General features: G+C 35.8%; 5 protein-coding genes across 6 annotated transcripts; 2 read left to right on the forward strand and 3 right to left on the reverse strand.

Annotated features, from left to right (window-relative positions):
* Positions 1 to 270: 270 nt before the first annotated feature.
* Positions 271 to 23,903, forward strand: LOC137410644 (kelch-like ECH-associated protein 1). The gene is made up of 7 exons (XM_068096101.1): positions 271 to 409; positions 7,449 to 7,635; positions 13,933 to 15,169; positions 17,978 to 18,183; positions 19,459 to 19,534; positions 21,928 to 22,028; positions 23,472 to 23,903. Exons 2-7 carry the CDS (start codon positions 7,566 to 7,568, stop codon positions 23,609 to 23,611), a joined length of 1,830 nt encoding a protein of 609 aa, XP_067952202.1. The 5' UTR covers positions 271 to 409; positions 7,449 to 7,565; the 3' UTR covers positions 23,612 to 23,903.
* Positions 23,904 to 23,924: 21 nt separating this feature from the next.
* LOC137410643 (uncharacterized) lies at positions 23,925 to 39,438 on the reverse strand. Its single transcript, XM_068096100.1, has 4 exons — positions 39,297 to 39,438; positions 29,998 to 30,792; positions 27,269 to 27,454; positions 23,925 to 25,332 (listed from the first exon to the last, which is right to left on the reverse strand). Exons 1-4 carry the CDS (start codon positions 39,385 to 39,387, stop codon positions 23,939 to 23,941), a joined length of 2,466 nt encoding a protein of 821 aa, XP_067952201.1. The 5' UTR covers positions 39,388 to 39,438; the 3' UTR covers positions 23,925 to 23,938.
* Positions 39,439 to 39,800: 362 nt separating this feature from the next.
* LOC137404337 (patched domain-containing protein 3-like) lies at positions 39,801 to 62,641 on the reverse strand. The gene is made up of 19 exons (XM_068090535.1): positions 62,511 to 62,641; positions 60,441 to 60,687; positions 60,062 to 60,132; positions 59,110 to 59,238; positions 58,195 to 58,348; positions 56,792 to 56,892; positions 56,367 to 56,487; positions 56,135 to 56,258; positions 55,730 to 55,902; positions 50,838 to 51,089; positions 50,179 to 50,359; positions 49,791 to 49,964; positions 48,618 to 48,862; positions 48,348 to 48,509; positions 46,308 to 46,424; positions 45,825 to 45,969; positions 44,342 to 44,463; positions 40,973 to 41,149; positions 39,801 to 40,180 (listed from the first exon to the last, which is right to left on the reverse strand). The coding sequence occupies exons 1-19, from the start codon at positions 62,603 to 62,605 to the stop codon at positions 40,055 to 40,057; spliced, it is 2,916 nt and encodes a 971-aa protein (XP_067946636.1). The 5' UTR covers positions 62,606 to 62,641; the 3' UTR covers positions 39,801 to 40,054.
* Positions 62,642 to 72,596: 9,955 nt separating this feature from the next.
* LOC137385396 (26S proteasome non-ATPase regulatory subunit 14) lies at positions 72,597 to 90,128 on the forward strand. Of its 2 annotated transcripts, XM_068071848.1 has the most exons (8): positions 72,598 to 72,671; positions 76,142 to 76,224; positions 79,148 to 79,225; positions 79,803 to 79,922; positions 84,922 to 85,143; positions 88,140 to 88,322; positions 89,613 to 89,801; positions 89,894 to 90,128. In XM_068071848.1, exons 2-8 carry the CDS (start codon positions 76,177 to 76,179, stop codon positions 89,990 to 89,992), a joined length of 939 nt encoding a protein of 312 aa, XP_067927949.1. In that variant the 5' UTR covers positions 72,598 to 72,671; positions 76,142 to 76,176; the 3' UTR covers positions 89,993 to 90,128. The 2 variants fall into 2 exon arrangements, with proteins under 2 accessions (XP_067927950.1, XP_067927949.1); XM_068071849.1 differs by lacking the exon at positions 79,803 to 79,922 and having other exon boundaries at positions 72,597 to 72,671.
* LOC137385395 (signal transducing adapter molecule 1-like) lies at positions 90,014 to 117,863 on the reverse strand. Its single transcript, XM_068071847.1, has 12 exons — positions 117,724 to 117,863; positions 113,776 to 113,821; positions 112,001 to 112,085; positions 105,586 to 105,757; positions 100,817 to 100,899; positions 96,819 to 97,113; positions 96,414 to 96,499; positions 94,682 to 94,776; positions 94,398 to 94,568; positions 93,199 to 93,464; positions 90,801 to 90,904; positions 90,014 to 90,292 (listed from the first exon to the last, which is right to left on the reverse strand). Exons 2-12 carry the CDS (start codon positions 113,819 to 113,821, stop codon positions 90,187 to 90,189), a joined length of 1,509 nt encoding a protein of 502 aa, XP_067927948.1. The 5' UTR covers positions 117,724 to 117,863; the 3' UTR covers positions 90,014 to 90,186.
* Between the last annotated feature and the right edge of the window lie 14,094 nt (positions 117,864 to 131,957).

Below are 131,957 nucleotides of genomic sequence, written 5' to 3' on the forward strand. Positions count from 1 at the left end.
CGAGTTTTGAAAGTGTGAGCTATTGCGCGTCATGAGTAAAAAATGCTGCAGTGTATTTTGGGTTGCCGTTTAAACAGGAAACTGTTTTTGAATAGCTATAATGTAGCGCGCTCCTCTCAACCTGTTAGACAGCTTTATGAAATCGGTGAATATAATAAATCTATACGGATCGTCAATCGATATAACTCTACTTCTACCGATAGACAAGTTCGACGAAACTTTTATAGGGCTAAGAAAATTACGATGACTTGCAGTTTGCTGAATCGGGAAAGAAATCTTTGTTCGACTTGTTTTTGATTGATTTAGTTGGATCAACGATTCAAATGAACAAAAAACAAACCGCATATTTTCTTTAGACACTTTTGTATTTTAAATCGTCCGTTCCTTTCTTCCCATTTCTTTTGTATAGGTTTGTTATCATCGTTGAATTGTCGTTACTTCTTTTAACACTAAGAGTATACTATACTGTTAGTAAATAGCAATAACAGTACTTGCATTGCGATGAGTTAGTAGTTGTTACTATTCATTAGTTGTTGCAGCTGTATGGTATAGTTATTTTAATTTTTATTTAGCGAGCAGGTACGAGTGCACCCATAATTCTTACTAGTAGTGCGTTGGGCTGTAAATACGCTCATGTTCGGGATTGCACTGGCTATATACACAAATGCGTTGCAAATAGCAATAAAACTGTTGCAATGTTTTGAATTAAGTAGTACAAAATACTATGTAAAATATGGACGAAATGTCTTTAGCAGTACTTGTGTAGAATGTTTCTCGAATGCAATCATAACACAATCATATTCTGATAACCTTTGTAGGCTTATGGTAATCGTAACAAGAATTATTCTTAAACAATTATATTTGGACCTATTAGCTGAATGTTGTATTTGTTTTTTGTTATATTTTGTATTTGAGGAATGATGTATCACTGTTTTTTTAGCCCTTCTGCATAAAGAGCTGCTTCCAATTATGTGTTGCAGCATTGTTAATTAGTCTCAATGGTTGAAAATTTTATATTCATGTAGTGAAAAGCTCAAGCAGTGAAGTAGTTGTGTAATAGCACACTTCATTGAAGTTAATAATGTCCTTTTAGATAGAAAGCTCATATTAATTATAAAATAATAGGCCTACTGTTTTTAGTCAAGAAACTTTGTCATAGGTTGTCTCACACCTTAATATTGTTAACTGTGTTGCATTAGAAAAATGTTATTTAAGCTTTCTGCCAATCAACATAACCATCGATATTAGTTACAGAAGCTGGAATACTTTACTATAAGAATGCAAATTAAACTAAATGCTTGTTAAAAAATTGTCTGTTTGTACAATGTACATGTAGCTATATTAAAATGTTGGCTTTTGCAAAATAAAAAAACAAATAGTGTCCAAATTTAGAGTTTCTGCAGTTGTAGCATGAAGATTTACAGACTGATCCTTACTTACGGTGATTTTAATATACAGAATTGTTGACATGCAGCGCAAAATTTTAGCAAATATTTGTTTTGACACCCGGCATAATTATTACCTCACGTTATTCAAACTTTCTTAAAACACCTCAGTTGGCAAATCTACATTTATACGCAGTTATTCTTCATGTAGTTTGGGTTTATGTTGTTCAATTAATATTATTATAGTGTTAAATTCATGGATTCCAAAAAATTAATCGAACTAATGACAGCATGAAAAAAAAGGGAACGCTTTCCTTCAAATTAAAGCAAAGAATTGAGAAGAAATTTTGGTTCAATTTAAAAAAAAATCTATGGAGGCAGCTGACGGGAAAAAAGTGAAAAGAAGAAAACTTTCAATGAGTGAAAATGGAGAGATGAATAATAATAATTTAAAAACTTCATGTTAATTTACCGTAAAACCTCTAATTGAACGTCACCTTTATTTGAACGCCGCCTCCAATTGTCCACCACCCTGAAAGAAGGGTTGAAAAGTAAAGTGTCATCACTCTCTAATTGAATGCCACCTCCATTTGACTGCTACTCTGATATTATTTGATCTTTACGAGTCCATAATATCAACTGATTAGTAGAAAAGTGTGCACAAAATCGTATTAATAATAATAATAATCTTATACATCAATGAAAATTAATGCATTAAGATACAATCAAACCTTCACATGCAGGCATATTAGTGCTAAAAACAGTCAAACCTTTGCATACAGGAATGATGGTATTAAATACAGTCAAACTTTTACATATGAAGTTAATTTGTTTAAAGGTTGACTTGCAACAAAATTCACATTACAGTTATTTGGTATCAAAAGATTCGCCATGTCTTACTCTATTGTGCTGTAGGTGCCAAATATGTGGGAATGTGATTAAAAGCTCGTAAAAGCTAAAAAACGAACAGAAAATCGCAGCCACACGAGACCGCCCTAGTTTGGATTCGTTTTCCAAAACGGCTAAAATGTGACGTATGTGTGCTAAAACGGCTAAAATGTGTGCGAGATAGTTTATGTTTACACTTTCATGCATCCTTATTCGTCGAACTATTTTCACAAATATACTTCACGCGTGCGATAAAAACCATGTCTATTGTTCTTACGCGTCTATTTTATCGGCATCGTAATGCTGCAACTTTGAGCACTGATATCTCAAAACATAGCATAAAAATATGTTTAATTTTTTAAGCTTAGCTTGAACGATTGCATATCATCCTCTGATGAAAATGATGAGCCTTTTGGTCCGCTATGATGGTCGAAAAATGCTGTAGAAAATTTTCGCGCCATATAGCGGGAATTGTAAGTCACATGACCAGATAATGTTAGTTTCAGTTCAAGTTTGATCTATCGCAAATAGCAAACACGCTTTCTCATATTAAACTTGTTTATTTCAATTCGTCATAATGTCTAATGCGCCACATAGTGTTTGTGCAGCTGCCAAGCTGAGAAGCACCTTTTTTTGGCCAAGAGCTGAGAAAAGACCAGACCTCCACCGGGCGTGGAACAACTGGGTGAAGCTGGATGTGACAAACTTTATTTATTCGCCTGCTTACTCTTACCTTTGTTTTCGCCAGTTCAAAGATGACATGTTTTCTAACCTGTTTGCATACTCCACATGTCACCAAAGCACGTGAGTAATTTATTTTATGAACTACTTGTATTAGTAGTAGTAACTCGGGTTATTTTCTAGTATTCTCCTAATAGTACTGTATTAATCTACATTTAATATAACAATATTAATGTCATTTAATTGTAATATTATATTATTAGTATTTTATCTTTTTAATTACGTGTATTATCCTTATTATAATAACAAAACTAATTCATACTGCATATCTATCTGTAAAACGTAATATATTAATATATAATTGATAAAATAATGTTGTTTCACGATTAATTTCGCCAAATTTCTTAACCCCACTCACTTATAGATATGTTATATAAAATAGTTATTGTCATTTTCTGGTATCATCGTTAATAGCATATTAATATTATTAGTTGATTATTATTAGTATTAGATGAATAATTTGTGCCAACCACTGAAGACTGGGAAGAGTTTGAGCGCTATGTTGGCCAGCGTCAAACGCTCTCCAATTACATGTAAGATAGAGCTGAACTAAACCAAACTTGACAAAATATAAAAAATATCCATAGAGTTATTACTCACATTTTATGTTTACAATATCATGGATTCTGATAGGGTTTTGTAAAATCTGTGTCATGATTGCATGGCTATATATTTATTCTTTTTCTGATCAAGCAAATATGATATAATAACAGGAAATGATGTTGTACAAATCTTATTGCAAGTCAACTATTGTGTCGTGATTTCAGACCCGAATCCTCCTTCAAAGAGGAGAAAATAATAGTAAGTGTGACAGCACTCCAGCGACTATTTCACTGTCACACCTGCGCCCTCCCCTGCTCATTCACGATGGTGCGAGAAGGCGGATGGGTAGAGTTCAAGGTTACATGTGCCTCCTGTCACCGATCGTACACTTGGGAAACAACTGCCAGGGTGAACAGAGCTCACGTCATCAACCCCCTGCTGGCAGCTGCATCACTCTTTTCTGGCGGATGCCTTACGCAGAACCTCCGTTTTCTGTCGCTCCTGAACATCGCAATACCAAGCCACAGCGTTTGCCTCTACCAACAAAGAGAATACTTACATGGTGTGAGTGTTAATATTTACTCATAAACTTGGAAAATGTGAGTAAAAGCTTGGCACACTAATTGAATAACGACATTCAGAAACAATTTTTTTCTTGAAATGAAAATATGTCATCCTTCAAGCAAAATATATTATAATTCAAAATTCTGATTCTTCATCATAATATAGCACAAAAAGGGGAAGAGGATTCTACATTCTTAGACTAATGATAATGATGCAAATTAATCTTGTATAATGAAGTTTTACAATATTTTACAGTGTATTGCTGAGCAGTACACCCTGCATAACGAGGGATTGATGGCAGCAATCGATTGGGAGCTTGATTTGGCAGGTGACGGTAGATGCGATAGTCCGGGGCATTGCGCACTATACAGCCTACACTATGATGGATCAGAGCTGCGGTTTAATAGTCAGCAGCCATCTTGTCAAGGTAAAACTTTGACAGTTTTTACTTCACAGCCTGACAAAAACCCAAATTTTTTAGTAGTTATCAATACATAAACATGAAGTTGCTCATCTAGCTAAATAGTTCATTCAAATAATGTGAAAGTAATTGTTGGTCGTAACTTTCTATATTTTGCAGTCAACAGAGACCACCAGCTCTAACACCATGGAGCTGGAAGGCGTCAAGCGATGCCAGTCCGATCTAATTTCCCACAGCCTGAGAGTGAGGTCCATTACAACGGATGTTGTTACAAAGGTTGTGTGCATACTGCAAGCTTGTGTTTTGGCTTATGCCGCAAATTTGTCGCCGTGAGCGACGGCCTCTACCTGCCTGCTTGGTGTCTAAGATTCGGGGTCTTTTCCCACCAACGGATGATGAAGAAGAGTTTGCAGACTTGCAAACAAGATTTGCGGCATAAACCAAAACACAAGATTGCGGTATGCACACAACCTTTTCCGAGCATTTGGCGATGGCTCTCCAAATGGGAATAGATTATCTACCAAAATAATTATTGAAAAACAATAATTGCTGATCATCAAAATAATCTCGATCTTTATATAATAAAATCATAAAACTAATACACTCTCTACTGTAGTAAGTGTACAAGCCAAATATACCAGTTCTCCTTGTGTTCCACGAGTTCAGAATATGTGTGTTCAACTGATGCATTAAATGTGTAACACAAGAATTTTAGATAATGCTTGACACATTAGCATAGCCTTGGTGTTGTTGGCATTAAATGAATATCCAACTCACTATGATATCGCAGGTAATTATTCCACCTCAACTCAAGGGGTGCAGACGCCACAAATTCGTTTACACCAGGATGCATACACAGGCATTCATGCTCCCCTCGGTCAAGGAGACAATGCGCAAACTCAGCATAATGGCAGCACAAACATTCAGGAAGAGATGGATGTCTTGACAACGCTTGCAGGCACACCACTCTGTAGCCGGTGGTATTAGCTCCTAAAGAAATGAACAGATATGTCTATGCAACCATAGCTAATACATCAGGTCGATGTTATTCAACAGTATATCAGTGCAGCACTAGATTTAAATATTAAAATTGTTAATGTTGTCATTCGAGAAAAATCTGTAATTATTTTTTCGCAATATTGAAGCGATAATTATCATCATTAAAATCATATATAATAATATTCGTTCTATCACTCTCAAGCTAAAACTATTACTACTAGCTAGCTCGGCACATAAGAGCTGGCTAATGGCGGTGCTTACTTGCTGGGAGGTTTGATTCTGTTGAGGATCTTCTTCAGATAGAGCGTCAGGCTCGAAACGCCAGGGTCTTAACTTTTCAGAATTTGACATTTTTTATGAACGCAACTCAGACATGAATAGTCGAACGGAATGGCCAAGCCGAAACTGTAAAGTAGCGAGCATCTATATTTGATACGGAGTCTTAGGTAAAACCCGAAGTGTTTATCTTAAACTATTGCTACGATAAGTTTGATATTGAGCTTTTTATTGGCCTTTCAATTCACGCGAGAACATCACGTGACAAGACAATAACCATACAGCGCGGATACGTCATCGAAATCAAGAGATTCCAATCTACGGCGGCTTTTTGTTTTTGAGCTTTTAAGAGCTTTTAATCACATTTCCACATATTTGGCACCTACCACACTACAGAGTAAAACATGGCAAATCTTTTGATACCAAATAACTGTAATGTGAATTTTGTTGCAAGTCAACCTTTAAAGATCTGCTTGCTAGGTTAAAATTTTGTCTTTCGGAGGTAACATTCCCAAAAAAAAACAATTTTTATCAAAAGCAGCCAAAAACCTATGATCACGCCTTATTAAGTACTGCAGGTAATTACAAATATCATTGAAGCAAATGCATTATATAAAGCTATGGAACAAATAAATTTCTTTGGGTATGAAACCGAATATTTGCTCACATTTACTTTGTGTACAAGACCTGTTTAGGTGATCATAAATACCGATTTGACTGATAGTCGTTTGGAAGTGAAGAGTCAAACCACCTAAAGGCATTTGGAATGGGTTTAAGGATGGGTTTGTACATGCTATTATGCCAATCGGTCATACGAATAATTTTTCTATCCTCAATTCTAACATTATTTTTGAGCAAGTAATTTTAACTTCTTTCTTTTCTGCACAGCTTTGATTGTCAGTGTATTATTTGACAACAATCTCCAGTTGAAACGCTCGGTGAAAATATTTGTTTCACTAATAATTAGCTTATAAAGTTCTAACTCAATAGGTTGTATATCACCTTGATAGCGTCTAACATATTCGCAATATATCTGATGCTATAATTTTAATAGACTGTCTGCTCTTTTGTAACCATAACATATAAGCATGAGCTGGCAAATCCTTTGATTTTGAGCGTTTTTTGTAATAATGCTCAAATATTGCTGTGCATTCTCATTATTATAAATTAAAATTTTCAAGCTTTGGCTCACACTTCTCGCACATGTCATTCTTGGGGATGATTTAGTTCCACGAAAACCTTTCAGATTTAACGGCATTTCATCTATACAGCCACTAATGAGGGTGTTATGGAATAGATGTATATGAGGTGTGATCTGCTTGTGGGCTGTCTGATCACACATAAGGTATCATGCCAACCTTGATCTTCAGTGGTTTAGACGAATGGGGAAAACTGATGATAGCCAGAAACACTCGTAAATGCTAATATAGTGGAAGATAGCAGCAAATAACTAAAGATTGTTTTGGAGCTGAACAAATGGGAAATAATGACAGATTTATTGCTTTACGAATAAAGGGGACTGGGGGCTTACTAGCTTTTTTGTACTTCAGAGGTTCAGGGAGTTTATTTCAGCTAGGTAAATGAGTGGAAAGAAGACACATTGCGTAATGCTATATTATCCGACGTTGTAGGCCCTCATGGGTAAAAGATTAGACTTTCGTATCAACAACAGATGGCGGCAAATTATCGACTTATAGCTCATTGCCGACTCAATGTCATACCTAAGCTGAATTTACGTATGGTGCATCATGTCTTCCAAACCTACAATGTATACTGGCATGGAGGAGCTGGACAAACGGCAACTGCCCAGTCAGGCAGGTGAGTGATGTCGACCCCATCAGCCACCCTCTGTTGTGTTTGCGTACATTAAAAAGTGTAGTATTGTTGCTATTACTGATTTTGTATATGTTCACATCTGACTTTGGAAGCCGTAACAGTTTGAAAACAGTTCTTTTTTACTATAAATACATGCTTACTTTATCTGTTTGTATAAATGACATTTCCATCTCATCTCATAATTTGTTGATTTTGACATAAAAAATTGGACTTGTTAACCTAAAGATGGCTAATTTTGACCTAAAAATCAATTAACAAGTAGTTATGCAAGAGCACTATCCGTCAAAATTCAAAGCATAAATGCATTATATTCGCACAAATATACTTTTCAACATTTTGATCTAAACAATTCCTGTTTTTAATAGTCATTGCAGAATTACTAGGTGAAAAAAGATGAATGCTTTGAGCTGAAAGCAAAACAACAACAGGTACAATGTAGAGTGACTTGAAATCACTTTGAAATCATGTTGAAACAAGAAAAGCTATCTATTGCTTAAACTTTGTTATTCTGGAAACTAAATATTATTCTGGAAATTGAGTTTGAAAATACAGAATTTCGACTTGTTATTACCTGAAAAGCTTAATTTTAACATTTTTTGACCTAAAAAGCTGCTTTTTGACTTTCTAAAACAAAAAAAAAGTAATTTTTACTATACAACTTTAAAAAAGGCCAATATCGGTTTTAAGAAATAATTACTGCCAAAAAATATTCCTTGACTTTCTAGCAATATTACTCGTTACCCTAATGATCACTAACCTTATACTTACCACAAAATGTATGTTTCTATCCAATTTCATATTGAAGAGTGCAGGTGAGTCCATTTGTGTTTAAGAAAAAGCAATAATTTGGGTGTTTCAGATGTGACTTGTATAGCTACTACAAGGTCGGGTTTTTCTCAAGTGACTTGTATAGCTACTACAAGGTCGAGTTTTTTCACAAGTGACTTGTATAGCTACTACAAGGTCGGGTGTTTCACAAGTGACTTGTATAGCTACTACAAGGTCGGGTGTTTCTCAAGTGACTTGTATAGCTACTACAAGGTCGGGTGTTTCACAAGTGACTTGTATAGCTACTACAAGGTCGGGTGTTTCTCAAGTGACTTGTATAGCTACTACAAGGTCGGGTGTTTCTCAAGTGACTTGTATAGCTACTACAAGGTCGAGTTTTTTCACAAGTGACTTGTATAGCTACTACAAGGTCGAGTGTTTCACAAGTGACTTGTATAGCTACTACAGGGTCGGGTGTTTCACAAGTGACTTGTATAGCTACTACAAGGTCGGGTGTTTCACAAGTGACTTGTATAGCTACTACAAGGTCGGGTGTTTCACAAGTGGCTTGTATAGCGACTACAAGTCGGGTGTTTCTCAAGTGACTTGTATAGCTACTACAAGGTTGGGTGTTTCTCAAGTGACTTGTATAGCTACTACAAGGTCGGGTGTTTCTCAAGTGACTTGTATAGCTACTACAAGGTCGGGTGTTTCACAAGTGACTTGTATAGCTACTACAAGGTCGAGTGTTTCACAAGTGACTTGTATAGCTATTACAAGGTCATAGCCACCAGCTGAACTTGCTACTTAACTTGCTGTTTATATACCCTAGGACACTTATATTTCGCTAGCATTTAGTTTCGTGAGTAGCACACAGAGTAAAATTTCGCTGCAACTTAATTTCGTGGCTCTGATGAGTGTGAAAATATAGTGGTGTGAAAATAAATGCAGTGGAAAAAACATTACATTCCTCAGGTCCAGTTCACTAATAAGAAAAAAATTTAATTTGGGAATAGTTCGTATTTGTAAACCACAGGTTGAAATGTGTGGGTGAGATCGACAATTCAATTTGATCACTTGCTGCCATTTGTTTCTTAGACTATCAATGACGTCTAGGTCCCTCCTGCCGTGACTTTCACACTCTAATCCCAAGAAGAAGAAAATAGATAGGTAACAACCAACTTCCCAACCAAAACTGTATAACCCTTACGTTGCCATAAACGCATTTATGCGTTTTCTAGGGGTCACTGACATAAACGCATTTTCTGACTTTCTCAGCAATTGTCTGGTAACCTGATTTTATTATTTGTTGACCACATAACCCACGGTCTTTAAGTGTTTTATGAAATTGACTGTGTTGTCCGAAGATTTCTTTATAAAATCAGCCTAAAACAACGAAGCAATTTTAAACTTTTGTTTGAGAATTTTTAATCTAAAAACGAACATTTTTCTGTGAGTTCATTACCTACCCCGCGCGAGTCATAAAACAGGTAATTAGTTGTTGATGACATAATAGCCAGTTTATATTTTCGTGATTATACAGATAATTAAAGTAGAACTTGAAAAATACTGTATACATATCATGAAGCAATATCGGCAATTTCGGTAAAATGGCTGGCACTAGGCCGGTAACGAATTTGTACATGATTGGCAGTGAAAGAGATAATGTGGTTGGACCTGATGAGGGTTGATATTGTTTTTGGATGGTAATAAAATTCATCACTGCAATAATTATTCTTCAATTTTACGGCTTCACCTACCAGACTTTCATTCTCACCAGTTACAAATTCGGTGACTAAACTGATATTGCTTTGCCATGCTGCTCAGTTGGTGTATTAGCTATAATGAGTTTACCAGAAATTTCCCATTTATCCTAACCACAGACGAAAGTTGCCTGCATTTCTAATATTACGATTTTATTGTGGATATCAATGAACAAAGCTATTTAACTTCGCGTTTTTGCTCGTTCATTATGATAGTTTAGTTTCGTTCATTAAATTTTCGCGAAAGGATTACACCGCGAAAACGCGAAAGTTAGATGCCGCGAATACATAAGTGTCCTAGGGTACTACACATAATTATGCCATTCATGTCTTCTACAAGCTCTCATAGTTTTCAGTGCCATGTGAACGACAGAATCAAAATCACTCAGAGCAGAGTATAACTTCGGGGAATTAGTTTTATTCTTGTTCAGTTTTCATTTTGTTGCGTAGATTTTACATCTAAATTCATGTTGCTATATTTGTTTGCTAATTAGACATTATAACACACATTAGATATATTTCACTATAGTACATTGTACGTACTGTATGCTGTTTTTGCTTGTGTTAATTAATTGGCCCTTACAAACCTATTACACACACAAAGACAATATATAAAAGCCTAGCTCTGGTTTTGAAGTTATTCTACTCGATTGGGCAGTATGCAGGCTATGTAGGTACAAACTGCCTATAATATGCAACATATTGTATCATGTAAACCTGTAGGAGTTGTTTCTCCTTTCTATAAGTGTTTCACATGGGGCACTCAGGATGCCTTTATAATTTATTGGACTGACATTCCGTCAATGTACCGTACAGGATGAATTTATTCGCGGAGTTATATTTCGCGAAAATTGTCTTTTCATGCATATTCGCGGATGAATTTATTCGCGGCTGAAAACTGCCACTCTCTAGGAAAAGTTAAGTCTATTACGTTTAGCAATAGAGTTAACATTACGCATGCGCGGCTGCGCGCATTGCGCGTTCCGTTTTCTATTTAGCTTACAACTACGGGTGGATCGTACTAAGCTATAAATTCTTTGCTGCGTTCAGAAGTTTTCACGAATATTCACAGATTTGGAGGCCTTTGATGAACCAACAATTTGTGGTAAGTAATGAGTTTTTCACATTTACTAAATTAGTTGAATCTTACTTTGGTTCTTCGGTAAAACGCAATATTCATGTTTTCCATCCCTACCAATTCATTATTTGTTTTAGTGTGAGAGAGAGATTTTTCATCATACACGGAAGAACAATGGTTGCAAGGGTGGTGTATGTCATTTTTAGAAGATCACGAATCATTCAGGGAAGTCTGGAAATTCAGATAGAAGTGACCGCAGCTACTTACGAGGAGAATATATCTGATTTAAAAAAAGAGCAAAAACGCCTTTACGAGCACAAATCTTTGGCCAGCCGGCAGAACTTTGCAATAGTAAGCTACAAGGAGAGTTCTGATGATAACTTCCTTACCAGCCATGTAGTAGCAAGAGAATCGTCTTTAACATCTACCCAAGACAGTAACAGCGATGTAGAGCTGCTATTACCAAAATAACTAGTCAGAGAGCGCCATTACACGCTAGTATTCACTTATCAAGAGTATCAGTTTAATTTTTTTGCCCTAGACAACCGCAATATAGACTAAACTGTTTATATTTACTCCATTCATCGTTTGTAAAATTTTATTTGTACACTCAAGTTTGTAATAAATTATAATATATCTATACATGAAATAAAATATATAATTTAATCATGTTTGCTGCAGCCATATCAAGGAGTTGTTGTCAATGAAGGGGTCTAGGTTGACTGGTTGCTTCTCTGCCAATATTCCTGCCTTGATGAATATTACTACTTGTCTCTAGTTTTCGTAATCGGAGTAGGTTGTTTTATTCTCAATCTGCAGTAAACACAAAAAAGAAAAAAATCTTAACAAGTGTCAAGGAAGTACAAAAACAATAGCTGAAGTATTTAATGAAAGCGATCAGTTTTTAAACAAAAGAATTAACTAATGCAGTTAATAATGGAAAAACGTATCTGCACAGCACATCAAATACATACCATAATGTCCAGATCAGAATCATGATCGTCCTCAACTTCGGTATTCGAGATTAATGGAGTTGATTTCAATGTATAAAGACTAGGAGAGCTTTTTTGCGATGATGAAGCCATGCCGAACTACTTGTAAAAACCTTGAATAATTTTGTAAAGTTTGCTGCAATGGCAATAAAACTCGGAACCCCGGCAATGATTTTAAAGAAGTTTTGGAACTCGGCTACGTTTAGTACTTCTGCCTAGTGGCTATTTTCGCTATGACGCCATTCTGCCTATCTTGTGACAACCTTGAATAATTTTGTAAATAAATGTGATGCATTGGCAATGGTGTTAGCTCAAAGCCTAGGCAATGATTTTAAAAATGTTTTGGAACTCACCTACGTTTAGTAGTTATATTAAAAACTAGCCTAGCGACTAGTTTTCAATTTGATGCAGTAGTTATTCTCCCTTGTGATAAAAAATAGAACTAATTATTCACGGAATTTAATAATTCGCGGAGTTGACTGCTCGCGAAATCGCGAATTTTTATATCCATCGGATATTTTCATCCTGTACGGTACATACAATTAATTTCACATATTTAGGCTTAGCATTGTGAGTGTAGGTGCTTTGTCTTTTTGCTTTGTCATAGCCTTACCACGCATGAGCTGGTTTTATTTAGATATGGATTTGTCTTATTTATTCAGATGTTAGAGACTTATCTTATTTATTCTGATACTATAGACTAGTCTTATTTATGCAGATGTTAGGGACTGGTCTCATTTATTCAGAAACTATGGACTAGTCTCATTTATTCAGATACTATGGACTAGTCTTATTTATTCAGATGTTAGAAACTTGTCTTAATTATTCAGATGTTAGGGACTCGTCACATTTATTCAGATACTATGGACTAGTCTTATTTATTTAGATATTATGGACTCATCTTATTTATTCAGATACTAGGGACTCATATTTTTTATGTAAATAAACAATTTTAGTTTTCTTACACTAGTTTGTAATTTGAAATAATATGTAACTTGTTCACATGTTGTGAAAGAAAGCATTGTTAATCAGATATTTTGAAACAAACACTTCACAAAAAATGAACTATACTCTTGATTGGTGTTTAGCATATCTTTTAGTACACGTGATATATGACCTTCGTTCTCTGAGTTTTTACTGTATCTTACTGTGGAGTCTACTAAAGATTCAACCACCTGACATATCTTTAGTTTATATATCACATGTTTGAGTCTTTACTGTAGTTTATATATCAGGACTTTGAGTCTTTACTGTAGTTTATATATCAGGTGTTTGAGTCTTTACTGTAGTTTATATATCAGGTGTTGAGTCTTTACTGTAGTTTATATATCAGGACTTTGAGTCTTTACTGTAGTTTATATATCAGGTGTTTGAGTCTTTACTGTAGTTTATATATCAGGTGTTGAGTCTTTACTGTAGTTTATATATCAGGTGTTGAGTCTTTACTGTAGTTTATATATCAGGTGTTGAGTCTTTACTGTAGTTTATATATCAGGTGTTGAGTCTTTACTGTAGTTTATATATCAGGTGTCTACCTCCTTGTTTTGTGTTTTTTAGTGTTTGTAACTTATTGCTTTGTTACTCACCCTATTTGGATACAAATTCAACAGTTTATGAACTCATCACCATCCCCTATCATAGATGTATTGCGTAATTTTTATAAATTTTGCTGTGGTAGGGAAGCGGAAGGGTCCTCCCATATGCTATAGACCAAAGCAGCCTGCCAGAGAGACAATACCTAGTGATGGAACTATGAAATTCACAGTCATGAGGCAGGTCAAAGATTCGTTTGAAAAGTTAAACTTGCTACGACAGAATGGCCAGCTGTGCGATGTGACGTTGGTGTCTGGCAGGGAGAGGTTTGCCTGCCATAGGGTGGTGCTTGCTTCAGCCAGCCCGTACTTCAATGCTATGTACACAACAGGCATGCTGGAATGTGGTAGGAGTGAGGTGGAGTTAAAGCAAATATCTCCTGATATCCTCGCTATCATCCTTGATTTCATATACACAGCAGAGATCAAAGTGACTGAGGAGACGATCTGCCAACTCATGCCTGCTGCCATGATGCTGCAAATGCCTCACATCACCGAGGCGTGCACAACCTTCCTCGAGCACCAGCTCGATCCGACTAACTGCATTGGCATCAAATCATTTGCTCATAACTTTAACTGCGAGGCGCTTGAGCTTAGGGCTAAACGTTTCGTGCTCAAACGATTCAGCGATGTTCGTCAAGGTGTTGAATTCCTAAAAATTACGTGCCAGGAGCTGATGGATATTATTAGTTCAAAGGAGATGACTGTGAAGTGCGAGTCGGAGGTATACACAGCCGTTCTTGACTGGGTTTCCCATGATCTTGACAAACGGAGCCCTTATCTTTTGCAGCTTCTTGAACATGTTCGACTCGGCAGCATTCCTCCTGAATTTCTCAAGAGTCAGCTGAAGACTTGTAAGACGTTACAACGTGTGCCAGATAAGTGCATAGAAAAATTAAACAAAAGCTTTGAGGAGCTGGAGATGCATATTTCCACAGCAGTAGAACCACCGAGAGTTCCTTGTGAAAAACAAGTTATTTACTGCATTGGGGGCTATCTGCGAGTGTCCGTCAAGAACTCTGAATATTTTAATCCGCAGGAAGGAACATGGAAAAGAGTCGCTGATATGCCGCATGCTCGCTCTGGTCTCGCCGCTTGCACCATACAGGGCCTCGTTTATGCTGTCGGTGGCAGGAATAACAGCAGTGAGAATGTGAGTGAGGACCAGAGTGTTGTAGATTGCTATAATCCTAGAACCAATGAGTGGTCTCATTTACCCTCAATGGGCTGCGCGAGAAACAGAGTAACTGTTGCAGTACTTGACAATAAACTATATGCTGCTGGAGGCTCATCAGCAGGTGAAGCTCTTCCTACCGTAGAGTGGTAAGTGATAGCAGTTGATGATATTGATGACCATTTCCTTTATAATTAATAGAAGGATATAATAATAGGCTAAGAAGCTGTCTTGGAAGGTCTTTTTCATGGATATTAGAGACATCGAAATGAGACGGGTCAGTGAGTTTAGTGTTTAGCGAATCAAGTTATGATTTCACTAGCTATTCCCGCTTCGGTATGTATTTGTGTGCGTAAAAATGAGCTAGAGATCGCTGATGTCATTCTGTCAGAGTGTGACTTGATGAATCAATGAACAGACAGACCAGTAACGGCTTTCAAGTCTTCTTGTAACCATCTGATGAATCAGTTTAAAGGTGTTGTACTTTTTGACCTTCATCCTCTATTCCAATTGGTTCAATTGAATGAACGCACTTACAATGATAACGTCACTAGATTATAATCTTACTGTTTATATTTGTCAACATATCTAGTGTGTTGAAAATGTTTGACACTGGAAAGCTCTTGTAGCATTTGTAGCCAATTTGGATAAAAGTTTTTTGCCACAGTAATTTTCGTGTGCAACCTTTATTTAACCTTGCCTGTCCTCATTGCTAAAGCGCTGTAGGATTTCTTCTTTACTACTAGAGTCCATTACGTATCAAATGTATCTAATAGGATGCATTGAAATTCATAGTACGGTTATTATTAGTGTCTGTGTCTAGATAATTCTTCTTTTATTCGCATATATGAGGAGTACACTAAAGGATGATTTATACTGTGCTAAACATAGCACTTATAGAAGGGCTAATATAGTAGTTATAGAGGGTCCAGTAGAGTAGTCATAGAAGTACTAATATAGTAGTTATAGAGGGTTTAGTAGAGTATTCATAGAAGTACTGATATAGTAGTTATAGAGGGTCCAGTAGACTATTCATAGAAGTACTAATATAGTAGTTAGAGAGGGTCTAGTAGAGTATTCATAGAAGTACTAATATAGTAGTTATAGAGGGTCTAGTAGAGTATTCATAGAAGTACTAATATAGTAGTTATAGAGGGTCTAGTAGAGTATTCATAGAAGTACTAATATAGTAGTTAGAGAGGGTCTAGTAGAGTATTCATAGAAGTACTAATATAGTAGTTAGAGAGGGTCTAGTAGAGTATTCATAGAAGTACTAATATAGTAGTTATAGAGGGTCCAGTAGAGTATTCATAGAAGTACTGATATAGTAGTTAGAGAGGGTCCAGTAGACTATTCATAGAAGTACTAATATAGTAGTTAGAGAGGGTCTAGTAGAGTATTCATAGAAGTACTAATATAGTAGTTAGAGAGGGTCTAGTAGAGTATTCATAGAAGTACTAATATAGTAGTTATAGAGGGTCTAGTAGAGTATTCATAGAAGTACTGATATAGTAGTTAGAGAGCGTCTAGTAGAGTGTTCATAGAAGCATTAATATAGTAGTTAGAGAGAGTTTTATGGAGTATTCATAGAAGTACTAATAGAGCTACTAATAGATGGATTATTTAGCCATTTGCAGTGATCTGCGGAAGTAAAGAAAGTAAAGAATGGGGAAGTGGAATTGTTGTGATTAAGCAACCCTAGCTACTTTTTGAAGTGGGTTTTTGGAGGGTGAAAGTTAGTGTCTCGTAATATGTTATCAATTGGAGGCGTGGCATTTCCGCCGCCACAGCTAACTAGCTATGACATCATTGTCTAAACTCTCATAATCGTAAACTCAGATCCAGACGCTCCACCACAGAGCTACAACGGCATATTTATCGAAGACATCATCATATCCCGTATACCATATGCACATGCTAATTGTCTTCGATAAATATGCCGTTGTAGCTCTGTGGTGTAGCGTCTGGATCTGAGTTTACGATTGTGAGAGTTTAGACAATGATGTCATAGCTAGTTAGCTGTGGCGGCGGAAATGCCACGCCTCCAATTGATAACATATTACGAGACACTAACTTTCACCCTCCAAAAACCCACTTCAAAAAGTAGCTAGGGTTGCTTAATCACAACAATTCCACTTCTCCATTCTTTACTTTCTTTGTTTACGCAGATCACTGCAATTGGCTAAATAATCCATCTATTAGTAGCTCTATTAGTACTTCATCATATCCCGTATACCATATGCACATGCTAATTATTTTAGGATTGCGCCCACGGTTACGATGCCCCTATTAAGAAATATTTTTCGTAAGGTTCAATTATCATATCTGGGGTCGCGGCCAATCCTTCTCATGCGGACAATTGTATTATCTCTGTAGGAATCGCCTTGACATTCTCTCTCCATTCGGTCAAAGACAGTACGGATATCTCATTTTTACATTTGTACCTGTATCGATAGGTACCAGTATCGTCATATTCAAAGTTTTGATGGATAGCTTCTGGTGGAACAGTTACCTTTTTTATACACACACACTTTTATGCAAGAATTGTTATTATTAATTCAACATATTCAGGATTTTTATTTTGTTTTCTCAGTTCGTATAAATTGTATCATTACTGAATAATCTTTTATTGTAATCATAGCAAAACCGACTTGATATAGCTATTACTTGCTAATTATATCACATTTACATCTAAACCCTTTTATGGTTGTTTTTTTAATTTATTTGATCTGCACAAAATATTTTTCTCATGATATGTAGTTTGAAAGTTAGAATGGCAAATGTTGTTATATATGTTAAATACAAATCAATTTTCTGTCCAAAGACTTTTTTATTACCCGGGCAACGCCGGGTTGTACAGCTAGTGTTTGTATATATTTAAGTGTAGCTATCATAGGTCCTAACATATTTCTGTTAGCTACAAACTAGTTTTCACGGTGTTGTGTTTTTTTTTGTAGCTACAACCCGTCAACTAGGTTGTGGAAGTCTGTCTCAAGCATGTCTCAAAAACGCATAGCTGCAGGTCTCGTCGTTGTAAATCGCTTCCTTTATATAGTGGGTGGAGACAGCGGCACTGAGCGCCTAAACACAATGGAAAAATATTTTCCCGAGGAAGATCGGTGGATGGATTGTCCTTCCATGTCTGCTCGGAGATCTGGCGCTGGTATGTAGTTTCAAGGAGTCCTTGAAGAGCTTCCCATTATAGGCCATGAATTTAGAAATCTGCCATGGAATGTAGACATATCGTAAAGCTCATATCAGGCACTGCAAGATCTTGTTGCTTGGCTCCAATTTGTACTTGAACACTCAACGTGCTATAGTTTGTGAACTTGGTGAATTTGCAGAAGATGTTTGCGAGACGAATGAATGCGTCACATATTTTTTGTACCTCGTGTGAACTGCTGGTAAGTTGGAGAAGCTGATTCAGTATTGAATCCAGCAAGTTTTGTTGTACACTAGTTGCTCAAGTACATGAGATTGAGTGAACTTATCCAAGTTCACTCAATCTCAACACCTATATCGGAGTGCTTCATATCCTACAGGATGCATTTGTAATCCGGTGTCAGGTGTGCAATGTTACCAAGTATTTTGTCATAGTGCAATTGCTGAAGGGTGTACAGAGAAATCCGGTTCTTGAGTGAACCATTAGGTTCTACATTTAAAAAAGCATGAAGCTTCAACCAGCTATTCATATCTCTGATGTTTGCGAACATACATTGTACATGTATCAGAATAAGTTGCTCAACTCATGAGCCAGCGTGCTCTAGAATATCACTCTTATTTGAAGTTATCTCTCTTGTTTGTTCTCTGGTATTTTCTTGCATCTTTAGCTTGTCACATTCATTAATCAGCAATAATGCTGGCTATGACGCTAGCAATGGCGCTAGCTATGACGCTGACAATGTTGTTAGCTGTGACGCTCGCTATGTTGTTATCTATGACGCTAGCTATGACGCTGACAATGTTGTTAGCTATGACGCTCGCTATGTTGCTAGCTATGACGCTGACAATGTTGCTAGCTATGACGCTGGCTATGTTGTTAGCTATGACGCTGACAACGTTGCTAGCTATGACGCTCCCTATGTTGTTAGCTATGACGCTGACAATGTTGCAAGCTATGACGCTCGCTATGTTGTTAGCTATGACGCTGACAACGTTGCTAGCTATGACGCTCGCTATGTTGTTAGCTATGACGCCGACAATGTTGCTAGCTATGACGCTCGCTATGTTGTTAGCTATGACGCTGACAATGTTGCAAGCTATGACGCTCGCTATGTTGTTAGCTATGACGCTAGCTATGACACTGACAATGTTGCTAGCTATGACGCTAGCAATGACATATGAATGAGCTATTGAGGCTGGTACCTCATCCTAATGTGAATAGTTGAACCTCTGTTATAAGTCAAGTGTTTTACTTCACTTACCAGCTTTCTTTTAGGTGTATGCAGTCTGGGCTTTCACATATACGTGGCTGGAGGGTTTGACTCAACTAACCAACTAAACTCAGTCGAAAGGTAAGTGATTCTTTGATTACTCGCAGTTTTGACATAAAAACTGTAATAACTTAATCGAGAGACACCACTTTTTACGCGTTGCGAGTAGCATACGCAGCTGTTTAAACTAGCGAAAATGCAATTGTAAAAGGCGTCTTTTCAAAAGTCTTTAAAAAGCATGCACCAAACTAAACACAGCCAATTCTTTTGCACATTATTTCTGCAACTTTTAAGCAAAGTTGAAAAACCAGCACTTTGTTGCTGAAGGCGGCATTTTGCTGTAAAATAAATAATACATACATTACCAATTGTTGTCAACTAAATGGAAAAAATATATTCTGTATGTTGGTTCCAGCTAGAAATAACTATGATTAAGTAAAGATCTTTATTGGTAGTCACTAATCGAATGAAAAAAGATTTGAATCACAATGATGTACAGTATGTGAAGCAATGAAAGGAAAGCAAACAGCAACTCAATATTATGCATTCTAGCAATAGCTGTTTTTATTATATCTTCTGAAGTTTCTTTACTAAATGGGTCAGCTCCTCTTAGCGTTCCCTGGAGCATGTTCATTTTTTCCCTAAAAACTGCAGTAAGTGTCGTAGTAGTAGATTGTGGTAGATAATTTTGCTCGCCCCCTTATGAATTTATTCTCTGTTAATATACAGTAACTATCTGAGTTATGACCTGTGTGACTTATCTCCACCCGTAGTTGCGACCACATTCATCAGATCCAATCTCGCTCACTCGTTGACTAGAAATCATCACAGAAACATCAGATTTTCTATATACTAATTTACTGTACACCCTTACCAAGGCCCCTAGAGAAAGTTTGATTTAGGTGACAATACACCATAAAAGGAAAGAAAACACTGTCGTTGTAGACAACGATCAATATGATAAAAACCAACTGCCTAATAATTCCCTCGATGGTAGGCAAAAAGAAAGTGTAGATGATGTACAACCAAAAAGTAGATATAATTTCTTTTTGTTTATATGCATATTTTCCAATTTTAAATGTTGGAAACGTGTTGATTTTTATTTTCGGTTTTTATAAGAATCCCGTGTGATATTTTCCTTCCCTGTTATTCTTATTATTATTAATTTATCATTTAGTATACGAATCAAGAGTATTTGATATTTCGTCTACACTGAGAATGTCCTACAATGAGGTCACAGTGCCAATGTTCTAAATGATCTAGCTGGATTTACGCTCTGCATCATGTCTTTGCGTATATACGTCAAATGTCTATGGTCCAAGTTATGAATGCCTCGACTTACGACCACCTCGACTAATAACCGCTTGGTCGGAATCGATTTAGGCCAAGAACTCGAATTGTGAGTGTACAGGTTTTTTGATAGCAAATTTAAACAAGATTTATCTTTTATCTCCATTTGCATGTTTCTGTATAAGACGTGTTTTTGATTTGCATTAGTAACATATGTTGTTTTGTTCCCGAATCGGTTAACATCGCTGACTTATTTCGGTGCAATTATGGGATGGCTTCGTGAAGAGCGACAAGGCAGCAAAGCATACCAAGACGAACTTAAAATGCAAATTATACCTTTTTGAAAACACAAAACTCGATGAAGTACCAAAACCAGCTAATTTTACATAGTTACTAAAGAAGGCGTTGCAGCAACAGTCTTGCCTGGCAAATTTGAGTCCCTTGTGAGATAATCTTGCATTATTTCAGCGCACGCATCTAATATTTCAGCAAAAACATTTTTTATTTTCAGTTTCTTATAGAGCTTTGTCAACTGGTAAATATTAGTCAACTTACAACTGATGATATTGAAACAACTTTGCTTCTCTGTTATTAATCCAAAATCTTTGTGCATTACTGGAAAATTCAGCTACATGTATATTATACTTGTCACACTGGCTATATATGCACACATAGTTTTACTCTGTCATAATGGTTACAAGAACCTCGCCTGATTTCCGCTGTTATTGCAAGCTGAATTTAAATTCGAATTTGTCTCTCCTGGTCTGCAATTTGTTCAGCTGTGTGCCCATGTGATACAGAGTATGCATTTCTACTATCGCATGAAGATTACTTGGGGTTAAACATGTGCCAGATATGAGCTTTACAATACGTCTGCATTCCACGGCGGATTCCTCATTTCATGGTAGTAATAAAACAGCTTGTCACTGTCTTATTTAGCCCTCAGCTTTATGAGAAACACTCTATTTTCTGTTATTTTACATTTGCTGACTTTCAAAATCTTGAATTATTAGTGATAAACTGAATTGTTTCACACCTCATCTGGCTTGATAGCAGAGTATTGACATTTTAATAATTTTATTTTTTGATTCCTTACTAATATGTTGTAATAGTAGGCAAGGTTGTATGCAAACACTAAGCCATAATATTAGGTTTAACACTAATATAATGGCACACGGTTGCAGGTTTGACACCCTCAGTGAGACATGGGAGACTGTCACACCCATGAGATATAATAGGAGTGCATTAAGCCTTATCGCTACGAATGGGAAGCTTTACGCTCTTGGTAAGACAACTTGTTGAAGTCACAGTTATCCTCTCAAACCAGTACTTTCAATCGTGTCATATCTCTTTGTGGTAATTATTTAAATTAATCCTCTTAAGTAATTAGAGTGAGCATGCCATAACCAATCATTACAAGGCTAGGTTATAATTGGATAACTCCAAAACTTGTTTGCAGTGTTTTTTGTGTGCAATAGAAGGGTATTAAGTCTATGAGATCAGTGTGTAATAGAAGGGGTATTAAGTCTATTAGATCAGTTTGTAATAGAAGGGTATTAAGTCCATTAGATCAGTTTGTAATAGAAGGGATGTTAAGTCTATTAGATCAGTTTATAATAGAAGGGGTATTAAGTCTATTAGATCAGTTTGTAATAGAAGGGGTATTAAGTCTATGAGATCAGTGTGTAATAGAAGGGGTATTAAGTCTATTAGATCAGTTTGTAATAGAAGGGGTATTAACTCTATTAGATCAGTTTGTAATAGAAGGGATGTTAAGTCTATTAGATCAGTTTATAATAGAAGGGGTATTAAGTCTATTAGATCAGTTTGTAATAGAAGGGGTATTAAGTCTATGAGATCAGTGTGTAATAGAAGGGGTATTAAGTCTATTAGATCAGTTTGTAATAGAAGGGGTATTAACTCTATTAGATCAGTTTGTAATAGAAGGGATGTTAAGTCTATTAGATCAGTTTGTAATAGAAGGGGTATTAAGTCTATTAGATCAGTTTGTAATAGAAGGGATGTCAAGTCTATTAGATCAGTTTGTAATAGAAGGGATGTTAAGTCTATTAGATCAGTTTGTAATAGAAGGGGTATTAACTCTATTAGATCAGTTTGTAATAGAAGGGATGTTAAGTCTATTAGATCGGTTTGTAATAGAAGGGGTATTAACTCTATTAGAGCATCAGCGCTGTTAATTAAATTTTGACGATAAATACACTCTTTGGCACTAAAGTTGGACATTTGGGTACTGTAAGACAAGAAGCAGCATTTTATGTTATCAGACACTCTCTTAAAAGTATCAAAGGTATCCTATTGGGTAGTTGATAAAGCATGAATTTGGAAGTGCTCACTAGTGTGCAAGGCTGAGTCTGGGTGGAAAAGAGGCTGCTGTGTGAACATTGATATGTCACCAGCCCATATTAACTATTTAAAAACCTCATCGGGAGTTGCACACTCAGAGAGTTATGCAAATCCATCTGCATTTTCTCTTTTTTGATGCATTCTGTTAAAAAAAGTGTTGTTAGTTCTGGGGTATCAAATGCACGAATTAAATAAAATTATAAAATGCGCAAAAGAAGAAAATCATGTGTAGGTTGCTCGAGTTGCTACAGTACTTCTCACGATGCCACGACTCCTTATTATATTAACACAAACATAAGAATACCTAGACACTACTACATGCCATGGAAGTTTATTGTGCATTACGGTGGCATTTGTGTTGTAGGTGGATATGGGGGAGCTCGATTCGTGGAAGTAATAGAATCGTACGATCCAGCAACCAATACATGGACAGATATTTCTAGAATGCAAACTGGTCGTAGCGGACAAGGTGTTACAATCGGACCGCTTCCCGACGTTACATGACACATTAGGCTTGGCTAGTCATGAATCTTATAATTTCCTGCGAGCCTGCTCTCACTGACAGAGAAGTTTAACAGTCATGTGTACATAACAAGTGCCCATTCTGTATATTCTGTACAGTCTCCTTCACACTCCCCTTTACCGGTTTTGGCTTACAGTTTTGCAGTTAACTGTCAAAGTTACATATTTGTGCCAAATATTTTTGTAGCCTGGTTAATTTGATGTACATATACTCATCGCTACTAGATAAGATTGTGATATTTTTTATTAATTTATAAAACTTATTCACTTTTAAGACATACAGCAGAATTAAAATTATGAATTGAGATTTTATGGCACAAATTCTTGATAGTCGTCATCAAGTACAGAGTGATCAGCTTTGCATGTGTCGATGGCCTTGTCCTTCTTTTTCAAGAATTTCTTTATGCCTTTCAATAGGGAGCGTTTCTCGGTCTTAATTTCTCGTTTTCTGTCAGATATCTCATGTTGAGAAAAATCGTTGTGTTCTGCAGAATTAGCTTCATAGTATGCTTCAGGAGCTTCACTTTTTGCATTCTGATCATCGTATCTCCGAATCGTGGCGTTGTTGATAGGCGACTCGGTGTTCATGTGATCATAGTGGTCAGTGTCCTCTCTCCATCGTATGTTCAATGTGTCATTCATATGGTCGTAGTCATTCTCGACTGCTGCCACACCTTCACCTCTTGTTCTTGGTCCGCATTCCATATCTGGCATTCCTACATCTTCATAGACCACCTCTTCATCTTTAGCCTTTTTCTTTTTTACCAATGTTGTGATTTTTTGTTTGACTGTTTTCTTTTCAAGTGGCATTGTCTCAATCACTGGTTCAGGGATTGAAAATGGATTTTGAACAAAAGCAAAGTCCTTGGAGCGTTTCTTTGCCGCACCCTTTTCTATGGTTCGACCTAATGTAAAAATATGACTAACAAACTCATCATCGTTTTCAAGATATTTGGAATAGTCTTGAGCGCTACAGTCCGCTAATGCATACTTATCGTCTAGCTTCTCGGTTATGGTCTGTGTCTCGATAATTCTTTCTACGATATCATCTTCATGGTTGTCTGCTGGTACAATTTCGTGTGTTTCATGAGTCTCAACTATTCTTTTGGCTTTTCGTCCCGAACTATCCAAGCTGAGTTGGTCTACCTCGACACAAGGGCAGCTTTCCTCATAATCCGTAAGAGCGTGTGATGAGCCGCGTGATGAAAGGCCTGAACTGTCAGATGCATTATCTATGTTGTCACATGTTTCTTCATATCCTGATGAGTGGAGAAAGTTCTCACCTTCATCTTTTGTTAGAGATGGCTCCCTCTCCGCTTGCGATGGCTCAAGCGCGCTGTATTCAATTGTGATATCATCACCCGCTATGTCTTCCAACCTGGACTCTTCTTGTCCTTCATTCGCCATGGGCGTTATGTTGTTTTCAAGGCCAGGGCTACTCCATATCTTGGGTGGCAGTGATGGCACCTCTTCGTCGTCACTCTTAACACATTCCTGTCTTGCTTCCGTAGTTCTTGAGCTTTTTGTTTTCCTACTTCTTCGACTCTTAATTGTGTGATCATCTTCTTCCTCGCTGCTGCTTGGAAAATTCCATGGTACTTTTTTGTTTATTTCGGCATAGATGTCCTCACTGGATTTCACAGTTGGGTTTAGTCTTGACCGTGACTTGCTCAAAGTGAACTCAAATCTTGGCTCAGACTGTCCTGCAACAATTAGCAAGCTTCACTTAAGTAGTGATTTGAGAAGTGTGTAGGTTGGTAGTGAGGTAAGTAAGGTGTAGGTTGGTAGTGGTGTAAGTAGTGTGTAGGTTGGTAGCGATGTACGTAACGTGTAGGTTGGTGGTGAGGTAAGTAGTGTGTAGGTTGGTAGTGGTGTAAGTAGTGTGTAGGTTGGTAGTGGTGTAAGTAGTGTGTTGGTTGGTAGTGATGTAAGTAACGTGTAGGCTAGTAGCAGTGTAGGTGGTGTGTAGGCTGGTAGTGATGTAAGTAACATCTAGGTTGTTGGTGAGGTAAGCAACATAAGTTGGTAGTGGTGTAAGTAATGTGTAGGTTGGTAGTGATGTAAGTAACGTCTAGGTTGTTGGTGAGGAAAGTAACATATAGGTTGGTAGTGGTGCAAGTAATGTGTAGATTGGTAGTGATGTAAGTAGTGTGTAGGTCAGTGATGTAAGTAGTGCATTTTGGAGTTCCTTATGCGCACTCTATTTTATCATGGAATGAGACACTCAAAGCATTCGTTTAGTTTTACACATATCCAAAAAATTGAAGTTATCTCCTACATTCTGCTAAAGCAGCATGTAGGAGATAACTCCAATTCGTCACAAATAATCCCAGAATCAACTTTTTTCGCATAATTTATGCCAAACAACCAGTATTACCATAATACAAAGGGGTAATACAAATATACTAAGGGGTGCTCTTGTTTACTGCCAAAAGACCCCACCTGAATAGATTATTATGTATCATCGAGTACCACAGTTGAGGCAACACATACCTTAGGATGCTTGTCTATCAACATTTTACCAGAAATAATAATTAAAACAAAAAAGATCATCTGAAATATTTTTCTTTTTAACGGTTGGTCATTTTAATTGATAGCTACCATTATCTCTGTTTATATGCCTTCGTAATGACAAGTAATAAATAATTTATGTTTATCTGATTTGTTGAAATGATTGGTCCTCATTGGACAGATTGCAATTTTCATTGCAGTTCTTGGTATCTGTGATCAGCTTCATTAGAGATTTGCTTAGGACTCACAGATTCATTGTTAATAAAAGGTGACTTGATAATGTGAAATTGTCAAAATTGATAAAGTGCAGTATGGATAACAAAGCCTATTATTATTGTGTTACAATAGCAGTTGCTTTTATAGTTATAATAGCAGTTGCTTTTATAGTTATAATAGCATTTGTTTTTATAGTTATAATAGCAGTTGCTTTTATAGTTATAATAGCATTTGTTTTTATAGTTATAATAGCAGTTGCTTTTATAGTTACAATAGCAGTCGCTTTTATAGTTACAATAGCAGTTGCTTTTATAGTTACAATAGCATTTGTTTTTATAGTTACAATAGCAGTTGCTTTTATAGTTACAATAGCAGTTGCTTTTATAGTTACAATAGCAGTTGCTTTTATAGTTACAATAGCAGTTGCTTTTATAGTTACAATAGCATTTGTTTTTAAATGCCAACTTTCCGCAATCACAAAATTCTGCGTATGTAATAATTGTTGATCCAAACCAACTGACCTAATCAGCTGCCTTCTGACACCTCAGAATAATAGCACCAATCAGAGAATAAAGATTGCTTTGTGACAGAAAAAGCGAATAGACTGGCAAACAAAGTTTAATAATAATACAGATGTAATGCAGCTCCTAGTTCACACAGCATAATAACATTCTTTTGTAATAACCTATTCTGTACAATTTTCAGTTAATCCATGTAGGTGGTCAGACTTGGGTAAGGCTTTAAAACTTCGGTGATCTGTAATCTGAAACAACCTTCCATATTGTTGGCTTATGTAATTACAGTTTTAATATTTTTAACTTCATTAATTTAACAATTAAGCACTGGAGTATCATAAATATCTTTAGTTGAATTTTAGCTCAATCTCATGCTGATGTGTGTAAAAGGCTTCACCTTCTTTCATCGGTGGCTTCTCCGGGCTCAAAGGGTCGATTTCAGCATATGGGTCAGTGTAGGACTCGACAGACCTTTTCTTTATGTTAACTAGTGGCTTCAAAGTGAATTTCTTTTTTGGATCTTCAGCAGGATGCATCTGCTCAACTTGGACATGGTCCTTCAAATCTTCTAGAAGCTCAGGTGCTGCAGCGACATAATCAGCATGTACTCACGGTCTTACTACACTGAGTACAACAACCTGAGACAAAGGACAAGGATTTGTTTTGTGATTGATGATTGTGTGAGAATAAAACTGCCAATTCTTACTAATACAGCTAATCTGTTCAGTCTACTGACAGTTCACCATGGAAACAAAAGTGGGTAGTTTGTCTCATTGACAGCTTCAACCAACGCATTCTGAGGTCTTTAGCCTATTATGTTTGTAGTGTTGCAATAACGTCTATAGCCGCAAGGCGAACTCATTAATAATGATTTGACAAGTAACATACATGTAGTTTATGTACATAGAATGTGAGTGTGGGTATTAGTGTCAGAGCTGATATGTGTAGAGTACCAAATCTAATAGTATGTATATATATAACAATATGTATATGTATATATATTACTAAATCTATAATTATATGTAGTTTGAAGAATTCTTCAAACTACATGTAATTATTATACATACAGTCAGTATTACTAAAATGCTAACAAAAATAGTAATGATATCGGTAAGAAATAAAACTACCTAACTATATCAATTCTTCTCCATATAATTATATATATATATTTTTTATATATATAAAAAAAATATATAAATATATACAGGTAAATATATATATACTAGAAATTCCACTGTCATACAGCCCACGACCAAAGTGATATTGGAAAAAAAGAAAGGGTACTGATGGTTGAGAAATGCAATATTAGCAGTCAAATGGCACTGCAGTACAATAGGATAACTGCAAAGGTAGCTGTAATGTACTGGGTGTGAGTGTTATTATATACAACAAATAGCAATAATGAAAGGAAAAGATTATATGTTTATATCTTTCCCCCTGCAATAGGAGAAATGCAATATTGGCCAATATTAGAAGTAAAATGCACTGATATTGTTAGAATAACCAATATTATTAATATAGTAATAATATAAAATCAATGCACCATTTTGTTTACATTTCAAAACATCATAGCTAACAATATCAAGGAGTTGTGATATTTATATAGATTTTTAAAAAATCTGTACTACGTAGTCATTGTTCTGTAGTCATCCAAACTTATAATTAAATACTGTAATAATTTCATAAGAATCATTAAAAAAAATATCATCGTCATTTTCTTTACTTACACTGCGTTAGACATCAGTTAGAATACCAAAGTACTCAAAAGCGTCTAAAATGTCAGTTATTTTGAAATCGGCAAAACTGAAACGATTTCAGTACTCCGGCGTTAATTACAGAAACCTTCGGCGATTTGCTGCTTTCGCTGCTTGCTCTATAACAATGCTATAGACTGGTGAAATGTGCACGTTATTTTTTCGTGAAATGCGCACGACTTAATCGTTCTATTCTCTGTCGCTCGGCGTTTCAATTTCCGGTCTTAACTTTGATAAAAGTAAGGCTTAGCAAGTTTTAATAACGATTTTCGGCCAAATAAATCTGTCTATTTGTGTATAATCCGTTCAGATGGGTAAGTTTTAAGAGACTGTCGACAATTTACAAAGACTTGGTAACATATTTAAATAGGCTTAAATGTGTTTTGTATCATTGTTATACTTCAACGACTCTACAAAACGATGGTTAAATTTGTTGATGAGATTTCGAGACAAGGGTTCGCGACGTTGTTGCTGAATAATTTTTGTAAGTTGTGTGCGCATGCATTTATCATAAAAACTCTCAAACTTCGCTCTCGCTAGTTTGGTCGTGGGAAAAAACTCTCAAACTTCGCTCCCGCTCGTTTGGTCGTGGGAATATAGAAGAGGAAAACTTTTGATTTGGCTCTTTTAAACATAAATCAATGCAGGAAAAGGCTTTAATCCATGTACATTGGAATACACATTTCTATTTCAGCGTGTATTGTAGCATATATAGTAGCGTATACAGTAGCGTATATAGTAGCGTACATAGTAAAGTAAACAGTAGCGTATATAGTAAAGTATACAGTAGCGTATATAGTAGCGTATATAGTAGCGTATTTAGTAGCGTATATAGTAGCGTATTTAGTAACATATATAGTAGCACATATACTAGTGTATATAGTAGCGTATATAGTAGAGTAAACTGTAGCGTATATAGTAAATTATACAGTAGCGTATTTTGTAGCGTATACAGTAGTGTATATGGTAACGTATACATTAGCGTATATAGTAGCGTATATAGTAGTGTATATAGTAGAGTATATAGTAGCGTATATAGTAGCGTATATAGTAGCGCATATACTAGTGTATATAGGAGTGTATATAGCGGTGTATATAGTACCATACATAATAGCGTGTACAGTAGCATTTATGGTAGCATGTAGAGAACCAAAGCAGGTGATATTCTCTTATTTAAATATGTACAGTATGTGCATTAAAGTAAGCATACACAAGCTGGCTAGTTTAGTTGAAGGAAGCTTTGCAAATGAGCGTTTCAACACCTGGTGCATTCTCAGCTCCAAAGATTATAATGGTATTGTATTTCCAGAGTAACTGGTAAAATCTGCTCCTTCTGGTGATTGGAGGAAGCTTACCATGAACTATCTCATACCTGTTGTAGCAGTTGCGGGTCGATTCTTCGGTATGGTTGATAATGGCGGTGGAAGAGGTGGCTCTTCTGATTTGATAGACAGAGTTGGAGACTTGACCATAGAATACGGATCTTCTTCCTCAATTTCACAATGAAGGGAAAATGTACCAGAAGTTGGTTGGCAAGTAGTCATGGGTGTCGCAACGGTTTGCCTTTGGCCTGGCCAGTTGCCTTGGTCTCTACCAGACTCATCATCAGAGTCTGATAGCGGAATACTCCATTGCTTTTTGCTGGTATTGTTGTTGTTCTTTGAGTAGGACAGACCTATGATAGCCTCGTGTAGTTCTTGTTCACTGTGCGGAAACTTGAGGGAAGTTCTGAAAAGTGAATGTGCAGGGATTGTGAGCTCGTTTGTAGCCGTGCTCACTGCGCCGGCATTTATAATCAAACTTAACTCTTTGTCAGTTTTGCAGTCCGCTACGTCACCGTTTATCCTAGGAGATTCGGCTCTACTACTATCTGGGAAGTTACAAGATATATTTATGGATGTCTCGCCATTGACAGGACTCTGGCGAGTTGCAATCTGGTCAGGGTTGTCATATGCTAAAGCACCCTCCTGGGAGTTGTCTTGAGTTACCGCAACAGTTGATCTGTTCTTATTTGACACAGCACTTGTGTTAGATGATGTGTCATCATCTGAATGGATGTCATGTGATATTTCATCACCCTTTGTACTGTTAGATTGCGTGTTACTGTATGGCGTTTTAACAAACTGTTTTGTTTCCTCTGATGTGGAGCTGTAAGGTATGGCATCCTCTAAAACATACACATGCGAGTCTGTACGCTTGTTAGCAAGATCAGAGAAGAAGATGTTTAGCTTACATTTAGATATTCCGTGGCCATGGTATCAGTATTGACACCAATATAGAAGTCAAGTGACTGTATCAGCCTATCAACTGATTTTTTCTTGAATGTGAAACTTGAGATACTTCTATGAATCTGTTCTTGATCGTATACATCATACCTTAGCCTGTCACCTTAGCCTGCTACATTAGCCTGCTACCTTAGCCTGCTACCTTAGCCTGCTACCTTAGCCTGCTACATTAGCCTGCTACATTAGTCTGCTACATTAGCCTGCTACATTAGCCTGCTACCTTAGCCTGCTACATTAGCCTGCTACATTAGCCTGCTACCTTAGCCTACTACATTAGCCTGCTACATTAGCCTGCTACATTAGCCTGCTACATTAGCCTGCTACATTAGCCTGCTACATTAGCCTGCTACCTTAGCCTGCTACATTAGCCTGCTACATTAGCCTGCTACCTTAGCCTGCTACATTAGCCTGCTACATTAGCCTGCTACATTAGCCTGCTACATTAGCCTACTACATTAGCCTGCTACATTAGCCTGCTACCTTAGCCTGCTACCTTAGCCTGCTAAATTAGCCTGCTACATTAGCCTGCTACATTAGCCTTCTACATTAGCCTGCTACATTAGCCTGCTACATTAGCCTGCTACATTAGCCTGCTACATTAGCCTGCTACATTAGCCTGCTACATTAGCCTGCTAAATTACTGTAAAACCTCCAATTGAACGTCACCTCTATTCGAACGCCACTTCTATTTGACCGCCTACATGAGAGAAGAGGTAAAAAATAGAGCGCCACCTTTGAATTGAACGCCGCCTCCAGTTGACCACCACTTTGACATTTTTTGAGTGTTATGAACCCATAATATCAAGCGATCAGTAAAAAAGTGTCCCCAAAATCGTATTAATAATGGATTATTTACAGCAATAACAATCAATTCTCTTGTTGTCCAACTTCAAAGTTTTTCACTCCTTTTTTCAGTGAAACTTTGAAAGCGACACCATAGAAATAATTATTAACTGTCTCTATCTAATAGTGGTTCCTTGTTTAACATGGTTTTGATATTTCGAAGGACATGCATATAAAAAACGGTTTACATTTACGATGGTAGACAAATGACTAGTTTAAGACCAAAGGTTATGTTTAGTGAACAACACTTTTACGCGTTGCATTTGTGCTAAATGCAACGCGTAAAAGTTTTGCACTGCCAAGAAATTGTTGGGATGCTAATATCGACTAGTTCAGCAGTGCAGAAGAAGAGTTGAGGCCAAAAGACATTGCAGAAGGTATTGGACAACTAGAAGATATTCGTTCCATCGAAAGGAACAATCAGAATGCAGATATCTGAGCAAACGATGCAAATATTTTTGTTTTAAAAACGTTAATTTTTGTTTGTGCAAGTAATACGAGTATGGTTCATTTATGTCACTTGTTCATGAATATATATTTGTAGCATTTGGTAGATTATCACAACATAACTTATAAATTTGCAGCTTTATAGCATATTATTTGATTGCATCATTGTGATAAACTGATCTTACAATTGATCGGTGCTTGCAACTAATCTTCTATTGCACATAAAAAGCAAGTTTTGGCTGCAAACTGTAGCAAACTTATCAATGAATTTTTATGCAACATTGGTAAATGTATATATAAAATAATATATGTCTTCAAATTTGGAATAAAATAAAAATTAAAAGCTCCAACAAATTGCAAAGCAGGACACAGGCTATAATATCATCATAGGTATCAACTGATAAAGATATTTGTTGGTTTTTCGATGCATATTTATTACGAGATCTTTGACAAGTCAGAAGTAAGCTAGCAGATTTATTGCATCCAAAAGGTTTAATATCGCTCAACTGAAAAAAGAGGGCAAAATGCAGGCAAAAATCGCTTCACTCGTAAAAGGGCTAAATTTATTTTCTCAAAGTTCTGACGAGCTATTTGAATAATACATTTATTTGAACGCCGCTTCTATTTGACCGCCACTATAGAGGAGGGGTTAAAAAATAGAGTGCCATGGCGGTCAATCAGAGGTTTTACAGTATTTTTGCTAACACTTAAGCAAACTTGCTGCTAAATACTGTTAAAGCTTTTTTGTTTTAATCAGAATTGTTAATAATAATGTATGCGTACACTTACTATTTACAGAAGTGAAAAAATTATTACAATGCGCCGGAGGTATACATGTATAATATTCTCACACTTCCTCTATGTCTTTTCCTCTATACTTCTCTCCCATGCCTATCTCTCCTTTTTCCTACACTTTCTCTCTCACTCTCTCTTTTATTTTAGTAAGGACTGTCTTATGGTTTCAACTTATTGCTTCCTTCCATATATCTGTATCTCATACCATATATCTGTATCTATATAATTCTCTTCATTTCATGCCACACTTTTGTACACTTTTATATGTTATTGCCCAGTCAAAGCCAAAAAGAGACCTCATTATATTACATATAAAATCATTTATTGAATTGGTAAAACGAATTTGACTAAAATAGATTTGCATTACAATTATTTTGTCTCTTGCTTGAGCTACTATCAACCGCTAGAATGAAACTAAACTCTCTCGGTTTTTTATGGTTATTCTTATGCATAGTTGACCTGTGTAATTTGTCATGACTATACAAATTACATTTAGTAAATACAAATGCCTACGTTGAGATGTTAATTCAATTCTTTTTTTTTACCGAGAGAAACTCTGGTGTTCGAATCATAATGAATTTTTATGTATGCATAGGTTTCACCTTGTTAGTATATGTTAGCTTTTTCTCAGTGCTCCCAATTTTATATCATATTTTATGTGTATTTTTTTTGAGTTTCTATCTGTTTTTGCTGAGTTGATTTTAGTTTTTGTGTTATCTAGTTCAACAGAGAACCTGTGAGTGTTAAACTTCGTTTAAAATTCTGTTTGTTTATTTGGACTGAGTCACTGATTCTGAAACTGTTGCCTGATGCATTATACATATCTGTAGGCAACTGTTGTTAAGTGAACATTCTTCTTTATTCATGCAGTTGCTAGGTTTTAAGTTGGCTTAGTATTTATGCTCATTACACTTTTATTTTGTGTGCATTTATGTTAGTGTTGATATTAGGCATGAATATAGCTAATATTTAATGTTTGACAAATAAAAGTTTTCCTCAGAGAATGGTTATTATTAAAGCAGTTTTTTGTGACTTTTAATAATTTTTTGCCTACTTCAGTCCTCAAATTAGCACTTAGAGAGGGTTTTGTACCAAATTACTTTTGTCTGTTTTGTTTGGCTTTGTATGTTAGTTTGTATGGTAGTGGTTATTAGTTTAGCTTAAATTTATGTCGACGTTTGTACAGGGCTTATTGGTAGGACTCAATATTGCTGCTAAATTTCTTTTGCTGTACGAAATGTCAAATAGTTTAGCATTTCCTTGGGTATGGTTTCAACTATACTAAATTAGCATATAGTAACTTAGTATACAGTGTATATAGTTTTATAGTCTGTGTTATTATGTGTATGACTTCGACTATGCTCACATATAGTAACTTCTGCTAAGTTCACATATAGTAACTTAGTATATATAGTTTTATAGCCTGTGTTATTATGTGTATGGCTTCAACTATACTAAAGTGACATATAGTAACTTAGTATATAGTTTTATAGCCTGTGTTATTATGTGTATGACTTCAACTATACTAAGGTAACATATAGTAACTTAGTATATAGTTTTATAGCCTGTGTTATTATGTGTATGACTTCAACTATGCTAAGGTAACATATAGTAACTTAGTATATAGTTTTATAGCCTGTGTTATTATGTGTATGACTTCAACTATACTAAGGTAACATATAGTAACTTAGTATATAGTTTTATAGCCTGTGTTATTATGTGTATGACTTCAACTATGCTAAGGTAACATATAGTAACTTAGTATATAGTTCTATAGCCTGTGTTATTAATGTATGCGTATGGCTTCAACTATGCTAAGTTAAAATAATTATAGTAACTTGGTATATAATTTTATAGCCTGTGTTATTACGTCTTTTTGCTTCTGTGTCATTTTATAGTACAAAAATGTATGTTTAAATAATTTTCCTAGAATTTATATTTTTTCCCAATCTATAATAAAATGGTTCACAAGTTCGTAAAAACAAAACTTCATAAGTTTTGACATCTGCGTCCTTATCCATCAGTTTCTAAAGACTTACTAAACAGCACTTAATCATGATTCTAAGTGCAATAAAATAACATAAATTCTAAAACTCAAAATAACCGGAATTGCTCTTTTTAAACAAAATGAGTAAATTAACATTTCAGCTTGCGCATTTGTGCAATCACCTGTTCAGGTGTACAATCACCTGTTCAGGTGTACAATCACCTGTTCAGGTGTACAATCACCTGTTCATGTGTACATCACCTGAACAGAACAGCGACTTATTACAAATATGCATGAAATCACTGCAACGTTATAATTCTGTTTCTTTGTAACACATGACGATCCCTCAAACAGAAAAAAACTGTAGCGCGAAGCCGTTTTAGTAAAATCAGATCAGTCAAAAGATAAGTTAGTTTCCAGTAAGAATTGTTAGATCAGCTCAGCTGCAGGATCGACTAGTGCCCTGAGAATCTCACCTTTAAGCTAGCTTGTACTAAGTGTAGCAAACAGGTACATCGATAGGCTGTAACATACAGTTGAGGATGAAAAACTATGATGTGCTTTTGTCTTTACCTACATTTGTAAATGTTCACATCATTAATATGCAGTTTACGGAGGTAGGAAGGCTTCCTTATGGCATCTCTGGGTTTTAAGTTGTCCGCAAAACTTAAGCCCCTATTTAGCTCCTGACCAACAAATGGATGTTTGGAGTTATTCGTTGTTTGATGATATGAAGCATTTAGTATCACTCAGTTAATAGATCACTAAACAGAGCAACTGAGCCGCATCCTACACATCCTAGAGAGCCTGGCTCAACTATAACCAACATTACTTGCGGCTATTGATTTAGTTCATAATATAGAACTGATCACAGTTTCTATTTGCATATACATGTGGTGGGTGCGTGTAGTTAAGATTACGATATGATCTAGTGAGAGATACAGTGTAGTGGCAGATACAGTGTAGTGGCAGATACAGTGTAGTGGCAGATACAGTGTAGTGGCAGATACAGATGTAGTGACATATACAGATGTAGTGACATATACAGATGTAGTGACATATACAGATGTAGTGACATATACAGATGTAGTGACAGATACAGATGTAATGACATATACAGATGTAATGACAGATGTAGGAGTAGTAACAGATAAAGATATAGTGACAGATACAGGTGTAGGGGCAGATACAGATATAGTGACAGATACAGGTATAATGGCAGATACAGATGTAGTAACAAATACAGGTGTAATGACAGATACAGATGTACTGACACATACAGGTGTAAGGACAGACACAGATATAGTGACAGATACAGATGTAGCAACATATACAGATAAAGTGACAGATACAGATGTAGAGACAGATAAAGATGTAATGACCGATATAGATGTAGGGACATATACAGATGTAATGACAGACACAGATGTAGTGACAAATACATGTGTAGGGCCAAATACAGATATAGTGACAGATACAGATTTAGTGACAGAAGTAAATATCAGAATAAAAAATACATGTTATCGGGCTAAAAAAGATATGTTAACATTCAAATGCTAAATGTCTTAACATGTATTAACATAAACAAAGTTATTTTATAAGTACAAAATAGTACAACGCCGATTAACCGATACAGGAGTTAAGTTAAGCTCTAAAACAACGAACCAAAACTTCAACTGATTTGGACGGATCTGTTGAGGCAAAAACTTTGGAGTTGAGCCGTTCGCATTCAGCAAACATTGGCACTAAACACAGCTGAATCAGGCATGAGTCTATCGGTTTGAAATTTATATCTCTATTAACAGTTTGAGGGCCAGCCACTTAATGATACTAGTGACTCAAAGGCCTGAATACTTTCGGAAAATAATCTGGCATTTGGACCACTTATCTTTCAAATAGATTCACACCCTTGTACATCATTTGAAAGCTCAAATCGTACTCTCCAATAATATTATGTTAATTAAACTGGGAATACATGTCAGATGAACACAGTACAATACATGCCAGGAGTTTTTGTGCATCAGTAGAGCTAAAAACAGTTAAAGACAGTTAGGATTTAGCCAAGGTTTGCCAGTCGTTTGCCAAGGCACATGGTTGAAGAACAACTCAAGAGAGAACTCAATGTTTCATCATGAGACAGTAAGGTTCATATTTAACCGCATTTACAGTAGAAAAACTAAAACCAATTTTACTGAAGACTTTTTTACTATACGTATGCTTTACTATACGTATGCTTTACTATACGCATACTTTACTATACGTATACTTTACTATACGTATGCTTTACTATACGTATACTTTACTATACGTATACTTTACTATACGTATACTTTACTATACGTATACTTTACTATACGTATACTTTACTATACGTATACTTTACTACACGTATACTTTACTATACGTATACTTTACTACACGTATACTTTACTATACGTATACTTTACTATACGTATACTTTACTATACGTATGCTTTACTATACGTATGCTTTACTATACGTATGCTTTACTATACGTATACTTTACTATACGTATACTTTACTATACGTATACTTTACTATACGTATACTTTACTATACGTATACTTTACTATCTGTATACTTTACTATACGTATACTTTACTATACTTATACACAAAATAAATAAAAATGCAGATAAAAGGTTATCAAAATGAGAAATCGAAATAAGAGCTAGTTTGAGCTGGTCATGTGGAAAGCCCACAAACGAGTATAATTATAATATATAACATTAGAAATGAAAAAAATATTGACAACCAAATGAAAATCACTGATTATCACTATCACTTAACATTAAGCTATCAAAAGCCTTATAATAGTCTTACTCCCTTACTAAGATGACTTAAACCAGAAAACTAACTTTAAAATCTTTTACCACTATTTACGGCAAAGTAAAAGTATTACTAACATGAAATTTACTTGCTGTCATCAAAGTTACTTTCTATATCGGACTCACTAGCAGAATGACATATTTTTGCAAATATTCTAATATTGCATTAAAAAAATATGTATTATAAAAACTTTTGGTGACACGGTTATTTGAAATACTGAAAATACCCGGTCAGGTGTAGAACCCTTTACTTTTGCAACTTTTGAGTAATAATAGGTCATCATAACACATGTTATTTACCATGATACCAGGTATCTAAAACCATTTACCAGGTATCTAAACAAAGAATAAGAGGCTATACTTAGCAGAATAAAAAAATCCTAACATGGCCTCAATAGGAGCTGAAATATTTTTCACATGATTTATTGACATTTTAAAATGCTATTGGGGTGTGGAGACTCCAATAGGGATTTCCATAGAACCCTAAGAGGTTAATGCAGTACTCGGCAGATTAAGAGCTGCTTGTGAAAAGGTCACTTTGTACCAACATCAAAATTCTCTTAAACATCTGTTACAACCTTCAAATTGTTCAATCGGAGCACAATACTATTTATTGTAGTTTTTATTTACTATTTCCTATTTTTACTACTAGAAAATTTTCTTAGACTGGCAGCTGGCAAAATATTGGTAAAATCCTTTGGTGAGATAAGACTTTTAATGCAATGTGTAATTCAGTAAGACGTAAAACTTGGACATTAATGAAGCCAGAGAGTGTTCTTGGATATCTGTATGTACTTTTATACTTAATTGCAAAAATTTCTTTTTTATTTTGTTTTGATACGTAAAAAAGAACTCGTTGGTGGTATTTTATCTTACGGCAAAAATAGTTTATCCTATGGATCAACAACATTTTACCTTAGATAATAAACTATAATTATTTTTTTCCTCGCCAAACGATATTTTGAAATTTTTGTTTCATTTTGTGATAGACTAATTATAGCTGAGCTTTCAGTGTTGCTACCTTGCTATGCGTGTCATATGTAGTCAGAAGTAGTGACAGTACTATGCACAAACTAAAGTTACCGTGATTAATCCATATTTACATTTTATTTGGTTAAGCACAAGCAATAAAAACAGCTATTTGTCAGCAAATCTGTGCCAAAGCAGCAGCATATTTTTACATTCTTAGCGTGGTAACATTTGTAAACTTTTCAAAGAAATTGCTCACAGCTAGAGACACGATAAGTTATGCTATTTACTTCCTAATTAAAATGACACGGCAAAAAATGATTTGTTTGCTCTTGTGCATGTTGTGATATAAAGCTGTGTTGTATATGCCGCCATATATTATATAGGTATATATTAGGTATAAATTGCTGTATAACTCATTTAACTCTCCTGCTTAAAACTATACAACAGGTCTTCTTTGGTGCAAGTAACTTTGCTGCCATTCACCCTAGACTTACCATATATAGGTGTTCCTACTGCCTTATTGATGTCAGAAAGTTGACTAGCTTGTCGACGCTGCTCACTGGTATCCACCCTGAACTTGAGCATTTTGCCTGAGTAAACTTACGAAGAGAGTCGTGTTTAGTCATTCATCCTGACTAGCAGCTTAGAGATAGCCTGACGTCAACAGTAACTCAGCGGAGCCATGCTTGAGTGCTCGTTTCGTTCATATTTCTTATTGGCAAATAGTTTCTATGACAACAATGCATTCTTAATCGATGATGAGGGGAGAAACTTTGTAAGAGGAAACAATCCTTCAGACTTGTGAGAATTTGAATGTCGTTAGAATTATGTTCAATCTGTCACTCAATCTGTCAGTCGATCTGTCACTCAATCTGTCACTCGATATGTCACTCAATCTGTCACTCAATCTGTCACTCGATATGTCACTCAATCTGTTGCTCGGTGTTAAATGAATACTACTTTAATATGAATTAATCAAAAGACTACTTTTAGAGAGTTTGGAATTTTTTTAACTTTTCAATCTTTAAAAAAATATTGCTTCATCACAGTAGGCTAATATAACAAGTTCAGGTAAAATTTGATACACAAGTACTTTGAGCAAAATTATCTTGACGAATTCTTATGATGAAATGATATGCAAGCCAATGCAATGACTTCGAACACCTATAAAAATATATACTATTTTTGAAAATGACTTGCTGGCACTAGATCAACTAGTCATACCTTTGGCAAAAAATAGAATTAAGTTTGTTTAAGGTAAACTGATAATTGCCGAAGCTTTCTTTGAGCTTAAGTCCTCTTCTCTTATGCTGTCTTCATTTGCTTTCTCAGGTTCTATACTTACGACCTTCTGAGCTTCAGTGTCGTCATTTGAAACCTGCATATAAAAATATTAATTCAGTCTTAAAACTTTGTTAGCACATAAATAAAGTTCTTATAAAGAAACTGTTTGAATGTAAAATTATTACAGAGTTTTCATGCATCAGTATTATTTAAGCCAAGTACAATCTTCTCTCCTTGCAAACTTGAACGCTGTCATAAAGTTGTTTGGAATGCAATTATTTAAATATTAAAATTGCACTGATAGAAAAAAGTTTTGTACTCATAAAGGCTATTGTAATAAATTGTTAGTGTAAGTGCAGCAATATATGTGGCCTTTAATCATTTTTCATATAAAAAGACATGTATATTTTTCATGTATTTTTTAACATGTTCATGAAAAGACATTGTTCATGAAAATATTCTATATAAATAGCACTATTAAGATAATGCATGGGTTTCGAGCTGAATACTTATTACTAAGGTTTACATGGAGTTGTCTGTTCTAGTGAAAAACTTGCTTAGCATACAGCCATGTGGGGTCTTAGTAGGGCGTATGTGATCTCACATCATGATTTTAATGAAGGTCATGTACAATTTTATAAAAAGACTACATGTTACAAATAGATATAATTGCAGATGCGAGTGTAACCTTCATAGTATCTTATATGTTTATGTACCAACATATTAAGCGTGTTGATAGAAATGCCTAGATAATTTGATTAAGAAAGAAATCAAATATGTATATCACATAAAATATATGTTTACTGCCACTTTGTTTTCTCTACTTCATAATTACTCACTCTACAAAAATTCCGAAACAAAAAGGTTAGTATACGAGTTGTCATACCTTGACTTCAGCCTCGATAGCAGGATTATCAGCAGCTAAATCAGATATTTTAAGGCTGGAACTTGGAGGGGAGTTGAGCTGCACAGAGAGGTAGGGAGGTGGTCCAAGAAGACTTAACAAAACAGGCAGTAGCACTAAACCATTCCATAGACCGAGTGCAACTACCAACAGGTTTACCTGTAAGTCAGCACATCAATAGAGCAGCAGCTACATAACAGATTGGTGTTGACCTATATTCTTATTTTTCATAACTAATTTTTAGCATCCAGGAGTTATGAAATGTATCACTCTTTTGGTATCAGCTTGGCGTATGAGCCACTCATACACTTCTTTATCTAGACTTTTCTAAAAATCTAAAAAAGCCCTTGCTTTTAATTCTACTATTATCTCTACTGTTTCTCAGTCCATGTGTTGAGGAGTAGTAGACATTTTTTCCGCAATACCTAAATAGCTTTTGTAGTCCTTGTGATTTTCTTTTTTAAATATGGGTGGGATGTTGTTATCTTTCCCATCCTGTGGCTTTATTCTTTAACCATTACCTATGTTCCTAATTAATTACGATAGTGGCTCTAGTAATCTCAGATCGTTTATAGCAAATCTCTTTGTTTGCTTTTATCATGAGAGATCATCATTTTAACATCATCCTTATGAGTCATCGATCTACCTTATAAGTCATTGATCTACCTTATAAGTCATTGATCTACCTTATGAGTCATTGATCTACCTTATGAGTCATCAATCTACCTTATGAGTCATTGATCTACCTTGTGAGTCATTGATCCACCTTATAAGTCATCGATCTATCTTATGAGTCATTGATCTACCTTATGAGTCATCGATCTACCTTATAAGTCATTGATCTACCTTATGAGTCATTGATCTACCTTATGAGTCATCGATCTACCTTATAAGTCATTGATCTACCTTATGAGTCATTGATCTACCTTATGAGTCATCAATCTACCTTATGAGTCATTGATCTACCTTATGAGTCATCGATCTACCTTATGAGTCATTGATCTACCTTATGAGTCATCGATCTACCTTATGAGTCATCGATCTACCTTATGAGTCATCGATCTACCTTATGAGTCATCGACCTACCTTATGAGTCATTGACCTACCTTATGAGTCGTTGATCTACCTTATGAATCTACCTTATAAGTCATTGATCTACTTTATGAATCTACTTTTATGCCATTATTAGCTGAATACCGGATAATAAAAAACTGCTTATAAACAGTGATAGGTGATGTAATTGTCATTGGCTAAGTTGACTAACCAATGGTAAAATTAGCATACCGGTTAATTTGAGTAACTTAAATTGTTAACTTGCCTATAAAGCTCAACTTACTATAGGAGCCGTGAAGACGTGAGCCGTGAAGCTTTGCAGCCAGCTTGTGTGACATTACACATTACACAACGTCGTTATGCCTATTTCAACTGATGTAATAATTATGTTCACAGTTATTACAATATATCGCTAGTAAGCTGCGTGGCTTAGTAGGTTAGTTTAAATAAAAGTGGCATTCAAATAGAGGCCGGCATTGTTGTATTTTTCAAATGGTTTGTCAGAATTTTGGAAAGATAAATTCAGCCTTTTCACGGGCAAAGCAAATGTCATTTATAATTTGCTCTCTCCTTTTGGTGGAGTGATCTTAACCCTTTTAGATGCAATAAATCTGCTAACTTACCTCCAACTTGCCAAAGATCTCTTAATAAATATACATTGAAAAGCCGGAAAAAATGTCTCTACCAGTTAATATCTATTGCTTGCAGTTAACCTGCAATAAAATCAGAGTCTATATGTTCTGCTTTTCAATTAGTTGGAGCTTTCCATTTTTTTTGCATATTAAATTTGAAGACATATTTTTATTTTATATTTATGTTTACCAAAGTTGCATAAAAGTTCATTGCACTCATTGATGTATTTGCTACAGTTTGCAGCCAAGACCAGCTTTTTATGTGCAGTAGCAGAGGAGTTACGATCGTCGAACCATCATAAGATCAGATTACTGCAATGATGCTATCAAATAATATGCTATAAATCTGAAAATTTATAAGTTATATACCAATAATCTAACAAATGCTACAAATATATAAATTTATGAACAAGTGACGTAAACAAACCATACTTACAGTACATGCGGAAACAGAAATTAATGTGTTTGAAACAAAAATATGTGCATCGTTTGCTCGGCCAGTTGCGATGAGATTGTTGCTTTTGATGGAGCGAACATTTTCGGGTTGTTCAATACCTTCCACCATGTTTTCTGACCTCAACTCTTTTTTGCATCACTGAACTAGCCAATATTAGCGCCGAAACAATTATTTTAGCAGGGTAAAACTTTTACATGTTGCATTTCGCCCAAATACATGTAATGATAAACTTTTAGCCGCATACACGTTAAGTACAACGTCAAGCCTAAAACTAGTTGTTTGGATACCATCGTATATGTAAACCAGTTTTTATATACTTCGAAGTATCAAGACCGCATTAAACAAAGAACTACTATTTGCCTGAAACAGATATTAATTAGGTATATTTCTACAGAGTTGCTTTCCAATTTTTAAAGGAAAAAAAACAAAAAGCTTTGGAGTTGGCCAACGAGAGAATTAATTGTTATTGATAGAAACGGTTCATTATTAGTATGATTTTGTGGACACTTTTCTACTGATCACTTGCTATTGTGGGATAATATGGATCAAAGAATGTCAAAGTGGTGAGCAAATGGAGGGGGTGTTTAAATAGAGGTGGCATTCATTTAGAGGTTTTACGGTAATTATGAAGGTTAGACAACTCCTGTACAAGGAGGTTATTTGCAACAGTTGCATTTCATGCAAAGTATTACAGCAGCATCAAAGTTGGGCATAGCGGTTGCAATCAAAGTGCAGTTACATTTAAACAATTGATAATCGGTTTATAATTATTTTTAGCAAAAGTTTAAATAGTTATTCAATGTAAGAAACACTTTTCTATTGGAGCCATTGATACCAATAACTCGCAAGAGTGAAACACATTTTTCAATCATATCATTTGTGTGCTGTTAGACTTTAATGATGGTGAAATATAGTTTCAGACGATTTATAAACATAATATTGAAAAAACCACGACATAAGTTATAATTAGTCTTTAGCAGTAACTTATTTAACATTCAGCAAAAAGAAGCTTTTGCAATAGTATGAACGAACAGAAGTTTCTGCAAATAATTTTTTGTTACAGGAGTTGCCTAACTTCTTTGGCTACTTTTGAAAATTTACCACAGCTTACAAATTTTGCAGAAATTTTTTAATACACAAAGTCTTACAGCCATTACAGTTCCACCTTATACTTCCTTAGCGGTTGTGTGATCAGTGCAGATAACATACCTGAAAGAAAACATCAAAGACGTAAGAGTTGGAGTTGGCAAGCAGTACAAACGCAAGGAATGTGCTCACTCCCCCATTAAAGACAGCAGGGCCAATGTCTCCCAAAGTCTTCAAGGCCCTCTCTACAAATATGCAGGTGCTGGTGACAGTTTTGTAAAACCAGTGCAACACTGTACAACAAATAGTCATGTCATAAACATTTACCATATGTACTGAACAGCTAGTAACTTTACATTGACTAGTAAACAATAGAAACTTTACACTGACTAGTAAACAACTAGTAACTTTACATTGACTAGTAAACAACTAGTAACTTTACACTGACTAGTAAACAACTAGTGAATTTACACTGACTGGTAAACAACTAGTAACTTTACACTGACTAGTAAACAACTAGTAACTTTACACTAACTACTAAACCATTCATAACTTGACACTGGCTTGTCAACAAGCTATCTAGGCGAGAGAGAGAGTCCACCCAGTTTGCTGGACCACCCAAAACAAAGCAATAGCTGAAACAGAATAGCTCATAGGCCTGCATGACATGTGAATAGACATAACCGTAAAACTCCAAACACTTTCTCTGAGATGCCAGTATATGAAAGCAAAGGTATCAGACCTCTGCTAAAGGCGTTAGTACCTTACTTATCTTAGTTCAGAATATCATGATGTCATTTCCTTGGTTTCTATTTTATTATGTAAACTTGACTGCAGTGGTTTTTCTTTTGTCTAACAACGATCATCACTCTTACCATCTGACTGCTCTCCTTCATTATTACAATGAAATTAGTAAACAGTAAATCATGATAATAATACATATATTAAATTAGTAAATAGTAAGTCATGATAATAATACATATATTAAATTAGTAAACCGTATATCATGATAATAATTCATATATTAAATTAGTAAACGGTAAATCATGATAATAATACATAGGCCTACACTATATTAAATTAGTAAATGGTAAATCATGATAATAATACATATATTAAATTAGTAAACCGTATATCATGATAATAATTCCTATATTAAAGTAGTAAATAGTACATCATGATAATAATACATATATTAAATTAGTAAATAGTACACCATTATAATAATACACATATTATTAAGTTAGTAAACAGTAAATATCTAATGTTTTCATCATTAACATACAACTTTTTTCTTCAGCAAAATATAGCAACACAAATATAATAGCTGCACAGATGCTATGGCTATCACAAACCTTCGATGATTCAAATTGGGTGATACATTTCCTGACGATACTGAAAATTTATTTGTCAAGACGACTCGTAATTAAGTAGCATCAGTGTGTAGCCACAGCGGATACCTATCTATACTACATGCTGGCGAAGCATTTCATCAGTGAGTGTAGCCAGATCTACTTGGTGTGGCAGATGCTAGAATTTTTACAGCTAACCGCTAGGTTAACTAACCTAGACCAAAAAAGGAGAGGTTTAGGTATGCTGCACCAACCTTGTTTGCTGCCATTGACTGTCATAAAACTGTGTCCAATGTGCGCAGAATAGTCTACAGCTAGCCCAATAGAGAGCACAATCTCAATGCAGGTCACTGTGTCTATAGTCAACCCTAGGAAGTACATGAAACCAGCAACCTCAACCTGCAAGACAAATATAATTTCATTGCATACAGTTGCTAGAAACTGTTCATAGTTATAAGCATTCAATCTTTCCAATTGTTTAGTATATGTAATAGTAGATGCTGCTTTTCTCACTCAACTAAACAAAGGAGAGAAAATAGTTAAGAACAGAACATTGCTAAGCTGTCTCTTGTTTGGTACTAAAACTTACTACTGACCAAAGTTGAGCGGTTTTATGGCTACAAAATCACCTTGCTAAATTTGACATGTGGCAGCATTAACCCAATAAACTGTCTCATAATAGTTCCTCCATGTTCAAGCAAGAAGCTCTATAAAAATAATTACATGTATATACTAACCAGTGTTGCCAGTACGCAAGCTGAAACGAGAGCGCATGTCACGACATCAGCTATTAAAAACAATGTCAAGATTATCACACATCCAAAAGCTAGCCCGAGGTTCTTGTAGAGTTCTTGCTACAAAGAAAATGGGGGAGTCTTTACAAAATCAAGTAGACGTTCTGTAAAAACACTGTTGCTAGCCATCAAGTAGAAAACTTCATAACAAGTTGAATTGCCATGTTCCTTCAAAACTGATGCAAGTTATCAAGACCATGCATCAAGTGCACGCTCTCTGCCTATACTGTGAGTTACACTCTCTGCCTATACTGTGAGTTACACTCTCTGCCTATACTGTGAGTTACACTCTCTGCCTAGACTGTGAGTTACACTCTCTGCCTAGACTATGAAATACACTCTCTGCCTAGACTGTGAGTTACACTCTCTGCCTAAACTGTGAGTTACACTCACTGCCTAGACTGTGAGTTACACTCTTTGTCTAAATTGAGTTACACTCTCTGCATAGACTGTGAGTTACACTCTCTGCCTAGACTGTGAGTTACACTCTTTGTCTAAATTGAGTTACACTCTCTGCATAGACTGTGAGTTACACTCTCTGCCTAGACTGTGAGTTACACTCTCTGCCTAGACTATGAAATACACTCTCTGCCTAGACTGTGAGTTACACTCTCTGCCTAAACTGTGAGTTACACTCACTGCCTAGACTGTGAGTTACACTCTCTGCCTAGACTGTGAGTTACACTCTTTGTCTAAATTGAGTTACACTCTCTGCATAGACTGTGAGTTACACTCTCTGCCTAGACTGTGAGTTACACTCTCTGCCTAGACTGTGAGTTACACTCTTTGCCTAGACTGTGAGTTACACTCTCTGCCTAAACTGTGTGTTACACTCTCTGCCTAGACTGTGAGTTACACTCTCTGCCCAGACTGTGAGTTATACTTTTTGCCTAGACTGTGAGTTACACTCTCTGCCTAGAGTGTGAGTTATACTCTCTGCCTAGACTGTGTGTTACACTCTCTGCCAAGACTGTGAGTTACACTCTCTGCCCAGACTGTGAGTTACACTCTCTACTTAGACTGTGAGTTACACTCTCTGCCCAGTCTGTGTGTTATACTTTCTGCCTAGACTGTGAGTTACACTCTCTGCATAGACTGTGAGTTACACTCTCTGCCAAGACTGTGAGTTACACTCTCTGCCCAGACTGTGAGTTATACTTTCTGCCTAGACTGTGAGTTACACTCTTTGCCTAGACTGTGAGTTATACTTTCTGCCCAGACCGTGAGTTACACTCTCTGCCTAGACTGTGAGTTACACTCTCTGCCTAGACTGTGAGTTACACTCTCTGCCTAGACTGTGAGTTACACTCTCTGCCTAGACTGTGAGTTACAAGGTGAAAAGTTGCATTTCAACTCCTTCAACAATGTGCAACATGCTTTTGAACTGTTGAAAATATTTCTTTGAAATTCAATCTGTTTTCAAAACTAACAGAGTCACTTGTGAAAAAGCACATTTCACACTATGAAAATCTTGCATGTCCAGTTTCAACGATAGAACTGTTAAACACAAAGTATTGTAGCTCTCTAATATGCTTTGATGAAATGTAAACACAAAGCAAATACGAGATAACTACCAAACATTATAAAGACCAGCTACAGCTGGCAAATCAAAAGCTGAAAAACTCAGATCTTATAATGGTAGTAAGTCAGAGTTGAAAAATATTATTAAAAGAGAGCTGACAAATCTAAACCACCAAATGCTGGAAAATTAAAGGAATGAGAAGTACGCATTGTAAAATGCTTTCAAGTCAAAGCATAACATATCTAGACCATAAATGCTACTAAATCTGAAATATAGAAAGTCAAAGCCATCAAATACTAATGAACCATAGGTGTGAGAAACTCCAATCATTAAAGGCTATGAATTCAAAGAGATGACAAGTCCAGGCCACCACATACTAGCAAATTAAAGGCAAGACAATTCTAGCCAATGAAATACTATCGAAGTGTCAAAGACATGAAAAATCACACACTGACATTTACCTGTATGACCTTATCAGTTTCCCAAGTTTCAAAATCTCTGCTGAAAATAAATGCCTGATCATCTGTATAGAACTGCTTTACAACGGCACGTGTGTCATCCATCGCTTTGACCTTTACCTTCGAGTTCTTCAAGTTGACAAAGTTCAAGGGAATCCGAGTCGTCTAGAATATAGGAAAGAAACTTTTAAATTAAAAGCAATACTGATCTTTCTGCAACATTAAGGTGAGTTGAGGTTTAAAACTAGAAGCGAACCAATTGCTGTCGCTTACCACAAAGGACTTAGCAGCAAAATCTTTTTCTGCATCGAGTATCTCAGGTGTGGTGAGATTAGGATGGGTAAGATTTGCATTGACAAAGTTGGAAACAGTTGTGTTAGCTGGTCGTACTGCGTCGTCTGATAATTCATCAGTCTCATTAAACTTGACGTCTTGGATGTGTCTTCTGCCATCAGCCGACATATACACATAAGGTGTGAGCAGCATGTTGAATCTTCGCTCATCTAATGGCCACTTTGCTATAGAATGACAAGTCAGTGTGATCGATTACACACCTAGATTCATAATATCACTGGTAGAACTTTACTATCTCAAGTCAGTTTGACTATATGCAACTAGTTTGCTTTATAGTTCTATCTTGATATCTTTTAAAAATTTAGGCATGGAGCTAGTTGACAGTTTAATAAAAAACATTGCTTTTGTGAATGAAAACGTCATATTACTTATACTGGATGTGCTAAAATGGTCTACATTAAATAACTACCTATTTGATGCTAAAGATTAAAAAATTGCAACGGTCTGCTAAGTTAAGGACCGAGTACCAAGAAATAAAATTACTGCAAAAGAGAAGATGATGACCAAACTAAAATGACATGTCAGGTGCTGCCCTTATATATATTAGCCACTTTAGTAGGGCTCAGCACTAGTGGTCAGCTCTTTATGTAACTATAAATATATTCTCTACAATAAGATAGTAGGTGTCAGGGTCAGCGTATATAGCTAATGCGAGAATCGAGGAATAATACAAACACTGAATATATTAACTTTAAATGATCCAAGTTGCAGCACCATCAACCAAAAGCAACAGAACAGAAAACTTTTTCAATGAAGATTTATACATTTTGAAAGCGAAATCAAGCAAACAGTATGTCAGCAACTCATCAGCTGGTAGCTAGTTTAATCACCACTGAGTACTCTACTGATGACGATGACTAGCAAACTGAAAAGGGAAAGTAGAGCAGGAGGGAGGATATAGAAATGTATGATGCACATGGAGCAGAACTAATGGGGAAAGCAGAGCTGTTTACCATATACTATATATTTTCTCACCATCGCTACCATTGCTGTCTCGCACAGCCTTCAACATGTCAAATAGAGAATTGTTTTTTATGATCATAAAGATAGTCATCAGTTACACAGTGCTAAACAGTCATTAAACTGACTTACTTGTTAAATTGACGTGTGATTTGATCCATGGACATACATTCATGCTGCTTTCTAACCACTCAGTATAACCGTGTAGCCATGAGTCAACCGAATCACCATCTACAGATGGATCCGCTTCCAGGCTCTCTACCATGTCACTTATCTTGCTGTGGTCTTCATAGTAGTTAATGTTATCTGGACAAATGCAAGGTATAATTATGTTCATCCTTTCAGCATTAACAATCTTTCTCGCTAAAGTTATTTATCAACGCTTTTAAACGGACAGTAAAGAAAGCACTGAAACCGAAAGTGACTTGTCGATGAGTACACAGGCCACCTAACTATGTCACCTCACTACGCCAATTCACTTAAAATTATGGAGCCAAAATATTAGTAAGTTTTAACTTACACGTGTAGATATAGCCAGTAGAAACTCCAAGTTCTGGAAAGTTCTCCTGATAACTATTCACGTAATCTTTAACATAGGAGTCTTTAGGAATAAACACATTAGGATCATAGTCCTGTTTTAGGAAGACAGCACCGTAAATTCCAAAGCCAAGGAAGGCCAGAGATACTAGTAGTATTATGATCTGCAGTAGAAACCAGCAAATTCTTTAGAGCCTATTTTTGATAAGAACAGCTCAATACCTTCCGCTCTTACTGAGTGGCCATAAAAACTTCAGAATAAATGATTTTCTAATAGATGAACTTACAATCGCAAATCATAGACATGAACTTGTCAGTATCGTAGATCTAGTTGAAATAAGTCACCATTATCGATGAGTTAGTTAATAAGAAATCGCTTTCGCTAGCAACTAGAGATTTGTAATACTCGCGGTTATTAGCAGTGTGGTAGTCACTAGCGGTAGTCACCAGCGGTAGTCACCGGCGGTAGTCTCACTAGCGGTAGTCTCCAGCGGTAGTCACTAGCGGTAGTCACTAGCGGTAGTCACTAGCGGTAGTCACTAGCGGTAGTCACTAGCGGTAGTCACTAGCGGTAATTAATAGCATTAGTCCTAAAATTGCTTAAAAGAGGAAAATACATGAGATCGTTAAGCTGTTCTGCACCTTAACAGGCAGTTTAAGAAGAGTAGGTCCGTAGAAGTTTTCAAAGACCTTCTGTTGCAGGTCTCGCTGACTGCAAGAACTTGGGGTGTACGTTTCTTTGTGGACGTAGCAACAGCAGCAACCATTGCGACGAGCCTGTCTGCGCCTTTCATCCAGAACAACGCAAGCGGTAAAAAAGGTTGCTTGCACGATGAATACAGCTATTATTCCAATGGTAGCATAGACACAGAAATCTCGCAATGCCGGCAGCACCTGTAAAAAAAGATATTTTGTCACTTTGGTGCAATTTATAATAGAGCATACCGGTAGGTAAAGATTGTGAGTTAGTATACTAAGTTACAGGTAGTATAGTATTAGTGCATAATCTCTGTCATCTGCTGTCCATAATCTCGTAGATAAGGCTCACAATTATAAAAGCATGGCAAGCCATTGCAATAGGTGTGACTAGTGATGCACAAGGCATGACTAGTATTTGTGAAGGGCGTGACTCGTATTTGTGAAGGGCTTGACTCGTACTTGTGAAGGGTGTGGCTCGTACTTGTGAAGGGCGTGGCTCGTACTTGTGAAGGGCGTGGCTCGTACTTGTGAAAGACATGGTGTGACTAGTTGTTGGTCAATGGTATCTACTGACAACAGTTCTCAATTTATATATATAAATCACAATGTGTGGTGTGTGTGTGTGTGTGGTGTGTGTGTGTGGTGTGTGTGTGTGGTGTGAACTTGTAAATGCATGCAATTGGGGACTCACACCGGAATTTAACAGACAAATTGGGGACGTTCGGAAATTGGGGACGTCCCCAATCTTTTAAACCCTTTTTTCTTATAAAAAACTAAAAAATATATAGTTTAATCCAACTCCCGACAAAATCTGAGCACTGTCCCCAATTGCCTGCAATTGTACGAGAACATCTGTGAGTGTGGGTGTGTGAAAAAATATGTAAGTCCCCATAAAGTTTGTTAAATTCTTACACACATTTGACCTGTTTCCATTTGTGAGTAGGCAAATATTTTCGGAGTTTTCTTCTCATAGAAACTTTTTACCTAACAATTGGGGACTCGTACTTGTGAAAGACATGGTGTGACTAGTTGTTGGTCAATGGTATCTACTGACAACAGTTCTCAATTTATATATATAAATCACAATGTGTGGTGTGTGTGTGTGTGTGGTGTGTGTGTGTGGTGTGTGTGTGTGGTGTGTGTGTGTGGTGTGTGTGTGTGGTGTGTGTGTGTGGTGTGTGTGTGTGGTGTGTGTGTGTGGTGTGTGTGTGTGGTGTGTGTGTGTGGTGTGTGTGTGTGGTGTGTGTGTGCGGTGTGTGTGTGCGGTGCGCGCGTTGCGCGCGTGGTGTGTGGGTTTTGGTTTGTCAAGCTATAGCTATTAAAATTTAGGAATGAGACATTCATTGCATGCTGGATTTGATCTCGGAACCTTCCATTCACCAGGCAAATATCTTACCAATTCAGCTATGTGAGATGCATCAAATTCTGAGGCAATATCAGCCGTTATGTCGATTAAAATAAGCATAGCATTCTGCGTACGCAACACAACGTGACTAAAGCTTGCTCTGTTGGCTATGGTGGCTGGTCGCAGCCATTTAGACACCCCATAATCTCGAACTGAGAATTATTACATCTCACCCGAGATGTTCATAATCTTCGGTCGAGAACACACGAATTTCAAGTCTCGAGTCGGCATCTCGAGTCGACATCTACCCGACACAGCGTAGACGTCGTTATTTCTTAAAACTCGTGTGTTCTCGACCCGAGATTATGAACATCTTGGGCGAGATGTAATAATTCTCAAGTCGAGATTACGAGGTTTTTAAATGGCCGCGACCAGCCACCATACATGGCTCATATTACTACCATAGGACACTTATGTATTCGCGTCATCTAACTTTCGCATTTTCACGGAGTCATTCATCTCGCGGAAATTTCATGAGCGAAACTAAACTATCATAACGAACGAGCGAAAACGCGAAATTAAATAGCTTTTTTCATTGATATCCACAATAAAATCGTCATATTAGAAATTCAGGTTACCTTTGTGCGTGGTTGGGCTCATTGGGCAATTTCTGCTTAACTCACCACAGCCAACACGCCGACTGAGCAGTGTGGCAAAGCAAATTGAGATAACAAGTTATTTTGGAAAAGCAGGCCTGTATTCCCTGGTTGCAAATTGGGGCAGCTAATGTTAGGCGACTAGTTATGAGCATCTGGGGGTTTGGAGGGGCAGTATCAGCCCCCTCAACAGGTTTCTTTCATGTAGGGCCACAACCGAGCATCTTACGTAAAGTTTTAAAAGATTCTATCGGAAAGTATAAACATTTTTTCTATTATTTGAGATTTGTTTGTTTTAGGTGATGTGACTGCTAGGACGTTTTCAGATTAAAATAGGCTAAACTTGACCGCAGTTGAAACGCTCAGAAAAAAGACATCTTTTTTCTTTTGAGCGTTTCAACAAAGAACAATTTTGCCGATTTTATTTTTAGTTCATCCGAAGGTTTTTACGCTTTCGTTGGGCCATTGCCAAATGGATGTTCGGTAAAACTTGACCTTTTGCAAACCTTTATAAAAGTTGTTAAAAAAATATTTTGCTAATCATGATAATAATGACGCCCAAGAACTATTAAAAGTTAACGCTTATCTCTATGGCTTGGAATAAAGTGATACTCTACAGCGATAAAAACCGTTCCCGTAGCCGTTGGGCAAATAACTGTTCGAGTTAATGATGTTTAGGTCGAGTTATCTAAAGCAGTTTATCATTACGTGGGAACGGACCAAACAAATCCGTTCGAGTTAACCAAGTGTTCGTGATAAAATTTTACATTTTATCCAAGGGCGAGTTCTCCGAGTTTGACTATACACTATACACTATGTACTTAGCTGCCAAAAATTCCTAAAAAGTTGGGGCGGCTCAGCCGGCCAGCCGCCCCAGAGAATACGGGCCTGTGGAAAAGCCAAGACAAACGAGGAAGATGATGATAATAGTTTAGTCACTGAATTTGTAACTGATGAGGATGAGTCTGATAAGGAAAGTCATAAAATTTAATAATTATTATTGTAGCGATGAATTTTATTACCAACCAAAAACAATAACAACCTTGAGCCATGGCCACCGCATGCTATAAATACTTGAAATATAATATTGGTGCCACATCAGTCATGGCGGCAAGGGCAAGGACCTAGACGTCATTGATAGTCCAAGAACCAAATAGCAGCAAGCGATCAAGTTGCATTGTCCATCTTGCCCACACATTTCTACCCGCGGTTCACAAATACAAACTAGTCCCAAATTGAAAAAAAAATTTGACTAGTGAACTGGACCTGAAAAATCCAATTATGTTTATTCTACTGCATTTATTTTCACATCACTATATTTTCGCACTCATCAGATCTGCGAAATTAAGTTGCAGCGAAATTTTACTCTGTGTGCTACTCACTAAACTAAATACTAGCGAAATATAAGTATCCTAGGGTAAGTTTAGCAATGCAGATAGTAGCGTACTCAAATTAGTCTCTGGCAATGTGCCAGACTAGGCTAATGGCAAGTGGTAAGGTAAAAACACACTTAGCGATATTTAGCGCAATGCTGCGCTGCCTGGCACTAATCTGCGCTAGAACTCGCTCAGCGATCTCATGCAGAGCGATAATGCTAGACATTCTCTATCACAAATTTATCGCGAGCGAGATGCATTTCGATTGGTTGGTTTTTTCTCAGAATGAATTTTTATGGCAGGTAATTGTTTCTTATCGATGCTCACCAACGTACAGCAGCAACATTTTGCTATGTTTTTACGATTGAAACATCATCAGAACGAACACTGAATTGGTCATAAATTTAATAAAAGCACTCCCAATCCTGTACATAACACAAAAAATTGCAAAAAACCCAGCTGCAAACCAACATTTGGAGTCAATCGTGGCGCAGGTTGACCATCTTGAGAATGGTAAATTTTTAATACATTAAATATAAAAAAATACTATAAAGTAAATTATATATAAAAATTGCAACATATCACTGTTAAAAATACAAGAATCGCTATTTTCTTATGTCCTCTTGTAGTGTAAAATAAGTGAAAGTGAGATAGGCCTAATAACAAAAGCGGTAGTTGTTTGCGCCAGTGACTAAACGATGCCATATTGACTTACCTAAATTTATTAACCACTCCGAAGAAACTAATGATACGGAATTTTATTGGCAGTTTGTTAGAGTGCCCACGTTATCATTTGATGGTGAATCGCTCAAGTGCGCTTAGGTACATGCCAGCGATATCTCCGCGGTCCTCATGACGCACGTTATAAAATCACCTAGTTTGTTTGGACTTGTAGGCAACTACATTAATTGCAACTGTATATAAGCTGTTTTTAATACCCATGCAACGCCAAGCATTCGGCTAGTATTTAACCAAGTGCAATATGCTTTTGTTATTTAGGACATTGGTATGTGACCAGACAGTAAAAAAGGTATGAGCATTTGCCTGAACAATAGAAATTATAAGCTCCCATAAGCTACACTAAATGTTAACCCAAAAAATTCCTTCTGTCAGACAAAAGAGTAAACAAGAAACTATCAAACACCATCAGACCATGCAAGAAATACAAGAAGTAATCTTCATGTAAACAGACTTCTTCATGTAAAGAAGTCTGATCCCTGCTTTATTCCAACTTTAGGCAGATTATTGCATGATTTGATTCTGAGTAGACACATGACAATTCTGACTTTCGTACTTGGTTAATTTATTTAATCTTTCAAAAAGAACTTTTTAAAATAAACATAAAATCTGCCTCGAATGCTGTTCAACTAAAAATGGTACATTCCGTGAATCATGAGAGAGTGGAGAATAGGTATAAGCTATGGCCTAGCTGATGAGGACATAGTCTGCGCTGCTTACCGTTGTAGCTCCAATTCCAAAAGCAACAATATCAGTAATAGATGTAACAGTGATAGAAACTCCAGCATGCCTCAGAGCTCGACCTGAGCGCTCTACTATAGGCAGCGATAGCTCAGTTGGAGTCAGACGATTCCAAGCTTGGATAATAACGAATGCATCATCCACACCGAGGCCTGCATAGATAGTATATGAACTAGAAAGAGTTTAAGTAAAAAAACAGATGCACTGAACCTTTAACAACTTTCAGTCTTTAACATTGCTAATTTGTGTTTGGTGTGATTCTTGTAAACCATTGAGAGATGCAAAGCAAGCTCAGTCCACTTCCTGTTCATGCTCACATATGGACATCCTTGCTGAGATATACATGTATAGTATGTAACGGAAAAGAGCGTATAGGCTGCATACCTAATAATAGGAATGGAAGAATGGACTGTACTGGGCCGTAGCCAATTCCAAAGGCGGATGAAAGGCCAAAGGATACTGCTATTGACAGACCCACGGCAATGACTGCTGCTATAGCCAGGTAGACCTGTAGAGGTATTGGTAAGGTGTCAACAAAGACAAACTATAATTTTATGTTATAGTCTACTGCCGCATGTGATGCTGTATAAACATAGATGAAGGGTTGGTAACTCACCCGCATCTCAATACAGTTGAAGCGCCCGAGAATCAGGGCTACGTAGAGAATGATTAGAATGTAACCTGCTGATAGGAAAGCTACATCTCCTAGTATGCTGCTCCCAACCTCGTCTCCAAAGCTGTGAATAGTATACAACAACATGTGATACATTGATATATAACAGCATAGTTTAGACATATTATTATGGTTTTGCATATAGATAGTAACTTAATAAATATACCAGCTCATACTGTTATGTATAATATACACCAACATATGAGCAGTGCTGCTGCACTACTGTAATTATAAGGGATTGAACATCTCTTCGATTTCTGACAATCCAATAATTAGATACTTTATAGTTTCATCAAATTGTGAATATGCTTTAGTAACTGAAAGAATATTGCTGAAAGTTTATACGGTACCTGCGTGCAGCAAGTTACCTGCGTGCGGCAAGGGCATAGCATTTTTCAACTCTTTGCCCAGAGCAATTATTGACGATATCAACAAACTCGAGTTCCCACGCTTGTGTCGCCAACGTAACCTAAAAATCAGCAATGTAAGCTAAAAGGAACATAGAATTAATTTTTGAGTTACAAAGTGACAGGAAATCGGTTTTTAATCAATGACGAGTAACAGATTGGTCAGCGGCCTACATATAACGCAGGATGTAATAACAGTATGTCTCCGTAGTAACAAAAGAATGCAGTTTGGTCTGTTTGTACTAGTTGTTATCAGCTACATTATTAGTATGAGTAACATACTTGAGTAACAGATATGAGCTGCAGGGTGAACAATCCACATGTAAACAGGCACTCTCCAGCCCGATTTAAACCTAAAGCTGTGTCTCTTTCAAAAATTATCATCGCTTCAGTTTCGTAAATTTCGTAAATTCAATTTCGTAAAGACACCGAGTACTTGTTGACAAACAAAGGAAACCATCAAAAAATTTGCAAAAATGTTTGTAGTTTTTGGTGATTTACCTTAAAATTTCATGCCTTTGGCAATGCCAATTAACTGTCAGCCACTAATGAGTGTGGAGAGTACGAGGAACAGGACTTAGAGACTGCAGAGACCCAAACCTTATAGAACTAATCGTCAAATCGCAGAAACTTCATCATCCGAGAAAACATGTATACTGCTTCTGATTTGCTGCAAGTAATATTATCTCTCATCAAACTAACAAGCTTAGCTTTTCGTCACAAGCATTTAAGATTATTTATAATATAAACAGTTTAGCTTCTAACAATGTTCATTGTTACATGTAATTTTGCTCTATTTTAATATCTTTTTGCGCATGTATTGAAATGTACTTAATTGTTATTATTCCAGAATGCTATATGATTCATAACAGCTAGTCATTAGTGTGTCTCACCTACCTAAACTGGAGCAAGTCGTACTAGTGTTTGGAGGATATCTCACTATCTAGCGCTTGTAAGTTTTAATACCACATGTTAAATTCAACTAATGCATTTGCCTGTGCTTTTCTACTAATCACCCTGTATATTTTTTCTTAACATTTGTGCACATCCTTTTTCTGTTTATAATTACCATGATGGTATGCATGGCTTGATGTATACAGGGCACAATTAAACGAATAAATTGAATATCAACTGACAAGAACTCTATTCATTGTGGCCATCTATACATCCTAACCAGATACTAGAACAGATATGGTAGCCAAATAGTGAACAAAATTTTTGGAAGAATAAGTAAAGGCAGACTTTTTTATGTTAAACTGAGCATTTGGATGTTTGTTTATGATGAGTTAACATACAATAGCTAAATACAAATACTCAAGTGAGTCTTATTCATAAGTTACACAAGTGAATAAAATGTAACAAACCTCATCTTCCTCTTGGTATTCTGAAGCAGATGCATTGGTTCCTTGCATGAAGTAAGTAAAAAGGGCAGCACTCGCAGCAGAAACGCGTCCTGACGCATCTCGGCTTATCCCTCCCAAGTAAGAATCAATGTTGATATCTGCGTTGGTTACTGGACTGGGAACATAATCAACACAAATTATAAACAGCAATCACTATTCTTGTATTCATAAGAATAACACAACCCTAGCCCCTTAAGAGAGGAGGTACACAGCTATACTTTCGGATTATCATGGGGAGACGCTAGTGTTGCCGTGGCAAAACCAGGCGTCTCAAACTGTTTTTTCTCCTACAGATGAGATATAACTACCATAAAGTTGTTCAAAAACCTTATGCTTCATCGCAATCATACCTGCACCGACCAAGGTTTTTGTAAATGGGTAGTCGAAATATGTAGATCAGTGAAGGTAAGTCAAGTGAGTGCTCAATAACATAGCTTGAGAAATCAATTAAAGAAACATGAAAATTTGATAGTCAACAAGAAAAATATCATTATATCACAACATGATAGATAAATATTCAAATTCTATTGTGTGTGCAACTCTACATTCTCTAAGGCTCTGATGTTAGTAGTTGATACTAGTTGATACTAGTACTAGTTGATACTAGTACTAGTACTGTAATAGTACTGTACTAATTGATACTAGTACTGTACTAGTTGATGCTAGTACTAGTTGATACTAGTACTAGTACTGTACTAGTTGATATACAAGCTTTAGCTAAAGTAAAGTAAAGGCTAGATTTGTGACTTTTGTAAACATGCCTTTGCATATAGATAAGGAAGTTCAAGGTCATCTTCTGTCTTATGAGCAAATTTGAGCAACTAAAAACATGAATGATTATATAATGAATGGTCTGGATGGGCAAATAATATGCACCTTTGAGTGACGTTGTTTATAGTGTCAAGTATTTCACTGCTGGTGAGCAAACTGATGTGAGTTCTGTTGAAGCTCCACAACTCAAGGATGCTGGTCGACCAGCATTCTGCTGTACTTCCTCTTCCAAACCTTTGAAAAGAAATACAAGTACATGAGGCTATGAAAAGAAGTGTGGAGTTACTGTGGAACACCATTTTCTTAGCAAAAACAAGTATTTCTGAGTCATTATTCTGAACAACACCTTAAATGTCTGACATGTTGTTGTGCAAATACCGAACTTGAAGTTTAGTTGGATTTAATGTTAATGGGAATTTATGTTAGACACTTGTCTAAAACTGATAGAAAATGCAAAAAAATCGGTTGCAGGCATCCATCTGAATACACTGCAGGAATTGTGCTACTTTGAAGACCTTCTATAACTACAAGCATCAGCCGTAAGCTGAAGTTGTTAGTAAGCAACTAAATTGCAGATAATTAGATAAACAACTCAGATTCACCAGTCAAGGGCTGTGTGGCTGTCAAGGGCCACTAAACTACCATTTTGGTAAGAACTGTGGAAAGGGATGTGAAAAACCAAAGGTTGATGGCAGACGCTCGCAATCAAGTTTGTGACTAACAGGTGGCAGAGTTAATCATATATCAGGGCATAAGGCCGTAGATAGTACGACGACAACACAATAATAGAGACAAATATAAACAAATATAGAGTTTTAAACAGGTCATGTGTTCATACAACAGTGTGGCAAGAACATTACAACCGCATCAACAGGTTAGCATTTCAGTGTTTACTATGAACAACCGTGAGGAAGGCTCATGAGAATCAAGCAGCAAATGTGTGACAGTCTGTGTTCAAGCGATGTTACAGTTGCAGCGATTGAATTTGCATCTATGGAAGGATTGAATTTGCATCTATGGAAGCGCAAATTAATATTCACTGCATGCTTCACCCTACCTTGTGCATATATCTTCATAGGTGTATCCCGTGCCGGACACATTGATGAGCTGGTCATGCAGATCATAGAGCTAAAACCACAAGACTGTGAGTTAAAACTAACACTCACACCTACTAATAAAATGGCCACTTTGTTGATTGGTAGTTGGAAGACAGTCATTGAGCTGATTGAAATTGTTTTAGTGATTCAGAGCAGAATAAGGGTAGTTATAGAAATTGTACTAATATTAATGCTACTCGATAAAACTATTTTACTTAAACATGTAAAAACTAATAATATCACTGCGAATAAAAAATCAGCTAGAAGAGAAGCTAAAATGACTGTTTCAGCAGTGGTCGTATCTTCTGGGCATATAACAGGTAGTTTAACATGACTCACCTCCAACAAACTATTTCTCTCCAGAACATTCTTAGCTTCAGCTATAAAGAAGCTCAATCTGAGCTGAGAGGGATAATTCTCGTCGACCCATTGCTTGTGTTTAATATACATAGATTGAGGATCGACCCATATTGGATCAGACGGATCAACTTCATAGAAATTCACAAGGCCAGCAGTGCATGCGAGACAGCCAACTATCACCGAAATGATGGTTATAACTGGACGCTTCGCTATAGCAACACCGAGTCTACAAAGGAAGCAATGATATTTTTGTGTATAACTACTGAAGACAATATATTAGAAGTGTGTAAATGCGCAACCGATGAGCTGGCAACACTAAGGCTGAGATGACAGAGCTAAAAAAAGGACTTATTACACTAAAGACTAACATGTTTTGCATGCCACTACTACTTAGAATTACATTTACTTTGTTCCAGCAATACGCGTTTAATTCTTTTTGAAAACAAACTATTTTAGCGAGCAAAGAATATTTTGACTGTGAGCTCTATGCCGTAGCAAAAAGTTGGCTTAGGGTTGATTGTTTTATGGCGGGAGATTATTTACCGTAAGTGCAGGTGTGATATAAGAAAACTAGTGAAGGGGGCTCAAGCTACAGATGGAAAGGATATCAAATGAATGCCTCACAAAGCTTAGACAAAAAAATTTAAGAATATTGCACAAAGATTGAAAAAAAATCCAAAACATTTCGCAATAGTATTATGGACTAAGCGGTTAGCAAACGTAAGCTTGAGGTCGGTGCATGAAGATTAGCAGATAAAAAGGTAATTTGTAGGAGTTGAAGAAAAACAAATAACACCGAGGCTGGAGAGATGCATCATGTAAACTAGTACATTGAGTACAGATTTGCAGTGGACATGCTGATCATTTGAATGCAAAATGCTGAAGGCTTAAAGCTGAACTGGGCACACGATTCCGTTGTTAAAGAAGAACTAAAAGCATGATCACGACTACAAGAATGAGAACGCAGGCCGGGAGACTATTGTTGTGTAGCGAATTAACTTTACAGGATGAACTTAACCATTCAAATTGTAGTTCTGTATTCAATTGTGTTTATGCCACTGATTGCATTTACTAATACAGTACACTGACACGAATGCAATTGATTTCGATATTTTAATAAGAAGTCATTGTCTCCAGTTAGCTGCACAATTAAATTTATTGTTTTGTAAAGCAGTCTGACTACTAGAGGCCACCTACAGGTATACATTAGAACTTGTGTGTGAGAGTTCAGTGTACTGAGCAGAAGTATTAAGTTAATCAATAAATTATATTATACATGCATAATTATATGTAATAATATCTACACATACAATCATATAATAATGCAATGCCCGATGTACTAAAGTTTTAACGTAAATCGTTGTATGCAGAAGTGTAAAGATTTGTTTAAATTATTCCTACGGGTTATAATTCCACAGTGCTTTCTGCTTTTACCTAACTTTATTCATCGATCTAGGAAAATAATTTACTAGGCTGGTTCATCACTTTACTCTTGTAACTCTGCTATATGTAAGTTTTGACTGACAAGCCACGTCGTCAAGTCATGAGAAATTCATCTGACCGCAAAAAAAGCCTGCACTCGGTGCAACATTCAAACATTTTAGTAGAAGCGGCTGGCGATAAATATAAGCTATTAATAATTTAACAAATAGACTAGGTGTAAGAACCCTAAATACTGACGATTAATATTAATAATTAATTGACGATAATGACAACTCATAAAGTTAGTATTTGTACATAAAGTGGACAAGATCATAAGACTGACAGCTGTCCCTAAGGCCTTACATCTTCTACATGCAGTATATTGAGGACCTTAGATAGAGAGTTTGCAATAATCTGTTATGATTGCATCAACCATTTGGATTTCCTAAAATGTTTCTCTTTGACCAGCTGAATTCCAAAGTTACTTTATGGCGATATATTCAATAAGGTGACACACCTACAGCTATTCTTGTCCACCGCATGCCAATAACAGACCACCCAATAGTTGAAGAGATACAATCTAAATCTATGTATGTTGTAAATCGAGAGAGTCACAGACAAACTAACCGAAAGTAGATAGCCTCTAACCCTCCAGCTAAAAAGTTTCCGGCTCTCTGTAGACAAGTAGATTTTCTTGCAGGTTCCGGTGCCTTCGAATCCATAGAGACACTGTTTTACTGCTCTACAAGTCACCCAAGGTGGTTAATAGCCGCGGTATTTGGTAGAACGTAGAAGCTTTACGCCTCTTTACAACTGCGCGCTTTACTCTGCGTAGCTCAGGGCTCAGCACGCTCCGACTTTCCTGGAAGCTTATACAACAATGATATAGCGTGGATTAAAGCGTGCCCGTTGGACGGCATTGAGTACGATCAATACTTCAGAACATAAGAGTGCAGTGTTATCTTCTATTTCTCATTGTATTCTTGTGTAATTCACTGCGTCAAAAGCTAATACAAATATAGTTTAAGAGTAGTCAGGTGTGATAAAAAGTAGTTATATAAGCTGTAGTTACATAATAGCCCTGGTGCCATTTTGTTGTTCAGGACTACAGGCTGTTTCTGCTAATAGTCCTGATACCATATTGTTGTTTAGAACTACATACTGTTTCTGCTAATAGTCCTGGTACCATGTTGTTTAGGACTGTGGGCTGTGTCTGCTGATAGCCCTGGTACCATATTGTTGTTTAGTACTACATACTGTTTTTGCTAATAGTCCTGGTACCATCATGTTGTTTAGGACTGTGGGCTGTGTCTGCTGATAGCCCTGGTACCATATTGTTGTTTAGTACTACAGGCTGTTTCTGCTGTTAGCCCTGGTACCATATTGTTGTTTGGGACTTCAGGCATTTTCTGCTGGTAGCCCTGGTACCATATTGTTGTTGAGGACTACAGGCTGTGTCTGCTGATAGCCCTGGTACCATATTGTTGTTTAGTACTACAGGCTGTGTCTGCTAATAGCCCTGGTATAATATTATTGTTTAAAACTACAGTATGTTTTTGCTAGTAGCTCTAGTACCATATTGTTGTTTAATAATACAGGCAGTGTCTGCTGATAGCCCTGGTACCATTTGTTGTTTAATAATACAAGCAGTGTTTGCTGATAACCCTGGTACCATTTTGTTGTTTAGTACTACAGGCTGTTTCTGCTAATAGTCCTGGTACCATATTGTTGTTTAGGACTACAAGCTGTTTATGCTAATAGTCCTGGTACCATATTGTTGTTTAGGACTGTGTCTGCTGATAGCCCTGGTACCATATTGTTGTTTAGAATCACAGGCTGTTTCTGCTGTTAGCCCTGGTACCATATTGCTGTTTAGGACTACAGGCTGTTTCTGCTGTTAGCCCTGGTACCATATTGCTGTTTAGGACTACAGGCTGTTTTTACTAATAGCTTTGGTCCCATAGGTACCATAAGGTAGACTTCCCTTCCTCTCAACTCTAATAGCCGGTAGCAACTCTCTACAAGTCACAGTTTTATTAACAGCAATCGAAGCTATAGACGCATGAAATCTACGGCCAATTAAACTTCTGGAATGATCTTTTAACATGTTAATGGAGAAAAAAATAATTTATAGGTTGGAAGAAACAAGTAGATTTAGTTTGATTTGTGCAGCCTATCATCTGTCATATTCTGTCTATCACTGCCTCACCATCTTGCTCTGCACATGCCTGATTTGATGATAACTGCTTTATCTATATATATGAAACAGTGAGTTGTGTGCTCATTTGGGTGTGTATGTGTGGGTACGTGCCAAAATGCATTGCATCATAAATAATCATCTCTGGCAGCCAATTTTATCAAGCATGTTGTTCATTTTTTTATTCTGTTTAGAATAGTTGTCAGTTTTATCATTAACAACTAAAATTATGTGTTTCACTATTCAAAACCTTCTCTCTTGCGCTATAAACTCAAGAGCGCACGATATATATATATTGTATATATGTAAATATATATATATATGTACATATATACAACATATATGTTGTCACTGGTATATTTACGACCGATAAAGTGTAGTAGTTCTTTTCCAATACTTTTAATTACTCTTGCCTTTTAATTGCTTATCTATATATATATATATATATATATCTCAGTGTTTGTGTGTCATCTGTGATTCTGTGATTCTGTGTGTCTGTGTTTCTGTCTGTTCAGCTATCCTTCGTTTTTGCGTAACGCCATTCTATCGCTGTCGGCCATCTTTGTAGACAACTTTTATCGTTAAAACCACGAAGTTTCTGCAATGAATTTTTAAAAACGATGTTTTGGTTTGCAATTGTTATAATACAGTATCAAAACAACACCAAAAATACTATTGAATAAGATAATGACGATCGTTTCTACAAATCTGGTGGCTTTTTTGTGAACGAGCGCACATGCAAATGGCTTGATGACATCAAAAAAATGCTGGATAGCGATTAGTATCTAGAAATGAAAAATCTGTATTGCAGAAGATTTGATCTCGGAATCTCCCGTTCACTAGGTAATAAATAAACTAGCCCATTCAGCTACACAAGATGTAATTGATTCATTAGGTGTTATGAGTCGTTACCTAGGTTACAATAGGCATAGCACTCTGCATATGTACTCTGCATAGAACTTTGCGTAGCCTTATTAGTAAGTTTAGAAATACTAGCTTACTCAAATTAGCCATTGGCAATGCGTCAGGCTAATAGCAAGTAGCAGGTAACTACATTAACCGCTACTGTTTGTAAGCGGTTTTTTTTATTCTCAGGCAACACTGGGCATTTGGCTAGTCTCTATATAACTCAATCAACACACGTGGATAGATCACAAAGACTATATTTTTTTTATCATTACTTTTCACCACATTTTTAATGGTACTAATCAACGTAATATTTTTTTCGCTAAACATAGACTGGTATGAATGGACGTTCTCTGAACAGTATTTCTGTTGCAACTCAACTATATATACAGGTGCATATATTTGTGTTTTAACTCAGCGTTATATACGGGTCTATATGTTTGTGTTGTAACTCAGCTTTATATGCGGGTGTATATATTTGTGTTGTAACTCAGCTTTATATGCGGGTGTATATATTTGTGTTGTAACTCAGCTTTATATACAGGTATATATATTAGTGTTGATTTTCAGCTTTATATACTGGTATATATATTAGTGTTGTAACTCAGTTTTATATATGGGTATATATATTTGTGTTGTAACTCAGTTTTATATACGGGTATATATATTTGTGTTGTAACTCAGTTTTACATACGGGTATATATATTTGTGTTGTAACTCAGCTTTATATACTGGTATATATATATGTGTTGCAACTCAGTTTTATATACCGGTATATATATATATTTGTGTTGTAACTCAGCTTTATATAAGGGTATATATATTAGTGTTGTAACTCAGCTTTATATACAAGTGTATAAAACTGAGTTACAACACAAATATATATATATACCCGTATACGAAACTGAATTACAACACAAATATATATACCAGCATTACTATCGATTCCTACTCCTTCCTAAGCTGCTTATCTAACCGGGACTCCTTTCCTATGCTGTTTATTTGTGTGAGAATCATTAAATATATGTTCTTTGTGACGCACCAGATGGCCAGATGCTGCTGGGTTCACAAGACCATGGCCAGATGCTGCTGGGTTCACAAAGCATAAAAACCTCGAACTGATTAAATATTGTGCTTTTTACCAGTCATTAATCTTATGCATTCAGTCACTTGTATCAAAACTTAGATTGTCAGAAACGGGTCAGTATTTTTTATCAGACTATACATACAATCAAGAAGCAGATTAGATATGCAAGCATACATACAAACATTTAAACCCTATATGCTAATGCATATACATATTCTAATTTATATACGTATTCAAAATAATTTCCGTTATTCAATTTTATGCTGATTGTGCTCTTATTTTAACTAAGATTTTCAGCTTTGCATACTAAACTTTGGACTAAAAAAATAGCAATTGAAATCAGTCAATCCTAAATTCTGTGCAATAAAGCATTTCAATTAAACATTACAAGATAAGAGAAATGCACTGACTGTTGTGCTGCTAAAACAACTGGAATTGAATTATTTGTGCTAAAGTGGTCAGCGCTCGGCATCCAATGACGCTTATTGAATGAATACTATACACATAGGAACTATGCTACTTATATATATGCCTAGTTCTTGCACATCTCTGCCACAAGCGCTGCAATATTCATAGCTTACTGTACTAATATCAATAAAGTATGTCTTATATTAGTGGCAGCCAACTAAAAATTACTTGGGGTTTTCATCAGTATTCTTTCCAGCTAAAACTATTGATCTACATTAACACTCATGTTGAGGTAGGTGATCTATAGCCACTGTAGCTAACTTGTGCCATGATAGAAGTCAATAAACTTCTTATGATATTCACGAGACAAAACTTCACCACAAAATTCAAAGTTCAAGTACTTTGTGTGTACGTAATACACTAAGTAGGCTCATTAATAAAGGCTTCAATGACAAAGAGTGCACAACTCCAATGCACACAACATACATTATGAGGTGATGCTCCTTTGGTTATTATTACTAGCACCCTGACAGTCTAGCTTGCCGTGAGAGATCATCAGGTGTGTCGATAAAGGACAGAGAAAAAGTGTCTGCCCAATGTTCTCTAGTGTTTGGGAAGGTGGTCCATTGTTGCAGGTGTCACCTGGTGACACCAGATGTCACCTGGTGACACCAGGTGTTACCAGGTGTCACCAGCTAAACGTTATGAGTTTAAATCCTGTTGAATGCTATCCTTTACCTTAACTTCTAATCCTATCCTTGGACAGACGAATGTACAGACAAATATAGCACTTATTAGAGTAAAGATTATTATTAAAGCCATAACAAAGAAGACTACTACTTATATAGGTGTAACTGTTATCGTAAATTCCGGCATATGCACGTGTAAACCCAAAGATTTGAAACTAAATTTCAAGGTTAAAAATTCATCCTTCTCTTATATGGCTGTCACATTTTTCATGAAATGAATTCTAGTAACATTCGACATCAAAAATCCATTGCAAATCAAAATTACATGATATGACATCATATAGGGATTTATTTATAAAATAGGAAAATATTAGTAATCCTACTCAACATGAGATGGATCAAACACAAAGTCCCATCTTCACCATTCAAATTGCAATCCCTAGGATTTTCTTCTGGAATAAAGCGTTTTCTTCGAATTTCATGTTTTTTTTCGTAGTATCTGCCCATAAGCCCGCGTTTGGTAATCCAATTGACACATCAAGCATCATCCATCTATTTTTTTTCTTGTACATAAATCATGATTTTTGACAGAAATCTTTCTAGCAGCATAGCTTTTTTGTTAAAAACGTACATATTATCAAAAGTGGCAGTTTGGCTTGATTGATGAGGCGCGCCAATACGATGATCAAGTATTGCTTTTTGTGCCTTGTGGTCTTCACTAAAATTGTCATCTCTTTCTTTTGTTAATTGTACATATTGCTGAGCCCACAAAAAAAACATGGGCGTTTTTGCTGATAGCGTCTTTAAATATCATTAATTCAGCTACACATCACCCGCCTCTGATGCCTACTGAACTATTATCGATCAAACGATTTGAGCCAGAGAAAGGGTTGACTTATATGGCAGTTAAATGCCAAAATCAGGGATTTTAAACACAACTTCAGACCTCGACTTATACACTAGATTGACTTGTACGCTGGAAGTTATGTTAAGTACTTGTGTGATGTACTTTTATCTACAACAGTAATGCCTCTCAATAGCCTGCCAGTACTTACTGTAAAAGCGTTAGCTTGCACTATGATGTATTGTAACTTGTAGTAACTAACCATTCTGGCTAATGTGATACAGTATCAACAGCAGAAGCAACTGCCAACAGGTCACGGGTAAACTGCAGATATTTGTATACATGCATATCTGTCATGAAATTTGAAATGCTCAACCTTTGTAACATCATGATTCAGTTTATTTTTTATGCTTACTGAAACTCCAAGTTTGAGAATCATTTTAACTGTCTTTAACAAAGAAAAGTAAGTTAGGTTAAACTGACGTAAATACAGCAGATTCTATTGATAAAAGCTGTGATGAAGCTAAAACTGAAATAGTCAACGGCATAGGTAGTAACTGTGTAATAATGTATTCACTGGCACCAATTGTCTCAGTTTTTTTTTAGTCAAGAGTTATAAAAACAGGAAAATAGTATTGCAAGAAAAACATCAGATGACAAATTATTTCTGCTACGACATCATCAATGTGAACAGTATAGAACAGTAATAACCGATTGTTTTGCTTGCAAAAATTACATAAATAAAAAAGCCTGTTGTTTTTAAAGTTACTCTAAAAGTTATGACATATAAGGTGACCAATACACACTCATATACTCTACTGTGTAATCTCAAGCTTCTACGAGAAAAAACTGTTTCTCTCTCTCTAATGTTACATGTAGTCATGAGTTACAAGCGATCAGTCTACTAAAACATGTTTTCAGCCAATATTAGCGCTAGCATTTCTTTACGAATCAGCCGAATAGTCGGAGAAAAAGAACTTTTAGTGTTGCTTGAAGGTCACATGCATTTTATAAATAATTATTCATTCATTACATTCATCAAATTATCTATAAAATGTGTGGGCTACCAAGGTATAGTATTAGGATTTGATAATTCAAACATATGCTTCTGGGTTACACACTATCGACCTGCAGCATTCAATCATATTAAAAAAAACATGATAAAATTAGTAGATAAATAAAAATGAAATTGAATCTCACAGAATAGCGTGACACCAAGTGTGCTGAGCATTTACCCAAGGAGTAAATTTGTGGATAAAGAACTTTATGTCATGCTGACGGGTTTCGAGGAAGTCAGCTGTACCAGATGTCCAATCACAGAATTCTTGCATTTTAAAAGATACGAGATAAGTTTAGTTCCTTCGTTGAAACTTGAAACTGTTCACCCTAATTTCAGCTTTAACACCAAAATATAGATAGCATTCACAGTGCATAGTAGCATATTGTGCTAAAGGTCCATATGTTTCAGATCTTTCAGCCCAGGGGAATCTAATAGATAATTATGGCCGCAGTTCTGTCGCTCAGGCACTCTGTGATCAGTTAAAAAGTAGGCAGTGTTTCACTTGCTGTGTGCCAATTTCAGTGCAAAGCGAACCTTCGATTTTTTGGTCAGTATTCTATAATAAGTGCATAGCGAGAGTTGCCTACCCAACTTTGACTATAGTAGTGAGATAGACAATTCTTACTATAAATCTACAGTTGAAGACTTCTTGCTTCAATTAGTAAACTTCTTGCTTGTATCCATAGCAAGCTGGTAGCTGCAGTGCTGCTATTGTCTTCCCAAAGTTCACTAACCAAAAAAGCATAAGCTCACACCAGGTTGTAAGATCAATCTTGACTTTCCTTGCTTGCTAAGTTGTTATGTGTAGTTTGGAAGAAATTATGCTATACGATTATTCCGCATCTACCAGTGGTGAATTTGCTTTGTCACCTTTTTTATTTTGACTATGCTTAGTCTGTGCACTTTTGCTTAGGTTACGTGAACTAATTTAATTATTGGTGCAGACACTAGTCAAAGTACTATGTTATAAGCAATACTATTATTTACCAATAAAGAATGCTTCTTTATTTTTAGAAGTCCAGCACTTTAAATACACAACCAGCGAAGATCTAAACCAATAATAGTACATGTAGTGACAAAAAGCTAAAAATAGGTGATGAAAGTTACCGGTACATCCTTACTCTTTCACTCAGTCTCACTAGTCTGCAAGTCTCAATAGTCCTATGAGAAAGAGTCTCAAGAGACAAAGATTCAGAGTCATTAAAGCTGTTCTTTTTTGTAGATGTCTCTGTTAGCCTGTGAAAAGATGTTTAGATGTTCAGGTTCTGTTCTTAATGTTGTAGAGGGTCGGTATTTGAGTGGAATTGTCTTGAGTATGACATGGGAATGTTCTCGGTGAAACTGATGACTAAATCCTGTTATTTTGGCAGACTGGTAAAGGATGGCAGAGTGGCGCACATGTCATTGCCTTTACCTTCCTTTGATGGCTTTCTGATTTGCCGGTCGACACTCCTTTTTTAACTGGTTTGTTTGAGGATCTTTCGATACACCAAATGACATTTTGCTGATTGCACTTATTGCGTACATTACTTGTGGCATAGTATTTCCTCCCTTTTGGTATTTGGGTTTGCTCATATCTTCATACAACAAAGCTATAGCTAACCGACACAAGCAATTTACCAGATGCCATTCCCCAGTATGAGACCTACTAATATACAAGTCATTGAAAATTTACAAGTTTATAAAAGTAGTAAAAAGAGGACATACACACTTTCTACAAATTAATTTGCTTATTCTAGTGTAGCAAACTTGAAAATCAAGCGAGATATTCTAAAGAAAAAACTCTACGAAAAGAGTGGCGGCCTTGAAAAAGGCCGTGGGAGGAATAACTCCAAAGAATTGTCTTATTTGGATGCTAGAGGTCCCAAGGACATCAGGCTCATCAAGGCGCTTTGGACACTCGACACAGAAACCATAATAGACTGATCAAAGAAAAAGGTGACTTAAGCGATATATATAGAGAAAGGACTTTTGGGACAGTGGTTGACCTAGAAAAGATAACAGACGCCATGTATTAAGATTTTTACGCAGTGAACAGTCTTTTATAATTTATTTCTTACTGTTCGCTCTTTTGAAGAATTTTCTCATGTTCATGGTTACGTGTCAGAATAATCTAGTTTCTGTTCCAATTAAGTGTTAGTTGCTTAAGTTACTTAAACAATATTGTTTCTGTTATTATTCATACGTTTTTTAGAGGTAGGATTTTGTAATTAGCCCTTTTCATTATCAAAATATGTCTTCGTGTTTTGTTACGATTACTGTTCCCTATCTAGTATATGTAGAATTTTCTGGTCTTTTTGTTAGTGTTTAGATTGTTACACTGCAATGGCTCATTGTCTAACAATAATTTGTTATTGTTCTGAATGTAAAAATTATTAGAAAAATTAATATTACTTACATAAAATTACCCAAATAAATTGGATAATTAAATAATTATTATCCTTACAAGAGTTGTGTTCTCTCCTGTTGGTTTCAGCAGGTTATAGTGTTGGTTTCACCGAACTCTGTTGGTTTCAGCATAGCACAAGTGAGTTGGGTTCAGCTCCCTCCTGTTGGTTTCAGCAGGTTGTATTGTCGGCAGCGTTGGGTTCAGTGCACTCTGTTGGGTTCAGCAGAACACAAGTGAGTTGGTTTCAGCTCCCTCCTGTTGGGTTTGGCAGGTTGTACAGTTGGCAGCGTTGGTTTTAGCGCACTCTGTTGGTTTCAGCAGAACACAAGTGAGTTAGGTTCAGCTCCCTCCTGTTGGTTTCAGCAGGTTGTACAGTCAGCAGCGTTGGGTTCAGCAGAGCATAAATGAGTTGGTTTCAGCTCTCTCCTGTTGGGTTCAGCAGGTTGTAGCGTTGGTTACAGCGCAGTGACTAGAGGTGGAGGTTGTCCCCATCCCACTTTTGCGAGTTTTCTTCACTATCTTATGCTCGGGAATGTTTATCGTTCAGAGGCTCAGGCCTTGCTCATTGTCGACTGACAGAAAATCGACAGTGAACATCTACTAGTTTGCAGTCTACATCTGAAGCAAAATACAATTAGCATCCTGTAACATGATAGGCTCTATGATTATACAAAAAAGTAAATAAATTAACAGACCACTCGGATTCCCCGTTGACATAAGCTTACAACAGGTTACCTATATAAAATATTGTAAGATGTGATTGATTAAACTACCCCATTCTAAGTTCATGTAAAATAACAGATCACATCTCTTACAATATGGTTAGGTATTGATAATAATAGTAATAACAAAATCAGCGTTTTATAGACGTGGTATCAGTAAGAGACGTGGACATTTAACAATTTCTGGTATCTGTAAATCAATTTTAGTTTTCCTACTCCATGCATACTTTTTGTTATTCACAAGAAAGGAAGCGTCATTGAATCGCGAAACTAGCAAATGAAAGTATATTGCCAAATGACCAAAATATTAAACAAGCGATTCGAAATCATCGTACTGAGTTTATACTTACGTCGTCGGACAATTTACTGTATTTGCGCAACATTTACACTCGGACTAACATACTGACTAGCAATATTGGATCACTTATAGACCTTTTCAAATATTCCCGATCGTTGAAGGCTTGAACGATTTTTTTCATAAAATAGGTTTGCATCTCATTATGATAAATTGTCTACGTTTTAGTGTTACCTAGTCCTTTATCTATTTATAGATTTTTTGAGATTGTTTTAAACCAAAGGCTATGTGTAAGGTGTTGTAGGATTCGCTCTTAGTCAAAACTACAAAATGAGCTACCCTTTTTTCTTTTTCCTATTGCTGAGTAACATCGTTAATCTAGTTCAAAAGCGTGCCATAAACTGCTGCTCATACGTTTAGTAACTGTGCTCTAAGAATGTTCAAATTATAAAGGTCATAGCACTGAAAATAATATCGAAATTGACATGTAAGCTTATGGTGGTTCTGTTATGAACCCTATCAAATTGTTTTGATAAATTTGTTCTAATGTAGTGAATTGGAGTGAATATAGGCTGCTATAGCAATTTATCAAAATCAACTTTTCCGATAGTTTAATTTTAGTGTAATTACAAGCTTTTACCTTGTGTACATTGGCCTTAATACTGCCTATTCAGTTAAGGGAATTTTTAATATATGAATAATGCAAAGTTGTGACAAGTTCTTATTAAAGTGATGTTAAATAATGCTCCCGTAAGTATGTAAGCACACCATTTCATAGAAAATAATTGCTACCAATTATTCCCAAAATAATTGAAAGAAATAAATACCATATAGATTCGTTTGAAGTGTAGTAATATCATCACTAGGATCTAACCATCTGGTGCTTAAGGTTGATGGTGCTAGTTGCAATATTAATTCATGCTGATGACAATGAGCAAGCAACTGTAACGTCATGAAATTGTAATGCGGTGAGGTGTCGTCATAGTTAAATCTATTGACTAGTAACACGCATAAGTATATCCACAATTAGTGATGCATATCATTGAAATCAAGTCGTATGAAATTAATACTTCTAGCTTTATAGAAAGCAAGGTTACTTTTTATCAAGACTCATAAAATCTGAAGTCAAACTTTTGCATCAATTATGTGAATCATGATCAAAGGAATATGTCGGCTCGCTATTCTTGTATTTCTCTGTGTTTATGCTTTAATTTAAATGTACTATTTTGTGTTTTTGCTAAAATAAAAATATAAATAATGTTTAACATCTACTCAAGTAATTGCAACTGGGCAAGGCCAAGCATAGTGTCACACACACATAGGCAATTTTTTTTCTACCTTTTGTGATCATAATTTTCTTTCAATTATCGAGTAAACATGTTCAGACATACAAAAACAGGAAAATTTTTATTATGAATTCATCTCCCATGATGATATAAAGTGTGCAAGTAGACGTTTCTGGTATGGTACGTGATGCGCACACAAAAGTTCATCTTCTCTCCAACTTTGATATTCATTCTAAAATAATGCTAAAATGTTATAATCAATACATAAATAGATTTTTTTGCACATGTTTCTTTTTCCTAGCAAACGCAATTTTTCCTTACCATTCAGACGACCAAAGAATAGTTTGTCCCTCGCGTCACAATTTTAGTGCCTTTAGTTGCAGCCTGTTCTTCCAAAGCTGAGATAAAAAATTCTTGTCCATAATTCGATTTTGAGCTGCTATGCCTTAGCCAAACTCGCCAATTTGCAGAAAATACAGCATGTTTTTGTTTTATAGGCATGTGGAAGTATTTGTGACGCTCGGGACATTTTTAATAATATGACGATGTCTGCCTTTGCTTGGGATTTCACTTTAATACCCTGGCATATGAAAGCAATGCTGGATGTTCCATGTCAACAAAGCCAGTCTCTTTGAAAAAAATTAAAAATTGGAACTAATTTGCGTTGTTTTGTAACTCAGAACATGAAGTTTGTCAAGACTACCCTACTGATACAACACACCTGGTGTGATGCCGTCAAATCATGAGGTAATATTTGAACCAAATGTGTGCTTTCAAAGTATGGTTACAAAATTACATCACATGACAAAAGTGCAGTAGATGGTATCAAGGGAAAGCATCAAACGACATATTCTAATTGGCAGTGTCTTGAAAAGCTGTCATAAACTCGGCAAAATCATTTGTGGAAGCTGCAAAAACAATAACTTCCAAATTAGCGAAAACAATAAAGATGCTCTACATCTCAGAAGATATGATTACTTTTGAGATGTAATCAGGCCACCGTGTCTTTAATTCATGGCATTCGATCGTGCCATCACAAAGCAATTAAAGAAGATAGCGATGTTGTGCTGATAAAATGGTGTTCTTTCCTTTGGCAACTGAGTCCACACACACAGAGCAGTGAATCTAATCAAGAGGTAACTACAGGAGATGTTTTACAAACACTGACGCGGTTTTCACCACAAATGTTGGTGGCATTGGCCTATGACTCTGAAATCAACATTGGAGAAATTCTCACAGCGGAAGCCAATGAAAGTAGCTACACTATTAGGTACATGCACCGAGCACGCAAGAGGTTCATGTGGCCAAACCCCAATAACAAAATAACCACCAACAGCAACTGTCTTTTTAAAGCATTTCCAGTTATTGCGCCAGCGATAACTATCAGGCCACTGAGATGCTTTTTATTAGAAAATGAGGAAATGATAATGGCAGAATATGACGATTTTAAGTAAAAATTGGTTTACTGCATAAAAGTCTGACAATCTTTAAATCATGTGTCTTATGTTTCATAATTAAATAAAATAATATGTCTAATATGTGCTAATTTTAAATTATTGATTTGTTTACCACATGTATATCAATGTTCCAACTCCAAATCATGACAATTTGCTGTCTGACAACTGCATAACAAAGAAAATGCTGGATTTTTCGTAATGTTAGTTTTGTCCTGCGCGTCACAGTCCCATACGTCACAGGCGATTGCCTTCTTTTAAACCTCACAGAATCATTAAACTCGGGCCCAAAAACAAAACAGTATGTATTTCTAGTAGAGGTCACGAGTCAAAACCTTTAGAAGATTTTTGCAATTGATCACAAAGTAGTTTTCCATGTCAAATTATGGTCCCGCGCGTCACACCAGGTTTAATATTTAATAGTTCTTCAATGCATTGTACGATAAGGATGAAATCTCATTCAGTGATAGGTGGTGTCAAGTTCTGCCTAAAACAGCATAAATGACAGCAAAGTTTCACAACTGGGCTGAAAAGTGCGAGGAAGCATTCAAATGTCCCGCGCGTCACAATCATGCCAAAGATGGCCTCACCCTACTGTAATTTTAGTGTCAGCCTTGTATTATGCTTAGTATTAGTGTAAGACTTGAATATTTACCTGCAAGCATTATTCGAGTCGCTTCTGTTCAGAGAAATGCAAATTTTTATGATTGGTATCTCTAGAAACTTTGCCAAACTTTTCTATTCTTTCTGTTTTGTTCGCCTATCGTTAAGTTTAAATAACTGAACGCTATCTGAACTGATTTATCATGTATTTGGCTTAAATGTAACTCATGTACATTTGGCGTAATATATATTACTAAAAGAGAAAATTATCATGCTTGCTCTCAAGGACTATCTCCTTAAGGTGGGACTATGTTGTAGAGTGCAAGTAAAACAGTACAAGCGTGTGACTAGACATGGACCGAATCTTGCGGTTAGGTGGAGGCTTGCAAAATGTTGCTGGTGTGAGTACTTATTATATCTGTTCTGTAGGTTGGTGTGGTTACACTTACTATATAACTACTGTGGAACCTCTGTTCTCGAATGCTTCGGTTTTTGACCAAAAAATTTGAGATTTGTTCGTCTGGGATCTTGAATATAAATTCGGTTCTCGACAAAACCGGAGCATGCGCATTTGAATTACACATTCGGAACAGCTCCAGAAATAGCATGTTTATACATTTAATGACGTCGTTATGAGCCACTTTCGAAAGGTTCTCAAACAAAGGGAGAAGTTTCGTTTCATATATTCTTTACAAAAAGGAGCCATCTGAGAGGACGTCGCCTCTACCGAAAAGATTTTCCAGGGACACAACTCCTCTAGTCGAGTTACCCTTAATTGTTTTGAAGGAGGATTCTTCTTCAAAGATGTGAAGTAAACGTGCCATTGTTGTTTCTATTTTCTTTTTCACACGATTTTTGATGTAATATCTGTTGCATTTTTTTGCTGTTTCATTATCAATTTCTGCGATTTTTGGTATTGTATCGTAACCTTTAATGTTTTTGTTGTTTTAAGAGCAAAACATACAAAATGTTTATTTTTGTTTTCTTTTTTCATCTTCATAAATAGAAAATCTTTTATTAAAATTAAACACGCTCTATATCTACCCGGTTTTATTTATAGAATGCAGTATACAGTACAGTTTATGGTGTTAAATGTTAAAAAATACTTTATCGAAGTTGTTAAATCGACTTGGAAAGGATTAAAATTTACATACATTAATTCTGATGGGGAAACTTGTTTCGGATCCTGAACAACTCGGTTTTCGAACAATTTGCTGGAATGGATTGTGTTCGAGAACCGAGGTTCCACTGTAGGTAGGCAAGGTAAATATACTTACCATCCAACTATGCATGTAGGGTAAGTATACTGACCATCTAATTATGCAGGTAGGGTTAGTATACTTACCTTCTAATTATGTAGGTAGAGTAAGTATATTTACGGTGTAACTATGTAGGTAGCGTAAGCATACTTACCATCCTACCATGTAGGTAGCATAAGTATACTTACCATCTTACCATGTAGGTTGTGGGTGCAGTTACCAAAATTTTAAAGGTCATATTTGCAACTTTCCATCAAAAAACATCACTATTCACTCTTCATCATGTCGTTCATGTAAATAATAGTTTTTAAGTTAAACAAAGTCATTTGGACCAGTCAGAAAGTATAGCAGAAAATTTCATACATAAGCTTCAACACATAAAGCTAAACTAAACTTCAACATTGTCATCGGCTAAAATTTTGTCACCTATCTTTTTCTGGTTTCGTTTTCACTATAACTTATACCGCTTATCTAAGAGAGCGAGCATCATATCTCTTTCAGGCAGATATCACATTCCATATCTCTTTTCTGTCAGAGGTATTTCGACGAATAGCATATCGGCATTTTCGCTATTCAGCACACCAAATGTGAAATTTTAATTTCAAGAGAAGTTTTTGTTGTTATCAAATGGCGAAAAAGATGTCATATGGCGGGGACAAAAAACCATCGGGTTCCACATCGTAAGGCGAAAAAATTGTATAACGGGGACATGGTAACCCGGGGGTGTACTGTATATAGATTAAGATATAACAGGGACATGGTAACCCGGGGGTGCACTGTATATAGATTAAGATATAACAGGGATATGGTAACCCGGGGGTGCACTGTATATAGCTTAAGATATAACAGGGACATGGTAACCCGGGGGTGCACTGCATATAGATTAAGATATAACAGGGACATGGTAACCCGGGGGTGCACTGTATATAGATTGAGATATAACAGGGACATGGTAACCCGGGGGTGCACTATATATAAATTAAGATATAACAGGGATATGGTAACCCGGGGGTGCACTGTATATAGATTAAGATATAACAGGGACATGGTAACCCGGGGGTGCACGGTATATAGATTAAGATATAACAGGGACATGGTAACCCGGGGATGCACTGTATATAGATTAAGATATAACAGGGACATGGTAACCCGGGGGGCACTGTATATAGAGTAAGATATAACAGGGACATGGTAACCCGGGGGTGCACTGTATATAGATTAAGATATAACAGGGACATGGTAACCCGGGGGCACTGTATATAGATTAAGATATAACAGGGACACGGTAACCCGGGTGTGCACTGTATATAGAGTAAGATATAACAGGGACATGGTAACCCGGGGGGCACTGTATATAGATTAAGATATAAATGAATATGTGTTGGAGCTTCTGCTTACCAACAACTCTACGTATGAAATTTTCATGTTGTGACATGTCTTTTGTCTATTTGTTGGTTTGTTTCATATCTTGGCCCGTTTGCTTCCTGTCTCATTCAATTTCATTTGCTAGCGAAAAGCCAATAAGTGGCAAGTGCTTTGCTTTTATTCGTTGTATAATTTGGAGTAATCATATATTACATACAGAGTAGGATAACTTTCATTTCTAGCAGTTAAAGTTCTGTGTTTTCTGTATTATAACATAATTTTTCCATTTGTGCCGATGTAAGTAAATCTTTTTACTTATGTTGTTAAAGACATCTATTCTGACCAAAACAACATTACAACACCCAGCTTTTTATGAGCACCGTCCTCCCACTCCCATGGTCTTTGCTTAACCTCGTTCGGACCACTAACGCTAAAAGTAAACAAACATACTGTTCGTAGTTTTCATTCATTATATTTTCGTTCGTTCTTCTTTCCAGGTGTACTTTTTTATTTATTATGTAGTAATATAGTTCTAACATGTATGTTGGTTTTGTTATGGTTTGAACCTTTATGTACATGAATTTATACAAATGTTATATCTGTATTTTGAGGGCTTAGAATGGATTAAAAAGTTACTATGGTAATATGGGTTTCTACATGTAAAGAGCCGGTCATTGGTTGATGGATCTATTGCTTCTAGGGTGGAGGAGTTGCTGCTGATACTCCAACAGTGGATACTGCCGAACAAGTGTATATTTCCTCGCTGGCACTGCTCAAGGTCAGCATTCCCAGCTTATTCCATAGTGATATTGAGTTTCCCAATTACTGCATTGAATTATGTTGATTGATACACAGAGATATACTACTGCTACATATCAAGGAAAACACAGGGATACACTAACGTTATATATCAAGGAATATATGGGGATGTACTAATGTTATATATCAAGGAAAACACAGGGATACACTAATGTTCTATATCAAGGAATATATGGGGATGTACTAATGTTATATATCAAGAAAAACACAGGGATACACTAATGTTATATATCAAGGAATATATGGGGATATGTTGCTCCCATATATACTAATGCTATACATCAAGGAATATATGGGGATATACTAATGTTATATATCAAGGAATGTATGGGGATATACTACTGCTATATATCAAGGATTACATGGGGATGTACTAATGTTATATATCAAGGAATACATGGGGATGTACTAATGTTATATATTAAGAAATATATGGAGGTGTAGTGTAGGCTACTAATGTTACATATCGATGAATCTATAGCACATGTAATCATGAGGTATTAAAATATGAGCATTGCTATTAATTTTACTGGCAGATGCTGAAGCACGGGAGGGCAGGGGTCCCCATGGAAGTTATGGGTCTGATGCTTGGAGAGTTTGTCGATGATTACACAGTTCGAGTTATAGATGTTTTTGCTATGCCACAGTCTGGCACGGTGAGTTGCCTACATTCCCCTCTAAATGCTGCAGTCTAAACTCAAACTCATCAAGTGAAGTGGTAAAGAAAGACACTGCATTCATTTGATAGGAGTGTATTTGTATTTGCTAGGTTTGCTTGAGTCTGACCACATTAGTGATTACCATTAGCCATATTACAAGATTGACTAGATAACTCTTTGCACAATTCCTCGTTTTGGTTAGTCGGTAAAACTTTTTCAAATCTGGTTTCACAGCGGCTGCTAAATTCCGATGCTTTATAAGGTCACACAGTCTCTATTTACGGGCAGCCCAATACACTAGTTTTTCTTATTTATGTGCTGTAATTGTGTCGCAAGAGTCGTTGTCTCGGGGAAACTGCTACAATATATATGACATGTACAGTGAGAAAGACCAATATATATAACATGCACAGTGAGAAAGACCAATATATATGACACGCACAGTGAGAAAGACCAATATATATAACATGCACAGTGAGAAAGACCAATATATATCACATGCACAGTGAGAAAGACCAATATATATAACACGCACAGTGAGAAAGACCAATATATATGACACGCACAGTGAGAAAGACCAATATATATGACACGCACAGTGAGAAAGACCAATATATATGACACGCACAGTGAGAAAGACCAATATATATGACACGCACAGTGAGAAAGACCAATATATATGACATGCACAGTGAGAAAGACCAATATATATGACACGCACAGTGAGAAAGACCAATATATATGACACGCACAGTGAGAAAGACCAATATATATGACATGCACAGTGAGAAAGACCAATATATATGACATGCGCAGTGAGAAAGACCAATATATATGACATGCGCAGTGAGAAAGACCAATATATATGACATGCACAGTGAGAAAGACCAATATATATGACATGCACAGTGAGAAAGACCAATATATATGACACGCACAGTGAGAAAGACCAATATATATGACACGCACAGTGAGAAAGACCAATATATATGACACGCACAGTGAGAAAGACCAATATATATGACATGCACAGTGAGAAAGACCAATATATATGACATGCGCAGTGAGAAAGACCAATATATATAACATGCACAGTGAGAAAGACCAATATATATGACACGCACAGTGAGAAAGACCAATATATATGACACGCACAGTGAGAAAGACCAATATATATGACATGCACAGTGAGAAAGACCAATATATATGACATGCGCAGTGAGAAAGACCAATATATATGACATGCACAGTGAGAAAGACCAATATATATGACATGCACGGTGAGAAAGACCAATATATATGACATGCGCAGTGAGAAAGACCAATATATATGACATGCACAGTGAGAAAGACCAATATATATGACATGCGCAGTGAGAAAGACCAATATATATGACATGCGCAGTGAGAAAGACCAATATATATGACATGCACAGTGAGAAAGACCAATATATATGACACGCGCAGTGAGAAAGACCAATATATATGACATGCACAGTGAGAAAGACCAATATATATGACACGCACAGTGAGAAAGACCAATATATATGACACGCACAGTGAGAAAGACCAATATATATCACATGCACAGTGAGAAAGACCAATATATATCACATGCACAGTGAGAAAGACCAATATATATGACATGCGCAGTGAGAAAGACCAATATATATGACATGCACAGTGAGAAAGACCAATATATATGACACGCACAGTGAGAAAGACCAATATATATGACACGCACAGTGAGAAAGACCAATATATATGACATGCGCAGTGAGAAAGACCAATATATATGACATGCGCAGTGAGAAAGACCAATATATATGACATGCGCAGTGAGAAAGACCAATATATATGACATGCGCAGTGAGAAAGACCAATATATATGACATGCACAGTGAGAAAGACCAATATATATGACATGCGCAGTGAGAAAGACCAATATATATGACATGCGCAGTGAGAAAGACCAATATATATGACATGCGCAGTGAGAAAGACCAATATATATGACATGCACAGTGAGAAAGACCAATATATATGACATGCACAGTGAGAAAGACCAATATATATGACACGCACAGTGAGAAAGACCAATATATATGACATGCACAGTGAGAAAGACCAATATATATGACACGCACAGTGAGAAAGACCAATATATATGACATGCACAGTGAGAAAGACCAATATATATGACATGCACAGTGAGAAAGACCAATATATATGACACGCACAGTGAGAAAGACCAATATATATGACACGCACAGTGAGAAAGACCAATATATATCACATGCACAGTGAGAAAGACCAATATATATGACATGCACAGTGAGAAAGACCAATATATATGACATGCACAGTGAGAAAGACCAATATATATGACACGCACAGTGAGAAAGACCAATATATATGACACGCACAGTGAGAAAGACCAATATATATGACATGCACAGTGAGAAAGACCAATATATATGACATGCACAGTGAGAAAAACCAATATATATCACATGCACAGTGAGAAAGACCAATATATATGACATGCACAGTGAGAAAGACCAATATATATGACATGCACAGTGAGAAAGACCAATATATATCACATGCACAGTGAGAAAGACCAATATATATCACATGCACAGTGAGAAAGACCAATATATATGACATGCACAGTGAGAAAGACCAATATATATCACATGCACAGTGAGAAAGACCAATATATATCACATGCACAGTGAGAAAGACCAATATATATGACATGCACAGTGAGAAAGACCAATATATATGACATGCACAGTGAGAAAGACCAATATATATGACACGCACAGTGAGAAAGACCAATATATATGACACGCACAGTGAGAAAGACCAATATATATGACATGCACAGTGAGAAAGACCAATATATATGACATGCACAGTGAGAAAAACCAATATATATCACATGCACAGTGAGAAAGACCAATATATATGACATGCACAGTGAGAAAGACCAATATATATGACATGCACAGTGAGAAAGACCAATATATATCACATGCACAGTGAGAAAGACCAATATATATCACATGCACAGTGAGAAAGACCAATATATATGACATGCACAGTGAGAAAGACCAATATATATCACATGCACAGTGAGAAAGACCAATATATATCACATGCACAGTGAGAAAGACCAATATATATCACATGCACAGTGAGAAAGACCAATATATATGACATGCACAGTGAGAAAGACCAATATATATCACATGCACAGTGAGAAAGACTTATTGTATTCCTGATGAAACTGATGAATGAGTAGCTAACTGAGCTAAATCAAGTGATTAAATAAAACCCGTTATGTCCGAGTTAAAAGTTAACAAAGTCCTCTTTTTTATTAATGCGCAAATTTTTTTGGCTTTTGGTTTTTTAACGCAATAGAGATTTCATCGCTATCATTGTTGTTTTTGTTATCAAGAAAAATAGCCTTTACATTTGAAGTTGAGAAAATTTTTTTCCTCCGCTGGCAGCATTCATATTTTACTAAAGTAACAGAGCTGAATAATATTAATATTTTTATTTTAAAATGATTACTATGCTTTTGTCTTGCATTTGTAAAATCTATACAAATATTCATTATTTCAAAATCTTGTCATAATTTACAGTGATAATGGTATGATATGTCTGGCCTAGAACGTATTAATTTTAATGAAGTTATTTTAAACTATGTCAAGTTTATTGACATATGAGTTGATTGGTATGTGGTCTTGATCACAGAATAAATTTAGCTCATACCTCTAAGCTTGACTGCAATGATGGAAATTGCCTGAGTGTTGAAGTGTTTCTAGTATGTGCCATAATTTTTGCCTTTCCTTAATACAGTAGACGCTTCTACATTGTTAATAATCCTTACCTGGAACGTTTATGTTATACATGTATGTAATTTGCATTATATGAACAGTAAAATACATGTAGATCGCCTCCATTTTAAGATCTTCCCAAACTCATCCCTTTAGCCTTTCAAAAAAAAAACTAGGCTTAATGTTTTAATTTAATGGCTGTGCGGTAACTGTAGTATTATTGGTTTGTACCGATAACTTTCCTTATTTTTCTTATCACTTTCACTTGATTTATGATCTATGATTATGGACACATTTATGAACACTTTCCATGTCACTGCATCGATTTTTTCCCACTTTTCTTCTAGACAGCATTGTCTATTCTTCAAAGGAAAAATAATAAAAATGTTTTGTATGTCTAAAATGAAGGAAAACAAAAATATATTTTTGCTATCATAATTGCTTTGTTTTTCCATCCATCTATCTATCCGTGTTCAAGATTTGAGGTTACGACAAAAACACCTTTCGACAAGACAACTATTGACATTCAGCTTTGTATATAGACACTCTAACACCTGCACCAATCGATCGCATAATTGCGCGGCTTCTGCATAATTGCGCGGCTTAATACAGAAATTAAGTATTTCTGCGTAATTGCTGCATAATCTGCTGGAACGACACGACTAACGATCTTGCACGACAAACTAGACTGTCAGGGTACTAGTATACATATATAATAGAGATAACCCTACGCTGCGCTTTTCTTCCAAGTATGGCAAGAGAGAAAGCGATAGTTTTAAAACTAACTCTGAGATAATCGCCATTCAAATCGAATTTGAGAACCTTCACCGACTGGTCACTTTATATGGAAATTTTTATGTAGTACAAGGCAAAAACATCAGATAAATTATTTGCGTTGTGAGGAATTTACATTATAGGAAGTATATGTTATAGGAGGTATACGTTATAGGAGTGTCTACTGTATTCTCATTTCACTTGCTGGAGAGAGTGCGAGGGCATGCCTAATATGTGTACACAATGAGGAGCAAGTCGATTGTGATATAGACTCATTCATTGCTAGCCTAAATGCTGGTAGTTATACTTTGTGTATTTGCTTCCTTTCTTGCATTCACATCTAAATTGTGCACTCGCATACTTTCTGCCTCCAGGGTGTTAGTGTTGAAGCCGTCGACCCTGTTTTTCAAACCAAGATGTTAGAGATGCTAAAGCAAACCGGGAGACCAGAGTTGGTAGTTGGCTGGTATCACTCACATCCTGGCTTTGGCTGTTGGCTGTCTGGAGTGGATATAAATACACAACAGAGCTTTGAAGCTCTATCAGATCGAGCTGTGGCTGTGGTTGTTGACCCTATACAGTCGGTGAAAGGCAAGGTATGGCTCTTTGATATACAGTATATATATATAAATCTCGGTGTTTGTTTATCGTCATCCCTCTGTCCAGTTATAGCGAGTAAATTTTAGATGTTTGTCGCGATTGCATGTTATAAGCTAAGTATGTACGTTTTATTATTAATACATTACCTTCTACGTTTGTTTTTCTTTTGAAAGTTTTTTAAAAGCCTTATAATCATTACCTTTTTTTAATTTGTCAAATGTGCTTTGCTAAAATGGGTTTTGATTGTGTCGTTTCAATTTCAAATGTGCCGTTACAAGCTTCAATTTCCGGTTCTCTCTAAGGGCAATCGCTGACATTTGTAAACGCTAAAATCCGATATCTCATTTATACGTTAGTACCAGTATTGAGAGATACCAGTATCGAGAGGTACCAGTATCGAGAGGTACCAGTATCGCGAGGTACCAGTATCGCGAGGTACCAGTATCCAGAGGTGCCAGTATCCAGAGGTACTGGTACCTCTGGATACTGGATCCAGAGGTACCAGTATCCAGAGGTACCAGTATCCAGAGGTACCAGTATCCAGAGGTACTGGTACCTCTGGATACTGGATCCAGAGGTACAGTATCCAGAGGTACCAGTATTGAGAGGTGCCAGTATCTTTGTATTCTTTTTATTTTGTCGTATTATTATGTTGTATTCAACATATTCGTTATTTTTATTTTGTTTTCTCAGTTCGTATCAATTGTATACGTATCAAATCATTTATCATTGTAAAAGAACAGACTTGATCTGGCCATTTCTTGCTTATTATTTCACATTGAAACGCCTTTACAGTTGTTTTATTTTTTCACAAAACAATTTTTTCACAAAATGAAATTTAAAAGTTAAGATGGTAAATGTATGTTAAATAAAAATAAATCTGTGCAAACACTTTTTTATTACCCTGACAACGCCGGCCATCTATCTAGCACTATATACACTACAGGTGATTCTAAAATGCACTGAAAGAACTACCAAATTTTTATCCCACAGCCAAACACGAGCGAAGCGATTGTTTGAGAGCTTTATGATAAATGCATATGTGCACACGACTCACAAAAATTATTCATCAACACCGTCGCAAACCCTTGTACCAAAATCTCATCAACAAATTTAACCATTTTTCAATGGAGTCGTTTAAGTATAATAACGATACAAAACACATATAAACCTATTTAAATATGTTAATAAGTCTTTGAAATTTGTAGACAATATCCTAAACCTTACCCATCTGATCGGATGATACATAACTAGACAGATTAATTTGGCCTAAAATCGATATTAAAACCTGACAAGCTTTTTTAAATTAAAATTAAGACCAGCTAACAAAACGCCGATAAAGCCGTGCGACTGAGAGTAGAACTATTAAGTCGTGCGTATTTCACGAGAAAAACCTGCACATTTCACCAGTCTATAGCGTTGTCCAATTGCCGAAGGTTTCTAATATCTTTCCGTTTTAATTATCTTGCAAAAATATTTAATTATAAGAATAATTATTCGATTTTATAAAATTATTATAAGAATAATCATTGGAATTTATTTATCCGAAGGTTTCTGTAATAAACGTAGACTGTTGCGGCGTAGACCGATTTACAGGTACGAAATTGTGGTACACAGTTTATCAGCCTATGTTTTTTTGTCCAATTACCGAAGGTTTCATTAAATTATTCAAAACGTTAGCCAAAATTCTTTACATCTTATGTACAAGCTAGGGCCGAACTACAATGCCCCTTTATGACGAGAACATTTTTTTATTTTGCTCCTGTTTGCAGACAACTTCCAGACGCGTGAGTTCTGATGCCCGCTTTTTGTTACTGATCGCTATTAAAACCATTCTACATTCAACACAACCAACTTTCAAACTGTGTATATTACACAGCAGCATGCCATTTTACTTCTAATATTGCATTTCAGAGATATAATAAACATATTTCATTATTGATGTTAAATTACACACAGTAGGTTAGGCCTACAGCTTTAATTAATATTTATTTTATTGTTGTAAAACATAGGTTTGAGATACTAGTAGATTAGGTCTGATTTTTATACAACCTTTTGTTTTGCATAATTGACTTTTTGAATTTAATTTCAAAACAACTTGACAACTACAATGGACATACAACTTGGCAGTGGCCATCCACGTGTCTCTCAATTATTACAGCTCAATAGGAGGATAAATAGAAGGTCCTCTCATCAACATCAAATGCTAGTGTTCAACAACACGCTACTCAAATTAATAACAACAACTCATCTGATTCAGAGAATTCTTTAGTAGATGTTGTAGGCGATGTAAATGACACGAACTTGGTAGCCCCTTTGTTTCCAGATGATGACGATGCTCCCTCAAATATATTTTATATCATCTCGAACAACTCCCATTTACACTATACTCCGTCAATTCTTGCTGACAACTACTTTTTCAACAACCAGCAGTACCCTTTCTTTTTTCCATTATCACTTTAGTCATGGGCTGTATGACAGTGGAATTTCTAGTTATTGTGAAGGATTACACTGGCGATAACATCGCAAACGATTACCTTTCTAAATTATATCTTTTCTTCAGGCTCTAAAGGATCATTCATTCAAATTAGCATCTTTATATTATGGACCCCTTGTAGTCTCGCTTGTAGGATAACTATGGCATTACGATAGCTAACCTATGAATGATGGCTTTTCAACCTTACGAACACATACCATCTGAAATTTGCGTGTTTGTTTGTAAGTGCTACTGCAGCTCACAAACTGTTTGATTCACGTTTGAATTCCACATAATTTACCCCATCTAGTGTAAAAATCGAATCCTTCAAAAAATATCGATAATCACTAACCCCACGTTCTCAAGACCCCAGCATCTCTGATCGATACCCCATGTTTTTATAACAAAAGCCACTCATATTTATGTCCAGCGTTTCAAGTGTCAGTCGTGTCTTTTATACGACCTTGTCATATACTGCTACCTAATCACTAGATACGTAAAATTTGTGTTTGGCAGGTAGTCATAGATGCATTTAGATTGATCAACCCCAACACAATGGTGCTGGGACAGGAGCCAAGGCAAACAACGTCCAATCTTGGCCATCTTCACAAGCCCTCTATTCAGGCGCTCATACATGGCCTCAATAGACACTACTACTCCATTGCCATCAACTATCGCAAGAATGAACTAGAGCAAAAGGTAAAAATGAAAGGATCTCATTGGTTAATTGATAGTTTTCTGTCAAGTTAATTGTTTCTGGAATATTAATGTTTAATGCTACTTGCATGATGCATACAAACTTCTCAAGGTTCTATAGAAATGCACTGCTGTATAGAAAGGCTCTTGCATGATGCATACAAACTTCTCAAGGTTCTATAGAAATGCACTACTGTATAGAAAGGTACTTGCATGATGCATACAAACTTCTCAAGGTTCTATAGAAATGCACTGCTGTATAGAAAGGCACTTGCATGATGCATACAAACTTCTCAAGGTTCTATAGAAATGCACTGCTGTATAGAAAGGCACTTGCATGATGCATACAAACTTCTCAAGGTTCTATAGAAATGCACTACTGTATAGAAAGGTACTTGCATGATGCATACAAACTTCTCAAGGTTCTACAGAAATGCACTACTGTATAGAAAGGCACTTGCATGATGCATACAAACTTCTCAAAGTTCTATACAGATGCACTACTGTTTAGAAGGGCATGACTTCATTAAAATCAATTAGTCTGGCTTTCGAGATACCCATATATCTGATGTAAATAAAAACAATAAAATGTATGACGTGCAGATTTATTTGTGAGAAGCTGAAGTTGTTCTTATCCCTACCTTTATGCATGCCACTCAAAGGTGTGATTGTCCTATAGCTCGAGTTTCATTTGTACACAGGCATCCATTGAGTGGGAGTTCTCTTGCAAAGCGCTTCATCCAATTATAATCATGCATCGTTTAACTGCAAAAGTCTCTTCAGTTCATTTGTTGTTGTGAGCCACAAAATGTGTTTTATGCTCAATCTTATCGCAAAATACCTGCACACAGCTTGTAACTGAGATGGATGTTAAATTGCTCTACAAATTATCGCAGATGTACCCCTGCATGTCTAGCGCTGATAAAGACATGCGCATGTGGCAATTTGCGGCCCAAATCAACATGGCCTCACTTTTAAAGCTTGCCTATATTTATTATATAGGCAAGATCAAAATTATATAGGCACTCTATCAAAATTCATTTTACTTTAACTGTGTTTAATAGATGCGTATAGCTGTATGTATATATGGGAAGCATTCGGCAACAGCTCTCAAGTTTGTTACTTTGTCATAGTAATTTGTGGTTTTCCTTCCCTAACTGGATTCTTATCATTGTTTCTTGGAGATTTAGCATTAATTGTTAGCCTTAGAGCCAGCATAAACGAGCTTGGGACTATTGCCTAAACTACATATTTGTATATTGTATTTGCTTCATTTTGTTTTCAACCTGGAAGATGCTACTGAATTTGCATAAGAAGAGTTGGATGGATGGTCTGACTCTGGAGGAATATGGCAGTCACTGCGAGACAAATGAGAAGACAGTCAAGGAAATGCTCGAGCTCGCCAAACTATATAACAAAGCTCTTGAAGACGAAGAGACCATGACGCCTGAGCAACTGGCCATCAAGAATGTTGGCAAGCAGGTGACTAGTGGTTACGTATGGTTGACATAATTCACACCATTCTCAATGAGAGGCATGCTATTAATGGTTTTCTTTTCTTCTTATTTTTGTAGGATCCGAAGAGACACTTGGAGGAACACGTTAATGTTCTCATGGCGAGCAATATTGTGCAATGTCTTGGAGCCATGCTTCATACAGTGGTGTTTAAATAGTCCAGAAACAAACAATAAATATAATCTTACATAAAAATACTAATATTTGCTTGACTTATAGCTGTCATCTGGAGACCAGAACAATTTGCCTGAAGTAATTCGATAAGCTTTGGGTGAATCACAAAATACATAGAGTAAAAATATAAGCTTGCAGGAAACAATAATACTAAATAATGGAAATGCGTTAATGACATCTATGGATAACTCGTCTGTCCAGCATTATACATAGGTTGCATGTTAGCCATACCCGGCGCTGTAGCTGTTGGCATGTATGGTAAGTCATTAAGCATTGTCGTAGTCCTGCAATGAGTCAAAGGTGAAAATTTGCAAAAAGCTGACATTTGTAATTGACGGATAGCATCACCGAAAGGTCATGTGGACGCGAATGCTTTAAGAAAATGTTACTTGTTTGATTGGTTTTTGCTTTGCTGCGTGTCATCTCAATACCAAAATGCTAATCAACTAAATTTAACAAGACAAGCAAAGTGAACAAACACCAACAAAAATATATACAAAGTAACTGATATATTTACTATGTTCATAAAATGTGTAGCGCATGGCAAGGCCACCTCAAGATTACTTAATACCACATAACAAATTGACTGTAATTATTAGTATAGCAAGATAGCTCGCACATTTTGATCTACTATTATCCGGCTCTTCAGTGATAACATCTGAAGCAATATACTGTATCATATCAGCTATTATTTCTAAATGATTCAATAGCTTGTTGTCCGTGTCATAATATATGGTAATGTACTAATACACAAATTTCAACTTGCAAAATAGCCTAACGTTTAATACCTACCCATATTGGCTTAACATGCTGGCCTGTGTTATTTGCTGAGCTGGTTGGGGTTGGCCAGGAGCTGTCTGCGCTTGGCCAGGATATGCGGTGTTATAATACACGGGCTACAAAAGAAAGTTAGCAAAAACCTGTACGCGCAGTAGCATCAGGTTATCATAATTTTATCCAATAGCTAACAGCTAGTTTGTTATCGTAACCCTATAATAATATAGTCTGGTTCATATAAAAATTGTGTCGCACCAAGTTCCTGTGCTGTTGGTGAGCGGTGTTAATCCTGTGGCCTGAAGCGTAAAGATGTGGTGACACTAACATTTCTTGCTAGGATGGCTGACAAATAATGCCCAAGGATTTATGTAAATGAACTTTTCCCTTTTGTATGGAAGCTTTACTTTTTTGAAAGATATTTTTCAAATAAATGTGCCGATCTCTTACAGATATCTGACCTATGAGAGCGTTTTCATTGTTTTTTTCGAAATTTATTTCACAGGCCAAGCAATAAATCATTTGCAAGACATAGTGCGCGCTCTACGCTAAGCTGCAAAACATCCAAACAAGACTGAACCGTAGCTCGAATGCAGTACAATGTAAAAGGACTTTTAATAGCAATTTAAAGAATTATTAATAAAAGTAACAAGCAATTTCATACTTCAGCCATATTTATAAACTAGAAGAATGCCCAGCGTTGCTTATGTAATAGAAAAAGACTGCACAGAAAATTGATTTGTATTTAACATATAACAACAGTAACCATTCTAATTTTCAAACTACACATCATGAGAAATGATTTTGTGTAATTGAAATAAATAAGGAGAAAAACAACTGTAATGGTGTTTAAATGTAAATGTGTTACTGTAGTTACCTACAGTAACACATTACCTAAGTTACTGTAGTTACCTACAGTAACTTTAGTTTATTTAATGGTTAGGATCTGGAAGAAAATGTAACATTACAATGTACTACATGCAGTACGTACCATAGGAAGTTCTTACCTTCAGGACATGTATAACAGAAACGTTGAATTTAACTTAGTGAATTTAGCTTACTAAACAAGTTTTAGTACACATTTTACTAAATTTCAACTTTGTCATAGGCTAAAATGTTATCACTTATCTGTTTTCGAATTCATTTTCACTACAACTTATAATGAACAACGCTGAACTGAGATCGCGAGCATCATATATCTCTCAGGTATTGTGAGAGGGATTTCGGCAAATAGCATATGAACATTTTTGTCGTAATCAGAATACCGACTGCCTAATTTTAATTTCGAGATAAATTTTTGTTGATATTGTATGGCGGAAAACAAATTTCCCCTAGTATGGTCATGGATGGAAAAGCATCGTGTTTCATGAGGTTAAGCGAAACAATCTTATAACAGGGCATCATAACCCGTGGGCACACTATATTAATAATTTGGCGTGTACAATCGCGAAAAAAGTATATAGTAAGAACAATGGGATGGGAGGAACATCTTAGCTTTGTGGTTAGGTGCGTGTAGCTGCAAACCTCCGGTTGCAATCTTTGCGAGTTCAAATTCAGTACAGTATGTGTTTTGTATTCCTAGATTTTATTCGCTGTAGCTAGACAGACGACAGATAAACTTTGAGATTTATATATATAGGTTATAGTGCGCCCTCGGAATACAAGGTTCTTGTTTAAAGGTTTTGCGCCTTGTGATGTGGAACATAATGCTTTTTTTATCCTCACATTACAGCATTTTTCGCCATACTACATCAACAAAACTGTCTCTCGTTATTTAAATTTGGCTGTCGATATGCTGAATCATCGGAATAAAGAAGATACCAATATGGTAGTCGCCGCAATCCCTTCCACGCTCACTCTTTCTCTCTCAGTTCAGCATTCTTAGTGTTTTGTAAATGCTTGGTATTGCGTGAGTGAAATGAAAATTAGTGAAAACGAAAATTTATTGTGTGGTATAGTGTTTAATATAATATTTACTGTAAACTTTAATTCAGTATATGTGTATAACTATATAGCTACATAACTACATATATAACTTTAGTTCATTAGCAATGGGTCCTAAAATTAGTAACGACGTTAAAGGAAGAAGTACGAACCATAATCATAAGCAGATCATAACCATTAAATACACAAGTTACTGTAGGTAACTATAGTTACCAAGGTTAATATGCTATTTTGTTACTATTTACAGTACCATAACATTTTAATAACATAAACAAAATTAATAACATTTTCATGTTATTAACCAGGGGGTGTTTGCATTAGATAATTACTATGGGTTTTTATACCCTCTATATGACATTTTCGCCTTATGATGCCAACACCGAAATAAATTAATGTCATATAGTGGGGTACTTGAGAAGTATTTTAAGCAGATTGTTTGCATGCTATTCAACTTCCATCATGGACAGCCTACCTGTGACTCAGGTTGATTGTTGTACGTATAGACAGGAGCTTCAGCTGGGAGGCTGGGCAAGTAGGCGCTGTGAACAGCTGGCTGTGTTTGTTGGGCATAACCGGCTACTGATGAATATTGTGTGGAGGTGGTGGCCTCTTTCATAAGTTGGGTGTATAGCTGGAATGCCTCGGTAAGCTTCTCATTCAGTCGCATCAACTCATTATGCTTGGAGTCTGTCCGCTCCAATTCCTGATCTATGAGAGGTCCCATGACTCCACATTCCTCTGTAATGTAATAGTTACACTCATCACAAAGCTGGTTCAACTAAATGCCAGTCAAATGCAGCGCTGATGGGAGGTTGACATGAGTATGATTAACAACAAACAACATACACCTGTAGCACTATGGCAATGTATGGCTCCAATACTAGCAGTGTCACATGACATCTTTACAGGTAGAGTTACATTATATTTATTATCTTAAAAAGAGTTAGATGTTTTTAAGAATATTGATTAAGAGTTATCCATATTGTATCAATTTATTTTTTCCTATATTCATCCAGTAGACTAACCAATTTATTTTTTCCTATATTTAGTACTCTATCGAAATTGAATTCTACAAACAATTCAAATACTCATCAGTATTCATAATATAAGAATGCCTATTTTGTGATAATATATATCACAAATTAGCGTGTTCGTTGATGTCCCAAATATAACAGTTAGTAAGTCTCTCCATCTTCACCTTTTCAAGTTGTGTATATATCAAAATAATGCAGTGCGACTGTCGGTTCTGTGATAATGATCACAATCATTGCGTAACTGGCAAGCACTGGTCAGGAGAAAAATGACTAATTACATGTACCAAAAACGAGTTATTTTGATGGCATCGCCAAAATTGACTGTTACGCTGAATCCAATGGGTTTAGCTCTATAACTACTCTTATAGAGATAAAACTAGGCAGCTATGAAACACAGCATCCCAAACATGCATGAAACCTCCCAACCGCATAAATGGCGATGTGACTTCAACTAGTTCAAATAAAATCGGAGTGAACCGATCTCAACAACTAGCCTTGTGTGATCCACCAAAGATACCCAACTAAAATGATGGATATTATCACAGTTGTCTTGTTGTTAATGTACGAAAGATGACAAGAGCCAACTAACGTAGGGAACTCGAAGAGTACTGGTTGAACGAATAGAATAAGAACAAACCTTCCAAATGAACCATCTCGGTCGAGTCCTCTGTTGCGCCAGTTGGGTCAGCATTCTGTATATGGTCTAGGGCTCTATCTATTACACCTTCATCTATCCTAACTGCTTGTGGGTCGAACTGCTCAACCTGCACTTCCTCATCAAACTGCACCGATTTTTTCAACTTGGCACCTGCAACGATTGCTATACATAAAAATACACTAATGCATTAAACAGTTGATGATCACGAGTACTGGAAAACAATTAGACACGGAAACACTTGTACCCAAGTTCTTCGTACTCACCAAGATCTGTCGTCTCTGTTAAGTCTGTTGTTACAAAATTTACTGGAAACAAGCCTTCACCTCTCCATGTAGAGCCTTTCCACCAATTAGGATCACTGTAAATATATGGATATACAAAACCAAACTCGTAAGTATGTCCAGCTAAATATATGAATGCGAGATCAAGACATACATAGTTAAGTTGTTCTGATATTTACTTCATATGTCAAAACCATCGAACATTGGTGTAAATATGTTACAATAATACATTGTGTTCGTTTAATCCATCTCACAGCTCAAAAGATTAATAATCTATCGTTAAACCTCTAATTGAACGCCACCTCTATGTGACCGCCACTAATAATAAGTGAAGGTTAGGAAAATAAAACGCCCATCCTCCAATTGAACGCCACCTCCATTTGACTGCCACTGTGAGAGAAGGGTTGAATAATAGAGTGCCACCCTCTTATTGAACGCCACCTCCATTTGACTGCCACTATAAGGGAAGGGTTGAAAAATAAAGTGCCATGGCATTCAATTAGAGGTTTTACGTATATACATAAATCTCAATGTTTGTCTTTTGCTTTCTGTCATCACTGTGTCCAGCTAGAGCGATTAAAAACTAGCAATGAGAATTCCCCACACATGCCGTGATGCCCACTCATGTCGTGATGCCCACCCATGTCGTGATGCCCACCCATGTCGTGACGCCCACACTAGATGTCGTGATGCCCACACATGCCGTGACGCCCACACATGCCGTGACGCCCACACTAGATGTCGTGATGCCCACACTAGATGTCATGATGCCCACCCATGTCGTGATGCCCACACTAGATGTCGTGATGCCCACCCATGTCATGATGCCCACACATGCCGTGATGCCCACACTAGATGTCGTGATGCCCACACTAGATGTCGTGATGCCCACACTAGATGTCGTGATGCCCACACATGCCGTGATGCCCACACTAGATGTCGAGATGCCCACACTAGATGTCGTGATGCCCACACTAGAATTGAACTCATGACGATTGCAAGTATGCAAACGAGCGCACCTAACCACAAGGGCTAAGCTGTTCTTATCTGATTTAACTCATCCATGGTATCTGAAGGCTAAATATGTACAGTTTATTATAAATTAATATTACCTTTTGTGTTTGTTCTTCTTTTGAAATTTTTTTCAACAGACATTTCAAAATCCAATATTCATTTTTCTTTATTTGTAAATTTCAATTGTGTCGTTTCAATTTCAAATGTTCCGTTACAGTGCAACTGTAACGGCACATTTTCAATCTTTATTTTCGGTTCAAAGGGGAATCGCTAGAAATTGTAAAACTAAAAAATTTTCACATGGACATTGGACATGGAGTTGTGTCTACATTTTTTCTCGGTTTGGTCAGACAAAGTAATCTCACGCGCTTCGCTGTTGTATTTAATTCCGATATTTCATTTTTACGTTTGTGCCAGTATCGACTATTGAGAGGTACCAGTATAGTAGTATTCAATATTTTAATGGATAGCCTCTGCAGCAACTGTAACCTTTTATATAGACACACTTCTATGTACTCTTTTGTTATTATTAATACAGCATATTCGTGATTTTTATTTTGTCTTTTCTCAGTTCGTTTCAAGTATATCAATTCACTTTTTATTGTAACAACTGTAAGGTTTAAATATGTACAGTCTACAGAACCTACACTTTACATAAAATACAAACCCTGCTATAGGAGTAATGAAAACGATAACTCACCTGTCATCTAAAACTTTTATCAGTTCGCCTGTTTTGAAGGTTAATTCATTCTCCTCTACAGCTTCAAAGTCATACAGCGCACGTACCTGTGAGTTAAGAAGGTGAGCCATGGTAACATGACCATTACTGTACCACACACAAAACAAGAAACCTATCTTTGCTAAGTGCTAATTGGCCGCAGCTGGTAAACTCCATGTTCCTAAAGATAATCCTTAAAAATACCAATACTTATAAACAAGTGCATTTCTAGTTGGCAGTCTGAGTCACAGAGCGATGTAGTCGGCATAAAAATTATATTTGAGAGTGATCACAAGCATCTGGCTAAGCCTTCAAAAGTATATCCTGTAACTGCAATTATGTACATTTTTCAGTGAAAACCGGCGCATCAAGTCCATCAAACCTTACCTGCATGTCTGACGGTTCTGATGGCGGTGCCCCAGCTGTGCCAATTGTTGCGGATACAGAATTGGAAGTGTGACTTGACTGGGCGAGTGTTGACATAGAAGGGTACAAAGACGTCGATTGGCTTTTAGACTGAGATTCCTTTAAAGAGAGAGCCAAAGCCTTTTCTAAATCCTCGTCCCCACCCGTAGAAACTGCAGCACTCGAGCTACTAAGTGAGGTCACCCCCGAACCGTTTGAGCTCATGCCAAAGTAGGCACCCTCACTTCGCAATGCTTGGTAGAATGTCGGAATGACACTAAAATGAGTCAAGTTCAAGGTTGAAATGCATTGTTTCACAATTCTTCACCAATCAAGTTGATAGTGTAAAAGCACAAGCAATAGATGAGCACAATGCACCAATGCATGTTTATTAGCTGATATTTGATTCTCAGTCAACTTTCTAATTAATCAGCTGAGTAGTGCTGCACAATATCTTTGCATGTAAAAGTGATTATTTGGTCTCTAAATATATCGAATATTGAAAAATATCGAACATTGGAGTTGTCTTCTTTCGATAGTGTTAGACTTGAAACACGAACGATTGAGAGGCTATTGGTTAATATTGGTTGAAAAACAGGAGTTGTCCCTCTTTACAATAAGGAAGTGGACAACTCCAGTAATAAATGAACGATACAACAATAAAATATTGGCTTCGATATTCATATCGATTTGAAAACTGACCAAATATAAAATCATTCACTGAAATATATCGTCACATCGAATGATATCATTTTATCATGCAGCGCTACAGCTGAGTGATTAAAAATGAACTCGAAAAACTAAGAGGTTCTCATTTTCCACATTTTAATTGGTCACTCGGTCATAATTTCTTTGTTTTGCCTGCATGCAAGCTGAGTCTAACATTTACGAGTCTGTTAAGTGTGTCCATAGTAAATTCATACAGACAAATGCCCGCTGTCATTTCTTTGTGTTGTCCGAAACATCAGAACTCAGGCTTCCCACAAAATAGTAGGCAGTAGGTTGCGTGCAGTTTAGGTTTGAGTGCAGGCAAGTATTCAAACAGCAAAACTTAGTTATACGAGTAGGTTTGCTGCCAAGTTATTGGTTTTTTATCCCAATATACATACAGTTCATCTTAGTGTCACACCCAAATTTGTATCTTTGGTTTATAAATTGATTTAAAGTTTTTAACATGATGTGCCTACTTGGACAGTAAACACTAGAAAGGCAATCTCGAATGTATGGTAGGCCTACACTTAAATTACTGGAACTCCAGTGAGCTATTTCATTGGTTACACACAACTTGCTGAAATGAGTGAAAAACTGTATCTCCTTATCCGGCTCTCACGTTGATTAACTGTAAATCTATTCTCAAGAACTGCTCAACAAGAAATAATACCATGTAATTTTAATAATAACATATAATTTTTTGTTACACAAACTCATTTGAGACGAGTTACCCATTTTTTATTCCAGCATCCTATTGGTTAAAATATTGTTACTGCAGTCATTTTGATCGAGCTTTCACCACAGATAGATGAATAGCATTGTCAGTAACTTAAATTGTTCCGCATAGAAACAAGCCCATTGGAAGGAGACGATCCTTAGTTGTTCAGAAAAAGCTGCCTTGATCAGAAAAAGCTGCCTTGATCAGAAAAAGCTGCTTTGATCAGAAAAAGCTGAAGGGCCGTGACGCACATGTGGCCACCCATAGAGTGATTAATCAAAATCCTTGGCTCACTGAGCCTCCCCAGTCGGACACTCAAATATGATTCGTCGCTAGCAAGGAAGACCGCGGGAAGTTGGAGGATAGTGGTTTGAAGAGGAAAGTGTTGTATTATTGTTTTGGTTTTGTTCAGAATAGATGTTTTTAAAAGCATGCATAAAATATTTATTTACATTTATGTGAACTGAAAAACTGTCACACAGAAAAACACAGAGCTTGAACTGCTAGAAACAAAATTTGTCTTGCCCTGTATGCCCTGTATGATCACTCAAAAATTTATGAGCAAAAATAAAACACTTGTTTGCTGACTTTTACTGGCAAAAGAACCTGCGTAAAACATGTTCTAAGGCGTACCCATGAGAAACAAATGGGCCAAGGGATGAGACAAACAAACAGGCCAAAGTATAAAAAGCCTTCCAGACTGTTGTATCTAGAAATATCTTTTGTAAATTGAAACAAAATTACTACCAAAAGGCGTTTCATAATTTAAAAACTTCGTGTATAGAGGCTTTCGCGAGTAGAGGTTCCACTGTATTTCATGTACAGTCAAACATGGATAACTCGTCCACGGATAGCTCAAACACATGGTTAATTCGAACGGTTTCTTTGGTCCGTTCCCACGTAATGATAAATTGCTATAGATAACTCTAACTCAACACTGTTAATTCGAACTGTTTTTTTGCCCAACGGTACCAAAACGGTTGTTATCGCTTTAGAAAATCACTTTATTCAAAGCCATAGAGCTAAACCTCATCTTTTCGTAATTCATAAGCGTCGTTATTACCACCGGCAAAATATTTTTGTCAACGACTTTTCTAAAGGTTTGGTGAAATTTGATTTATACTGCTATACGATGAATAGCTTGGGCTAGCCGGGTCACGCGCGCAAGGATTTTCGCCACGCACATACAAAACAAAAATCGCATGTTGTTTTTGTTTTGTATGTGCGTGGCGAAAATCCTTGAGTGCGTGACCCGGCTAGCCCGTGATGAATAGTTTTCCGAGGTTGATTCCGTGTTGAATCAACGTCGGAATGTTGAATGTTTAAAACGTCTTAAAAATTGTTGTAATTAGACGTATACGTTGTTTTAGCTACAAAAAACTATTCATCGTTTGACCTAAACACAGAATACGTGTGTACATTCAATAAGTATCTATTAAAAAAGCGTGAGTGATATACAATGTACCGTAAAACCTCATAAAACTTCTAATTGAACTGCCTCGGAGTGTTGCTCTTAATGAATCCCAGGTAAAGTAAGGTAATCTTTGCATAAACTTCAAGAAAAAACGGCAAAATTGATCGTGGGTAAAACCCCCAAAAGAAAAAAATGTCTTTTCTTTTGAGCATTTCAACAACGATCAAGTTTTGCCAATGTCAATCTAAAAAACATCACCTCAAACAACAAACCAATCTCAAGTGATAGAAAAATCTCTATACTTTTTGATAAAAACGTTTTAAACTTTACATTAGAAGCATTTAATTTGAAACAAGCCATTTGTGCTTTTGATTTATATTATAGTTTGTATATGTACATGTATCTACTAATAAATAAGTAAATACATGGACTTGTGACAGTGCTCTGATAACTTGAACGCTCTGATAATTCGAACACTTTTGCTCGGTCCCTTGAAGTTCGAGTTATCCATGTTTGACTGTATTTGCATATTTCTAGTGATGCTAAATATGGGAGATTTTGCATTCACATTCTAACATTTTAGTAGGTTAGATACTACTTAAAAAAAGGGTGGGTGGTGGAAAATCTTGCTGACTTTAGAAACATTACAATAGAGATATGTTTCCCGATGATAGATGACAGCACACAATAGATTTAATTCCTTAACAGTGAGGAAATCAAGTTGGTATACAAATATACTGACCAGTAGTAGGGTATGTTGTCGTAAATGATGTTGTTATCTTAAAGGTTGACTTACAACAAAATTTACATTACAGTTATTTGGTATCAAAAGGTTCATCATGTCTTACTCTGCTGTGTTGTAGGTGAAACATATAAGGAAATGTGATTACAAGCTCTTAAAAGCTTAAAAGTGAACAGTTAATCGCAGCTATCACGAAAACGTCGAGGTTGGAATCCCTCTCCAAAATGGTTCAAATGGGATGTAGCTGAACACGATGAGCTTGTTTACACTTGATATGTGTCCACAAGCATAGTTAAACCTCTAGACATGCCTGCACACTTTTGACAACAATGACTTAGTGAGCGGGTGGCATGAAATGGTAAATGAATCAGAGGAAATCAACGCTACCATCTTACCTAAGTTTAGAATCCGACTTGAATTCATTTTCGGCCCATTTCTTCAGACTCTCCTTATATTTATCTGCGAAAGCCGGAGATGCCTAGAAGAGAAACACCAAAGGCAGGTTGTTGACACTGTATTGTACAAGCTCATTCAAGTCCTGACGAACGAAACCCTGTAACTGTTGTCAAAATATGCACCATCCTTCCTATTAACCGTCCCCAATAGCTAGTCATATAATTCTACACCTTAACAGGATAATGGCAAGTTGTGAGTATTCCTGTTCACATTATTAGAATAATAGCAGGCTGTGATTATTCCAGTCCATATTAAAAGGATAACAGTGAGCTGTAAATATCCCTGCTAGAATTTCAACTAAGTTAGGAAGATCATGGGAAAATCTAGTTGACAGTAGCTAGAGTAAAACAATGATGTATTCAAATGTGAAAAGGTAGACAAACAACAAACAGTGAGAGCTGTACAAGAACCTGCAGAGGTTGATAAATGTTATAAACCAAAATATTAGCAACTGTTTGCCAAATTTTTTTCATATTGAGCAAAATCAACTTCAAATGCATGACACTTATGGATCATAATGTTCTGTTTGGTGATGATTGATGATCATTTTCAGAGAAGACAATAAGAGTTAGAGTACGCAACTACTAAGAGGAAACGTTTGCAAAAATATAATTTGAAAATACGATTAGACAAGACCAAATGCACATGTTATAGTAACATAAATCAAATTTAATATGTTCAACATCAAACCCAATACACATCTAATATGTGCAACAGGGTATTGCACAAAATAGATCTTTGCGAGAATTGGTAAAAACATATGTTAGCTTTTTGCGATGGGTTCAAATTTGAAATTCCTTTAAAAAAACTGCTCAGTCAAACAGTAAAACAAGGCATGTACAATATCATGATCAACATTTAATTCTATTGCATTATATGTCTTTAAATAAACAGAAAAACTAATTGGAGCTAACAAAATAACACAGCAAATGAAAGCATGGCAAAGAGCATGCTAATGCTGGAAAGCATGTTAAACATGTATTTATATACAATGGTATATTTTCCCTATATACAAATATATATTTTTGCATTCTAACTCGCAATATATACAATGGGATATTCCTGTACTTTAACATACAAATATAAAAAAGACAAATGCATTCTGAGTGTATGAATGAGAGAGAGATATAGAAAACTAGCAAACAGAAAATGGCAAAGAATTTGTATGACTACAATAAACAGGTTTTATAACCTTCATGGTGCAAAATCCATTTTGGAGTTATCAGCTTTTACAAAGTGACCTTTTGTTCATAAACTCTAGCGTAAATCCTCTGGATGGTGTTAAGACAAATTTTTAATAGACATCGATTTCTGCACTGCGACTATGTGCAGTATTTTTACCACTACATCTAATATCTGAAACACTTATGATTTCTCCTATGTATAACATTGCAAATCCAAGCAATAAAATATAGGTGGAGATTGAACAGTCTCCTGGGTTATATAAATACAAGCAAAATTACGTCACGAATCAATGCACAAATAAGACAGACGAGCAGATTGAATTCACTGTTGTGCAACATAAAATAAGTATTTTGAAATGGCATATTTAAAAGATGTTGTCAAACAGTTATATAATCAGGCTGCTATAGAATGCTTTAGACTAGTATACTCTGGTTTAGCCAATCGTGCACGCTTTTTGAAGAACAAACATCCATTAGTCGCATTTGTGGCAATTTACTCCAAGATGTCAAGACTAGTAACACGTGTCTAGCCAGTTGTTATTACTCCAAGCTAATCATGATATAGGTCATTCTAGACATAAGATCCGATTGGTTTAGCTGGTATTTTGAAACCTCTTAACGCAAAAGCAGTGCAAGATCTGCAGAGCTGATCATGTCCCTGATGGCCATCGTTTGACCAGGGTGCTCTTCAATTAATCACCACCAAAGCTGGTTGCCTGGATTTGAAAAGCTATGCATGTTGGAAGTCTTAAATGTTGCAAATATATGATATAATAAGGTTTCTTACAATACATAGTTGCAAAAACCAATAACTATTAAACATAGATTGTAAAGCCATTCAGAGAGTTCACACAATAATACTTCTGAACTAAGGACAACTCGTTAGAGCATATAATTACACAATTCAATTAGTAACCTGTGCACCTTATTGCACCATGAGGAATACCCAACTTTATAAATTGAGGTTTCAATTATGTTTGTGTAATTTTAACTACATACGAAGCAATACATATATGTAAAGAACCATGACATTTCAAAAAGACCGATCAGAAACAGCAAATGCACCGTTATACAGTGCACCATTATACAGTGCACCCTCAAGATACGATTACCTTGTTATACCGTTTTTTAACTTACGAAGTGAAACATGATGATTTTTTCACCTCACCATACGAATCTTACTTCACCATTCGAATCATATTTCACCCTACGAATCATATTTCACCATACGAATCATATTTCACCATACGAATCATATTTCACCATACGAATCATATTTCACCATACGAATCATATTTCACCATACGAATCTTACTTCACCATACGAATCATATTTCACCATACGAATCATATTTCACCATACGAATCATATTTCACCATACGAATCATATTTCACCATACGAATCTTACTTCACCATACGAATCATATTTCACCACACAAATCATATTTCACCGTACAAATCATGTTTCACCATACGAATCGTATTTCACCATACGAATCATATTTCACCATACGAATCATATTTCACCATACGAATCATATTTCACCATACGAATCATATTTCACCATACGAATCTTACTTCACCATACGAATCATATTTCACCATACGAATCATATTTCACCATACGAATCATATTTCACCATACGAATCATATTTCACCATACGAATCTTACTTCACCATACGAATCATATTTCACCACACAAATCATATTTCACCGTACAAATCATGTTTCACCATACGAATCGTATTTCACCATACGAATCATATTTCACCATACGAATCATATTTCACCATACGAATCATATTTCACCATACGAATCATATTTCACCATACGAATCTTACTTCACCATACGAATCATATTTCACCATACGAATCATATTTCACCATACGAATCATATTTCCCCATACAAATTCAATAAAATTTTCACCCCAGTTCGCATTTGGCAGTCAGTAGTGCGCTTATTACTTACGCCAAAATAACAAAAAGGCTGCAATGCGAAAAAAATTCCACAACACCTGAAAGAAACGCAATGACCAATTTCTTTCGGTTCAGCATTTCTCGAGTGCAAAATGGTAATATTTTCCATTTAAGACCAGCAGCAAAGTTGGAGTTGCGATCCCTTCAAACACATTAGTGGTGGGACAACTTCCTTTAACCTGCCAACAAATGTCTATTTCATTACATATTAAACAGGACATTTTTGAGAACAGCTTCGCTCGAACAGCTTCGCTCGAACAGCTTCGCTCGAACAGCTTCGCTCGAACAGCTTCGCTCGAACAGCTTCGCTCGAACAGCTTCGCTCGAACAGCTTCGCTCGAACAGCTTCGCTCGAACAGCTTCGCTCGAACAGCTTCGCTCGAACAGCTTCGCTCGAACAGCTTCGCTCGAACAGCTTCGCTCGAACAGCTTCGCTCGAACAGCTTCGCTCGAACAGCTTCGCTCGAACAGCTTCGCTCGAACAGCTTCGCTCGAACAGCTTCGCTCGAACAGCTTCGCTCGAACAGCTTCGCTCGAACAGCTTCGCTCGAACAGCTTCGCTCGAACAGCTTCGCTCGAACAGCTTCGCTCGAACAGCTTCGCTCGAACAGCTTCGCTCGAACAGCTTCGCTCGAACAGCTTCGCTCGAACAGCTTCGCTCGAACAGCTTCGCTCGAACAGCTTCGCTCGAACAGCTTCGCTCGAACAGCTTCGCTCGAACAGCTTCGCTCGAACAGCTTCGCTCGAACAGCTTCGCTCGAACAGCTTCGCTCGAACAGCTTCGCTCGAACAGCTTCGCTCGAACAGCTTCGCTCGAACAGCTTCGCTCGAACAGCTTCGCTCGAACAGCTTCGCTCGAACAGCTTCGCTCGAACAGCTTCGCTCGAACAGCTTCGCTCGAACAGCTTCGCTCGAACAGCTTCGCTCGAACAGCTTCGCTCGAACTTTATTACTAGTTTGCACGGCCTAGTTCTGTCTATCCTACTCGTCATAAATAAAAATATAACTTCAACCAAAACAGAACAAAATCGCCAACAAAGAAATGCTACATGAAGATGTTAGAGTCTGTTGAATCAGCTTGTTCAACTTTGTTGCCCTTTTTCTGTATCATGTTTATGATCATGAGAATAATTCTTGATGGTACAAACAACATAGTTCAATTCATTCCATTTGAAGGCCACTATTTGCTTCATTTTAGTAATGCTGGTTTTCATCTGTTTCACTTTGGTTGAAAATTACATCTATAATACATCTGTTTTACCGAAAAAAATGTCCAGCTTACATCACATGCCAAAAGTTTGCTTTGCGAGTATTTTCATTTCCGAAAATGAGTTTTTGTTCTACTAACATCAAAATTATTGTTGGCTTGTGAAATATCGTGATTATGTTGTAGATTGATGCAATTTTAAAATGCAGTCAGCTAATTTGCACGGTTGTCAACGTTTGATTGACATGGTAAATAACATGTGTGGTGGACCATGGTCTTATACATCCTATATATGCCATGTATATCAATTAGAAGCTTGTGGGAATCGCCTACCTTACTGAGTATATTCCTAGACTCTTTCACAAATTCCGCAGTAGCAACCTCTTTATGAAATGCTGAGCCACAATTTAAAATGCAAGCGTCTAGTAGAGTGAGTGCGTGTAATTGTATATTCTTTGATGAGTGACTTAATCTTTTCATGACTGACTTGAGACAGTCCTTCGACCTACAAGAGAACATCCAATGTTGTGAAACTAAATTTCTTTGACAAAACCAAAAAATAATCAATGTGACAGGAAGATAGAGGTTAGGTATTACATCCACGATCAAACCAACTTGTCGAGCCTGACATGTCAATTATTTACTTTCAGCCAGGTCAAGCTTCTTTTTCACTATTTTTTAATTAGTATATATTTATGGTTTATGTATTAAACGACGTATAGATATAAAACTAAAGGAATGCTTGTTATAAAATAGATAATTTACATAAAACAAACAAAGCACTGTATAGTTCAGTAGTTCTTAACCTTTTTGCTCCATTCCCCCTTTTCCAAACCTAAAGACAGAAATTCCCCCCTCCCAACCCCTTCAAATAATGCACTGCAACTAGATAATGAACTTTATTTATATATATAACTTATATACATATATATACATGTATATATGCATTTATTACAGTCATATTTACATGGAATATTAAAAATGAATGTATATTGAAACTCAATATATCTATCATTGTAAGACAGTCAGCAGACTAGCGCGATTGCTGTGTTTGTTTGGAGCTGACCAGAAGTTTGATGTTAGGAGTTGTTGTAGATAGGGCACGCCGTAGGTCAGCTTCTACTTCCAGGCGGTTTCTAGATTTGCTCTTTATGGTTAGCATTGCTGAAAATGCTGACTCGCAAAGATATGTGGAAGCAAATGGTATTTCTTATGGTTTTTCTTCTATGGTATAATCTTAACCAAGGGGAATTTCCCCTTGGTTAAGAACCACTGGACTATAGTTATTGATACAGTCAAACATGGATAACTCGTTCACGGATAGCTCGAACACATAGTTAATTCGAACATTTCCTTTGGTCCGTTCCCACGTAATGATAAATTGCTATAGATAACTCGAACTCAACACTGTTAATTCGAACTGTTTTTTTGCCCAATGGCTACCGAAATGGTTGTTATCGCTTTAGAAAATCACTTTATTCAAAGCCATAGAGGTAAACTTCATCTTTTCGTAATTCATAAGCGTCGTTATTAGAGTTGCCCCGATTTCAATATCGGAATCGGTATCGGTGCCGATATGGGTATTAAGTATCTGAATCGGTATCGGCCGATCTTTTCTTAAAAAATCGGACACTTCAGATACTTTTTACATATCAACTATTTAGTAGAAACCTGTATTTTAGCCCGCTACTTTAATAACAAATCATCAGCTGCAAGTTCCTTGCTTTTATCTAATGATTTTCAAGCCTGTCACACAATCTATTTCATGTCTATAGCCTAATAAACATCCACACAGCTGCGCAATATTTTGGCTTAAGTCAGGACGTAATCGCCAAGTGCGGTATTTCCCAATTACAGCGATATGATTTGTTGCAGCCAATCACGAACAAGAGATCCATAATGAGCAACAAAAATGCGGTGTAATGTTTCTATGTACTAGCATGGCGAAAGTAATTTGAGCAGTTGATGCATAAAGTTATCTATCTCTCTCTCTCTTGATCCTGACGATATGATGTATCGTTTGTATCGCATAAAATAACCTCAGTGGCTTTTCGGTGTTTAGCCTGCCCTCCATCATCTGTAGCGCGTGAGTCCTTCAGTACGACTGGCGACACCGATAGTGATAGAAGATAAAGACGTCTCACTGAGATAATTGAATCACTAACGGTAATTAAAAGACGCATTTATTTGCTTTAGACTTGTACAGGTGCAGCAATTTGTTCAGCAGTAGAAGAGAGACTTCAATATCACAGAGAAAGCTGTACCACTAACTGTAGTTACCATTAATAGTAACATATTTCAAGAAACATGGACTGTTTTGTTATTAGATGCACGGTATGTCAGTATGTGAATATATATACATGTATATCTTTTTTCATAAATACAAACAAATAAATACATTAATATTTATATTTTCTTTGCATTATATTTATACTTCCATAATAAAATGAACAACTATCGATGCAACACAAAAGAATCTGAATCGGTATCTGAATCGGATTATTTTTCATTAAGAATCGGTATATCGAATCGGTATCTGAATCGGCTGGTGAAATTAGAATCGGGGCATCTCTAGTCGTTATTACCACCATCGGCAAAATATTTTTGTCAACGACTTTTCTAAAAGTTTGGTGAAATTTGATTTATACTGCGATACGATGAATAGCACGGGCTAGCCGGGGCACGCGTGCAAGGATTTTCGCCACGCACATACAAAACAAAAATCGCATGTTGTTTTTGTTTTGTATGTGCGTGGCGAAAATCCTTGAGTGCGTGGCGTAACCCAGCTAGCCCGTGATGAATAGTTTTCCGACGTTGATTCCGTGTTGAATCAACGTCGGAATGTTGAATGTTTAAATCGTCTTAAAAATTGTTGTAATTAAACGTATACGTTGTCTGAGCTACAAAAAAACTATTCATCGTTTGACCTAAACACAGAATACGTGTGTACATTCAATAAGTGTCTATTAAAAAAGCGTGAGTGATATAGAATGTACCGTAAAACCTCGTAAAACTTCTAATTGAACTGCCTCGGAGTGTTGCTCTTAACGAATCCCAGGTAAAGTAAGGTAAGCTGCATAAACTTCAAGAAAAAACGGCAAAATTGATCGTGGGTAAAACCCCAAAAGAAAAAAATGTCTTTTCTTTTGAGCATTTCAACAACGATCAAGTTTTGCCAATGTCAATCTGAAAAACGTCCTGGCAATAACATCACCTCAAACAACAAACCAATCTCAAGTGATAGAAAAATCTCTATACTTTTTCATGAAAACGTTTTAAACTTTACATTAGAAGCATTTAATTTGAAACAAGCCATTTGTGCTTTTGATTTATATTATAGTTTGTATATGTACATGTATCTACTAATAAATAAGTAAATATATGGACTTGTGACAGTGCTCTGATAACTTGAACGCTCTGATAATTCGAACACTTGCTCGGTCCCTTGAAGTTCGAGTTATCCATGTTTGACTGTATCTCACTTTTTACAACAGAATTATTTTGCTTGATCTGACAGAATTAAGTTCTTGCTGAGAAATATTTTCTGACGTATACTCAGTATTTTTTCTGACGTATACTCAGTATTTTTGCTGACGTACGCTCAGTATTTTTGCTGACGTACACCCAATATTTTTGCTGATGTACACTCAGTATTTTTGCTGACATACACTCAGTATTTTTGCTGACGTACACTCAGTATTTTTGCTGACGTACACTCAGTATTTTTGCTGACGTATACTCAGTATTTTTGCTAATGTACACTCAGCATTTTTGCTGACATACACTCAGTATTTTTGCTGACATGAACTCAGTATTTTTGCTGACGTACAATCAGTATTTTTGCTGACGTGAACTCAGTATTTCTGCTGACGTACACTCAGTATTTTTGCTGACGTACGCGCAGTATTTTTGCTGACGTACACTCAGTATTTTTGCTGACATACACTCAGTATTTTTGCTGATGTACACTCAGTAGTTTTGCTGACGTATACTCAAGTGTTCTTGCTGTAAAAGCTAGAACTTCTGTACCAGAGTTTTAATATACATAGATATCAGTAAAAAATTCTGCACAAGAATCGAAGCATTTATTGTACAGAAGCCATATTTAATACTTACTTCTATTTTCGTGAAACCGGCTGCAAAAGAAAAATGCTATCACCTTCGAAGTTTTACCAAAATGCAGACTCCCATTCTCTAATATAAAAATATAGTTATCAGGAATATGCAGCGACAATGTTGAAGAATTTTACTAGCAAAAATATATTTAGATCGCTGTTTAAATTTTTTTTCATTGATCCTAAACCTGAAATTAAAAATTTGGAGAACAAATTTTACTCTTTGAACTGTAAGTAGACAGAAAACCAATTGCTTTGTTTTGTTTTGCTAAAATGATAACACAATATTTTAAATTTTCTGTGACAAAACTTGAGGTTTTTTTGAGCTCGAGTCTGCAAATCAAGTTTAATGATCGAGCTCAAACTGGGCTTTAAAACTGCATAATGGGTCGAGCTGGAATTTTAGGCCCGATCTTAATCTTATGATATGATGACCATCTTAATGTTTATCATTGACCTAAAAACTAATAGATATCAGTTTGACCTTGAATTATTACTGATATGCAGATCCAATAAACAAGCAGTGAATAAGACATCACCTATCTATATGGTTATCTGTATACCCCTTTAAAGACACTTTATCAGTCATAATGATCTTCATATGCTACGATACTAACCAGATTTACACACATACCTTACAGGATGAAAATATTCGTTGGTTATAAAAATTCGCGATTTCGCGAACAGTCAATTCCGCGAATTATTGAATTCCATGAATAATTAGTTCTATTTTTAATCACAAGGGAGAATAAATACTGCCTCAAATTAAATACTAGCCGCTAGGCATAAATACTAAATGTAGTTGAGTTCCAAAACCTTTTTAAAATCATTGCTACAATCATTGCTCTAAAATCATTACCAACGCATCACATTTCTGGCCATTTCTTAAAAAATTATTCAAGGTTGTCACAAGATATGCAGAATAACGTCATCGCAAAAATAGCCGCAAGACAGAAGTACTAAACGTAGCCGAGTTCCAGAACTTCTTTAAAATCATCGCCGGGGCTTCGAGTTTTATTGCCATTGCATCAAACTTCTTTACAAAATTATTCAAAGTTTTCACAAGTTATACGGCATGGCTTCGTCATCACAAAAATATTTCCTACAGTCTTTTGACATTGAAATCAACTCCATCAATCTCTAATACCGTAGTTGCGGATGATAATGATTCTGATATAGACATTATGGTATGTATTTGATTTACAGTGCAAATACGTTTTTCCATAATTAACTGCGTTAGTTAATTCTTTTGTTTAAAAACTGATCGCTTTCATTAAATACTTCACCTATTGTTTTTGTACTTCCTTAACACATTAATATTTTTTATTTTTTGCGTTTACTGCAGATTGAGAATGAAACATAACCTACTCCGATTACGAAAACTAGAGACAAGCAGTACTATCCATCAAGGCAGGAATATTGGCAGAGAAGCAACCAGTCAGCCTAGACCCCTTCATCAACAACTCCTTGATATCGCTGCAGAAAACATGATTATAATATATGTTTCATGAATAGATATATTATAATTTATTACAAACTTGAGCGTACAAATAAAATATTTCAAATACAAATTATATTTTACAAATGATGAATGGAGTAAATATAAACAGTTTAGTCCATATGGCGGTTGTCTAGCAATAACATTAAACTGGTAATTTCGATAAGTGAATACTAGCGTATAATGGTGCTCTCTGACTAGTTATTTTGGTAATAGCAGCTCCATATCGCTGTCACTGTCTTGGGTAGATGCTAAAGGCGATTCTCTCGCTACTACATGGCTGGTAAGGAAGTTATCATCAGAACTCTACTCGTGGCTTACTATTGCAAAATTCTGCCAGTTGGCCAAAGCTTTGTGCTCGTAAAGGCGTTTTTGTTCGTTTTCTAAAACAGATCTATTCTTCTCGTTAGCAGCTGCGGTTACTTCTACCTCAATTTCAAGACCTCCCTGAATGATTGGTGATCTTCTAAGAATGACATCTATTACCCTTGCAGTCATTGTGCCTCAGTTATGATGAAAAATCTCTCTCTCACTAAAACATATAACGAAGCGGTAGGGATGGAAAAAATAAATATTGCGTTTTACCGAAAAACTAAAGTAAAATTCAACTAATTTAGCAAACGGTTTTGAAGAAAACTCATTGCTTACCACAAGTTGTTGGTTCATCAAAGGCCTCCAAATCGATGAATATTCGTGAAAACCTCTGAACGCAGCAAAAAATTTATAGCTTAGCACGATCGACTCGTAGTTGTAAGCTAAATAGAAACCGAAACACGCAATGTGCGCATGCGTAGGGTTAACTCTATGGCTATCCGCAATAGAGTTAACTCTTCATAGAGAGTGACAGTGTTCAGCCGCGAATAAATTAATCCGCGAATATGCATGAAATGGCAATTTTCGCAAAATTCAACTCCGCGAATAAATTCATGCAGTAGGGTAACCCTCAAACATTGCATGTAGCCTCACTAGGGTGTTCACTAGATAGAACTGCTTGATAACAACATTATTGAACTGGTTGAGATCCTCAAGTGGCAAGCCAATAGATAACTAAAATAATTCTCTATAATGTAAACATAATGTTGTAAACACGAGGTTATTAAGTAAACAATTATCAGACCGAGCAAAAAATACATACCCAGTCGATGACTGCCCAGCCTTATCACATATTTCCAAAACAGCTGCCCAGTTAGCCTCTGCTGCATTATCTGGTGTTGCTTTTTCTGTACAACAGTAAAGTTTGTGAGCAAACACAATTTAGACAGTAGCTTAATTTGATGTCCTAACTAAGACATGGTTTTCTTTTTTTATCTTTCCCACATTGTATGTTTGTTATTTCAGTGATGCGCACATGCCCACAAAATGGAAATAAAGTAAAACACCGTGACATATGAAGTAATCAGTTCTGATATTAACATCAAATGTGTACATGTATGTCAAAGCAAGCACATGCTGTAGTTGTATGTCGAAGCAGTCACATGCGGTAGTTGTATGTCGAAGCAGTCACATGTTGTAGCAATTATTGTTTTAAGGAGACTATTCAAGTCATTGCACAATAAAAAAAACAAGCACTTCAGATAATTACATATAGCATTGAAACAAATTGATTCTATAGAAATATGTAAATAAAACAAATAAACAGTAATAATAGACTGGGAGTTTTTATTGTCTCATTACCTTTAAGTTAAAGACCGATGAATTGGGGATGTAACCGTGGTAATACAAGAGGTAGATGATGATTGATAGACAGAGCTAGATTAGCAGACTATGTCAACTTTAAATTGACATACATTTAAATTTATTTCTATATACCTATACAGTTTTTAAATTTTTGTAATATCATTGCCAGCTTTTCAACTCTTTACAGGCTTTTCGTTTTTGCATCACCTTCAATATGACCAACAGCTTTACAAATCATTTAATTAACTGACTCGAGATGTTTGCTCAAGTTCTTGTTTCGCGTCATTTCTACGATCATTGCGTTTTACATCCCCTACTATTTGCACTAGACTTCTTGGTGTACATCATTTTAAACCTATGAAAGGGTACGAAGAGCTGTTTAATATTATTTAAGCAATTTAAAAGCAAACAAAAACGAGTAAACCTGCATGCATATATACTGATCTACAAAACTGCAGTGTTTCAAAATACTTTCAATTATGAACGAGATATATTACTTTGTATGTTCAGAAAAATATTTGTTAAACTTGCATAGTTTGAATAAAAACAAATTGCGTGTTCAGGTGATCCAAGTCAAGGTATGAATGTAGCTAAAACACATAGTCAATCTTGAATAGAAAAATAATAGAGAAGATAAAATCTTCTCTTTAAAACTAACTTTATAACTATATATTTACATATTAAATACATTTTAATTTTTGTAAACATATAACATGCAACATACATACATGAATATACACACATTTATATAACACATTATATACCAGTGTATTATATAAATTTATGTCCAGCTATATGCGTACATAATGCTTCAACTACTTGTATATGTTATCTATGATATACGCCTGTACCATCATATGTACCTATATTGAACACTATGGAAAACATAAGCAAACCTAAAATCAACAAGCTTGCACATGTTAATTTGTCCTTTGTTGTGCGTGCACCCTCTTTCATCAGAACATGCATGAGACATGTTTTACATGGTATGTTCAGGAGAAAAAAAAGGAACTATCCCTATCATGGTTACTAATAGAATGACACATTCACTAGAATAAAGGCATGTTTACTAATAGAATGACATGTTCACTAGTAAAATAAAATCCTATTAATAAAACAGTCTCTGAATCACCAAAGTTTCAGGAACTTGAAAAAAAAACTTGACATATCAGAAACGGTAACACTTCAATCACTCCAATATACAGCAATAGCTAATTACTCTTGTGCACTTACCAACTGCTCGGTCAAATGATGATGGCCCGCTGTCCGTGTCTGACATCTAAAATATATGAAATACATTAGCAAATAAACATGTTTGTAATACCTAAAATAACTCTGTAACCTACAAAAAAAAACTATTAAACAAGCAGGTGTGCATTTTGTTATTTAAAATAAAAAATAATAACATTAAATAAGAAATCTAGTCAAAATAATGAATGCTTATTCATCCGAGATAATTACGAAGTCTTGGTGTTTTTCTAAAGGTTTGCAATTGCAAACAAAACCACACAAAAATTTATGTTAGTTTAGACGCTCTAAGAAAATTAATTTTGATTACTGACACTGGTACTGCTAGTCCTAGCATAAGCCTGGTTATTTACTCTTGTGAAAGAACTTGCTTAGCTCAACACGCTAACTCAGATGTCTGTGTCATTACCAACCAAGGATAATGCATGTAATATGCATAGATATAAACTGTACACTCTGCTATATATCCATATATATCTTTTGGAGAACAGAGCCAAAAAAATCAAAGATTTTTCCTACTTGAAACGGACTAATTATTGGGTAAAACATAAATTATTATACTGTTTTATAATTTCATATTTATAATTTTTAAATTATGTTATATTCTCATTCAAATTGTGACTTTTGTAAGACAGCCGATTTATTTTTGGTTGATCAATTTTTAAGCTATTACATTTATATTTGACTCTTATATACCGAAGTTATGATTCTCAATAATAAAGGTTGCATTCAACTTATGTACACATTCGCTGCATCACAACTAGTTAACATGTATATGCACAAAAACTACCCCTATCAGTCATCCCTCATAGCTTATAGCACAACTAGCTGTTGACTAAACCTGACTTATGTATATTAATCACAAGTCTCTTTTAAAAAGAATAGTTAATGACTTCTAGCATCACCATAAACAACTTTTAAGAAGCAGGAGTCGTGAGTGTTTATAAAAGCAATAGATCGCATATAACAACTGTTGACATTGGCAAGTTTAACCCTATCAGATAACTGAAATAGTAAAAAATAAATACAATAGGCACTTTAAAAAATGAAGCTAAATAATAAGACAAGAGTCAGTTTTAAAATGTTATATCACAGGTTTATACAATGTTCAATTGAAAGATTTTACTATTTGGGTCTATCCATAAATAAATGGATTTTTTGGCAAAATTCCAAAACAGTAATTTCATTAAAATAATGCTTCACATATGAAGTATACATACAATACCAAACCCTAAAATAGAAAAGAATTGTGGAGGTAGTGCTCCTCTATCATGTCTCAATAGTTTGCTAAAGTTAGTGTATATGCACAAAATACTTTATAGTTATAATGGCAAGATAGAGATGCTTGTACACGGTATACATATTACTCTGAACACAAATATCTAATTGTAATGGATTTCACAATGGCTTTGCTGCCCGTTAATGCATAAATTGGCATTGCGTGCACTGATCTATTGATGTGGGACTCTTTTATAAGTTGGCATGTTTTGAGTAACAATGGTGACAGGAAACATCAATGAGTTTCTACTAAACTTGTATTATTAGTTCAAAATTAGTAGTAATTTGTTTTCAATGCTAACTTTATACGCTGTACCTTTAACTAATTTCAGTTTTGCTCAAAATTGCACATATTTCCGAAATTTGCGTCACCGCTGTTACACTGTCACCAATGTTACACCCCTCAACTCATCTAACTATGGGATTAATTTGAGTGAATTTCACATTTAACCGTAATTTGTGGTGTTGTTGATGTTCTCATGTATGAGTTACTCATTATATTGTAAATTTAAGCCATTGTGGGAACTTAACAAACTTCTAGCAAGTTAGCAAATGGTTGCTACCTTACAAATGTATTACTAAGACTTGCGACTTCGATACTGAGAATGGTTTAAAATTTAATCCGATCCAATCATGTGAGCAACTTGTAACAAGTGCTTGAAACAGAATATTGTTAGGTGGAAAGTCTGTTCATCATTTCTGCTTTCAACATGGGTAAGACAACATCTGCAGAACAGATGCGTAAAAATCGTAAAAAATATGTCAATATTCAAAACAATACTCAATATTTGACTGCCCAAGCTAGTCAGAATCAAAAAAGTAGAACAAAATGAATAGCTCAACTTACAGAAGATCAATTGGAGGAAACTCGAGAAAAAGCAAGAATTAGAGTAAAGCAATACAGAGATCGGGAAAAAACTTTTGAAAGTAAAATTACCAGGTATGTACATTCATTTTTTTCTTCAAAAACTTAATGCTTTACTACATCTGTGTACATTATGGATGTCTTAGGTTAATGTTTCAAATATTTTGTAAAAAAAATGTTATTAAAGTTTATATTCATTTTTTGTAGCGACTACTTTCCAATTTGGCAACCCACAATCTGAAGATGAAGCTGTAAAAAGATTGATCGAGCACTTCTAAACAGCCCAAGCAAAGGTCGCCAGACCGTCCATAAACTAGCAATGTTGGACTATCATTGTCAGAAGATGGCAATAGAGATGAGAAAATATAAAATAAAACAAATAAATAGAAAAGTAAAAGTATGCCATTGGAAAGTTTTTACTTTTACTTTTGATCCTGATGACCATGCAATTAGTGATCCAGTGAGTGCAATTCCGAACCCATCAAACAACTAGCAAGCACATTGAAAGAAGGTGATTTTGTGCTAACATTGCTGCCTGGAAAAAAAACTTCTAGGCATTATGTAGGAGTGGTAAACAGTGTAGATGCCCTCAAAGCTAAAGTGCAGTTTTTTTAAAGTGAAGCCAAAAAACACTTTTGTTGTTAATACAAAAAATATAGCATGGGTAGAATTTCATCACATAGCCAAGTCACTGTCTTGTCCTACTCTCTCTAAAAGAGGTCAGTAATGTTTTACAGAAGATTTAGAGCATGCAGAATGCTCTAAAACATTTTGTTAGTACATTCTCACAATTACATGATCAATATTCATTTTTTCATCTTACGTTATTTAAGCTTAATCATGTTTGTCATGTATTATAACTATTATATTATTATATTTTATACTTTGAAACCAATAAAAAACATTTCAAGGCTTGTCTATATATATTGTAATCATTAGCTTTAATACCTTTATTGATCTCATAACAGTGAACTTAAATATTTATAAGTTTACAGAATATAAGAAGCGCAACGATGGTGACAATTGGCTGTAACAGCGGTGACATGTTTACAAGCATGTAGTTCACAACTACCATCTAATATCTGGATAAATTTTAGTGCATATGTCAGCAAGCTTCTTTAAAATAAGACAAATAAGTTTATATAATTGTGCCTCCCGCCAAATCAGAGAGTTTCAAGTATAAACAACTAGCCCTTCAAAATGCATATTTCTCTGATGTAACGCGACTGACACACTAACTACATTTCTCAGTAAAAATAAACTATAGTGTGACATATTATACATAATTCGAAAGAGCTTGCTGAGCTCTAAAAGAATATCTAATTTAAAATCATCTTAAATGCAATACCAATATTTTATAATTAAATTTCTGTTCTAATTGTAACAATGGTGATTATGGATAGACCCATTTACACTAATTGTTCAAAACTACTAGTACTAAAGATTTTGATAGTTATATTAAGTGCATTTGCAGTAGTTTTATGCTTATTTATTAGTTTATACATTTGTTTAAAAATAACTACGTTCAATTGAAAACTACATACTTTTTATAAAACTAAACTGGCGCAGTTTTACCACACACACATGCTCATATATGTAATATATTTCAAAACTTCAAAAGTTGTAATATATAGTCATTGCAGAGCTACTGAATAAAGTTAGGAAACTGATAAATAATCAACCTAATATGAAGCAATTATTTGAAAATACTAAATATAGCTATAAAACGAGATAGTTAGCCTCGACGTAGGAAAGTCTTCTCTCTATTCGAAATAACATTCGATATTTACCTTTGTGACTGTCTAGGTAAAGAATGTTAACAAAAACTGTATTAACACGAAACACGTTTATAGTTCTAAATTATTTTTTGCGTCTTACTAAACTGAAATCGAAGTTATAACTTATCAGTGTGTTTCATGTCCTATCGACTAATTTTTCATGAGTATGAGTCAGTATCTTAATAAAGTAAAGCCCAGAATTCAACTTGGTATCCGGGTCTAAATTCAGTAAACGTAGTCATAAAGGTAGCAGGCTTATGTCTATTGTGTCTATGGGCCTATTATCACGCCTAATGTTTTGCAAGTCTTTACGTATTGTACATACGACGTAGTTGGACATACGTTATTGCGCAAAAGAGCGCCCTGAAAAACATGTAACCATTGAACTCAAAACCCCTAGAATGGCAGAGGTCATTCACGATTACGGAAATCCGGTCGACGCCATGTTCAGTTAGCATTTGAGTTAATTACATTGTGTTCAATGTGAGAAAGAAATCTAATTTCAGATTTAACAGCTATGGAAGATCACTAATACACCGCTAAATCAAAGAAAAAGATTACTGAGATTTCTACTAATAATTAATGTAAGAGACAGAAGGCTGTAGGTGCGCAGAGCTATTGCTATTCCATAAACTGCAAAAACCGCAGGCATGGACATTCAAAGGGAAGGGCATTACATTTCACAAATCAGTCAGTTTTACTACTAGTTCTATTACTATTGCTAAGGTCTATGACTACTACTAGTTGTGCTACTACTAGTTAGTACTGCCACTAGTTAGTTCTACTACACGAGTCACCGGGTGAGTGAGAGTCGATCAGTGTCACCAATGATATACAGCTCCTACATGAATTATGGACGGTTGGGCGACAGTCAATAGGGCGACAGACACTTAGGCGACACTTTCGGTTCGAAAGGCGACAACTTCAGACGGAAGGGCGACACAGCGGACAAACAGGCGACAATTCTGGACATTGAGGCGACAATTCTGAGGGCAGGATTAATTCAAAATATTAAGGCCTGCTATGTTGTTGTGAATTAGTAGTGAACACTAACAAGACACCAACTTTATTGATGCCTAGATCGGAAATCTTGCATTAGTATATTTTTTACGCATCGCTCCACCTTTTTTCCTTGACATCTGTTACCTGCTTATATCCTCATTAATCTGATTACATTATTCTTTTACACACAGTAGAATTTCATATTGTACTAATGAATGTACCAAATATTTATTTAATTGAGATGGTTATTATTTAAAAAAACTGCTGAGATTAATCTGTCTTTAATCGCCCAACTATTCTTCTGTTCATCCTTTTCCACAAATTTAACTTGAGTCTGTCAACCCGCTCAGAAGTCATTTAGCCAGTCACTATTTTCTTTTCCACTTCCTTCCTTGAATGCTTGGAAAAACTGGCAAGTTGCTTATCAGTGTGGCAAAAGTCTGAGATTCCTTACCTCCTAATTTATGACATCATAGAGGTACCAACTTTTTTAACGCCTTTGAAGCGATGCATTCTTGAGTCATTAGCATACCGCTGTCGATGAGTCATTATACCATCTTTGGCTCATGTATCATGTATTAGGACCCTCAGTAGTAGCTCTCAAATTAATGTATATTCTTGTTCTGATTGCAGGATGAAAATAAATACATACATATGAGTTTAGCTTGATACATTTTAATAAATTTGTTTTTTGGTATATTTATACAAATAGTAAAGCTGATTTTTATCATAAATAACTTTCAAAAATACGTATATCAATAGTTTGCAGCATTAATCTTTTTTACAATGACTTTATTCTGATTGATACTATGTAGATAAACATATCTAGCGATAGAACTTCTCTTTCCTATCTAGAATGACGAGATCAGGGTCACGGTTATAGATTGGTAACTGAATATTACTTTACTAATTCTAAAACTTACATGAAAAGATAATTTGAATTACAGGAGTATAATTGTACACAGTGACTCGCAGGTACTCGAATGCACTTGCTCTTCCAATCATACACAAAAATAATTGCAGGAAATTCTCTACACCACTATTTAATAAAGTTATCATTAAAGTTCAAGCCGATGGCTGTCGATGTAATATCTTCTCATCTTTTTTGAAGTTTGTCTTTTGTTAAAATAGTTGTGTATAAAAAAAGATTCATAGTGCGTGTTAAAATGCAAAATATAGTATATGATGTGGCACATGGCAACATGAACCTGCAACTGAGTATATATCACAAAGGTCTTTGAGGTGTTGATCACTCCTCATTGTCTCAAACTTCAGCTTGTGTGTGCCATCAGGATCTGTGACAAGGGTAATTCGGTCAAATATCTCAAGTGACTCTAAGGGTAACATGGCATCAAGACCGGTTGATTTCTATGCTTTGGAATGGATCATTTCTCCGTAAGCTTTCTGTGATGCTGTTTAGTCTTCTTGCAACAAGCTGCAGAAGTTAGTAAAATATGGATATATCTTAGACACCTATGTCAGAAAAAGCCTTCATTCTTCATACTCAAATAAAATCTCAACAAACATAGATCAGTGTGAACCGCAATTTAGCCTATTGAGTCTGCATTATAATGACATTGAATTATTATCATAATTGCAAAGAAACAAGGATAAGGAAATCTTTACTTCCACAAGTAAATGAGAAATCACAATAATAAGGATTTGTCTTTTCATTTCACACAAAGAGCAAACTCTTCTCCCAGCTACTGTGAATTTCGACTATCGAAACCATAAAACTATTTTTTCTCGAGGTAAGATAACTCTAAAGTTTCAACAATCAGAGACAAGATAACTCTAAAGTTTCAATAATCAGAGACAAGATTGTCGACAATTCAGCCGCGAACGTGACTTTTCGAACAGTTTTGAACAAACATGCTGATACAAAAACAAGTTTTGGTGTTTTAATTTAATAAGCTAGATGCATTTTTAGAAAAGAAACCTTAATATTTTGTTAATTGTCTGGGCTAGCATAATCAGAGAAATCCCACCAATGGCGTTTAAAAATACATGTTGCATTTTCGATTTATAAAAAAAAATCTGTAAAAAACAATAACACTGTCAAGGCTACGTTTCAAAAATATACTTAAGCATTGCACACGACGACAGCATCTCATAGTTTGTCAGTACATTACCTTGTCTTCAACCAAACAGCAAACCAGTTTGTCGCCTTTCAGTCTGGGATTGTCGCCGGTTTGTCTGCCGTGTCGCCTTTCCGTCTGAAGTTGTCGCCTTTCGAACCAAAAGTGTCGCCTAAGTGTCTGTCGCCCTAATGACTGTCGCCCAAAAGTCCAGTTACCCTCCTACATACCTGCCCCCATTGAAGGGGGGGGGGCTGTATATCATTGGTGTTACTACTGAGTGTACGAGTTTGACTGTATGTTGTCAGTGATTAGATAAATTTATAAGCTAGTGAGTGAACTTTTTCTTCTTTCGGAACGAAGGTTTTTTATTATTTAAGTTTGGAATTTTTTTATTATATTAATATTTAGGAACTAAAAACCATTACGTTATTTTACATAGCGATATGGTAGCATTTTGACCCTTTTTATTTTCGCTTATTTCATTAGTTGTATTGTTGTATCTTAAGGGTACTATGTTGATGTGAATAAGACATTATTTTTTGTTGATGTTATGTAATTGTTATAATTGATGCTTTTGTTTAGGTGGTTTAGGTTGTTTAGGTGTTTACTGCTCAAAAAAAAATTTTCATCATACAGGCTACTCCAGAAGTTGATCAGTTTGTGGATCTCACAATGATTTCAGATGTCGAATTTCTGTTATAGGTAACAGTATAGTCTATATACTGTACATTGTAGCTGGCTACATTGTGCAAAGCTAACTAAAGTGCTGTCACGTGACATTGGCCGTCAGTCGCTGGTTACCACTAAGTCAAGTATCCAGTACCGACATCTCTATACTCTACTCCAGCTACACAACAATGAAGGATTGGTGCGTCCATCAGACGGTGTCATCAGGATCCTGCTAGTTGCAGATCGATACTTTCGTATTAATGCAAAGCCCGATCCACTCCATTGTGTGGTGTATGTTATCAGCAGTGTAGGATCTAGTGATGTGCTATGCCTTGGGAAACACTTTACGGACACATCAGATGGCATATCCAACCACTGCGTCATTAATGAAAAACCTTATTCAGTCGTTTTATGATCTCCGACAGCATCATTATGCTAAAATCCTACATTCAAACTGCAAGGTGCATCTTTGTGGCATAAAATACTAAAGCAGTACTTTTTAAAGGCCAGTAACAATGTAATCACTGTAATATTCATCGGTAGCTGTTGCTGTGCTGTTATTTCTAATCTGATTCAGTTCTAAGAAACTCTGATGCACCTTGGCTCAATATTCAGTGCTATACAAATCTTCTTTTACACTAATTCCTGCATTTCCTTGTTTGCATTATTTTGATTATCCTCTATTACAACTGTTTTTAATTTCCGTTTAGTTGTTGCAGTAGTTTATTCCATCTTTTACAGATACTGTGTTAGACATATCATACATTCATGAGCTATTAGCACGTAAATCTTGAAAACGATTTCTGTTTTGGCAGCATATGTGTTGTTTTTATCGATATACTTCATGTGCTAAGTTCCTCCATTATGGTTTATGTATATGTAATATAATTTTTAATATAATGGAACAGTTGTTCTTTGCCTGAATATATCATTTGCTGGGTTTATGCATCTGTATTACAACAGTTTGTATGACTAATATGGTCCACGAAAATCTATTTAACATCTACTGATAATTTATATGATTATTACTTATCATTTATGATATCCCATTTCATGTGTTATAAATAGGTTTTCTTCTATCATGGCACTCTAAGCGTTTGTAGGAGGAGTTTTCATTAACACCCAGCTGGAAAAAAAACTATTCAACATGTATGTTTCTGTCATTTTTCACTGTGTTCACAAACGGAACTAGTATACGATTAGCTCTCCAATATGGCAAACGCATTACGTATCACAATCAATGTAAAAGTCACGTGATTGCCATTCCAGGGGTTTTAAGCTCAATGCATGTAACGATGTCCAGATACAATTGACTTCTCATTGTTGACTTTTTCCTGATGATACTCTAGTGTACGCTACACCAGAGCCGTATAGCTTCATAAAGATTCGCCACCAAAACTGGAAACAAAACACTGGTTTCCAAACATACCCGATCGACATACCGATTTCTTTTTAAATATTTGGGAATATGCAATGTGTTTTACAGCTATTTTTTGGTCATGAATTCTTATTAAGAAATTTCAAATCATGATATTTTAGGGTTGGACGCTTTGTCACCTTCTCTTATGGTAATCTGTCATGTCAAAAAATTTCATGAAATTACGGTTGGTCACAATTTCTTAATAAAATATATCAGATCATGACATTTCATGATTCTACGCTCCGCTGTTAAATCTTATGGCAATCTGACCCTCCAAAAGATTTCATGAAATTATCATTGGCCACGAATCCTTTTTAAAAATATGTCAGATCATGATATTTTATGATTCTATGCTGCGCTGTCAAATCTTATGGCAATCTGACACCTTAAGAAGGTTCATGAGATTATAGTTGGTCATGAATTCTTATAAAAATATGTCAGATCATGATATTCCATGATTCTAGGCTTTGCTGTCAACTTTTATGGTAATCTGACACCTCAAAAAATTTCATGAAATTTTCGTTGGCCACGAATTCTTTTTAAGATATGTCAGATCATGAAATTTCATGATTATACGGTGCGCTGTGAAATCTCATGGCAAACTGACAGACTAAGAATTTTCATGAAAACATGCTTGGTCACAAAACCTTATGAAAATATGTAAGATCATGATATTTCATGATTCTACACACCGTTGTCAAATCTTATGGCAATCTGACAGCTCAAAAAATTTTATGAAAATATCCTTGGCAACGACTCCTTTATAAATTATGACAGATCATAATATTTCATGAGTTAACGCTCCACTGACAAATCTTTTGGCAATCTGAAAACTTCGAAAATCTCATGAAATTCTCGTTGGCCACGAATTATTTTTAAAATATGTCAGATCATGATATTTCATGATTATATGCTGCGTTGTCAAATCTTATGGCAATCTGACACCTTAAGAAATTTCATGAGATTATGGTTGGTCATGAATTCTTATAAACATATGTCAGATCATGATATTCCACGATTCTGCGCTTCGCTGTCAAATCTAATGGTAATCAGACACTTCAAAAAATTTCATGAAATTATCGTTGGCCACAAACTCTTTTTCAAATATGTCAGATCATGATAACTTCCGATTATTCCCTGCGCTGTCAAATCTTATGGCAAACTGACACAAGGCGAATTTTCATGAAATTATGCTTGGTAACAATTCCTTATGAAAATATGTAAAATCATGATATTTCATGATTCTACGAACCACTGTCAAATTTTATGGCAATCTGACACCTCAAAACATTCCATGAATTAATTGTTGGCCACGAATTCGTTTTGAATTATGTCATATCATGATATTTCATGATTCTCCGCTCTGCTGTCAAATTTTATGCCAATGTAAAACGTAAAAACTCATGAATTTTTGGTATGTCATGAAGTCTTATAAAAAGATGTCATATCATGATTTTTCATGATTCTCCGCTCCGCTGTCAATTCTTATGGCAATCTGACACCTAAACAAATTTCATAACATTATGGTTGGTCATGAATTCTTATGAACAAATGTCATATCATAATATTTCATAATTATATGCTGCGCTGTCAAAGTTTATGGCAATCCGAAACGTAAAAAAAGCTAATGAAATTATAGTTGGTCACAATTTCTTATGAAAACATGTAAGATCATGATATTTCATGATTCTCCGCTCTGCTTTCAAAGTTTATGGCAATCTGAAACGTTAAAAAAACTCATGAAATAATGGTATGTCATGAATTCTTATAAAAATATGTTAGATCATGATATTCCATGATTCTACGCTCCGCTGTCAAATCTTATGGCAATCTGACACCTCAAAAAATTTCATGAAATTATCGTTGGCCACGAACTCATTTTGAAATATGTCAGATCATCATAATTCATGATTTATACGCTGAGCTGTCAAATCTTATGGCAAACTGATACATTACGAATTTTCATGAAATTATGCTTGGTCACAATTCCTCATGAAAATATGTAAGATCATGATATTTCATGATGCTACGCTCTGCTGTCAAATCTTGTGGCAATCTGACACCTTAAGAAATTTCATGAGATTATTGTTAGTCATGAATTCTTATAAAAATATGTGTCAGATCATGATATTCCACGATTCTGCGCTTCACTGTCAAATCTTATGGTAATCAGACACCTCAAAAAGTTTCGTGAAATTATCGTTGGCCACGAACTCTTTTTAAAATATATAAGATCATGATATTTCAGGATGCCAAGCTCTGCTGTCAAATCTCATGGCAATCTGACACCTTAAGAAATTTCATAAACTTATGGTTGATCGTGAATTCTTATCATAATATGTCATATCATGATATTTCATGATTCTACGCTCTGCTGTCAAATCTTATGGCATTCTGACACTTTAAGACGTTTCATGAGATTATGGTTGATCTTTATATCTTATAAAAATATGTCAGATCATGACATTTCATGATTCTCCGCTCCGCTGTCAAATCCTATGGTAATCTGACATCTTAAAAAATTTCATGAACTTATGGTTAGTCACAATTTCTTAATGAAATATGACAGATCAAAATATTTCATGATTCTACACTCCACTGTTTATTCTTATGGCAACATGACAGCTCAAAAAATCTCATTCAATTATCATTAGCCATGTATTCTATATAAACTGTCAGATCATGATATTTCATGATAATGCGCTGCGCTGTCAAATCTTATGGCAATCTGACACCTCAAAAAATTCCATAAAATTATGGTTGGTCATGAATTCTTATGAAATCATAACAGATCATAATATTTCATAATAATATGCTGCGCTGTCAAGTCTTATGGCAAAATGACACATAAAACAAGTTTATGAATTTATTGTTAGTCACAATTTCTTATGAATATATGTGAGATCATGATATTTCATGATTCTACGCTCCGTTGTCAAATCTTATGGCAGTCTGACATGTTAAAAAATTTCATGAAGTTATGGTTGGTCATAATGTCTTAAGAAAGAATGTCAGATCATGATATTTCATGATTTTTTGCTCCACTGTCTAATCTTATGGCAGTCTGAAACGTGAAAAACTCATGAAACTATGGTATGTCATGAAGTCTTATAAAAATACGTCAGATCATGATAATTCATGATTCTACGCTTCGCTCTCAAATCTTATGGCAATCTGACACCCGAAAAAAGTTTTTGAAATTACCATTGGCAACGAATTCTTTTTAAGATATGTCAGATCATGAATTTTTATGATTATACTTTGCGCTGTCAATTCTTATTGCAAACTGACAGATTAAAAACTTTCATGAAACTATGGTAGGAAACAATTTCTTATGAAAATATTTAAGATCATGATACTTCATGATTCTCCGCTCTGCTGTCAAATTTAATGGCAATCTGAAACGCAAAAGAAACTCATGAAATTATGGTATGTCATGAAGTCTTATAAAAATATGTGAGATCATGACATTTCATAAATCTATGCTCCGCTGTCCAATCTTATGGCAATCTGACACCTTGGCAATTTTCATAAAATTATGGTTGGTCATGAATTCTTATAAAATTATGTCAGATCATAATATTTCATAATTATATCCTGCACTGTCAAGTCTTATGGCAAATTGATACATAAAATAATTTTATGAAATAATGGTTGTTCACAATTTCTTATGAAAATGTGTAAGATCATGATATTTCATGATTCTCCGCTCTGCTGTCAAATTTTATGGCAATCTGAAACGTTCAAAAAACTCATGAAATTATGGTATGTCATGAAGTCTTATAAAAATATGTGAGATCATGACATTTCATAAATCTATGCTCCGCTGTCAAATCTCATGGCATTCTGACACTTTAAGAAGTTTCATGAGATTATGTTTGGCCACGAATTCCTTTTAAAATATATCGGATCATGAGTTTTCATGATTCTATGCTTCGCTTTCAAATCTTTTGGCAATCTGACACCTCAAAAAATTTCATGAAATTATCGTTGGCCACGAATTCTTTTTAAAATATGTCAGATCATGAATTTTTCATGATTATAAGCTGCGCTGTCAAATCTTTTTGGAAACTGACATATTAAAAATTTTCATGAATTTATGCTTGGTCACAATTCCTTATGAAAATATGTAAGATCATGATATTTCATGATTCTATGCACCGCCGTCAAATCTTATGGCCACCTGACACCTCAAAACATTTCATGAATTTATCGTTGGTCACAATTTTTTATGAAGATATGTAAGATCATGATATTTCATGATTCTCCGCTCTGCTGTCAAAGTTTATGGCAAATTGAAACGTTAACAAAACTCATGAAATTATGGTATGTCATGAATTCTTATAAAAATATGTTAGATCACGATATTTCATGATTATACGCTGCGCTGTCGAATCTAATGGCAATCTGACACCTCAAAAAATTTCATGAAATTATCGTTGGCCACGAAATCTTTTTAAATTATGTCAAATCATGATATTTCATGATTCTCCGCTCTGCTGTCAATTTTTATGGCAATCTGAAACAAAAAAAGCTCATGAAATTATGGGATGTCAAGAATTTTTGTAAAAATATGTCAGATCATGATAATTCCTTATGTTACCCTGCGCTGCCAAATCTTATGGCAAACTGAAACATTGCAAATTTTCATGAACTTATACTTGGTAACAATTCCTTGTGAAAATATGTAAGATCATGATATTTCATGATTCGTCGCAACGCTGTCAAATCTTATGGAACTCTGACACCTCAAAACATTTCATGAATTTATTGTTGGCCACGAAAACTTTTTAAATTATGTCAAATCATGATATTTCATGATTCTCCGCTCTGCCGTCAAATTTTATGCCAATCTGAAACGTAAAACATCTCACGAAATTTTGGTATGTCATAAAGTCTTATAAAAATATGTCATTTCATGATATTTCATGATTCTACGCTCCGCTGTCAAGTCTTATGGCAATCTGAAACCTTCACAAATTTCATAACATTATGGTTGGTCATGAATTCTTATGAAATAATGTCAGATAATAATATTTCATAATTATATGCTGAGCTGTCAATGTTTATGGCAATCTGAAATGTAAAAGAAACTCATGAAATTATGGTTGTTTACAATTTCCTATGAAAATATGTAAGATCATGATATTTCATGATTCTTCGCTCCCCCATCAACTTTTATGGCAATCTGAAACGTAAAAAAATCTCATGAAATTATGGTATGTCATGAGTTCTTATGAAAATATGTCAGATCATGATATTTCATGATTCTACGCTCCGCTGTCGAATCTCATGGCAATCTGACACCTTAACCAATTTCATAAAATTGTGGTTGGTCATGAATTTTTATGAAAAGATGCCAGATCATGATATTTCATGATTCTACGCGCTGCTGTCAAACCTTTTGGCAACCTGACAACTTCAGAAAATTCATGAAATTATCGTTGTTTTTTAATTGTTTTTAAAATATGTCAGATGGTGATAGTTCATGATTCGACGCTTCGCTGTCAAATCTTTTGGCAATCTGACAACTTCAGAAAACTCATGAACTTATCGTTGGCCTCGAATTATTTTTAAAATATGTCAGATCATAAAATTTCATAATTGTTTGCTGCGCTGTCAACTCGTTTGGCAAATTGACACTTAAAGAAGGTTTATGAAATTATGGTTTGTCCCAATTTCTTAAGAAAATATGTCAGATCATGATGTTTCATGATTCTACGCTCCGCTGTCAAATCTCATGGCATTCTGACGCCTTAAGACGTTTCATGAGATTATGGTTGGTCATGAATTCTTATAAAAATATGTCAGATCATGATTTTCCATGATTCTACGCTTCGCTCTCAAATCTTATGGGAAACTGACACATTGCGAATTTTCATGAAATTATGCTTGGTAACGATTCCTTATGAAAATATGTAAGATCATGATATTTCATGATTCTATGCACCGCCGTCAAATCTTATGGCAATCTGACACCTCAAAACATTTCATGAGTTTATCGTTGGCCACGAATTCTTTTTAAATTATGTCATATCATGATATTTCATGATTCTCCGGTCTGCTGTCAAATATTATGGCAATCTGAAACAGAAAAAGCTCATGAAATTATGGTATGTCATGAAGTTTTATAAAAACATGTCAGATCATGATTTTCCATGATTCTACACCTCGCTTTTAAATCTTATGGCAATCTGACACATCAAAAAATGTCATGAAATTATTGTTGGCCACAAATTCTTTTTAAAATATTTCTGATCATGATAATTCCTGATTATACGCTGCGCTGTCAAATCTCATGGCAAACTGACACATTGAGAATTTTTATGAAATTATTCTTGGTAACAATTCCTTATAAAATAATGTCAGATCATGATATTTCATGATTCTACGCTCCGCTGTTAACTGTTGTGGCATTCTGACACCTTAAGACGTTTCATGAGATTATGGTTGGTCATGAATTCTCATAAAGATATGTCAGATCACGATATTCCACGATATTCCACGATTTTACGCTTCCCTGTCAAATCTTATGGCAATCTGACCCCTCAAAAAAGTTCATGAAATTATCGTTGGCCACGAAATCTTATTAAAATTTGTCAGATCATGATATTTCATGATGCAACGCTCCGCTGTCAAATCTGACGGCAATCTGACATCTTAAGAAGTTTTGTGAGATTATGGTTTGTCATGAATTCTTATGAAAATATGTCAGATCACGATATTTCATGATTTTACGCTCCACTGTCTAATCTAATGGCAATCGAACAGCTCAAAAAATCTTATAAATTTATCACTAGTCGCGGATTGTTTTTGAACTGCCAGATCATGATATTTCATGATTATATGCTGCGCTGTCAAATCTTATGGCAGTCTGTCACCTTAAGAAATTTCATGAAATTATCGTTGGCCACGAATTCTTTTTAAAATGTGTCAGATCATGATATTTCATGACTATACGTATAGAATCGTATATATGTTTCTCAAATAACATAAAGTCTACATAGCGTAAAACATTCATGTAGTTTTTGCTTTGTACATGTATGGCGTAAAATGTCCAAATAATGTTAGCAAATATCTAATCGTTGCAAGTTCTCAAATTCAATCCTAATAGCGAACAATAATCTTGTTGTTAGTTAAACAAATCATTGTTAATCGATGGCGAAATTGTGCTTAAATTATTGTAAAATTACTGCAATCATGAACCATAAAACGAATAAAGGTTATAGAAAAGATGTGAAGAGCTCTCAATACAAACCAAGACTGGTGCAGTTATGGCACAACCAACGAATTAAAAGTTAAGCTTTAGGATTAGAACAGATTAGGCATTTACATGTATTTTACTATTTATATAATGTAAAATCCCTATAACATAAATGCCTTTGGTGCAGATTATTTATGTTGTAGGATCGTCTACTGTGTTCATTATTTTATAGCGTTGTGAATATACTCATTGATGCCGATGTCATCTACTTCATCATATACATTATATCCGTTGTATACAAAATATTCATGGGAACTCTCAAGGGAGAAGCTTAAGTTTTGTTGTTTAACATAATAACAATAATAATCATATACATATGTGAGAAACTTTGTATTCTTAGATTTCTAACAATCGCGTATGTCTCTCAACACAATTTGTTCCCCTCTAAATGAAAACTTCATTCTCATTTGGTAGTTGTCTTACCTCTTGGACACTGCTATCAGCTCATCGGTTTGTTGGTGCCAGTACCAATGTTTGGTAACACCCTTCTATGCGTCAACATTGTGAATGCATATCTTTTTTAAATGCAGTACTGAATTATACTACTCCCTGGAATGGCATCGGCCTATCTAAACCAATGAACTTTCGTGTGAAAACTTGAGCGCCATCTTGAACAATGCTACATGGGCTTCTGCCTGTAATTAGAAAAATGGCAGATCATAATTATACTAAGAAAAAAATCATTTATCTGCTGGAAATCAGTGTTGTGCCATTAATTACTACTACTACGACGACCCTGAAACATGGAGGGTTAAAGATATATCATTTAACAAGTGAGTTCAGCGTTTTATTCCTGCATTAGTAGCACTAGTACAGCAGTAGCTGTTTAGAAGAAGCTTGCTAGTGGCTAGTTAGAAGCTTGCTAGTAGCTGATTAGAAGCTTGCTAGTAGCTGGTTAGTAGTTGCTTGCTAGTAGTAGCTGGTTAGAAGCTTGCTAGTAGCTGGTTAGTAGTAGCTTGCTAGTAGTAGCTGGTTAGTATCTTGTTAGTAGCAGGTTAGAAACTTGCTAGTAACTGGTTAGAAGCTTGCGTGTAGCTGGTTAGTAGTAGCTTGCTAGCAACTGGTTAGTAGTAGCTCACTAATAGCTAGTTAGTACTAGCTTGCTAGTAGTAGTTGGTTAGTATTTTGCTAGTAGCTGGTTAGTAGCTTCTAGTAGTAGCTGGTTATATAAGCTTGCTAGTAGCTGGTTAATAGCCCGTTAGTAGTAGTTTGCTAGCAACTAGTTAGTAATAGCAATGATATACAACTCTGGCTTGATTTCTCCTTCTGATGGTGTTGTAACAACTGTTTCTTGCACCGGAAAGTGTCTGAAGGCGGCTACATCAGCAAATCATTTTTCGAAATATCCCAAGATTCTGAAGTATGTAAAAGAAGAGATTGCATGCTATGATATAATTATTTGAATTAAAGCAACATTGTACTGACACTTCTGTAGGAATTGATAATCACTCCTTCTCACTACTATCTTTAGTGGTTGAAACATACTTTGATTTTAGACAGCACCACTTTGCCAACCTAGCTTTACATAAAGTGAACATCAGACATAATGCTATAAAAACATATTATTTAGAGGACAGTGAACTGTTATGTCGCTGTGACATAAATCGTCTATAGCCGGTTTAAGTTAGCATTTATTTTTAAGACTCATCTTTATATATGCATACAAATTGTAGTTTGCCGGCATGTAGTAGTTTAATTTATTACATAAATTATATATACTATAATGCTATTAGACATTATACTAGGATCATCAGAGCATCTGCCCCATTAATTTTTTATGCATAGATCATTTATTTTTTGAATCACAAAT

This window comes from Watersipora subatra, chromosome 1, assembly GCF_963576615.1.
Source record: "Watersipora subatra chromosome 1, tzWatSuba1.1, whole genome shotgun sequence".
NCBI lineage: Eukaryota > Metazoa > Bryozoa > Gymnolaemata > Cheilostomatida > Watersiporidae > Watersipora > Watersipora subatra.

Coding starts and splice junctions, on each gene's coding strand:
- LOC137385396 (XM_068071848.1), top strand. CDS start 76,177: ATGGACCGAATCTTGCGGTTAGGTGGAGGCTTGCAAAATGTTGCTGGT. Junction 76,225..79,147: donor GCTTGCAAAATGTTGCTGGT/GTGAGTACTTAT, acceptor TATTGCTTCTAG/GGTGGAGGAGTTGCTGCTGA. Junction 79,923..84,921: donor CTATGCCACAGTCTGGCACG/GTGAGTTGCCTA, acceptor TTCTGCCTCCAG/GGTGTTAGTGTTGAAGCCGT.
- LOC137410643 (XM_068096100.1), bottom strand. CDS start 39,387: ATGCTCAAGTTCAGGGTGGATACCAGTGAGCAGCGTCGACAAGCTAGT. Junction 30,793..39,296: donor AGTAGGAACACCTATATATG/GTAAGTCTAGGG, acceptor TGTATGTTTTAG/AGGATGCCATACCTTACAGC. Junction 25,333..27,268: donor GAAGCCACCGATGAAAGAAG/GTGAAGCCTTTT, acceptor TAATTGTTGCAG/GACAGTCTGAGCCAAGATTT.
- LOC137404337 (XM_068090535.1), bottom strand. CDS start 62,605: ATGGATTCGAAGGCACCGGAACCTGCAAGAAAATCTACTTGTCTACAG. Junction 58,349..59,109: donor ATAAACAACGTCACTCAAAG/GTGCATATTATT, acceptor TTATGTTCCCAG/TCCAGTAACCAACGCAGATA. Junction 49,965..50,178: donor TACTGGCTATATCTACACGT/GTAAGTTAAAAC, acceptor GCATTTGTCCAG/ATAACATTAACTACTATGAA.
- LOC137385395 (XM_068071847.1), bottom strand. CDS start 113,821: ATGTCAGACACGGACAGCGGGCCATCATCATTTGACCGAGCAGTTG. Junction 97,114..100,816: donor AAGTCGGATTCTAAACTTAG/GTAAGATGGTAG, acceptor GACTCATTTTAG/TGTCATTCCGACATTCTACC. Junction 93,465..94,397: donor CGAGATGGTTCATTTGGAAG/GTTTGTTCTTAT, acceptor ATTACATTACAG/AGGAATGTGGAGTCATGGGA.
- LOC137410644 (XM_068096101.1), top strand. CDS start 7,566: ATGTCTTCCAAACCTACAATGTATACTGGCATGGAGGAGCTGGACAAA. Junction 15,170..17,977: donor GCTCTTCCTACCGTAGAGTG/GTAAGTGATAGC, acceptor TTTTTTTTGTAG/CTACAACCCGTCAACTAGGT. Junction 19,535..21,927: donor CAACTAAACTCAGTCGAAAG/GTAAGTGATTCT, acceptor ACACGGTTGCAG/GTTTGACACCCTCAGTGAGA.